Below are 124,229 nucleotides of genomic sequence, written 5' to 3'. Positions count from 1 at the left end.
TATATCAGGCATCTGCTCAATCTCAGCCTATGATATCCCAAGGAACAAAAAAATAAACAGTTTTTCAGTGAGACTGCAATAGGCTTTTTCAAAAATTTCTGAGTGAAACCTAATTGGATCTTGGTTAACAAATTTTGGAATCAAAAACTATCCAGCATTTTTTCAGTATCGTCGTTATTATCCCAACACTTGTTGAAATGATGAAATATAATAATTCACTGGTGTCATTGTTATTTGCCACCAAACTTGATATTTCGGATGTACATGGAAAAAAATAAAGAGTTCATCAAACATATTTCCAATCCACAATGATGAAATCTAATAATACTATAATCTGTTTCCAAATTAAATTTTCTTTTGTTATCCAAAATCAAATCTATATTATTATTTAAAAAGTGATTTGGCTTATGTGTCAGCTTCTCCATATTTTTAGGTTTTTTATTTATTTGTCGTGTTTTCTATAATTTTAGGTTTATTCATATTTTATTCTTAATTATTAATTTTAGTAAATATTTTAATGATTTACTTATAGTTTCCACAGCTCACAACTCATTCATGTACCACAGACGGCAAACTCAAGGGCGGATCGTTTAGCACGTAGTGCCAGACAACAATCGTCTTTTGTCGTTCACATGGATGCAGAGCTACCAGTTTGGTGTACAGAGTCTATAAGAGTCTGCATGTTTGATGAAAAAAAAAAAAGAGAATAACTTAAAAATTCTAATCATAATGTCATATTTAAATTTATATTATATATATTTAACTAAAATTAAAAAATTATATAATTTTTATATTATATTTGTCATGTTTCCTGTAATTTTAGGTTTAGTCATATTTATTTTTAATTATTAATCTTAATATATATATTTTAGTGATTTTGCTTATAATTTGTCATTATCTTGAGAATAACAAAAAATTCTAACCACAATGTCATATTTATATTATATTTACTTAAGTATAATTAATATATATATATATACATATATATATATATATATATATATATGTCTATATTATCTTTGGTTTAGTAATATCAAACCGATTACTTTTCATACTCTCCATAATTTTAGTTTTTTGCTTATTTGTCATGGTTCCCGTAATTTTATGTTTAGTTATATTTTATTTTCAATAATTAATCTTAATAAATATTTTAATTATTTTTCTTATAATTTATCTTTATATTTATCTTGAGAATAACTAAAAACTATAACCTCAATGTCATAATTAAATTTATATTATATTTATTTAAGTATAACTAAAATATCTATTTATATGTTTATATTATATTTGGTTTAGTAATATAAAACCGACTTTATTTCAATATATATATAGCAAAGAATTAAAAGTATTTATATTTATTATGTGAAGTGACTTTTTTGTTCTTACTTTAATCCATAAAGTTTTAAAGTCTTTATTATTTTTAATAGATAATTCGATAAGTTTTGTAAATATATAATTATTCAGAAATTTTAAAAATTTCATTAACTTGATAATCATCATTATCTAAAAGATTCTATATTATGTTATCCATAAATATTGTACATCATAAGATTTTAAAAATAAATATAAATCCACATATATAATTTTATGTATATATGAATGTTTTAAGTTTATTCTGCATAACGAAAGATGTTTTCTTAAAATAGAAAAAAATCGTATGATAAATTTTAATTCTTAACTAATTATTAAATATTTCAAAAGCATAAGAATACTTTATTTTAGTGAATTTTGAATTGATAATATATTCATGTATAATTTTTTGTAAAATTGTTAAGCCCGCAAGTGCGGTTAAAACTCCTAGTTATATAAATATAATAGGTTCCTTCCGGTTATAAAAACATGTTCTCGTCTTCTGTTTTTTTCTTTAAAAATCAACATTCATTCAGATTCAACATCATCTAATCGCTTTGGTTTACTAAAACCGGTTTGGTTTATCTAATTAATTTCTTTTATCAAACCAAAGCTCAATTTTTCTTATTCACGTTAACCTAACACGTGTATAAATTATATAAGTATATCTATCTCCTTCTACCTAAAGCCAAACCGTCATCTTCCTTGTGTGGTAATCACCAATGCTTCTAACCACTTCTTCGTATTATCTTCTCTTCTTCCCCTCTTCAGCCTTCGTATTGTTCTTGGTTCTTCCTTCAAATCTTCTTCTCTTTCTTGTGTGAGGAAAAGATGTGGTGTTTGTATCAGATCGTCACCACCACCTTCCTCTTGCGAACTAATCACCTCTGGATCCACCGCATCTGCTGTCCATAGACTCATCTTTGCTCTTATTGGTGTTATGCGGCAGAACCAAGACGTGGAGGAGAAAGGAGCGACGCCAGAGCTGCCGGTCTTCACCATCACTCGACGCCCCGAATCTTCACAATCCACCGATGATACCATCCGAGCGGTACCAACCACCAAAGTCGAGATCCGAGCAAGTCAGATTACCATCCACTCTTGCTTGCGCCCCAAGCGTTTTCCTTCTCACACTTTCAATCAATCTGATCGATGGCGGCGTATACGGTGGTTAAGGCATGAGGAGGGGACTTACGGCGTGAAAAGGAGGCCGCACAGTAGCAGTAAAAGCCCATCTGATTTTCAATATTTCTGATCGTAAATCTTGGACAAGTGAAAGTGGTGATACAAACAAAGAAGAAAAGGCAAAGCACGAGACAAAACTGATGTGTAGAAACGAAATGATTTGATTGGTTTTCATAGTTTTTTCATTTATTGACATGGCAATCTCACAAACTTCTAAAAATCTGATGTGTCATGTTCTGGAGAGTTACTTGTGTTATTATTGAATATTTATTAAGTTTTATTCTGTTTGGTAATAGTTATTTGTTTAAATTTAATTTTATTAATACTTTTTGTGTAAATTTTGATTGGTAGAAATATGATGCTCTGTTAGAAAATTTAGTCGAGTAATAAAATTGAATAAAATTTACATTCAAAACAATCCTAATATTGGCGGTGTCACAAGTGTCCTTCTAAAGTTGGCAAATCACAAAATCGATATCAGCACCAACTTCCACCTAAAAGCCTATTGCTAATTTGCTTTATTCTTCACGAGGCCTTCAAGCATTTGTATTGGAAAAAAATCTGTAACCAACAAGCATATATACATATTGTTCTTGAACGGAAGAACTTAGTGATTTGAGAACTAACCAACAAGCCAATTGCTACCAAACTCCGGAACTTTAAATCAATATCTGCAACTTCTCTTCTGCAATCTGTTTAGAGATTCATGTTTTCTAGGCCAAAGATTGATAACACAATACACTGGTTATCATTCTGATATATTACTATGCCAGAAGAGATTCATTTCAATAGTAATATATGAATGTGATATATGCATGATGGTGAAAATGACCAAATTTAATCTTACCTGCAACGCTTTGGAAAAGACTTGAGCCTGGCCTTAAGCTTTCGATGGTATAATTGGAAGATATGATTCTCTGTTGCAAGATCCTGAAAGAGTAACACAATGGAAGTATAAAAGGCTACACTTTGGAAGTAAAATACTATCAATGGAACTAACAAGTCTGGGATTCAATAAACATAGATTTCAATTCCACTAAGGTCATACGACTTACATAAAACTGATTAGCCATCATAGGTGATGGATCACACGTTCCAAGAGTAATTTTCCACTGCTTAAACTCTCATCTGAGAATCCCTTAGATATGCTTTCCATTCCACTTCTGCAAAATGTAAGCCACAAAAATTATGGCCAGCAGAACCAAGAGAGTAATCTGCTTTGATACCCCCATTCCTCTGAGTGGGACCCCTTGGAAATTGGGATGCATATGATTAAAAAATTTCTTTGGTGAAAGGATCGATGGTTACTTTCTATAAGCGAACACAAATTAAATCTCCAAGATAAAAACCAAAACTTATCAGCAGAATACTACTAAACTCTATATGAACGATAGTACTATAAAACACTTTAATTATTGATACAAATAGTTAAATTACCCTTCCATGAGAAGATCTCTTCTCTAACGTAAGACCATAACCATATCCCCAACCGTACCTGTACATTTGGGATATTTTGGCATCAAAGAAAACACAAACCATACACTGATACACATATGAAAATAAGGAAACAATAAAAGAGTTTCTGGGATACATGCACCAGATCAGGTCCATGTAACGGTAAACCCATAGTTAAACCTGTAGCAGTGCCGCCGGCTCAAATGTTTCCCGTCTCGGTATTGTCGCGGAAGCCTCTACAGACACCTGAGGAAGAGACAGATGAAGTAGAAGCTGGGCCAGAGCTAGAGCTACGAATCAGGGTGGGATCGATCATCGGAATCAGCCGCCGACGACAATACTCCCTTTGATGCTTCGTCTTTGAGCATCGTCCGTGAACGGTAAAATTAAGAAAGTGGAAACGTTTAGAACAAAAACAATGTGAATGACGTGTATGAATGACATGGAGAAACAAAATATTTTCATTGGATCTTCAACTTTTTTCATTTATTGACATGTCTATCTCTCATGTCTCTAAAAATCTGATGTGTCAACACCAGGAGAGAACCTTGCTTCATTACTGTGTGGATTTCCCCTTCTCATCATTTCTTACGTCATAAAAACTTGTTTTAACTTTTGAAACAAAAATAAAAAATACAAGAATAAAGCACTTGATTCTTGTATTTCTTTTTGTTTACTAATTAGTTTCTGTAATGTTTATCTACTATCAGTTGGTCCCTTTATTTTATTTTGTTACATTTGCAGCCTTAGAGCATCTCCAAACAGAAGTGGACCTAATATAGGATTATGAGGTTCAGTTGACACATGTTTAATTATGAAATAATTGGTTTTACATAAAAAGTCAAAAAAAGTCAGCAGCTAAAATGGTATTAGTGTATGTATTGACACACCTAAATCTGGGTTCACATCTCTGAATTATATTTTTGTTATCATATTTTTAAAATTTTGTATATCATGATACATGTAAAAAAATTGATGGGTCCGCCATTGTCTCCAAGAACAACCTTAAAACTTCAAATATAAGGTTTTATGTATTTCAAAAGCAACCTCAAAACTTCAAATTATAAGGTTTTGTACAGTGAAACCTTATATTTGAAGTTTTACTGTACCAAATCTATATTTGAGGTTTCATATTTTTTGTCCTTTGTATTCTTATGTCTTTTAAATAGTCTTGATAACTTTCTTGTTTATTATTTTAGTCCATATAATTTTATTTCTTTTATATATTTTATATATGTTTTTTATAAATTCAACTTTTGCATATAACTTTAAATAAATAAATAAGTTTTAAATGAAAAAACAAAGCAAAAATTGCTATTAAAGTGGAATAGTTTATTATAAAAATAATAATGATGAATAATTATATTTTCTTAGAAAAATGATTTCGTTTGTAATAATCTCATATATATCTGTAGTTTGCTATTACAGTGTAATAGTTTATTAATAAATATTGTTTATAACCTTTTATCGTACATTTTAGTTGTTATAAAAGTTTTTTTTATTTGATTTTTGTCTAATGTTAAGGACTATAATGTAAATATCTAAAAAATTTAAGGGTTATTTTAAGGTTTATCATTGGAGAAGAGCACCCTCAAATCTCAAATATAAGGTTCATCAAACTTCAAATATAAAGTTACTCTTGGAGATGCTCTTATAGTTTCGTTATTTACATATATCCCAATAAGATTATAAATTACATGTAATCCCCGATACTGTATTTTATATCACTGAAGCTTCCTAAATTTACATATATCACACAAGAAGAATATTACTGTTACAGAGAAGATAACAACGTAGAGAAAACGATCATTCATCTGATTATAGAGAATGAGCCATTGTTTTAAATTCACTCAAGCAAAATTGAAGAATCTTCTGGCGTTTCTGAAGCCGTTTACCGTTCGTTTTGCATCATGTCAATAGCTCCAGGTGCAATGCAATGAAAATGTTCATGAAGATATCATCATATTACTGCAAACAGATACAACCCAAGTGCAACCACTAGCCTCTCTCAGCTACAACAAAAAAAAGACACAGTCAAATCGAATATCAAAACTAAAACCTATTTGTTTGTTATTCTTCAATAAAACAAAGACTATAAAATAGAACTTCTTACCGGGGTGTAAGAAACACTAGAGTTTAGAGTTTAGCTAAATGTTGTGCAGTTGATGAACATATATATCAGTGCAACAAGAGCTTGATTTCAATCTATTATCCGCCTTACCAAACCGAAGGCCACCTCCTTTCTAAATCCTAAGTGGCTCTATGTTCTTGTTTCCTGCCATTCTTTTTCTAGATTCACCCCTATCATGACCAATTCCTCCCTTAAGTTAACTCTGTTTTCCAAATGCCTTAAAACATCTCATGTTCGCCTGAGATAAGGACGAGTGTTCTCCTTCCCCCCAAGGTGTTCACTAGCCCTCAGCAATAACGATCAATGTCACCACGATCACTAAACTCCTTCAAAAATAAAAAAATAAATCAGGGAACTACTTTTCAACCTAATTTTATTTACCTTGACTCAACTGTAGTCATTGAGACATTGAGAGAGAAGCAACGGTAACCAAATCATATATATAATGCCTCACTTTTTTCTCTTTTCAGAGTGTACACGTCGGATTCTTTTAAATGCATGTGGGACCCATTTATTGTTGGTTTTCGTTTGGTCTATTGAATCGGAGTTTGGTCTGATTCTCTGTCTCTGGTTCGATAGATCAGTAAAGAAATTAAAGTCTTGGTTTTTAAATAAGTGAAACTCTGCGTATTTAATTAGGGCTTCATTGCTATCCTTCGATCAAACTCGCCGTCACCTTTTTTCTTAATCTGCAAATCTAATGTTTCTCCTCTCATCTCTTTACCTCCCCTGTCATGCAATGTATTCTTTGAATTCTGCCTTAATTGTTATTCACTCAGTAACGCTTTCGCCTTCTCCGTTTACTTCGCATGAGATCTATAAATAGGACATGGTGGAGAGTTGGATGAACCTTCGCTTGAGATCTAGAGAACAACGTTCAATCTGCCGCTAAGAAGCTAGACTGTGGCAATGATGAAGCAGCGAAAGAGTTTAAGGTGCAATACTACAATCTTTCTTTTCTTGAAAACTCTGCCGTAGTAGTAGTTGATTTTGCTATGCTTAAGTTTGTTTTTGTGCTTGGAGAAATTGCAGTGTGAGTTTGAGATATTGAGCAAGATTCAGCACCCGAATATAATCTCCTTATTGGGTTATAACAGGAATGATACGGCAAGGTTCACCTTCTATGAGCTGATGCCAAATGTCTCTCTGGAATCTCACTTGCACGGTAGGAAAAACATATTAACATATTCTTATGAGCTGAAGAGTTTAGATTTTATGTTCATGTATACTTCGTCTCAGGATCTTCTTGGGGTTCAGCGTTGACAATGACATGGCCTATGAAGATGAAGATTGCTCTTGATATAGCGAGGTGAGAGCAGGCTATGCTTTCTTGTGTGTTTACACAACAGTTCTTGATTACTAAACAAGTATTCTGTGTTGTTTCTGTGTGTATCCAACTAGGGACTAGAATACTTACATAAACATTGTCATCTAGCAATCATTCACAGACTTGAAATCGTCCAACATATTATTGGATTGTAATTTCAACGCTAAGGTAAACAAATCCATCTTTTAACGTATCATTTTCCTTTTGTTATTGATCTTAAAGCTCTGCATCTTTATGAAAAAATGTAGATTTCAGACTTTGGGCTTGCTGTTGTGAATGGACCAAAGAAGAAGAACCTTAAACTCTCAGGAACAGTTGGCTATGTTGCACCAAAGTATCTTCTCGACGGTAAAATATTAACTTTGTGATGTTCTTATGATAAAGCATATGCATGTCTTCCTCATTACCGTAACTTTATGCTTATATTTTATATAAATGAATATAGGCCAATTGACAGAAAATACCGATGTTGCTTTTGGAGTAGTGTTATTAGAGATTTTACTTGGGAAAAACCTGTTGAGAAGCTAGGTCGTGGTGAATGTGAATCCATCATCACTTGGGTACTTGTATATAAACTCATACTATTCTTTCCTTTGACCTCTCTTAAGACTTGGAATCTTGAATTTGTGGTTTTTGTTTTATTCTTGTCAGGCAATGCTTTATCTCACTGATAGAACCAAATTACCAAACGTCACTGATTGTTCCGTGAATCACTGTTAAACACTCCATATATATTCATGTCTTAAACCCTTCTAAAGTGTAATCTGTTTTGTTTCGAAACAGGTTTTCTTTGTCTTCACCATGGCACCTATAACTATTTCTCAGTTGATTTCATTGTCTCCTGATTCCGGCAAAGTTACCAATGCAGCTGTTGCATCCATCTTCGAGGTTACAAACAGAGAATTGAAGATTGACCCAAGTGACGCAAGCGCTCTGTAAATGTATTAGGAGTATTGAACTTTTTCATACCAGTTTCGAGTATCCTTCAAGACCAGGTGTTCAGATCTTCCAGGCTTTATGATTGTGCTGCAACAACTACCAGAAAATGGAACCAGCAAGGTTAATCTAGCATTGTCGATATGATTAGCAATCTTTTCAAGAATCACAAAAAAAAACAGTTGTGTTGTTTTCAAATAAGTTTTTGTGATTTAATTTAGAAATATTGATTTTATGTGCATATGTTTCTAATCATATCAAACATCTCTGTTTTAGGAAACAACACAATTGTTCTTTTATATTTCTTTCCTTTGTTCATTTAACTAAAAAATGAAAATGAACGCTTATAGCAACATTCTTACATATCCTAAATTGCCAAGTTCTTACATATCATTTCATCAATGTTTTACAATGATCATGCTATATGCAGGCCATACAAGATAAGTTTAACAAACATGCAAATAATTATTGAGTTTGATATCGAACCTTTCCGGTGCCATTATGTCTGCAGAAATATCAGTGAGAGTTTGAAAGCAACCAAAACACCTAACTCTGCTTCTGTCTTTTTCATTTACTACTTCAGACTTTGTAATATTCCCACTTTTTCCAGGGTTTTTCAAGAAACCATTTCGGCAATGTACCTCATATGAGGTTAACAGTTTCCAAATTTTAATAGCTTCAAAGAGTTGACGTAATATTGACAGTCGTTTGACAAATGAAAAACATACTATTTATATGATACACAATAGCACAACTAAACATGTAGTATTTGGTGTTCACATTTTTCAATTCCATTTCCAGTTAAAAGAATTTAGGATATTACACATATGCACTGATAATAATTTAAAAATCTCTTCACTCTTCTTCTTCTTATACATCGTTTCACTCTTCTTCTCCTGCACTCCACCTCCATCAACATTTTTAACTACATCAATTCAAGTATTTTTAACATCTCCGCGCTTGCGCGGGGCTCTGCCCCTAGTAAAAACAAATCGCAAAGATAGTAGAGTATAGTGTAAAAAGAAAATTATCAAATTGTTATGAATTAATAAAATATAGAATATATAAATATTTATTATATATGTGTGTTTGGTGAGCAACAAGAGAGCAAAGAGTTTGACTTTGATAATTATATTTGAACTTGTGTCACTTATATTATTGATCACATACACGATGTCTTTATATAGGGAGTAAGAGTCGGTGTTATAAACCGACTTACACAATATTACAAAATATTAGATAAGTCTCATCATGTGTAAAGAGATAATTATTGAGAGTTGTTAGAGACTTATGAAGACATCTGTCCCATTAGGTGTATGATATAGATGATCACACGTAACACTCCCCCTTGATCATCTATTTTGTATTACGTAGTGCCTCGTTAAAAACCTAATCATGGAAAAACCCAATAGGATAAAAACTATGACAAGGGAAAAAGAGTACACTGACGTAATCTCCCCCTGAGAGTAATGGACATAGCTTTTTCTTCATAAGTCACGCAAACGCCGCATCCCGATACCGTCGACGTGTTTCCGGAATGTTGTAGTCGGAAGAGACTTGGTGAACAAGTCAGCCGGATTGTCGCATGACCGTACATATTCGATGTCCACTTCTTTATTTTTCTCGAGCTCCCGAATGTACGAGAAAAATCTTGGAGGGATGTGCTTCGTTCTGTCGCTCTTAATATAGCCTTCTTTGAGTTGAGCGACGCAAGCCGAGTTATCTTCAAAAACTTTCGTCGGCTCTTTCTTGTTAATTATTCCGCTTGAATCTTGTATGTGGTGACTCATTGATCTCAGCCACACACATTCTCGACATGCTTCGTGAAGCACAATAGTCTCTGCATGATTCGAAGATGTTGCAACCAGAGTTTGTTTTTGGGACCGCCATGAGATCGCGGTTCCATCAATTGTAAAAACGTAGCCGGTTTGCGATCGAGCTTTATGAGGATCTGATAAGTATCCTGCATCTGCAAAACCAACCATACCAAACTCGGGTTTTCTAATATACATTAACCCTAAATCAACTGTACCTTGTAAATAACGGAATACATGCTTTATTCCGTTCCAATGCCTGTGAGTAGGAGCAGAGCTATATCTTGCTAAGAGATTAGTTGCAAAAGCAATATCAGGCCTGGTACAGTTTACCAGGTATAATAGCCTACCGATAGCACTCATATAAGGTACTTCAGGACCTAATATCTTCTCGCCATCTTCGCATGGTCTAAAAGGATCACTCTCAACATTGAGAGATCTACCAACTATTGGAGTACTCAAAGGAGTCGCTTGATCCATACGAAAGCGTTTCAATAACCTTTTCGTATAGTTTGATTGATGCACAAATATTCCTTCTCGGAGGTGCTCTATCTGGAGCCCAAGACAAAACTTTGTCTTGCCGAGATCTTTCATTTCGAACTCCTCTTTCATATGAGTTCGAGCATCATCAACCTCCTTTTGAGTTCCAATCATGTTCAGGTCATCTACATATACAGCGATGATCACAAAGCCAGATGACGATTTCTTAACAAAAACGCAGGGACATATCGCATTATTCACATATCCTTTACTCAAGAGATAGTTACTTAAGCGATTGTACCACATGCGTCCGGATTGCTTTAATCCGTATAGTGATCGATGTAACTTGACCGAACATACCTCCCTGGATTTTTCTTTCAATGCCCCTGGCATTTTCAATCCTTCAGGGAGTCTCATATATATATCATTATCCAACGATCCATACAAATAAGCTGTCACAACGTCCATGAGATGCATTTCAAGATTTTTCGACGCCGTAAGGCTCATCAAAAATCTAAACGTAATTGCATCCATTACCGGGGAATACGTTTCCTCAAAATCAACTCCCGGTCTCTGAGAAAAACCTTGGACTACTAATCGGGCTTTATATCGTGTTACTTCATTCTTTTCATTTCTTTTTCTCACGAATACCCACTTATACCCAATATGATTTATATTCTCAGGCGTTATGAGGATAGGTCCAAAGACATTTCTTTTATTCAGGGAGAGTAATTCAATTTGAATGGCCTTCTTCCACTTCTCCCAATCATGTCTTTTCTGACATTCTAAAATGGACCTTGGATCGGGGTCATCACTTTCGTGATCTATTTCTTTGGACACAGAAAAGGAGAACATTCCATCAACATCTTTTATTTTATTTCTGATCAATAACTTTTGATCAAGGGCGTAGTTGATGGAAATCTCATACTTTTCTGTTTCCTCCTCGTCATCTGGATCCTTATCTTTATTTGGTTCTTCTTGAACCTTTTCATCTATGCTTTATTTCAGATATTTTTCAATATCAGGTTCTTCTGGAACCTTTTCACTTTGTTCAACCAATTTCTTTTTCTTTCGGGGATTTTTATCTTTTGAACCCGCTGGTCTCCCCCTCTTTAACTGAACCCCAGGTTCATTTATTTTGTTTCCATCAGTTTGTTCCCCAGAAACAACAACTCTTGATGGAACATTTTCAGCGGGTATATATGATTTTGTCACCCTTCTCGTATCTGTGAACGCATCTGGTAACTGGTTTGCCAATTTATGCAAATGCACAATTTTCTGAACTTCCAGCTCTCTTTGATTCGTAGGGGGATCAAGGTGTAACAACGACTGTGTACACCAAGTAATCTCTTTAGGAATTTCTCTAATTCCTCCTCCTAATGCTGGAAATTCATCCTCATTAAAATGGCAATCGGCGAATCTTGCCGTAAACATATCACCAGTTACTAGTTCCAGATATCTTATTATACTTGGTGACGTATAACCCACATATATTCCCAATCTTCTTTGTGGTGGAGCTATCTGAACATAGACCGCACACCCAAAGACACGGAGATGAGATACATTTGGCTCTTGCCCAGATGCCAATTGTGATGGGGAGTACTTATGATATGCACTCGGTCTCAACCGAATTAGTGCAGCCGCATGCAAAATAGCATGACCCCATACAGAAATTGGGAGCTTTGTTCTCAAGACTAACGGTCTTGCAATCAATTGCAACCGTTTTATCAACGACTCGGCCATGCCATTTTGTGTATGCACATGGGGAACTGGATGCTCTACATCAATCCCCATTGACATACAATAATCATCAAAGGCTTGTGATGTAAACTCACCAGCATTATCAAGCCTTACTTTCTTAATGGCATACTCTGAGAACTGCGTTCTCAGCTTTATTATTTGGGCAATGAACTTTGCGAAAGCCGTATTTCGTGTTGTCAAAAGACACACACTTGACCATCTAGTTGATGCGTCAATCAATACCATGAAATACTTAAATGGCCCGCACGGTGGGTGAATGGGCCCACATATATCACCATGTATTCTTTCTAAAAACATTGGTGATTCATTGCCTACTTTTGCTGGTGATGGCCGAGTTATAAACTTTCCTTGAGAACATGCATTACATGTAAACTCGCCCGTTTGCAAAACTTTTCCGTGTTTCAACGGATGGCAATTCGAGTTTGCACTATCTTTCTCATCATGACTGAATTAGGATGTCCTAGCCTCTCATGCCAGATTTTAAATGTATCAGTAAACTTCATGTTTACCACGGCATAGGACTCAGTCATGTTTATTTTTGTACAATATAGTCTAGAGGATAACATTCTTAACTCTTCCAATATATGTTTCCTCTCGGACTTAATGCAAAGAAACTCAATGCCACCTTTTCTCATAGTCTCAATATGATATCCATTCTTTCGGATATCCTTAAAATTTAATAAGTTTCTATGAGACTCGGGGGAATACAATGCATCACTTATCTCAAATATTGTTCCCCCTGGCATTGAAAATTTTGCTCTACCAGAGCCCATAATAATCTTTGCATTACCAGATATTGTACTTACACTTCCAGCATAATCTTTCATTTTGAGACTGGAGAAATATTTTCTATCTTTAATTATTGTGTGCGTTGACGCACTATCCGCCAAGCACATATCTCCATCCAAAGTCTCAAAGTCTGGCATTCTTTCTGAATTTAAAATATTTATAAAACATATATTATTGAACATGAAACATAACATATATCTTACAACAAAAGATAACGATACTATAATACAGTAGACTTATATCACATCGATCTTATATCACACATCGATGTTTTCTGGCTCAACCAGAAAATCTGATACGTCGAGATGAGTATCATCATTTAAATCATGAAAGGATGGCCCGGGTTCATCCGAGATGAAATTCGTTTCACCCCCACTTTTCTCTTTTCCCTTTTGGGATTCTCTATACAGATCGGCTAAGTGTCTTGGCGTACGACAAGTACGTACCCAATGACCTTTCATGCCACATCTGTAGCAAACCTTTTCTGTTTGCCTTTTATCATCCCGGCCCCTTTCATTCTCTTGGAGTCCTTTTTAGTTCTTTCATCATACGGATGGAATCTTCTTCCTCGTCCTCTCCCACGACCATGATTTCGACCTCGACCACGTCCACGTCCTCGTCCTCTCCAATTATCATAACTGGATGATGCAACATTCACTTCGGGGAATGGAGCAGATCCAGTGAGACGAGCCTGATGGTTTAATAACACGAGTTGATTATTTTGTTCCGCTACAAGGAGGATTTTCATCAACTCCGAATAACGCTTAAATCCATTCACCAGGTACTGTTGCTGCAGGACTACATTTTCAGGATGGAACGTGGAGAGAGTTTTCTTGATCATATCATAATCGCTTATTTTCTCTCCACATAATATCATCCTTGAAGTAATTCCGAACATAGCAGAATTAAACTCACTTACACTTTTGTAGTCCTGGAACCGGAGATGGATCCACTCGTGTTTGGCTTTTGGTAAGATCACATACTTTTGGTGATCAAACCTCTCTTTAAGAGATTGCCAGAGGTTCCCAGGATTCTCTTTCGTAATATATTCATCTTTTAAACCATCATGTATGTGGTGTCGTAAAAATATCATGGCTTTAGCCTTTTTCTCATCCGACACCATTTTAGTATTATCGATGGTTTCCAAAAGTCCGCTACCTCTTAGGTGCATTCTTGCACCTACTGCCCAGGTCATATAGTTATTTCCCGTAATATCCAGGGCATTAATTTCGAGCTTTGTCAAATTCGACATGATTACTGTATTCATAAAATAATATAAGTATAGACGAGAATAAATGCAGAATTTAAATGCAGAAATTAAAAGCACAAAATAAATGCAAAAATTAAATTGCGTAAACTTAAATTGCAGAAATTTAAATAACATAAATAAAATTGGGGGTCCAGCCCACCATATGATCGAGGAGTCTTAGACTTCCATATTTGATCATTTTCAAAGGTTCGAGGCGACATAGTCGCCATATTAACCATTTCTTTTAATCAAGGTCCGAGGAGGCTTAGCCTTCCATTTTTGACCTTTTATTCACGGAGGTAAAACCTACCACGTGTTTCTCTGATCGTGAAGGCCTAGCCTATCTTAACGATCAGCCGGGGAAGGCAACACCTATCATCCCGGAAAATAAACGGAGAAGGTCTAGCCTCTCACTCCGGAATAATAAATAAAAATTTAAATAAATTAAATATATTTAAAGATATAAATTTAAACATCACCTCGCTTGTTTGGTCTAAGAACGGTCGGTATAAGAGAGCTCATCGTGCTGATAACGTGTTAGGAATTAATAAAATATAGAATATATAAATATTTATTATATATGTGTGTTTGGTGAGCAACGAGAGAGCAAAGAGTTTGACTTTGATAATTATATTTGAACTTGTGTCACTTATATTATTGATCACATACACGATGTCTTTATATAGGGAGTAAGAGTCGGTGTTATAAACCGACTTACACAATATGACAAAATATTAGATAAGTCTCATCATGTGTAAAGAGATAATTATTAAGAGCTGTTAGAGACTTATGAAGACATCTGTCCCATTAGGTGTATGATATAGATGATCACACGTAACACAAATGAGTTAATTGGCCTTATTGGGCCTTCTATAAAACTGTTGGGCCTACATTGTATCTGCATTAGAACCGTCCGATTAGAAATTACTTCAGCACAAAGTTAAATCTTGCGCACTATAACCGTAAATCGTGGAAAAAATTAGGACCGTCCGATTGAACAATATATCCGTTAGTGTTAAAAGATCCAACCATACATAGATAAATAAAAGCATTCCAGAGAAACTAGAAACTATCTCCACAGTTCTTCACGTTAAATAAAAAAAGCTTTGCTCCCAAAACTTCTTCGACGATTCTAAAAATAGTGAGTTTTTTTTCCTTGCCGATTTCTGGATAAGTTAATTTGTTTCTTTATCGTGAAATTGACGCAATCGATTGAGTTTTCTTCGTCTTCTTTGCGATTTTACTTTACGGTTTGAAACCCTCGTCGCATCTCTAGATCTCGAATTCGTTTTTGTTCCGTTTAGGCTTCTTTGTGATTTTGTTATAGGGTTGCAAATCCTCGTCACATCTCTAGATCGTGAATCCGTTTTTTTTTTTTAGGTTTTGACATACGAACGATTAGGTTTCTCCGCCGTCTTTGTGATTTTGTTTTTTAGGGTTACAAATCCTCGTCACACCTCTAGATTGTGAATCTCTTTAAGTTTATTTTTATAGGGTTTGCGTGATCGTTTTGGGTCTCTTCCCTCATCTTTGCGATTTCGTTATTAAGGGTTTCAAGTTTCCTTATAATTTGATTTTTGTTTGTTTGTGTAGTGATCTTGAATCTTACATGGAAGCGCTCGTTTCCACATGAAACCGTCTTTGAGGTACGTCTCTATTTATAACAGACTGTATTTGTTCTTTCAACTTTGACTTTGGAATCGAACGAAGACAATAACATATCTGAGATCATGAGTGATGTTTGTGGAACGAAGACAAGAAAACATATCTTGATCTTTGTTTTATATATCCTCATCACTTGAAATTGGTTATTTAAACCGAACAGAGTAGATTCTTATATATACTTGTTGATTGCTTATATATATATATATAAACGGGAACTGTAGATCAAGACAGAGATTTTTGTTATGAGTTCTAAGATTATTCTTTTAGCTATTTCTCACCGTTCAAGTAAGAAAGTCTCTCACTTTATCTGTCTCTGTTTTCCTGTTTTCTTTTGCAGTGTATTTGCGTGGAGAAAGCCATTGTTGTTGACAGATTCCATTTCATTTACAACTCTGAGCAGAGTCGCTGAAATATTTGAAGTAATTTTCATCTCCCTAGCCCCAAGATATCAGGTAGAGACTCTTGTGCTCTACCGATTCTTACGTTTTGTTTTGAGTTTTAATCAAAAACTCCTAAAAGATCGAAGTAGACACTAATCTAATAGTGTTCTGCTAGATTCTTATTTGGGGGACATTGTCCCGTCGGTTGGTAGTTGCGTGTCTTTGGGGATGATGGAACTTTAGTACCCACGGCTTGGTTTAATATCTTGACAAGAAAAAAAGACTAACGGCTTAATAATAGTCTTTAAGGCAAAGACTGTAAACTTGTTGGATGGATTAAACGACCAACGGTTTACAATAAAGTCTTTAAGGGGGAATGATGGAACTTTAGTACCCACGGCTTTACAAAAATGACCAACGGCTTAATATCTTGACACAAAAAGACCAAACGGCTTGACAATAGTCTTAAGGCAAAGACTGTAAACTTGTTGGATGGATTAAACGACCAACAGTTTACAAAAAGTCTTTAAGGGGGGATGGTTGAACTTTAGTACCCACGGCTTTACAAAAATGACCCACGGCTTAATATCTTGACACAAAAAGACCAAACAGCTTGACAATAGTCTTAAGGCAAAGACTGTAAACTTGTTGGATGGACTAAACGACCAACAGTTTACAAAAAGTCTTTAAGGGGGGGGATGGTTGAACTTTAGTACCCACGGCTTTACAAAAATGACCAACGGCTTAATATCTTGACACAAAAAGACCAAACAGCTTGACAATAGTCTTAAGGCAAAGACTGTAAACTTGTTGGATGGATTAAACGACCAACGGTTTACAATAAAGTCTTTAAGGGGGAATGATGGAACTTTAGTACCCACGGCTTTACAAAAATGACCAAAGGCTTAATATCTTGACACAAAAAGACCAAACGGCTTGATAATAGTTTAAAGGCAAAGACTGTAAACGTTTTGGATGGATTAAACGACCAACCGTTTACAATAAAGTCTTAAGTCTTTAAGCGGGGATGATGTAACTTTAGTACCCACGGTTAACAAAAATGACCAATGGCTTAATATCTTGACAAAAAAAAAGACCAATGGCTTGAAATATAATAGTCTTAAGGCAAAGACTTCAAACTTGTTGGATGAATTAAACGACCAACGGTTTAATAATCTTGAGGCAACGACGACTTAAACTTTTTGGATGGATTAAACGACCAACGGTTTACAATAAGTCTTTAAGCGGGGATGGTGGAACTTTAGTACCCACGGCTTTACAAAAATGACCAAAGGCTTAATAATAGTCTCAAGGCAAAAACTGTAAATTTGTTGGATGGATTAACGACCAACGGTTTACAGTAAATTCTTTAAGAAAACACCATGACTGTTGAATGGATAAAACGATCAACAATGAACAAAATGTCTGTAGACAAAAGTCTATGAGATTGTTGGAAGGAAAAAGAGATCAAGGTCTTAAAAAAGCGATCAATGATTGTACCCACGGCTTAAAAAGTCATAAGACAATGACTGAATTGATTTTGAACCTGTTGGCTGGAAATAATGACTGCTATCTTTGGATAACAATGGTACCCACGGCTTTATGAAGGGTCTTTAGAAAGGCAATTACCCACAGCTTCATGAACAGTCTTTTGACAAAGAGTGTTAATCTGAAATGGTTCCATTGTACCCACGGCTTATATCACTGGATAACATTGCCAACAAAGCTTATGAAAAGTCTTTAGACAGAGACTGTACAGCTTATGAAAAGTCTTTAGACAAATTGTTACCCACGGCTTTATGAAGAGTTTCAACACAATATTGGTACCTATGGTTTGAGAAATGTCTTTAGACAAAGACTCTGAATCTAAACAGGAATCATTGCTTTACCATGGCTCAATGAAGCAAATGATTGTTTGGCGAGGAATGACATACTGTAGTACCCACGGCTTGCATAAATGACCAACAACTTATAGTTTCAAACAAAGACAATGATTTGGACAAACGAAAGCTATGAATCTGTTGGATTGATAATGGATTCATTACCTCACTACCCACGGCTTAGAACTTGGTGGATGAATATAACGACCACAACTTGAAAAGTCTTGTTGAAAAGACTATGATCTTAAAAAGGCCCCTTGCTCTTTACTCTACTAATTACCCACGGCTTTAAGAGTCTTAAGACAATGACTGGATCTGGACAATACACCCAGTCACCCACGGTTATTCAAACGATGTTTGGTGACAGAAAGTAAGACATACTTTAGTACCCACGGCTTCACAAAAATGACCAACGGCTTACAAAAAAATTGATTTAAGACAAATACTGAATTTGTTGGATGGATAAAAACGACCAACAACTTGCAAAAGTCTTTATACAAAGACAAAGAATAAGGATTTGTTGGATATATAAAAAGACCAACGGCTTGCCATATGTTGGATGGATAAAACGGCCAACATATCAAAAAATGTCTTTAGACAAAGACTATGATGATCCTTATAATGAGAAAGCAGTGAAGCGCTTAGGGAAGATTCACCGGAAAATATTGCCACCCCCGGCTTATGAGAAGTCTTTAGACAAGTCTTTAACCAAGTCGACTTTAAGTTTGTTGGATGGTTAAAACGACCAACATCACCAAGTTCTCAAGATAGACACTATGAACCAAAGATTGAGTAGGTGTTTGGTGTGTTGGATGGTAAAAACGACCAACAGCACCAAGTTCTCAAGATAGACACTATGAACCAAAGATTGAGTAGGTGTTTGGTGTGTTGGATGGTAAAAACGACCAATGGCAAACCAAATCCTAAGATATAAACTACAAATAAAAATTGAGTCGGTACTTGACTTGTTGGATGATAAAAACGACCAACAAGTCTTAAGTTCAGAGACTATGAACCGAAAGTTGATTCCTCACTTCACTATTTTACCACTTACATCGTAAAAATTCACAAGGTAAGTATGAGTCATTTTGCGTGAACTAAAGTCTAATTAATTGTGATTTTCTCAGGTTTTATGTGCTTCATAAGGACTCGGAGAAGATTTCAAGTGTAGCAGATTCTTTGACAGGTATGTGCTTTTCAAACTTGTTTGTTATTTAGTTTTACAATTATGAAAATCACAAGAATGTGACACATACATGAAGTGAAGGCCATAGTTTCGTTTGTGTAGGTATGTGCTTCATAAGAAATTTCAGGTATATTCTTTTCTTTACTTTCTCTCTTTTAAATTGGTATTAATACATCTTATTATAATTTACAAGCTACATTAAGTGATATATGTAAAGCAGTAAAGGTAATGAAATTAGAAAGGAAGATCTTAGCTCCGTTTATAACTAAAAATGTTCTTTTAAGCTGTCTTTACAAGATTTCTCTCATTGATCTAGCATCCTTGAGGTTCTAGAAACTGATTGCTAGCATATCCATTGATGAACAAGTAGATTCTTTTTACTACTGGAACAGTATATTGTGCTTTTTGGTAATCTATATTATCTTTAGTTTGGTGCTTGGATGTAACTTAGAGTCTCTTGTTGATCAATGTAGGTGAGAGACTTCTGCAGATTGTGGTAATAGTTTCTTTGAACTTTTGATTTTTCTGTTCTGTTTCATACTCCTTACCCTCCTTGATCATTATTAAAACACTGTTAGAATCTCTGTCGTTTGGTGCTTGTATGTATTATAAGTCTCATTTTTACGAAATGGGTGTATCTTGGAGTCTCTTGTAGATCAATATAGGTGAAGACTCATACCGATTGTGGTAGCAGTTTCTCTGAACTTTTAATGTTTCTGTTTTACTTCATGCTCCTAAATCTCCTTGATCATTCATTATAAACACTGTTAGAATATTTGTAGTTTGGTGCTTTTATGTATTATAATGTCTCTTTTTTTGTGATGGAGTCTTTGGTAGATCAACGTAGGTGAGAGACTTCTGCAGATTGTGCTGTTAGTATCTTTATGTTGATTACAAAAATATTTATTAATTTTAGTTAGATCGGTGCTTGTATGTATTTTTTTTTTTTTTTTTTCCGTCAAGGTTGATTATATAAATATAGAATGGGCCAAGCCCAGTTACATGACCAAGAGCAATACCCACAAACCCCACCACATATAACCCAAATAAACAAATGGGTCACAACAAAACCCAATAATGGGCCTCCCTACAATCTCATTTGACCCCGACGACTTCCGCGAGACACATCCCCGATGAGAGAGGACACGTGTAATGATCCGGGCCGTTAGCTGGACACGCGTCACTTCCATCTCTCCCCGACCGACACCGCTTGGAACCGTCACCGGAGCATCCCTAAAGCCGACCCCGTTCCGTCGGATCTCAGAGATCCATCGAGACTCCGACGAAACCCACATCACTCCTCTGCGCTTAAACTTTCCACTAGATAGCTTCATCGATCTAGTCGAGAGCACATCTGAAAGATCCACACCGATAACCTCACGAGCGCACGAACCGAGGGCTGAGAACCGCGAACCTAGAAACACCAACGAACCACCACGGGCTCCAAAAGGGTCCAAAGAAGCGGACCGACTAAAACCGACAGAGCAAGACTGACGGAGTCTTCACTCTCCGGCGACTAAACCGACGATATCAGAGCTAACGAAGCCTCTGCATCTCGGGAGCAAAACCGACGACAACGGAGCATTAGATGCCTCCGCTTCTCGGACAGAAAACTATAACTAAAAGGAAACAGGAAGCTTCTCCCCGCCAACCTCGCCGCAACCGTACCTTTACTCCAAATACAAAATCGTCATAAACGCTTGGTTCAGAGCTCAGGCAAGACGGAGGACGGAGGAGACGAGAAAAAAGCAAAGACCAAATGGTTCAGGCGGTCACCGACGGGCTCCGACGACGGAACGTGCGCTCACGCGCCGTCCGCTCGCGGAACCCAAGACAGATCTACTTTATCTCTCTACTACGGAGTTATTGCGATGCTAATAATTTCGGTGCTTGTATGTATTATAGTGTCTTATCTTTTTTAATGAAATAGATGTATATTGGAGTGTCTTGTAAAGCAACATATGTGAGACTCGTCAAAACTGTGATAGTAATTTCCTTGAATGGTGAATGTGTATGTTTTGTGTTGTGCTCCTCCTAACCTTCCGTGATCACTATTAGTAATCTTTATATTGAATACAAAAATATTTATTATTTTTTAGCAGATCTGTGCTTGTATGTATTATAGTGTCTCTTATTTTTGTACGAAATAGACGTAAATTAGAGTGTCTTGTAAATCAACACATAGGTGAGATTGTGGTCGTAGTTATCTTGAATCTTTAGTGTTTATGTTTTGTGCGATGCTCCTTACCCTCTTTGATCAATATTGTAAACATGTGAAATGACACCTTCTGGTATATGCTTTCTCGATTTTTTTTCTCTTATAAATTGATACTATTACAAATGAAAATTGACAAACTAAGTTAAGTGGTATACACGTAAAAAACTAAATAAACTGAGAACGAAGATCACAGCTCCATTTATAGTTGAAAATGTTCTATTAAGGTGTATTGGCAACATTTTTCTAAGTCGTTTAGCATAATTGTGAGATTCTAGAAACTGATTGCTAACATATTCATTGATGAACAAGTAGATTCTTAAAAAAAATATATATTGGAAAATTAAAAAAAAAACATTATCTGGAACATTACGATTGTGTTTATAGTGTTTGTCATCTCTACTATCATTATCTTCAATTTTGGTGCTTGTACGTATTATAAGATCTCTTTTAATGAAATATGTGTATCTTGAAGTCTCGTGTAGATCAACGTAGGTGATAGTCTCCTGCAGATAGTGACAGTAGTTTCTTTGAATCTTGAATGTTCTGTTTTTTGTCATGCTCTTAACCTTCAGTGATCAATTATAAGCGGTGTTAGAATCTCTTTAATTTGGTGGTTGTGTGTATTAATAAGGTCTCTTATTTTTTTGAAATAGGTGTATTTTGGAGTCTCTGGTAGACCAACGTAGGTGAGAGACTCTAGGAGCTTTTTTTTTTTAAACAGCTGGTTGATATTGATAAACTTCAGAGAGTACTACAAAGGAAGCCAAGATATGACTACGAAAAATAGAAAAAAACGAGAGGAAAACTCTGAAAAACCAGAAGGAAACAGAGAAAGACCGAGAGGAAAGAAGGAGAAGGTATATGAGGCCTTATAGGTGTCCTATAGCATCAGCTCGCAAGACTGAAGAGAGCCAGGACGGACCATGATGGGTTACAGAGAGAGCAATTGCAGAAGAAGCTCTGTTTTCTGTAGGGGAGACAAGACGTAAGCACCAGGATTCAATACACATGAGCTTGTTCTGAAGATCTGTGAAGAGGCTACCATATTGCGGATAAGCTTCTGGAGAGGATAGAGCGTCTCGCAGTGCTGGAGAGGAGAACTCAATGGTAACTCGTGTCTTACGGAGACTCTAGGAGATTGTTGTAGTAGTTTTTCTAATCTTGATGAATTTTTCTGTTTTGTGTTATCCTCTTATAATGTTTCTTATATTGTGATGTGGAGTCTTTGGTAGATCAACGTAGGTGAGAGACTCTACCATGTTGTTCTATTAGGCTTTCTGATCTTGATGAATGTTTCTGTTTTTTTTTTATGTTATGCTCTTCGCCGTGTTATTTGGTGCTTGTATGTATTATAAGGTCTCTTATTTTTTTGAAATGAATATTTTTTAGTTTGTTGTTGATCGAGATATGTGAGACTCGTGAAAATTTGTGATAGTAGTTTCCTTGGATGTCGAATGTGTATGTTCTATGTTGTGCTCCTCCTAACCTTCAATGATCACTGTTAGTAATCTTTATGCTGATTACAAAAATATTTAGTTAATTTAAAGTTGGATCGGTGCTTGTATGTATTATAGTGTCTCTTATTTTTATGAAATATATGTATATTGGAGTGTCTTGTAAATCAATGTAGGTGTGACACACCTGCAGATTGTGGTCGTAGTTATGTTGAATCTTTAGTGTGTTTATGTTTTGTGCTATATATGCTCCTAACCCTCTTTGATCAATGCAAACATGTGAAATGACAACTTCACAATTAGGCAGTGTATTAAAGTTACTATTGTCCAAGTGGAATCAGGCAAAATTATTAGTTAGTAATAAAGCAAAAAAGAAAAAAAAAATTGGATGCACATTTTGATATGTACTTCTCCCGATTCCTCGATGTTTTAGGTGTTCTGTTTAATAACCTAAAAACGTAAAGCAAACTCTATACTAAACAAAGAAGGATGCACAATAAAACCTCTCTAATACCAAACACCAAAACTAAAGAGAGCGATTGATATAGATCAATCTGAAGACGCTTGACTTCCAGAGTTATCACAGGGCGGTTCGATCTTCAGCTTCCTTCTCTTTCCCCAGCTGAAAGGAAGCCAAAAAAAAACACAAGTTAATTCAACAGATAGGAAAAAACTTGGAAAACAAGATAGGGCTTTTGTTTTTGTCTTAGCCCAGCTGCAAGGAAGTATCGGAATGGTTGTTGATTTAAGCTTGTAGATAACTTAGGCTCTAAGTTATCCTAATGAGATTAGGATTAGAAAGATTGAGAGTTATCTAAACAATTGTATTTACTAATGAGTTCAGGAAAATATTAGAGCTATATAAGGAGGTGCCATGATGTGGTACAACTTATCAGATTTGAGAGCTTAAGTTTTTAAGGTTGTTTCTTAAGCATTAATAAAGTGAGTTCTTGAGTTTGAGGTTTGATACTTTGGTCTTGAGGTTTACGTTTCAATACGTGGTATCAGAACTTAATAAATTGAAATAGTAAACAGAGATTGAAGCTACGAGAAATATGGGAGATAAGGATGATATAGGTCTTGTCGTATCGACAAAATCCAAAGAAGGCAGCCGCTCTAGTATCCAATGTCCGATGTTAACTGCTACAAACTACACGGTCTGGAACATGCGCATGAAGGCAGCCCTCAAAGTACACAAGGTGTGGAAAGCTTGTGAGCCGGGGATTAAGGATGATGAGAAAAACGACATGGCGCAAGCTTTGTTGTTTCAAAGTATACATGAGGCGTTGATGTTAACGGTTGGTAACTTAGAGACAGCAAAAGAAGTATGGGAAGCAATAAGATCGAGATATGTGGGAGCTGAGAGAGTCTGGGAAGCTCGATTGCAGACATTAATGAATGATTTTGCCAGAATAAAGATGAAAGACACGGAAACAGTCGATGACTTCTCCGCCAAGCTAGCTGAGATGTCATCAAAATCATCAGCTTTGGGAGCATATATTGATGAACCTAAGCTAGTGAAGAAATTCTTGAGTAGTCTTCCACGCAAGAAGTTCATTCACATCACAGCTGCTCTCGAACAAGTGCTTGATAACACTACGACTTTTGAAGATATAGTGGGGAGGTTAAAAGCTTTTGAAGAGAGAACTAATGATGAGGAGCAAGAGGAGACTCAAGGAAAGCTTATGTATGCTAATGAAGCTTCACAAGCCTATCAGGGAACCTACACTCGGGGCAGAGGTCAAGGTGGAAGGTTTGGTAACAGAGGAAGAGGTCGAGGACGACATAATAATCAAAGAGAGTATAAGGAAGGCAGAGATTCATCAAATCGTGGTGACTGGAAGGATGGTAGAGACACATCAAAGGTGGTGTGTTTCAGGTGTGATAAAACAGGACATTATGCGTATAATTGTCCTGACCGTTTGCTCAAAATACAAGAGACTCATGAGAATGATGACGAGAGTACGCGTGAGGCTGAAGAATTGATGATTCACGATGTTGAAAATATTGAAGAAGACACACAAGCAGCTGATAAGCTGATGATTCATGAGGTTGTGTATCTCAATGAAGAGAACATAATGCCTAGTAGGTTGGAGAGTTGCAAAGACAGAGATGAGATGTGGTATTTAGATAACGGAGCTTCCAACCATATGACAGGGACTCGAGAATACTTCTCGAGTCTTGACGAGACCATAACAGGCAGAGTGAGATTCAGTGATGATACTCACATAGAGATAAAAGGAAAAGGCACAATCTTCTTCATATGCAAAGATGGGAAGAAGAAGTTCCTAAGCGATGTGTATTATATTCCAAATCTCAAGAGCAACATTATTAGTCTTGGTCAAGCCACGGAATCTGGCTGCGAGGTTCGGATGAGAGAGGACTACTTGACGTTATACGATCGCAATGGTAACTTGCTGGTAAAAGCATCTAGAGCCAAAAATCGGCTATACAAGGTAACCATGAAAGTTGATGATGTTAACTATCTCCAATATGTAAGTCTCAGTGATGACTCGAAGACTTGGCACGCAAGATTGGGACATACCAGTGTACAAAATATGAGGAACATGACGAGGAAGAGTCTAGTTACTGGGATACCAGACATGACGATTGAGAAAGAAGTATGTGGGTCTTGTATGATGTGAAAACAACAGCGTCTCTCGTTCCCAAAGTCTACCCTTTATCGAGCCTCACAAATCTTAGAGCTTGTCCATGGAGATCATTGCATACCAATCTCTCCTGAGACAGCATCTAAGAACAGATATATCTTTGTCTTGATAGACGATCATAGTCACTATATGTGGTCGATTTTGATGAAAGAAAAGGGAGAAGCGTTTGCGAAATTTAAAGTGTTCAAGAGTACTGTTGAGAGAGAGACAGGGAAGAGAGTCAAGACGTTTCGGACTGATAGGGGCGGTGAGTTCACCTCCTGCGAATTCAACGAGTTCTGTGATCTTCATGGGATCTTGCGTCATTTAACGGCACCATACTCGCCTCAGCAGAATGGAGTTGTGGAGCGATGAAACAGAACACTACTAGAGATGACGAGGAGCACAATGAAGCACATGTATGTGCCCAATTATCTCTGGGGAGAAGCTGTCAGGCATTCGACATATATTATAAATCGAGTGGCAACCAGAACACTAAAGGATCTAACGCCATATGCGAGCTATAAAGGAAGGAAACCTAATGTTGAGCATCTTCGCGTGTTTGGATGCGTCTGTTACGCGAAGAAAGAAGCACCCTTCTTGAAGAAACTTGAAGATAGATCTCGTGCTTTGGTGCATCTGGGAACTGAGCCAGGCTCGAAAGCCTATCGTCTGTATGATCCGACCACTTGAAAGATAATCGTAAGCAGAGATGTTCTGTTTTGTGAAGATACACAGTGGGAGTGGAATAAAACAGAGGAGAAGCGCGAAGCAGGGAATGGTTTGGTCTCATTTGAGTCTAAACTATACGATGAAGAGGATAGTGAGAACAGTAGCAGCAAAGAATCTGATGAGAACAGCGACAGTAGTGGAGAAGATGACGATGAAACAGAGGATCCAACGGGTTTGAGAAAGTCATCTAGACAGAGTCAACGTCCAAGCTATCTGAGTGACTATGTGCTTATATTAGAGAACGTGGAGAGTGAAAGAATGCTCTTGATGCTCGACGACGAGCCGTGAGACTGGAATGAGGCTAAAAGTCAGAAAGTTTGGAGAGAGGCATGTGAAGATGAGATCTTGTCTATTAAAAAAACAAGACTTGGACACTTATGGAGCTACCTGATGGATGCAAAGCCATAGGGCTTAAGTGGGTTTTCAAAGTAAAGAGGAATGCAGACGGGAGTATCAATAAGCACAAAGCTAGACTTGTTGCCAAAGGCTATGTACAATGCTGTATGATTGATTATGAGGAGGTCTTTGCGCCTGTTGCAAGACTTGAGACAGTACGGGTACTTATTGCCTTAGCAGCATCGAATGGGTGGGAAATTCACCACCTTGATGTGAAGACGGCGTTTCTTCATGGAGACTTGCAGGAAGAAGTATATGTATCTCAACCTGAGGGTTTCAAAGTGAAGGGTAGCGAGAACAAGGTGTATAAGCTTCATAAGGCTCTCTACGGTTTGAAGTAAGCTCCCAGAGCGTGGAACATTAAGCTAAAAGGAATTCTCAAGGAGCTAGGCTTTGCTAAGTGTTCTAAGGAACCTTCGTTGTTCCATCGGCAAACAAAGGGATCAGTGTTATTGGTTGCGGTCTACGTTGATGATCTACTGATCACTGGAAGTAATTGTGAGGTAATTCGAGTTTTTAAGGAAGAGATGGCGAGTAAGTTTGAGATGACAGACCTAGGTAAACTAACATACTATCTTGGGATAGAGGTGTTGCAGCTTGACGGTGGAATCATACTAAAGCAGGAGCGGTACGCAGCTAAGATTCTTGAGGAAGCAGGGATGATTGATTGTAATGCAGCTCAAGTTCTGTTGGATCCTGGTCTGAAATTGTCTAAGGCAGAGAAGGAAGAAGGGATAAACAACAATGAGTTCAGGCGTAACATTGGATGTCTGAGATACTTGATACACACACGTCCTGACTTAGCGCAGTGTGTAGGAGTCGTGTCTCGCTATATGCATGACCCGAAGGTATCACACGGTGCTGCATTAAAGTAGATATTAAGGTACCTAAAAGGTACTATGTCGTATGGTTTATGTTACAAGAAGGACAGAGGAGTTAAAGGACCTGCAGGTTTTAGCGATAGTAGCTATAACGTTGATCCGGATGATGGCAAGAGCACTACTGGCCATGTTTTTTATTTGAATCAGTGTCCTGTTACTTGGTGTTCCCAAAAGCAGGAAATAGTGGCTTTGTCTTCATGCGAGGCTGAATTCATGGCCGCCACAGAGACTGCAAAACAGGAGATTTGGTTGCAGGATCTTCTCAGTGAGATCATGGAAGGAGAAGTCACGAAGGCAGTCATATATATTGATAATAAGTCAGCCATTGCCCTCACCAAAAACCCGGTCTTTCATGGACGCAGCAAGCATATTCATAGACGGTTCCATTTCATCTGTGAGTGCATCGAAAATGGACTCCTAACCGTGGAGCATGTGGCTGGAACCAAACAAAAGGCTGATATATTAACTAAGGCACTTGGGAGGCTGAAGTTCAAGGAGATGAGAGATCTCATTGGTGTTGAAGATGTGAAGGGTTGTGTTTACAAGCTTAAAGGGGAGATTGTTGATTTAAGCTTGTAGATAACTTAGGCTCTAAGTTATCCTACTGAGATTAGGATTAGAAAGATTGAGAGTTATCTAAACAATTGTATTTACTAATGAGTTTAGGAAAATATTAGACCTATATAAGAAGGTGCCATGATGTGATATAACTTATCAGATTTGAGAGCTTAAGTTTTTGAGGTTGTTTCTTAAGCATTAATAAAGTGAGTTCTTGAATTTGAGGTTTGATACTTTGGTCTTGAGGTTTACGTTTCAATAATGGTTGTCATTCTCGTCATCTTCGTCTGATGAAGAGCTCTCGGGCTCTACTTGTGGTCCTGATGAACCTCTCCCCACCATCGACTCTATCTGAGGGGTAAATTAGATTTGAATCAGTAGGGGACCAGAGTGAGCTACTTGTAAGACGATTTTAACAATATCTTTTTACCTGTTTGCGCAAAAGTCGGTTCTCTCCCAATGCTCTTTTCTCCTGGTAAAGCGTAATAAGCAAATGAAACACAGCTCGAGATGATGATGATGATGATTCAGTCTTTTGAATTTAAAAAATTGTCTGTCTGCACCTTTTGATCTTTGACACTAAGCAAGCTATCATTCAACTGGCTGAGAAATAAGATCCAAGAAAAAAATAATAAAAGGCCGAAACTTTTAACACAAGAAACAGACACACATGTTTAGGTCTAGAGAGAGAGAGAGACATACTCGATTGCAAGCTGTAATCTCTTAAATTCACTCGTCATATATTCATCTTTACGCAACTGCAACAACGACGGAGGAGTCCATGTAAAGGAAAGGGATAACAAGTGTTTATCACTACTTCTTATAGATGATAAGTTACTCATACCACAACACCATTTTCTTGAGAAGAAGAACAGAGTAGAAGCTGCTGTTGTTCTCTTAGTCTATGATCAGCAGCACTGTACCCATATCTAGAGAGAATTTGCTCCATACTTAAACACAAAACCTCCGTTAATCAGTCTCTAAAGATTAAAATCGACCCTTGTATGGTGGTATAATTACTAATCCGAGTCCTTAAACATATAAAACCCTAAGATTTATAATCTGCTCTGTTTTCTTTGGACACAAGGAACAAAGAAAGTTGATATTTTTTCCAAATCTCAAAACGAAAAGAATCGTTTTTTGTTTAGATTTACCTGCGGCTAGAGAAATGGTAAACCTGGCCGGTGTTGGAGAAGACGATAAGGGCGACGTCCGCGTCACAGAGATCGAAAGATGGTTCGCCTTCTTCATCAACACTTTGCGTCTGTTTGTAAATCTGACTTGAAGACTGTTCGCCTTCTCGATCTTCTTTAACTCAATCTTTCCTCTCCCCATCTTCTTCTTCTTATTCTTCTTCTCTCAACACAATCAGTCTGCTCTGCTCTGTAAAATCGAAAACAGAGAGCAAAATGAAAGTTGCAAGCCTTTCTTTGTATGTAACCGTCTGACTGAAAATATATAACCAACAAATAATAAACACATGGAATATGGTTTCCTTTTTTCTTTATGTCGATTAAATGCTAAGTCCAATATTATGTATTGGGCCTACAATAAAATTGTTGGGCCTACTTTTTATTGAGCTTAATATACAACAAAGTATTGGGACGGAGTTAAATCGTCTGCAGAATCGTGGAATAAGCAAAAGACCGTTCGATTTGTCAGTTACTGTTTAGAGAAGTTCTCTGTGCCTAATAAAAAAAATTGATTATTTGGCACCGAAAATTGGGATAGAACTTAGAAGTACAATATATGGGTTAGTTATTTCTTTAGTTTGCTTTTTCGTATTATAGGGCCTCACTTTTATGAAATGGATGTATTTTAGTCTTGTAGATTAACATTGGTGAGACTCGTGAAAATTGTGGTAGTAGTTTCCTTAAATTTTTAATGTATATTTTTTTTTGTGCTCCTCTTAGCCTTCATCATTGTAACCAATATTAGTAATCTTTATGTTGCTTCGAAGAATATTTATTAATTTTACTTAATTCTGTCTTTTAAAAAAAAAATTTTTAGTTAGTTCGGTGCTTGAATGTATTACACTGCCTCGTCCTTGTCATCAGATATCATTATCTTGGAGTCTCTTGTAGATCAATGTTGGTAATAAACTACTAGACTGTAGTCGTAGTTTCCTTGAATCTTTAATGTTTTTGTTTTGTGTTATGCTCCTAAACCCTCTTTGATCAATGTAAACATGTGAAATGACAACCTTCACAACTTTGCATTTTACGCTATTGATTTCTGTTAGATTTTATAAATTGTATATGCTGACTTTTTTACCATAACAGTGATTAGGTAGTCTTGCCAACATTCTCTCTCACTGGTTTAGTATCTGTGGGATTGTAAAAACTTATTGCTTAACTATATTTGACAACATTAACTGATATATACTTGAAAGAAAATATATTAGACAATTTAAGCATCAGAAATGTTTCTTAAAGAACAAGTTTACAATTCTGGAATTCTATTGATTGAGCTTTTACAATAACAAATCATTGAAAATCTGTTACTAGTGTATTGTGTTACAAAAAACAAAAAATATATGTTACTAGTATGTATCACTTGGTCCCCTCATCGTACACAGTCGGTGAAGCTTGAATTACTTGTATGTAATTTGTTAGTGTTGGGATTGCGTGAGCCCATGTCTAACTCTATTTATCTGATTAGTACGATATTGTCCATTTTGGGCTTTAATGGCAAGTCCGCATGGATTTACTTTTGGTTTTCATCTCAAAAGGCCTCGTACTAATTAGAGTTGGACATCTCTTTATATATTAGACTTTATTTTGTCTAATATCCAATGTGGGACTTAGATTGACATCTCACATTTTTTTCCCTCAAACTAAGAACCACAACTCATCTCTCGTGTGTTTCCTAATCACATGGCTTTCCTTTGAGAATGCTTCTCGCACAACATCACAGGTTCCATGATCTTCTAACGTTTCTGCAAACAGATCTTCTTATTCATCTTCTACCTGTTCTTACTTAAAGGGTATTTTGGTCTTTTGCATCTCTTCGTCAAACCGCTCTGATACCAATTGTTGGGATTGCGTGAGCCCATGTCCAACTCTATTTATCTGATTAGTACGATATTGTCTACTTTGAGCTTTAATGGCAAGCCCGCATGGATTTACTTTTGGTTTCCATCCCAAAAGACCTCGTACTAATTAGAGTTGGACATCTCTTTATATATTAGACTTTACTTTGTCTAATATCCAATGTGGGACTTTGTTTGACATCTCACATTCTCCACCTCAAACTAAGAACCACAACTTATCTCTTGTGTGTTTCCTAATCACAGGGCTTTCCTTTGAGAATGCTTCTCCCACAACATCACAGGTTCCATGATCTTCTAACGTTTCTGCAAACAGATCTTCTTATTCATCTTCTACCCGTTCTTACTTAAAAGGTATTTTGGTCTTTTGCATCTCTTCGTCAAACCGCTCTGATACCAATTGTTGGGATTGCGTGAGCCCATGTCCAACTCTATTTATCTGATTAGTACGATATTGTCCACTTTGGGCCTTAATGGCAAGCCCGCATGAATTTACTTTTGGTTTCCATCCCAAAAAGTCTCGTACTAATTAGAGTTGGACATCGCTTTATATATTAGACTTTACTTTATCTAATATCCAATGTGAGACTTTGTTTGACATCTCACTTTGATTGACATCTCACAGTTAGAATGTGCAGTAGAGCTAGCCATCTTGAATTTCTATGATTGATGTCGAATTCATGAAACTAGAAGTCCAAATGTGGGCATGTGGAACAGGGGCTATGATATTCTCTTTTCTTTAGGTCTGACTAAAATTTATGTCCAATATTATTTTTCCGTTAATAGGAACCGTAGTTTGCTTTAATAGATGGTAGATTTAGAAGTTCTGGACTTTGGTTTATGTACAAAATCATCCAGTTCTTTGTTTCTTTGTTTTTTGCTAAACAGTTCTTTTTGTTTGCTGCTAAGGAAACTCACTATTACACAAAATTATAAGAGTATGTGTTCTACAAACGGAATATATGATCGCTAAACTCAAGAGTCATGTTGTGACTTTGAGTTCAAGTTGTACATCACGGCTATTGTAGATTGATTGATCTGTAATCTCTTGAAGACAAAAAGAAGAGAAGAAGACAAAATATTACTTGTTTAAATAGACAATTAAAATTTCTTATGTACATAAAAAAAGATGTTTGATTTTTCTGTCTTTTTCAACTTTGTGTTAGATTATAAGATTTTGCATCTTGTATTTTTCTATCATCTATTGCTTGTTCATCTCTAGCTTCGATTCACATAAGCTGTGTTAATGTTCTTCTTATAATAAGTATTCTATATTTTTGTCCACACGTATAGGCTTTATAAACTTATAGCTTTTAGCATGTCATGTTCACGGCACATAGTTGAGGAATCAAATCAATCAATGCCCATATATATAATTCGTGAACAATCATGATCATTATTTCTTTACATATATATTTGAGAAAAGCGTAGTGGTCAATGGCTCATGGAGCTTATGGACCGAGTAAAGTAATCAACTTAGACGGTGGCGATACGACTATCACGGATGTTGAGGGTGACACGTAGAGAAAATATCACATTGCAATCGCCAGGTTTGGTTGCGCAGTAAGCGTAACTCGTATGTGACTCTTACCGTCATTAGTGCCAAATAAGAAGGATCTTAGTTGTTCCCCCGTCATAACACACACGTGCTACGTTTGAATTAAAACATAGGTTTAAGAGACAACTCACGCACATGCAGTTGAATTGCACTTGTGCTGTTTATTTATCAGTCATGCATGTGTGTTGTTCTCCCATTTGTCCATTCATGAATTTTTAAATCTTAATTCGATTGACTTCCTTTATTTAATCGTTTCCTTATAGGGAGTCACGTATCTAGTTAATAGCGAGATCGAATTTACATTTTTTTCTAACAAGATCGAATTTACATATATTAACGTATATTGTAAGGTATTATAATGCACAATAAAACAAAATTTGCCTTTTGTTTAAGAATATACATGGCGAGGACATGAGAGTTATACATAAATCGTTTGTATTGGAAGTAACAACGCAAATAAGGAATAGGATTTGAATTTGTCTTTTGACAGATAAATTTCTGAAAAATTAATCAACATAGTGATGAAAAGAAATGAATAGTGGCAGAAGGTAAAAAGTAGGTAGTAAAACCATTAACATAATTGTTAAAACAAAATCAAAGTTGAAGAATATGATGTCAAAAAGAAAAAGAGAAACAAAGTTAAACTAAAGATTAGTTTAACTGAGTATATATACAATAATGAAAAATATATATAGAAACAAAACTAATATTACACAATTTAGTTTTAGATTTGAATAATCAAGAATTTTGTTTCAAAACCTCTTAATAATCCCAAAAATTGAAGATTTGACATGTAAATTAAAAATAATTTTTACACGTTTTAATTGATATTTTAACTTTTTGATATTATGTCTCTTCCAAAAGTCTTCAGAAACTAATTTTACCGTCTTCAAAAAACCATTTCCACCAATGAGATCCAAACGTGTATGACTTCATCTAGACAACGATCACTTGTGGCAGCCTAGATTTGAGGAATAATCAATTCATTTTAAGCAATAACCTATAAATTTTTTAAATTCTGTTTTTTATTAAAAACAGAATTTACAATAATGTTTGTTGCTGCCTTAAAATACCCCTTCATTTGCAAGAGCACAGATCTTCTCTTAAGTCCCACTCTTCCTTTCATTGCTTCTTCTCTGCTCCAAAGCCAATCTCTCTTTGGCTAAACTTTTACTCGAACACACAAAAATGGTCATTAAGATTCCTAATACTTTCATTAAAACCACCTCACTTCTCTCCTTAATCCTATACATCCTAATAACAACAACATCGAATCCCCATTCAGTTTTAGCTGATGAAGTTACCGACGAAGAAGACCCCGAGTTTTACATTCTTGATGAAACTCCCACGATACTCTCAAACGCGACAGTTTCATCCAAAACTAGATTGCTAGTTTCTCAATACAAGAAGATCAAGAAGGGAATGAAATGTCACGTGGAGAGTTACAACATTTGCAATGGAGTAAAAGCTAACAATGGCACTAGCCTATTGCATTGCTGCAAGAGGCATTGTCGAAATATTCTTGGAGACATGAATAACTGCGGTCGATGCGGCCACAAATGCGGTTTTGGGCAGCGTTGTTGCGGTGGTGTTTGCACGTACGTTAACTTTAACCCTAACCATTGTGGGAAGTGCACTAGAAAGTGTAAGTCCGGGGTTAAGTGTGAGTATGGATATTGTGGGTATGCTTAATTTTTTTTAAAATAATTGAAATTGAGTGTTATAATTTATATTGTATTTTTGAGCTTTTATATTGTTTTGTTTTGTTTTGTGGAAGAGACCGTTATAGCATATTGTAAGGATTTCAAGTATACAAAATCTTCATGCATATGCACGTAATGATTTTGTGGGTGAGTATACATATGTAACACAAATATAATTATTAAATAAAAAAGAAAGAAAATGTTATACTTAATCCTTTGTAAACTATTATCAGAAAAATCAGTCAAGCCAATGCAGAAATTAAGTTCATGGCAAAGAGGAAGCTAAATGTTCCCAGCGAATTAGTATTCATCTTACCGAACCAACTTCAACAATTTATGCTGTAAATTTTCCTACCTAAACTTTTTTTACCGTCCATCTGCTAAGATCAAGTGGTAGACGGTCCTGAGACGTTCCGAATAAACACTCTATCCGGCTTTTTTTACCGTATCTATTTTATTCTAGACTAACATTTATTTCAAAAAAAAAAACATGAAGTATTAAATTGTGTTGATAAACCATGTTGAGTCAAATGCCACATATATACTTTCTAGGGAAAATTTCATAACTACCGAGTAAAATGTCATATGTCTGATTTCTGGTAAGTTAAATGTCACATGTAATTTTTTTCTAAATTTTACTCGAAAAAAATGTACTCAATTTTTTTAAAAAAATATTCTAAAATCCGAAAAACCTAAAATTCTTAAAATCCAAAAAAAAACTGAAAATATAACCAAAACCCAGAAAAACTATAAAATACACAAAAACTCAAAATATATACTTGAAACTCCAAGAAATCTACAAATACCTAAAACAAAATATATTCATTTAACTAGAAAATTTAATTATATTGAATGCCAAAATATACCTGAAACCTCAAATATACGAGAAAACCTAAGAAAAAAACTACTTAGAATCTTAAAATATATTGTGATACTCAAAATAAGTAATACTTAGATTATTCATTTATTTGATGGAGTAAAATAGCCCTATGTGAACCTAGGTCATATACTCTCAGACTTTTGGGCATCGTTTATGTTCTAGTTCATGTAGTTTATAATTTATTTTTCTGAAATGAAATATGCATGGTAACAAAGTTCAGGTAGGAAAAACACTACGAAAATTGTTGAGGTTGAAAGTGATCCTCATCATAGCTAGGAGGTCCGTATTCAAGAACTAGCAAAGGCTTCTTACAGAAACACTCCCAATCTATGAAAGATCAGATTACTTCAGAGCAAGATAATGGAACAATTTATATATAAGTGAATTCAGACTCGGACAAAGATCATTAGTTTAGACGTCAGAATGTCCAACCGAGATCCTGTACCACTCAGCCTTAAGACAAAAGACGACTCTACAGCAAAACTTATCAGCTTTCTATGAAAAGATTTTCTACAAAGATGAAAAATGACCTCAGGGTAACCTCCCTGAGCAACTACTGTAACATCAGCAAATTTTTCCATTAGTGAAACTGATTCCTCAACACAGATTATAAAATGTATAACACAACAAATCAGTTATTACTGTTTCACATTTTTGGATAACATTGTTAGCATAAGAGATCTTTGCTAATGTAATAATTGGTGTCAATCCACAAGTTCTGTTTATGTAAAAGATTCCATGTATATACAAATATGAAGCTACTCACCACTAAGAGAGTGCATTCTTGGTCTCCTAAAAGTCAACAAACAGATCTAAACATATAAACTACGAACTGTCTGTGTTTAGAATCATGAATTTCAAGATGGTCAAGACATTTGAATCCATGGAGAGGCCTCATAACTCTCTATGAATGCAAATTTCTTGGCTACTCTGAAATTTTATGACACTAAACAAGACAGACGTTGTTGCCAATCCCATCAGCTTCTAATCTAACTTATCGAAGGTAATAGAAGACAATGAAGAGAGCTAGAGCGAGCGCAAGTGCAGCAGAGAAAACACTCCAAACCCATAACCTGTGAGCTCTTCTACGCTTTAAGATGGCTTTAGGAACAGTGTCGTTTCCTTTCTTGTGATGTCTGTACCTAAGACTTCTCTGTTTACAACTCGCTGATCTCCCATTTAGTGGTTTCTCCTTACTATTCTTCTCCTGCTCTGATCCCTCAGTGACTGTCTCTGGCGTTCTCTCTAGATCCTTCTTCTTCTTCTTAGCTCTCTTCTCAAGCTCCTTGAGTTTCTTCTCAGCTTCCTTCTTATCTCTTGCGGCAGCTCTAGCAGCAGCTTTCTCATGTAGCTTCCTTTTCCTTTCCATCGCTAGTTTAGCTTTCTCTAGCTGCTCTTCTCGTTTCTTCTCCTTCAAAGTCTCTTCTTCCTCCTTCTCATCACTCTCCTCCTCCTCCTCCTCCTCCTCCTCCTCATTACTAAACCTCTTGAATTCTATTTCCATGTTCCCCACTGTTTCATCTCTATCCTCAGTATCTACATCACTTTCTGAGCTCCTAATCCGCTCATCAAGTGAAGGCAAGATTCTTTTCTTGTAATCCTCCCTAAAAGCTTTGTCATTGTTCCAACGAGACATAAATTTATCAACCTATTCAAAAGACAAGACCAAGTAAGAACACAAAAACTCAAACCTCAGAGACATAAACACCCCAAAGTTCAAAAAAAAAAATGGCTAGAAGCTAACTAGGCGCTTTATATGGGATTATTGATTAGACGGACGCCTAATCAATGTTCAGAAAAGATGGCCAGGCTCCGCCTAAACCGATTTTTTTTAGAACACTGACCCAATAGACTGACAGAAACAAACCTCGGAGTTAGCAAGCTCTTCAAGATCTCTAAAGTTTCCAGAAGCAGCTAACTCTATAGCCTTCTTCATGACAACACGGCTCTGGAAAAACGCAGCATTCTACAAAAAAAAAAAAAAACTTTAAACACCAGTTAATAAAAAAAAATGACATTGAAAAAAAAAACACAAACCCCTTTGTCTCGTTGGATCCTCAAGAACTTAATCCTTTGAAAGGCTCTGTCTCTTTGATCAATCACACGACCCAATTGAGCATCCAACAACTCCATCTCCATGTTAACCTCACTTAACCTCTCCCTCAAGCTGTTAACTTCTTGATCCATTGTCAAACTCTCCAACGAAGCAACCAAAGACAATCTCTCAGCCTTAAACCAAAGATCACACAATTTTAACACAACTTGTGACCATAAAAAATCAACAAAAAAGGAGGAAGCTTTTACCCTTTTGGCTTTCAAACTGTTAGCAATGTGAATCCTCTCACTGTTACAATTATAAATCTCATTATCAGCTTCATCGATCTTAGCCTTAATCTCAGGGTCATCGTAAGCAAACTGCTTAACAAAGTAGAAACAAAAACGATTCTCTCCACACCACTCTCCTTCCTCCTCACCGGAGAACAACACAGCGTAGTCTTCTTCCTCCGTTGTCTCTCTCGACGACAGATCTCCGTTTGACTTCCCGATTACAAGCCGTCGCGCATCGCAGATTGAAACCGGAGAAGAACCCATTTGCTCCTGTCCCACGAAACCACCAAAAAAAAACAAATAAAGATCAGACCTTTATGACAAAACAGAACAGAGTCTTCAAAGGGTTTTAACTGAAGATGTAATAAAGGTTTAAGCTTTAAGGAAGAAGAAGAACAGAACATACGAGAAGATGTTTCGGAAGTAGTACGACAGAGAGAGAGGGCAGACTTTTTGTTGATCCCATAAGAAGGAGAAAGCTGAGTTCTAAAGATTAAAAGCCTCGATTTTGCGTTCACATTTCGATTTTTTTATGTTTCTTTGTTTCTTCTTGAATATCCAAACAAGAAAGATTACGTTTTTTCCTCCTAAAGGCTGCTCTATTTTTAATAATAAATCTTTTGATTTTTAGAACATATTTCAATTCAAGATTTTTTTTTTGCTTTTTACCTTCGCATTTCAATTTTTTATTTCTTGTTTCTATTAGAAATATCTAATTTATTTATTTTTTCTCCTAAAGGCTGCTATTATGGTATTATTTTCATTAAAAATATTTTAATAGTTTTTTTCAAAAGATATTTATAGATAAATTTCAACGATTTAAAGAGCTCTTCTCTAAATCTTTCAACGATTTCAATGATTTAAAGAGTTCTTCTCTCGTGACAAAAAAATATATTCTTCTCTAACTTTACCAGCTAATAGATATTCAAAGTAAAAAATACAAGGTTCTACGTTATTAATTAATGATTTAATTCTCATTAACCAGCTCATAGGTTCTTGAGGGTCAACAGTCAATTCTATGCTAGTCTCAATTAACTAATCTGTATTAAAAAAAATTAATATCAAGAAGAAGAATATTAAATGTTTATTATTAATTTCAGGTATAAACGTGGTCCATACGTACCTTCATTACCACCGACTTGTTTTTCTAATCCAGTTAATGCAACTCAACCAGAAGGAAAAAAAATCATTTTCCTACTCGCAATTTAAAGTTGTTTGTTTTACACATTTATCAAATACGTTAACCGTTCAATCAAATCGGTTATGAGAATTGAATGATAAATTTATAACTCAAAACACATAATTAATAAAATTCCCTAAAATGTAATAAAAGGTGAGTAATAGAAAAGTTTATTTATTATAGCAAATCTATTTTAAAAAGGGATTGTATTGTTGCTAGTGTGGTTGAAGTGTTGTTATCACATTTCCTTGTGCGTTTGTTACAATTGCATAACCCAATGACTACATGTTGAATTTAGACATTTAAATTTAATTAATAAAAAAAGCTTATTCTTCTATACTCCCACATAGACACTACTATACCATCCATTGATTATATCATACCTCTATATAACTTTTAGTGCAAGAGAGTGTTTGAACTATGTTTTTATCCAAACATATAAAACCTTTCTTCTTTTTCTCTTTTGTCGATAGAAGTTGCACCAACACAGATAAAAGAAACAAGAAAGCAGGTTTCAATCTCTCTTCCTTCAATCTTTGTTCAGTTCCTCGGTTTTAGAGGACAAAATCATATTCTTTCAATTTATAGTAATGAAACCTTGATTTGTTTGATAGGAGTTAGTGATTATGATGCTATTGGCCTAAACCAAGATTGAAGAAGATTTGCTAAAGAGGTTCTTGATTCAAGCAAAAGTTGATGTGTCAGTCTATGTCTCATGGTCACAAGGCCTCATCAATGGGGCATGCAAACATGGAGAAGAAATGGATATTCTCATTTGTGATCACATCTCTTGTTTCCGTTGTCCTCATCGCAACTTCTTTCAACATGGGTCTAATGACTTCACTTCGACCACCAATGAATGAGACTATCCCACATTTCGCAACAAATGATCCCAAAGTTGAAGAAGACAAGCTCCCACGTTTCGCTTACCTTGTCTCCGGGTGTAAAGGAGATCTTGAAAGCCTTTGGAGAACTCTTAGAGCATTATACCATCCAAGAAACCAATACATTGTTCACTTGGATCTTGAGTCACCCTTTGACGAGAGACTAGAGCTAGCTTCTCGCATTAATAATGATTGTATGTATGCTAAGATTGGGAATGTCTATATGATAACCAAAGCTAATCTTGTGACTTATACCGGACCAACAATGGTGGCGAATACTCTTCATGCTTGTGCCATTCTTCTTAAGAGAAGTCCTGATTGGGATTGGTTTATTAATCTCAGTGCTTCAGATTATCCCCTTGTGACTCAAGATGGTAAGATAGCTTCCATCTATCTTTCCTTTTGTTCTTGATCTTCTTCTTGTTAGTTCCACTAAACAATGTTATATGTTTTGAAGATTTTTTGTATACATTTTCAACTTTGGGCCGTAACCTCAACTTTATCGACCACACAAGTGACTTAGGTTGGAAAAAGTGAGCTCTCTCTCTCTCAGTTTCTCTAATTTTTTTATTTTTTTTTTGCATTAGCTGAAACTGATGTTTCTTGGTGTCTTATGGTGAAGTGAAAAACAGGCTATGCCATTAATGGTTGATCCTGGACTCTACATGCTAAACAAATCAGACATTCTTTGGGTTAGACCTGGTCGAAGTTTACCAACTGCGTTTAAGTTACATACTGGTTAGTTCTGTTCTTTTGACCCTAAAATTAAAAACATATTACTTGTTGCATAAGAAATAACTCTGTTTTTGTTGCAATGAAGTGAAACATATTACTTGTTGCATAAGCAACACCTCTGTTCTTGTTTTAGTGAAGTTGGAACTTTTTGTCGTTTTTTTTTACTTCTCAGGATCAGCTTGGATGGCTCTCTCGCGTTCATTCGTGGAGTATATCATTTGGGGTTGGGACAACTTACCTAGAACGTTACTCATGTACTACACAAACTTTGTTTCTTCTCCTGAAGGTTACTTCCACACAGTCATATGTAACGCCCCTGAGTTCTCCAAAACCGCGGTGAACCATGATCTTCACTACATCGCATGGGACAGACCACCGAGGCAGCATCCTCGCTTGTTGTCCTTACCAGACATTGGACCAATGATTGCGAGCGGTGCTCCCTTTGCTAGAAAGTTCAGTAGAGACGACAGTGCTTTGGATAAGATCGATAAGGAACTGCTCATGCGGACTAACCAGAATGGTTTCACTCCTGGTGGGTGGTGTGTTGGGAAGCCTGAGTGCTCGGTTGTGGAAGACGTGGCTAAGATCAGACCTGGTTTTGGGGCAGAGAGGCTCAAGGGACTTGTAGATAGGTTAGTTGCAGACGCTAAATCGGGAGAAAATCAGTGTGAATAGAGTCAAGAAATCAAAACTTGGAGAGAATCTTGCAGTTAAAGGCTATATATACACAACACAGATTAATTGTATTTTTTGGTATATATTAAAGATTACTTGTATGTCAATTGTCAAGTGACCTAGTGGTTTCATTAGGGATTACAATAAGTACACTATACAAATACAAAGATCATATATAGTTCTATACAGAATTCTATAATAGCAACAATGTTCCGTTTTTTTAGTACTTTCTCTATCCTAAAATTGTGTTTAGAAATTTTTAATATCTTGTAATTAAAAAAAAACTAAATCTAAACTTGTATATAAAACATATTTTCTAAAGTTAAAAAAAAAAGACAAAAAGACAAATCCCTAGATTCTACACACAAAAAAAGTTAAGATAAAAAATAATACAAAATTTGAAAAATCCTCAAAATACTAAATTACTTCAAACTCTAAGGCTTCAATTGATAAACGCAATTTTGGAAAACAATATGATGGTAAATTTTTCATTCCTCTAGTTTTGGAAGATTCATGTTAAATTTTTGTCAAATTATAGATTTATGGGATCCACTTTATTCTCTCATTTTCTTATGAATGAAAAAAAATGTAAAGAAGAAATTCATTCTCTATGAACACAAATTCATATATTTTTGGCTTTTTCATTTCCTCGACTATTCATTATTTTATTTATTTTTCATCCAATTCAACAGTTATCAATTGAAGCCTAAATATGTACCCTAACTCAATCGTATAGTACTAAGCCATAAACTCTTATCAATAAATTCAAATACAAAACAAAAATATTTTTTTTTTGTTTTGCGTATTATTTTGGAGTATAGAGAAATCTTATTTTTTACTTCTATATTTAGAGATGAAAATAGTAATTATATATATATATATTCCTACAAATAGAAAAATTCTATTATATAGACATACATTAGAGCAAATCCATCTTTATAATAGAATTTCTCTATTTTAAAGAAAAATATATGGATGAAAATAAAGATGGGTTGGAAATAGTCTAGGGACATTTTTAACTCCACTCTAAATTAAAGTGCTTTAATAGTGCTTTATTTTTTATTCTATAATAGAGTAAAAAATAGGTTTACTCTATATTTATTTATTTTTTGTCACTATTTTTACTTTAAAGTATACTACATCCTTTTCAAAATAATGTATATTTTAGAGTTTTCACACTTATTAAGAAAACACGTAAAACTTTGATAATAAATGTATTAGTTATCGTGTTTTACGATTTTCTATAAATTTTAACCAATCAAAATTTATTAAACACAATTAATGTTCTTGAGATTTGCAATTTGTCATTATTATTTACATTGAAAATATAAAATACAGATCATTAGAAATATTTTTTTTTAAACATAGATCATTTTGAAATGGATGGAATAATATTATTGGACGAAACTCTAATTTTATTGTAGTGTTACTCTATTTTACTATAAGTAATAGAGTAAACCATTTAAGGATTTTTAACACCGAAACCCCTCAACTAAGTTTGTTTTGGGTAAAAACCTCCAAACTAAGTATTTAACGAAATAACCCCCAAACTAATTTTATTTATTGATTTAAACCCTCTCAGGTCACAATTACCAGTACTACTAGTAAATCTTTAGTTTAGGGGTTTTTTACAATAAGTAAACATAGTTGAGGGGTTTTACCATTAAAAATAAAATAAAAATAAAAATCCAAAATATAATAACATTACTAAAAATTAGTAACTTTCATTTTCAAAATTAGCATTTTAAAAATGTTTATACAGATATATAAGTTTGATTTTTTAAGTCATCATTATATATGTATAAATTAAAAATGTAAAAACCAAAAAAATATATAAAATATCTAAAGCTTTACCTGTATAACAAATTATCTAAAAATTAAAAAAATGTAAAAGACAAGTAAATATAATAAAAAAAAATCATATCTTATCTAGTTACTTTAATTTTCAAAATTAGCATTTTTAAAAATTTCTATAAATATATGAGTCTGATTTTTTTAAAATAACATTATATATGTATAAATAAAAAATCTATAATTAAAGTTATACATATATAATGTTGATTTTTTTTAAAAAAGAAATCAGAGTCATATATTTATAGAAATTTTTAAAAATGCTAATTTTGAAAATCAAAGTTACTAGATAATATATAATTTTTGGTATATTTTCTTGTCTTTTGCATTTTTAATTTTTAGATAATTTTTATTACAGGTAAAGCTTTAGATAATTTTTTTTCCTATTTTTGGATTTTTACATTTTTTATTTATAAATGTACAGTGTTGATTTAAAAAAATCAGACTCACATATCTATATAAATTAAAAATGCTAATTTTGAAAATTATAGTTACTAATTTTAGATAATGTTATTATATTTTAGATTTTTTTTTAATGATAAAACCCCCCAACTATGTTTACTTAATGTAAAAATTCCTAAACTAAAGATTTACCAGTAGTACTGGTAATTATGACCTGAAAAGGTTTAAATCATTAAATAAAATTAGTTTGGGGGCTATTTCGTTAAATATTTAGTTTGGGGGTTTTTACCAAAAACAAATTTAGTTAAGGGGTTTTAGTGTTAAAAATCCTTGAAAATGATAGTAAACTATCGAAGATGTTTCATCTTTTGGGTTATACTTATATCTATGTGCTTCGTTTTTTGTCTTTGTTTTTGTTTTGGAACACATGTGGGTTGTATAATACATGATCGAACCTTGACATCAGTGCAACAAGAAATTAAATTTTGATTATTCTCTTGGTACTTTAAATCTTTGGTGGAGGGTTGTATTCCTCCTTGAAATCTGAAAACCGATAACTTGAGCATTTATTTCACTTCAATTATTAGCGGGAGCTACACTGACAGAAGCTATCAAATCAAACGCAAACCAAATAAAAACCGATTTAAACCGATCTCAAATCAAACAAACCCGATTTTCTAATTCTGGAAAGTCCAGTCCCAGATCTCGTGGGTCTCGACACCACGGCCCATTGAACCGGAAAAACCGGCATACATTTTCTCCAGAAGGACATTTGAGAGGTCGTATTTCGCTTCAATCAAAGGCCGGTTCGGTTTCTTCAAATGCGCCAGACCGATCGTAACCGAGATGACTTTGTAATTGTTGTTGTACTCGATCCAAGCCGTGTATTTATCTCCACTGGCCAGCTTCAAATCCTTGAACAACCAACCGTTTCTTGTCATAACCCAATAACCGGATTTAACCGAATTCACGGAATGGACCGAATTAATGTCGATTCCGACATGGTTATCGTTGATGTCGTGAAGAGACTTGTCCTGAAAAACATCGAACTCAACCGCAAAGAGATGGTTGCTTGGATTACCGTTACTGGTTCGGTTGACAAGACTGAGGTAGCCTAAACCGGAAGCGGCGTCGTTTTGGTTGCTTGGGACGACAAGGAAGGCGAGACCGTGACCAGGAATAGGGTTTGTATTGTGAGGAGTGATGGAGAAAGTGAAAGAGGTCTTGAAAGGGTAAACAGAAGAAGCGTTTTTGGGAGGCTTGAAGTTGATTGGGTTGATGAAAATGGCTCGACCATGCGAGAAAGGAATTCTGAATTGGGTCAAACCGAGAGCACCCGACCGGCTCATGTGGTCGGGGTTGGGACCATACTCTGCGTCTCCATGGAACGAGAAGAGATCAGAGCCATTAATACCGAAGTTGTTGAATTTGAATCTGTAAGCAGAAGTGGGTGAAGAGATGGAGATAGCTATGAAGAGAGTGGTGAAGCAGAGTGTTTGCATGGTCATCTTTGTTTCTTTTTGGGAAGTGAAGTCAAGAATCAAGATGATGGACTTTATAAGATAGAAGTTGTTGTAATAATGTAAGGGTGACAAGATCGAGAAATGTTCAACAAGAAAAGTAATGGAAATGGTGAGGGCATCTCCAACATAACAACATATTTGGTGTAATTTTAACAACAGATTTAATGTTTTGATGTCAAATAGTTTTTGTCATCTCCAACTATAACACAAATTCTATACCAAAAATAATATTATATACTATTTGATATTTTCAAATTTAATAAATATTTTTATTTTTATTCTTTGTAATTAATAAATAATTATTGTATTACAGTTAGATATTATTTTTGTTAAATTTTAATAGTTTTATGTTTTATAAATTTATTTACATTTATATTTTATGTATTTGTATTACAAAAATACAAAATATTAAATATCAAAAGCACATAACAAAATAATATATTTATTTTAGTAAAATTTGTATTAGTTTGTAATAAAAGTTTAATTATATTGTAAAATAAAATATGAAATTTTTATTTTAGTGTTTGATAGATTTAGTAGTATTACATAAAATTTAAGTATTCACAATTAAATCTAACTTTAAAATAATTTAAAAATAATAATTGTTCACTACTAATTAAATATAATTTAAAGAAAAATTATAATGATAATAATAATTTAGTAATTAAAATTAGTTATGTAAAAATAACTAAAAATAATAATGAGTATATTTATGTTAAAAATATGAAATAAACAATAATAACAATAATTAAACTATATTTTTAAATAAAACAAAATAAAATATATATTTTAAAGATTTAGTGTGGTGAATAGTGTTACACCAAATTTATGTAACGATATTCACATTACACCTAATTTGGTGAAATGGTGTCGATTTTGGTGTTTTTGTGTCATTGTTGGAGATAGCCCGAAAAATGAGAGGACAATGAAACTAAATAATAATGGCATTAGGTGACAAAAGTTGTTTCGAAGTACACAAGACATGTGTTCTTTTTATGCCGCAGATAGAATTTTATAAGTGATGGAGTGAGAAAAAACACATTAGTTTACAGTGAGTTGGTATGATCCACCCCACCTAATGAATCAAAGTTAAAATTATGGAGATCTTCTAATTGTCATGACTCATGTGGACATATTCTCTGCTCCTTTTGATGAACAAAAATAGAATTAAATTTTAGTTTAACTACTTTACTCTTCTTTACTTTAACTATTTTACCTTTTACTCTAAAATAAAATAATGAGTAAATATAGAGAATTGCATAAAAAGATTATTTTAAAAATAATTCCAATTTTTAATTTTATTTAAAATTAAAATATATATAATTAGATAAACTTTATTACAAAATAGAATTTATAGTATAAATTGAGTCCAGTTAAAGTTTTTTCAAAAAATAGTTTTAATGTATTACTCTATCTTTTATTTAAAGTAAAATTAAAATAAATTTTACTCTAATTTCACTCTATTTAAATTAAAGCAGAACAATAAATAAATATGAATATAACAGTATACAATTATTTTCTTTTGAATAATTGATTTTTTGCTACATTTGAGAAATTAGAAACTGGAATAGTGTCTTTGCATTGGCAGACACATAGATGTAATACAGAAGTTGTTTTTAAATTATCCACATATGACACCAATTGTTTTATTTGAATTAGGCACATACCATAAGTAAACATGAATTCGATAGTGGATTATTTGAAAAATATTTATTGAAAGATCAAATGTTTGATTACAAGAGAAAAAATTAGAAACTTATAAAACGTTTAAGAATTCAGCAAAAATAAGATAAACATGAAAGTTTTAATTAAAAAAAAATTAAAACTTTCATGTTTATCTTTAAAAAAAAACTAAAACTAAAACGTTTTTAGAAATGTTTTTATTTATTTCTTTCTTCTTTCTTTCTCTTTCTCTCTTTCTATCCCCTCCTCTGTAAACTAGGGTTTCACTTCCAACTTCGTTTTCCGGCGGCCGCCGCCTCCACCGTGCGGCCGCCGGACCTTTGGCTCTCCATCGTTTGCTCTGCTCTTCTCTCCTCTGTTATCTTCGTAAGTCTGCGGTTGAGGGAGTTGCTTCGTCTCTGTCACAGATCTGGTTACTCTGGCCTTAGATCTGAGGGTTTCGACGGTGTGGGTCGCTAGAGGACGGCTTCTTCCACCGTCGTGATGCTCTTATGTCTGAATCGGAGTCTCCTGCGTTTTTCCCGTGACCTAGCTTAGCTCTCCGAGATTTAGGCGTGTGCTGCGCCGTTTACCTTCTCGTCGGTCTTGTCTCTCCGGCATGGCGTCCGGTTGTGGGTGAGCTGCGTATGGAGGTGGAAATCTGGGATTCATCTGTATAAGATATCTCGACTTTCTCTCTTCTCTGTTTGAGGAGCCACTGTTGTGTTCTCCGGTGGTGGTTTGCGCGTGGGGTTCTCTGGTGGCTGTGGCGACGGTCCGTCATCCCGAGCTCTCCTGTGGTGTCGCGTTGGTGATTGGGTTCTACTGGTGTGCTCAAGCTTGGTCTTGGCTGTCGTGTGGCTCTTCACCCCTCAAATCAAAGTGGTGACGGCGATGTGGTCTGCTCCGTCAATGTCTCTTCTCAAATAATCTCAGCAACTTGGTCTCCGTGTATTGGCAGTGGACGTCAGCTCGTTTGTATCTTGGTGTAATAGTTAGGCACCGAACTTCGAGTTTGGCATTGGTTTTGTCTCTTCCGGAGGAGTTGTCCGTTTACCGATCCATCTTCCCTATATGGGTTGTGGTTAAATGGGTGTATACGGTCCCGGTAGAATGTAAAGGAGGCGGTAATCTCCGGCGCAAACTACTGAACGACGGCATCGTCGGTCCTCGGCTCTTCCTCGTACCGCCGGTGGTCTCTTCTATCGTGCCTGCTCTAGGTTCGTGTTCGGTTTCTTTGCTCGGTTCGCTCTGGGTTGTCGATTGGAAGCTGTAGGAACCGTTGCAATCAGGGTTTGAGGGCGCCCTTCTCTCGGTAGCTCGCGGCAACTGAACGGTCTTCTCATCTGGTCCCGGTGTATTTGGTCCGACATCGTCTCATTATTACTCTGTTTTACTGCTTGTGTTGTGTTGTTGCTCGGTCCGGTCCTGGTTGTTGCTAGTAGTGTGTTCCGGTGTTGTTGTTTTAATTCCCGCTACTCGTCATCTCTTGTAATATCTGTCGAAAACGAAAATTGGTATAATACTTTAACATTTTACCAAAAAAAAAAAAACATGAAAGTTTTAATTTTTTATCAACTTCTGTTTACTGTAAATCTCCTCTTTTTGAGATAGTTAATTTTTTATAACAGACTATTCCTTTTTTAAGTTATGTATTCTTTTGACCAATTCTACATTAATTGGGTCGAGTTCAGTTTATTTAATAGATTTTGTTTAAGGGATGTAATTCATATCGAACAAAACTTAGTTATTTGAATTATTTTTTTTTTTTTTTGTAACTGAGTTATTTGAATTATTGATAGATTCTTATTGCGTTCTTTCTTTTAAGTTCTACCGATGTGGGATTGTATTATGATACCATGATCTAACCTTAAAGTCCTTAATATCAGTACAACAAGGAGTTAAAATTTGATTTGTTTTTTTTTAAGTATTTAAAGTCTTTGGTATGTTCCAAAAACAAATGTCTTTGGTTTAAGAGCATTTCCAAATATACTTTGATTTCATTTCAAACTAGAGTTAAAAGTAAATTTCCTATATTAATATTCAATTTTTTGTTCCATGATAGAGTGAAAAAATAAGTTTACTCAATAAGTTGAGTAGTTATTTTTTATTTTTTTATCTCTCTATCTATATTATTAAAATTCAAATATTTTTCGGTACATTTTGAAAATATGAATAACAGCATATTTGAGAATTGTTTGGGAACATGTATATCAAATTAAGTATTTCATTTTATTGACATATTTATTCATTGCATTTACAATAAATTAAGCACTTCAGTTTTTTTTTATTATATATAGATTCTGTCACTTCATTTAAAATCGATTTAAATTAATTAATAATAATAGTTATGTGTTTTTTTGTGGTGAAAATAAAAACAAAAACTTAAATATATAGTATATATTATATATTTTTTTTAAATATAGTGTTACCTTATTTAGTTTAGTAAAATATAAAAATTTCGAGATTTAAATTTTCAAGAAAAAAAATCATAAAATTAATAATAATTCATAGAAAAATTAATGCAAACAAATTAAAAAATTTAGTATGTTGTTTCATTTTAAAATAAATTAACCAAAAAACAACAGATTAGTATATGAATAGTACAATTACATCAAATTGCATCAAGTTATAAATTTTAATATAATATTATGTACAACAAAAAATTATCATTAAACATCTATATTATAAATAATATATTATACTATATATGTAAATTGCAAAAATAAAATATATATTGATTTTTTTATAAAATCAGTGGTTTATAAGTTTACATTGAACACAAATTAAATCAAGCTGTAGTTTTTTCTTTAAAATATAGTATCATTAGAAAATATAGAGTTATTCTATTCTGAGGGATAAAAATAGAATGAACTAATGAATTGAAGAAGACTGTTGCATCTTGAAATCTGAAAACTTGATAACTTGAGCATTTATTCACTTCAACTATTAGCGAGAGCCATACTAACATAAGCTATCATAACATAAGCAAACCAAACGATAAGCTATTTAAAGAGTAAACCCGGTTTATTATTAATAGATTCTTATTGGGTTCGTTCTTTTAGGTTCTACCGATGTTGGTTGTATTACTTCTTGTATATATTCAAAAAGAAGTACAAATTTTGATTTTGGTATTTCAAGTCTTTGGTATTTTAAGTCTTTGGTATTAGGTAGAATGTTGTACTCCCTCCGTTCCTGAAAATAAGATTTTCTAGAGTTTTCACGTTTATTAAGACTATAATAAATATTTGTCAACTTTAGTTTACTATTTATGTTTTATACAATTTCCAATAACTATCAACCAATAAAATTTAATCAATTCAAATATTCATAATTAATGATCCTCAAAAATATACAAAAGTATCTCAAAAGTATATAAAAGTACCTTAAAAATATAGAAAATCTTTTTTTGTGGAACAAAAATAAAATCCAGAAAATCTTATTTTTAGGAAAGGAGGGAGTATTATTCTTTGAAATTTGGAAACCGACAACTTGGGCATTTATTCACTTCAATTATTAGCGGGAGACACTAACAGAAGCTATCAAAACAAGACAAAGAAACAAACCAAAGGAAAACCGATTTAAACCGATCTCACATCGAACAAACACTGTTATCTAATTCTGAAAACTCCAGTCCCAGATCTCGTGACGCTCAACACCACGGCCCATTGAACCGGTAAAACCGGCGTACATATTCTCGAGCAGCACATTAGAGAGGTCGAATTTCTCCTCGATCAATGGTCGGTTCGGTTTCTTCAAATGCGCGAGACCGATGGTAACCGAGATTACTTTTAAATTGTTGTTGTACTCGACCCAAGCCGTGTACTTATCTCCACTGCTCAGCTTCAAGTCCTTGAACAACCAACCGTTTCTTGTCATAACCCAATAACCGGATTTAACCGACTTCACCGAATCGACCGAATTAATGTCGATTCCGACATGGTTATCGTTGATGTCTTTAAAAGACTTGTCCTGAAACACGTCGAACTCAACAGCAAACAGATGGTTACTGGGATGACCGTTGCTGGTTCGGTTCACGAGACTTAGGTAGCCTAAACCGGAACCGGCATGTTGGTTACTTGGGACGACGAGGAAGGCGAGACCGTGACCAGGAGTAGGGTTTGTTCGGTGAGGCGTGATGGAGAAAGTGAAAGAGGTCTTGAAAGGGTAAACAGAAGAAGCGTTGTTGGGAGGCTTGAAGGTGATTGGGTTGATGAAAATGGCTCGACCATGAGAGAAAGGAATTTTGTCTTTGGTCAAAGAGAGAGAACCGGACCGGGTCGTGCCGTCGGTGCCGTGACCATACTCTGCGTCTCCATGGAACGAGAAGAGATCGGAGCCGTTACCGAAGTGGTTGAATTTCAATCTGTAAGCATAAGTGGTTTGAGGGGTGAAGATAGCTATGAAGAGAGTGATGACGCAGAGTGTTTGCATTGTCATCTTTGTTCTCCCTTTTCTTTTGGGGAAGTGAAGATGGTGAACTTTATAAAGATGGTGTAATAATGCGACTATGTGAGAGTGAAAATATCGAGAAGACTTTTTATTTTTCAAAATGAAAAGTAATGGTAATGGTGAAAAAGAAAGGACAGTGAAATTGAATTATAATGGCATTAGGTGACAAAAGACGATTTCGAAGTTCACAAGACAATGACTTCTTTTTATGCTGCGCATGGAACTTTATGAGTGGTAGAAAAAAGAAGGAAACAGATTAGTTTACAGTGAGTTGGTACACTCCTCCACCCCACCTCCATGTAATTATTCAAAATATTAAATTATGCTGATACATGAAAATCTTTTAATTTGTTGTCATATGATTCTTTTCTCGTTTTGGTTAACTTTAAAAGGCAACACGTTTTATTAATGCCATTTATTTTACCTTCAGTTATGGTTAGAATATCTACAATATATTACTTTATATTTATTGTAGAATAACATAATATGTCGGACGCTCAAATAATCATTTTAGTTTTTGTCAGAAAATAGCACTAAAAATAAAGTAACTAAGATATAATCTTTTTAAATTAATAATCTATAAATTAATATTTTTATAAATTAATATAATTTCATAGTTCCAAAATTTAATTTTTGGTTCAATTAATATCTCGATAAATTAATAATCTCTATAAATTAATAAAAAAATTAATTTATAAAGGTTTCACTGTAAAATAATCCTTTTTATTTTAATTTTTTTAAAATTTATTTTTTATTTTTAAAAATTTAAAACTGAATCCCCAAAATTCACCTCTTAACTCTAAACTCTAATTTTGTACTCTCCCTTTTTTATATTTAAAGTTCTAACTTTTTCACATAAAACAAGAAACTTGCACAATTCCTTTAGTATCCTCATTCATTAATAACGTAAAGAGTAGATGACTTAATTTTGTTAACTAAAAAGAATACTCCTTCCGTCCTATTTTAAGTTCCTACTAGACTTTCACCCGCCCGACCGGGCGGGTATTTATTTTATGTTTTTACCTTTTTATTTATGTTAGATTATGTATTTGTAATACTTAAATACAAATTTAAATTGATAATTAATCTTTACATTTATAATAAAAACTAAAATTAAAATTATATGTTTAATAAATATTATGATACAAAATTTTAAGTTTCCAAAAAAAAAATATAGGAGTGGGTCATTTTTTTCCAATTCAAAATCTTAGCATCCCTTAAAATAAATAAAATAAATTTATAAACACATAAAATATATAAACATATTTGGAAATATGATTTATATTAAAATAAATTTATTAAAGAAAATTAATCTTGCGTTGTTGTTGTTTATTTCTATAGCTTGATCCGTGACTGTATAAAAAAATTCAGCATAAATATTTCTTTTCACTTTAATTGTTTTTGTACTAATAGTATAATATATATATATATATATATATATATATATATATATTTGATATATATTTGTAAATTAAAATGTATTACATAATTTTTGATATAACATTTTAAAACATAGCAATTTTATTTATTACTTTGAATAATTATACTTTGTGATTTTAGTTGTCTATTATATCACAATGCATCATATAAACGAATCTAATATTTCTAACTAATTGTACTTATATTGTGAAAGAATTATACTAATAATTTATGAATAAAATCTATATTACTAAAGTGAAATTTATTTTCCTACAGAATTTTCGAAAAAGGGTTTTAAACGATTTGGAAAAATAGATTCTTAAATCATTATCTTGAGAAAATAATAAAAACAATAAAAACAAATATGAAAATGATAATGATAACTTGGGCCGGATGATTTTCAAAATTATGACTTTGGCCATAGATGATTTATAAATGGTTTATTAGACTAACATTATGATATGTGCACCTATTATCATTTTGGCCATAATAAAATACGTACATGAATATTAGGAGCAATGCAAAATAAGGAATACCTATGTTTTAGGAAAGTCGTTTTTAAAAAAATTATTGTTCTCAAATCTTTTTTAATTTAAAATCTGATTTAGGAAATCATTTAATAAATTAGGAAAAAACATAAATTGCTTAAATATAGGATTATTAAATACTTCAGTGGCATAGACTTGTAAATAAGTAGTAAATCTTATGGTTAATCCATATGTGTACTTCTGTTTTAATAAAGTAGATTTTAAGTGGTGTTTTAAGATTTTTATTTTGTCCCATTTTAAGTGATGTTCTCAATAATCTAGGTAGAATTTAATATGATTTGAATTTTATGATCAATTATAAAATACTGTACTTTTTTATTATTGGTTAAACTAGTTTTATTTAATGTATTTTTATGTTACCAAGATAAACTACATAAAATATGTGTTTTCTTAATTTATGTGGAATAATCTAAAACATCACTAAAAATGGAACATACGGAGTAATATAAAGGATAAATAAAATCATTATTGATATATCTTACCTAGTTTTTTGGAAAACGTCATATGTATCAAAACAAAAGTTCTAAAATGTCATCTAAATCCGAACAAAGTATTAGTTAATCCGGGGGTATAAGTAGAGGTGGGCTTTCGGGTATCCGTCCGGGTTTGGGTCGGATATTTTAGATTTTCAGGTATTTTGGTATAGGAGTATAGAATCCGTTCGGGTATTTCTGTATTTCGGATCCGGTTCGGATATTTTTAGTTCGCATACAATTATTTCGGGCTGGGTTCCGATATTTAGGTTTTGAAAGAAAAAAAATTAAAAATTCACTTTTAAATTTCTTGTATTTAAAATTTTAGTTTTTAATTAACTGATTTTTTATTTTTTAATAGATTGAATGATTAATATATATGGATATAATATTTCTAAAATAAATAGACATTAATTTAGCTATTTGTATAAAAAAATCTGGATGTAAATTTTGTAACTTGTCCAAGATGCTGAACAACAAATTTTGATTTTGGAAAAACACCATCATTATGGGAATGTACATGCGGTAGAAAAATGACGCCAATCTATTGAGATATGGTATGCTACAAGTGAATATTTGCGACAGAAAATGAATCCTAATTTTAAGATGACGGACCCTTTCAATCCAGTCCATATGATATTTTTTCGGGAGATAGAGAAAATGCATTTCGAGTACATCAATTAGTAGATATGAAAGGATTAATGTAGGATCTCCAAAGTCAAATGATTGATTTACCTATTCAAAATAATTTACGCGAAAAAATATCTTTAACAGAATATATTATTTTTTGTTATGGAGTCCGTAAAAAAGTTGTAGATACTGCGGTTCGCACATCAGATGCTAGATATCTTACGCGTTGACTTGTTGAAGTAGTTACATGAAATTTTAACTATTCAAAAATTTTAAATTATTCAGATACATGAAATTTTCTTTAGAAAAAAAGATACATGAATATCTTCTAATTTGTTGTCATAGGGACATTCTTTTCTCATTTTAGTTAACTTTAAAAGGCAACACGTTTTATTAATGTGCATATATTCGACCTTTAGTTTTGGTTAGAATATCTACAACATACTCTTTCCATTTAAAAATAGGTGTCACTTTGACACTTTTTAAGAAGATTAAAAATTTGTATAATTAACTATATATCTCTATTTAATATATGATTAATTAAAATATAATAATTTTAATATAAACTATTAGTTATTCAAAAGGTAAAATTTTGATTTAATGTACAAAATTACATTGGATTGTAGAGTGATACTTATTTTAAAACAAAATAAAATGCATGAAGTGACATTTATTATGAATCAGAAGGAATATCACTTTATTTTTATTTTAAAATAACAAAATTAAATTAAATTAAATTAAATTTTACACTAATTTGTCTTCATCTTCTCTATTAAAAGAGAAGTACAGATTTTATCTAACATTTAAAAGTCACATTGGATCATATCCTAGAAATCACAACTGATATTTATCTATTTGCATAATAATATCATAACAATAATTGTTATTGTAATTTATTATTTTCTTTCCCTAACAACTAATTAAAAGTATCAAAATTTTAATTTTGTTTCTCCTTTAAATGGGCCAATTGTTAACAAATTTTAATATATTTCTTATAAAATATACTATATTATGCTATATACATATATATAATTCTCCATTAGTGGTAATTTCATTAATAATGTTTTCTATATTTCTATGTTTTGTAAAAAAAATCGATAAAATAACATTTATAAAAGAATGTCAATAAATAATCTATGTTTGTAAACAGCGACTGTGTCGGGAAAATATTCAGATTTGAAGGGATTTTTGACAAAGCCCAAATCTGAACTGCCGGTGGGCACTCAAAAAACACATGGTTTATTGATTCCTCCGGTTCCCCACATCTGTCACAAACGGTATCCCCTTTCAAACCTCTTCCCATTAGATTCTTCTTAACCGATATACATCCCGAGACTAATTGCCATAAGAAATGTTTCATTTTTGGTGGGCACCTTATCTTCCAGCAGTGAGCCTTCAAAGAATTCACCGAAGGGCCATACTCCTGAATGATTTGACCTCTGTCCGGATAAACCCGCTCCACTTGATATCCTGATTTAACTGTGTACTTCCCATTCAATGTAAAATGCCAACCATCCCGATCATTTTGCCCAGATCGGCTCAGTGGCAAACTTTCGATAAGTTTTGCATCCAGTGGGTCCACCAGTGTCCTTATAGCCTGCAGATTCCAGGTTCTAGATGTTGCATCAATAAGAGCATCCACCGTGAGATCTGGATAAAGAGTATGATTGTTTTTATTTGCTGGTCTCGGGCGGGTGGATGGGAGCCAAGGGTCGTTCCATACAGAGATAGATGATCATGTTCCCACCCTTTTGATTAGTCCTTTGCTAACCAGAGATCTAGCAGAGATAATACTACGCCATCCATAGGACGCCGAGTATGATCTAATTGGTTCCAAAGGCGATGCATTCCTAAAATACCTCCCCTTGAAAACTCGAGAAAACAAAGAAGTTGGTTTCTCGATTAAACGCCATAGTTGTTTCCCCAACATAGCCGTATTAAAGTCCGAGAAATCCTTGAATCCCAATCCTCCATCCTCTTTGGGTTTACACACTTTGTCCCATGATTGCCAGTGCATTCCCCTCGTATTGCCCGATGGACTCCACCAAAATTGAGCAACTGCACTTGTTAGTTTCTTGATAATCGTTTTCGGAATACGAAAGCAGGACATTATGTGATCCCACCAGGATGGAATGACCATCATTTTGCGTGGATCTTATGGTACATATGGAAAGCACGAAATAATAAAGTGTTTAGTAATTTGGATATTGATCCTTTAGAGACCCTTAAACTGGCAGAGAAGGAGGCATTATTATGGGACGAGGCACAAGCGAGTGTGACTCAGGAGTTAGACAGTACTAGCCTGTCAGATCCAGTGATACCCAATATACCCGGACGATGGTGCTTTACGGATGGCTCATGGAAAGAACATGACCAATTTTCAGGCCAAGGATGGTATAGCACACTGGAAGGTTTTGATGGACTTATGGGAGCAAGGAATACAAGAGCGGCTAGTTCGGCCCTACACTCAGAAATAGAGTCCCTTATTTGGGCAATGGAATGTATGCGGAATCTAAGGCAGTTTTCAGTTACGTTTGCAACGGATTGTTCTCAGTTGGTGAAGATGGTTTCGGAACCAGAAGAGTGGCCAGCCTTTGCAAGTTACCTAGAGGATATCTTCGTCCTGAAGAGAAGTTTCAACAGTTCAGAGCTCGTTCATATACCACGAACAGAAAATAACAAGGCGGACAGTCTAGCACGCAGTGTAAGGAAGCAACCGTCTTTTGTCGTTCATATGGATGCAGAGCTACCAGTTTGGATAACAGAGTCTATATGAGTCTGTTTGTTGCTGTCAAAAAAAAAAAAAGAATGTCAATAAGATAACCCAATATAATGTGATTAAAATGAAAATCCAAAAACTAATATAAATTTGTATTTTAGATATATTTTATTGTGGTCATTTAGATAATCATACAAGTTAATAAATTGTATTAATAAATTTAATAGAATAGATGATCCGTTTAAAAAAAGGATGTGGCTATCTATTATATATCAAAACAAAGATACAAAATGAACACACTCTAACATATAGAAACACGTACAAAATAGTTTTACGACATATCCAAAACAGAAGAAATTATAAATGGTATATTGTTGAAAAAAAATAACACCCGCCCAGTCGGGCGGGTTAGAATCTAGTTTTTACTTTAACATAGAGTAATAACTCTAGCCACTCTACTTTTTAAAAGTATTTTTTACTATTTTATATCAGATTTTGAATAGAATATGATTTGAAAAAGATATTATTCAAAAAAATTTGAAATATTATAAACAAAATCGGATCTACACTAAATTTAACCAGGTTTAATTATTAGAGTATCATTATTGATGTTGCTCACCAAATCTCTTAATAATTAAAAACAAATTAGGAAAAGGGAGAAACCTAAGAAATAGAGCGGATGAAAGAGTTATTTCGGGAATTCTTTTTTGTTACTTAAAAAGTGGTTAAATTATATATATATATGTTTGAAATTTGGTAACTTATATTATTATTTTATGATGAAATATGTTAAGAAAGTATTTAAATTTATAATAGTTAATTAAAGTTTCTCGGAAAACAGACTCATGTCAAAGTTTTAAAACATGATTTTCTCAAGTTCTTTTTTTAAGTAACTAACTAGAAGTTGATCCGCGCCTCTGCGCATGTGTTTTATTTTAACTTGTGTTGAATGTAAACTCGAAAATTGCTGGTTTTATAAAACATTTCATGTACATTTTTCATTTTTGTAATTTACATATAGATTAAAATATATTATTTTATAATATAGATGTTTGGTAATAATTTTTTATTTTTATATAATATTATATTTTTTTTATAATTTGAAGCAGTTTGATGTACTTGTACTATTCATATATTAACTTGTTTCTTCTTTGTTTCTCGATTTGAAGCATAGAAATTCATTCAACGATTCAAATATTCATTCATCAACTTTCGTATGGCTATTAATTCACGAAAGATTCATATTTCTTGACGGCAGTCTACCAGCACCCGATTCAGCCTACTATGAAGATTGGACAGCAAATCCTTTTTATTGACAAATGGTTTTGATTGATCTCATGATAGATTAGCTTTTACTTAGCTTCGATGAATATTTTTATTTAGTTTTGATTTCATGTTTACAGTAACCACTTTTATTACCACCACTTTTAATGAAGGTTTAGATTTGATATGAATTTTTAAGAGAAAATCCTTTTTATTGACAAATGGTTTTGATTGATCTCATGATAGATTAGCTTTTACTTAGCTTCGATGGATATTTTTTATTTAGTTTTGATTTCATGTTTACACTAACCACTTTTACCACCATTTTTAATGAAGGGTTTAGATTTGATATGAATTTTTAAGAGAAAATCCTTTTTATTGACAAATGGTTTTGATTGATCTCATGATAGATTAGCTTTTACTTAGCTTCGATGGATATTTTTATTTAGTTTCAGTTAAGGGTTTTTGATGCTAGGTGATTTGTGCTTTAGTATATAAGAGATAAGACAACCAATTACTTGAATAATTTAGGATATATAAAGCTATAATTTTTTTTTAATTCGGAAAAAGTTATTTTGGGAAAGTAATCTTGATGAATTTTTTTCTTCTTATTATATAAAGTTTGGTTCTTCAAAGTTAATAATTAAAATGATTGTGAATTGTGTCAATAAATATTTTAGAATCTGACATTTGTCAAAAAATGATATAACTATCTTTTCTTTAGAATTTAAAAGAGATTTTAAAAAGGAAAGTATTCATTACAAAAATAGTATTTTAAAGTTCTCTTTAGGATTTTAGAAAATTAAAATTACAATTATCTTTAGGATTTTATAAAAGAAAAATTTCTATAACATAATCTTTCACAATTATATACTGTTAAAAATATTTGATTTGTAGTTTTCAATTTCTTAAAAAAAAATTCCTAAACAAACAATAATTGTAAAGTGCTATTTGAAAGTACTTTTTTTACAAAAAATTATAAAGATAAATGTTAACTTTTAAGAGAAAATATTAAAGAAAAACGAATTATAAAATACTACAAGTACAATAAATTATTTAATAAAAATCATGAAGATAAAATAACTATAAAACTAAATAATATTCTTTTTAAAATACTAAACCAAAATAAAAATTTAAAACTGAAAAAAATTAAAAATACTCTTATTATTTTCTGATAAATAACTAACTTTCATTTTTCAGTAGATAATTGTATTTATAAAATTATAACAAGAACTGTAAATATTTCACATCTATATTAAATAATTTTATTTATTCATTATTTTTAAATATATATTTCCATAATAAATTTTTAAATAAAAATATTAATTGTTTTGGCATTGGTTTAGCATTGTTAATATATTAAAACACATTAAAGTTTATAATAAATATATTAATTTATGATTAATTGTTTTAATAATGATCCGACATATTCCAAGGGCGCAAAACACAATGGCGGACAAGCTTGTTCATGGGGCAAGGAGTTCACCTTCAGCTATGTTATATGTCGATTCGATACCTCTGGTTTGGCTTACTGAACCGGTGGAATCACGTTAGAATAATTTATTGTTGACAAAAAAATGTTTTAATAATGATCACTAATTTATAATTTAATAAACTGAATTATATTTTGAGAAGAGCAAGTGGGGTGACCAAACCACCTTTGCTGCCATCTCACAAAGCCAGGCTTCGAACCCTGCAACTGTCTTATTAAGAGGAACTACAAGGCTATTGTGTCCAAGATGAAAATAAAAAAGTATTATTTTTAATTTTTTTTTACAGTTTACCACATTTTAAAAAACTTTTGTTTTAAATAAATTCTTTTTAAAAATATTTATGAGAATATTAAATCAGGGAAATACACTGAACTGCAAATCCAAAGTATGCACTGAATGTTATCCGCAGATCGAAGGGGATCAGTGAGATTTGGCGACACATTCACCAAACTATTTATTGATTTCGTAAAATCCAGAAACGAATTGAGAACAAACAAAGCAGCATTCCTTCAGAAAGGTAATCTCTTTTTTCTTTTTCTTTTCTCGATTCCCTAAGGTATCTCTTGGATTAGGGCTAGATTCCGATTTTGTGGGCTCAATGATTTGATGGGTACTTTCAATTGAATCGAAATGTCATTAAAGTTTGTCCCTTTACCGTTGCAAATGCAAGTCTTTGTCGATCCCTGCTTTTGGTAATAACAAAGTTTGTTCCTTTATAAATGTTTCTTTTTGCAGTTTTGTGAGACAAAAAAGGAAGTTTGGTTCTTTTCGATATGAGAGTTCTTCTTCTATCTAAAGGGTTTAAGAGATAATGAGTCTCTATCTTCTTCTTCTTCAACAATGCTCACTTCAAATTCTAAAGAGAAGGAGAGATCTCTGTCCTTGTTATGTTGCTGGTACTTAGGACGTAGACGGTTCGCAATGCTGCTCCTTCTCAGCCTTGCTTTTGTTGTCTTTATCTTGGGTTCCTACACTATCAACAAAGGTTAGTAATATTTAATTCTTCAATCAATTGGGGTGGTTTTGAATCATTTTAGATATTGGAGTCTGTCTGAATCATGGTTAATGTTTTTGCATTGTGATAACAACAGAGAGTAATAATAGTCCAATCATTCACCAGAGTATTGAGACCATGGATTTTGTTAGCAACCAAACACCGTTGAGTAGAGAGTTGAGTTCTTTCTATATTGAAAGTGGAAGCAGTGATGTAGACATCATCCATCCTCCTCCATCACTCCCTTCTCACCACCATCCTTGCGATAGTTTTTCATTTCCTCCTCCTCCTCCACCTGGACTCAGAAGGCCTGGACCACGCCGTAAATCTCTCTCTTTGTTTTAGTTTCTGCTATGCTTCTACTGCATAAACTTGCATTTACCATTTTGGGCTTGTTATTATGTACAGCGTGTCCTGTATGCTACCTATCTCCAGAAGAGGCCTTAGCTCATATGCCAAAGCATCCATTTGAATCTCCTGAGCTCAAGAATTTGACATATGTCCATGAAGAGAGTCCTGTAAAACGTGAAGAAGAAGGTCAAGGAGGCTCTGAGTTTGGAGGTTATCCTTCTCTACAAGATAGGACTAACTCCTTTGACATTAAAGAGTCCATGACATTGCATTGCGGGTAAGCTTCCTTTGCTTAACTCTGTGTTCTTCTCCAGCCATCAGAGTTTTTCTTTTCTGATTACTATTTTTTTTCTTTCCTGCAGGTTTGTCAAAGGAACAAAACCGGGTCGTCAAACCGGTTTTGACATCGATGAAGATATCCTTCCTGAGCTGAACCAGTTCCATGATGTGATTGTTGCTTCAGCTATATTTGGTAAAACAAATTTTTGTTTGGTGCATTAGTATTTGGGTTAAGTCTGTGCTTTCTGTTTGGGTTCGGGTATTTCGGTTTTTAGTTCCAGAAATATAAGAACCGTTCAAGTATTTACAAAATATGGTTCGGCTAGCAAAGTTGGAACCAGCTAATATCCACACAAAAATTCTGGTTCAATTCGATTTTAGTTCGGTTAGGGTAATTTTGGATAATATAAGTAAAAAAAAAAAATTGGGTATTTTACTTTAAATATCGGGTTATTCGGATTGTTTGGATAGAAGGGTTATTCGGATTGTTTGGATAGAAGCATCGGATAATTAAGATAGTTTTTTAGTTTTTTCGAATAAAATATATTTGGGTAATTGAATTTTTAGTATCAATCTTTTTGCTTTTTTTTTTAAATCAGGAAAGTATGACATAATTCAAGAACCGGTGAACATCAGTGAGGTGGCAAGGAAGAACATCCCTTTCTACATGTTTGTTGACGAAGAAACACATTCATATCTCAAGAACACTTCAAGTTACTCAGATGATAACAAGAGAGTGGGATTATGGAGGATCATAGTCGTGCATAACGTCCCTTACACCGATGCAAGGCGTAACGGAAAGGTTAAAAGAAAGATTTGAAAATAGATAAAGCCAAAGATTTGAATGTTTTCCTTGTGTAACACGTTAATGCATTTTTTTTTTACAGATTCCGAAGCTTCTATTGCATAGATTATTCCCAAATGTTAGGTACTCTATATGGCTTGATGCGAAGCTCCAGCTTGTTGTAGATCCATACCAAATACTCGAAAGGTAAAAAAAAGATTAACTTCTCTGTTAAGGCCAGAAGCAGCTATAAGCTTTTATCTGTCTACTCTCAGGTTCTTGTGGAGAACGAACTCTAGTATCGCAATCTCGAGACACTACAGACGTTTTGATGTGTTTGTGGAGGCTGAGGCGAACAAAGCCGCGAGAAAATACGACAATGCATCGATTGATTACCAAGTAGAGTTCTACAAGAGGGAAGGCTTGACGCCTTATAATGATGCTAAGCTTCCTATAACAAGTGGTAATGGTTTTAATAAAGCCTAGATTCTTGTGTCTTTTGAGCTCAGTTGAGTGTTTTTTTGTAGATGTTCCTGAAGGTTGTACAATCATAAGAGAACACATACCGATCACAAACCTCTTCACGTGTGTTTGGTTTAACGAAGTAGACCGGTTTACCTCAAGAGATCAGTTAAGTTTTGCGATTGCTAGAGACAAGATAAGAGAGAAGGTGGATTGGAGTATTAATATGTTCTTGGACTGTGAAAGACGAAACTTTGTAAAACAGGTAAAAAGACACAACTCAAAAGAGTTTGGTTTGTTTGGTCTGAAAAAGTGAGACTTAGCGTGTTTCTTGATTGATAACAGGTTTATCATAGAGACGTTTTGATGAGCATGAAACCTCCTCGAGCTTCTTCTTCTTCTAGGGTTCTTCCTGAGCCACTGACTTTGCCACGTGGTAAAGCAGTCGGTGGTAGAGCCACTACAGGGAAGAAGATTCCGGGACAACGTGGAAAGAGGCGTCACCGGAAAGTTTCAGCTGGTGGAAGAAACATGAGATAACAGAGATATTTCCACTTTATTTTGTAAGATTTATTTATTTTAATGCAATTTTTTGTTATTATTTTGGGAATTAATGTGGAAGTATAGTTTGAAATTTTGCAGTCTTAACTAAATTAACTGACAAGTTCTTTAAGTTAGTTGAAGTAGTTTTATGTTCCCCACTTCCTCTTATAGATAGAATAACCATTGAACCAAAATTAAGACCGATACAAATTTAAACCGAAACTAAACCGGTCGATAATCATTTCTTTGTTGTTGTTGATGTCGGCTATGGATATAGGATATTAACGTCGGAGTGGGGCCATTGTAGTACAGATGGGGTCTTTTCCACTTGGCATTAATCAACTTTAATTTTTGTAACCGATAAGTCTTCAATGCGGCATTTATGCAATATTTTACCTGCTTTACTTTATATAATTAATTAATTATCCTCAACTATGTCTAAAAAATACGTTTTGTATACCTTTTTGTTTTATTATAACCAATATTTTAACAAAGAGAGAAAAATAATTCAGATTCATATAAAGAAGCAAAAGGCAGATTCCGCTAGATATTTTGTGGTTTTCCCATTGGTGCAATAATGTTATTGCACAAAAATATCTTTCAGTAAAAGAAAATATATTACAAAAAGTCGAAGTCCAGAATCTACATCAATAATCTCTTTGGATAATTAACAGAAGAAATGGTTTAAAAATATTTTAAGGAAATATGTTTTGAAATATTTAATTATTTTATCAATTAATAATACCGTGTAAAAAATAATGAAGCATTAAATTACTATTTGTTAAAGTTACTGAAACTTATTAATTATAAGGAGCAAATAGTTGGTACTCCCTACGTTTCATATTATATGTCGTTCTAACCTTATGCACACAGATTAAGAAAACATTTAATTTTACATATTTCCAAAATAAAAATACTATTACCAATACATATAATCATATATCAACCAATAGAAAAATAGAAAAGAGAATATTGTCAATAAATTTTGCATTGAAAACCGAAAACGACACTTATTTTGAAACAAAAAATTTCCTCTAGAACGACATATAATTTGAAACGGAGGGAGTATTTAATAAATTCTAGTTTGATAAAAAAAATTCTAGTTTATTATATTTGAAAATTTGGGAAAAAAACTATTAATTAGAACAAAAAGTTATGGAGTATATATAACTCCAAGAGCCGAGTCCATGCCGATGCGTTCTTCGACCCCACATATATTTATCTTTCAATTATTCTTATTTTGTATTTTTGCCAAGAATCTTTCAATATTTCTCCACCTCAAATTTCAGAAAGAGAATAATATTATTATATTAAATTGCAAATCCTATCTTTCTTTCTAGTATAAACAACAATTATTAACCGTAATCACGAATTAGCTCGGACGTGGATTTGAAATTGTCTAGTTTTTCTAGAAGAAAAATAAATGAATTTGTCCAAAGAGGCAAAGAGTGACCCACGTCAAACCCAGAAACTTATAAACTATTTAAAATAATAATAAAGTGTTTATATATCATACTAAAGAAATCAAAATCATGGAATCTATCAAAGTCCAAATCTCCAAATCAGATCATCTCTCTCCCCAAAAGCTTTCTCCTTTCATTCATTCATCTTCTCCTCCATGACTACATCAGTTTCAATGAACCCATCTCTCTTTCGCGTAATCTGTATACTCCATTCAGTCATCGCTCTAACAAGTGGAACCCTAATGATGTTCTACACAGAGAAAGCTTCCATCTTCGGACCAGGAAGTGAAATCGCTAGCAAACTCAAAGGATCAACGCCGCACGATGAGCTACTCATTCAGATTTCTCAGTCTTTCTCCGGTTTGCTTCTCTTTGCTATTGGTTTGACACTGTTCATGGTGTCTTTCGTCAAAGACAGAGAGTTTCACAGCTTCTTCGCTGGAGGGTCTGTGATTCTCTACGTGTTGATGGCCTCGTGGAGGGTTTTGTTTGAGTGGAAGATTGAGGATCTTGCTTATGAATGGCCTAAGCAAGCTCTTGGAGATATAGCTTTAGGGATCTCCTGGGTGTTCTTTCTTGTTTATTCATGGAGAGAAAAGTATGATTGATTGATGTTTTTGATTCTTGTTGTAACTTGTGGGCTAAGCAAAAAAGCGTTCCAGTCTTCAGATTTGGTAAGAGGAAACTGAAAGCATCTGTCGGAATTCAGACAAAGATCAGATCAAATCAGATCAAACAATAAATAGTTTGGATTCATATCTTCAGAAGATCAAGGATTTTATTTTTGATTGGTCTCTAATTATTGCTATGTAGATCCTCTATATTTTGCTGAATCAATCCAAACCCTTTGTGAAAAGAGAATCTGAGATTCTGATTTTTGATTATTTAATTATGAAAAAACTGAAAATTACACTCTCTGATTATCCTCTTGTCAATTTGTAGAAAACGTAAATATATAATTATGGGCCTGTTTTAGCCCATTTCCAGTCCACTAATAATGTAATTGAGGAGTGTTAGTGGGTGATCATTAAAATTTTCAAATTTTATGGTTATTGTTAATAGATTTCAACATTTTTACCAGACTCAAATGTTATTGGCCTAATAATTTCTTATGGACATGTGAAATTCACTGTTATTCGAAAAATTTAGTTTACATAATATTATCAAAATCTAAAATCTATTGTTATGTAATTTGAACATTTTACAATTTAATTCATTAGAAACATATATATGATAGTTTCATAAAATTCTAAATATGAAAAGTTATTTAAAATTCTTTAGAAATTTAACAAATATTTTGATTCTTAAAATCATACATAACTCTAACTAAATTCCTCTCCCACTAACCTCCTCTGAACATAGTAGGATGATTATTCTGTGTTGATTATTTCTTTGAATGTGAATAAAGTTAGTAGACTCATGTTACCACCACTTGTAAGCTTGTTATCTTTTGTGGGAAAAAACATTATGGGCTTGTAAAGCCCAATTATCACCCATTATCAGTTCAATTTTCAGACTATTCTTCTGGTAAAGCTTCTTGTTACAGTTCTCATTTCTCCCGAAGATTCTCTCGGGGTTCTCCACTTCTCGACTCTTCCTCCTTTTAAGCCGACCAAAAAGGTAAGTTCTTTCTTTAATCTCCGAAGCTTCTTGTCTCGATCTGTTTTGTTTCTCTAATTTGGAGATCATGTTCATTTGACGGTGCGATTGAAATTTAGAAACAGTCTTCTTTTTTCTCCCGAGGATTGTTTGTTTGCCTGCTTGCTCGTTCAATCGGATTAGAGTTTCGTTAAACTTGTTTCTGAATTTTTATGTATCTGGGTAATGAGATTTTCGTGTTTTGAAGCTCATGGGTTTAAGTTGCGACCAATGTCTTTTCTAAGGTTTTGCCTGATTTGATTTATCAATCACCCAAAAAAAGATTAGATTAAATTACGAAGATTCATGTTGCTAACTCAGACGTTGAGCCCATCCCCATTTTCTTTGGACCCTTGTCATGCTAAGTTGCTTGAACCCAGTTAGTTATTTTTTGATATTGCAATTGTTGATATTAACACTTTCAGAGTATATTGATTTTAACTTAGAAGACCATTTTATTTATTTGTTGTTAAATGTTAAATGTTTCATGTGTATTTACCCTTTTAAGCTTAACCTATGTTACCTTGTTGCAATGTTTTATGTGCACTTTGGTTATTGTTTTTTGGATTTTTTTCATGTCGTCATATTCTGAGAGTATTGATTATAGGATGAGTGGTTTACAAGCACAAGGCAGTGCGTGTTCCTTGAGCCAGCTAAGCAAAGATGTGGGAGTGGTGGCTGCCACCGAGACAAAGCCAAAGAAGAGGATATGTTGTGCTTGCCCGGATACTAAGAAGCTAAGAGATGAGTGCATTGTTGAAAACGGTGAATCTGCTTGCACCAAATGGATCGAAGCTCATCTTATGTGTCTTCGCTCAGAGGGTTTCAAAGTTTGAGAATTGTTTAAAGACAAAATGTCTATGGAGTGTGGAAAAATGATTAGTGACAATAGATTGTTGATTATTTTTTTTTCCTGAAACTTACACAACACAACAAGTCATGTAATAACTTGGTCAAGATCAAATCAAAACATTAACTTATTGGTGTGGTCAAGATCAAATCAAAACTCTATCTCTATGTGTAAATCAGAGCATGATTAATTTGGTCTCTCAACCGAGTTGTTAATTCATGATTTGATTTTTTTTTTTCGGTTAAAAGATGATTTTTATATTTTTTTATTTAAGAAATGGTTTTTATTTTTTTTTAGTTAAAATTTAAGAAAAGCTAAAAAAACTTCTTATATCCGAAGTTAAAAACTCTAATTAAGAAATTAGGGTTAATAGTGGCCTCATATTTTATCAGTGATTTTTTCAGTGTATAGAACTTCCTTTTTGGTATTTTGCACATTTTCTTGGTCAGAGTCCAACTTGTATATTTATTTATTACTTTAGAAAAGTAATAATTGTTTACTTATTTTACTGGAGTTATCTTGTTCAAGATTATCTTATCTTCCCTTTGATTAGCTAGGAAGGATTGCTCTGTGATTAAAAAACCGTAAGCTCATAACCGGTTCTCATATCCAACGGCTGTAAACTCCTGACCTCTCGCCTTCTTGACTTCATCTCAACCGTAGATATAGCCACGTCAGCAGAATATGGAAATTAATGTTCGGTTTTAGTTGGGGCCCAGACGCAGAGACCATAAGTTCAAGTCATTATTGTCTTAAAAACATTTAAACCCAAAAATGGACAATCATAATTAAAGAAAGTAACAATAATAAATGACATTAACAAGGAATTGGACTCTCGTTTCGTTTTGTTATAAAAAAACGAGTATTCAAAGGGATTTGAGAAAATCTTGAAAAAGATAATTATGGAGCCCGACGTGGTGGAGATCGCTCCTCCTCTGTTCCCTTCGGCTTCAAGAACTCGTAAACCCAGAAAGGTTCGATCTTTTTCTTTTTCGACAATTATGAGATCAATCTGTTTTTTTTGACTGTGCTCAATTTTTACTGATTTACCTCGGAAAAAAGTGAACTTTTGTCCTTTTTAGGGCTTCGTTCTAGCGTGATGATCATCTCTGTTATCTCAGTGTTTTAGGCCTTATATATAGGTTTAGATTGTCTTCTTACAGTTTCACATGTTTCTCTGTTTTGATTAATATTTAGTTTTGTGTTCTTTGTCACGTTTAGTATGTTTCTCTGTTTTGAATAGTAAAGTTTGGTCCTTTTGATCTTTGTTGTAGGCTGTGATTCCTGAAGTGATCGATGTGGAACAATACGAGTTCCGCAATGGTGGTGGTGGTGTTAATAACAACAATGGTGTTATTATAGATGTGAAGAACAAAGGGAAAGCTATACAAGATGGGTCCTTTTATGATCATAATAACCTCTTTAATCATTTGGATAACGGAATAACGCCTGAGGACATTGATGACTACTCCATGTTCCAAGCCGTTCTGAACTCTCAGGACTTCCCAACCGATGTAGAAGTGTTCATGTCCACCACTCAACCTTGGGGGTTTCCAAAATCGAGTAGAGCAAGCTCCACGGAAGCTGTTTGGAACAACACATCTATTGAAACCACTCCTCAGTCATGGGATTTCTTCTCTGGTTTGGCTTTCCCTCATCAGACCAATCAAACTAGCAGCAGCTACTCTTCGGTTTCGTCGTCCACTAGGGTTCTTCTACCTCAGCCTCCTGATATAGTGATGGTGCCAGCTCCTCCTTCAAGACCTTTTAAACTTGATGGTTCTTCTGGTAGTAGTAGCTCTTCTAGGCCTCCTGTAGCGGCTGAGGTTATTATTCCTTCAGCTCAGGCTAACTTTCTGAAAGACTTTAAAAGGTTTGAGACTGTTGAGGACTTCTCTGATCATCACTATGCTTCTAAGGGCAAAGCTTCAAAGCAGGTGACTGATTTTTATAACACTTTTATCCTCTCAAAGGTTGTTTCTTTGATATTCATGATGTCTTTGTTTAATCTTAAACAGCACTCAAAGAATTGGGTGAAGAAGGTTCAAGCAGATTGGCAGATTCTTGAGAATGATTTGCCAGGTTTGGTGTATATACTAATATGCCTGCTACATTTTTTTTCTTTAAGTCTCACTTTTTTTTTTGTTGCAAACAGAGACTATATTTGTGAGAGCCTGTGAATCAAGAATGGATCTTTTGAGAGCTGTGATCATTGGAGCTGAGGGAACTCCATACCATGACGGTCTTTTCTTTTTCGATATTCAGTTCCCTGATAGCTATCCTTCAGCTCCACCAGTATGTCCTGTCCTCTCAACATTTGTTACTGTTTTTTTCTTTTTTTTGGGAAATGACTTGAAAGTTTCTTACTTGTTGTTGACAGAAAGTTCATTACCATTCTGGTGGGCTTAGAATCAACCCTAATCTGTACAACTGTGGTAAAGTATGTTTGAGTCTTCTCGGTACATGGACTGGTAACTCAAGGGAGAAATGGCTCCCAAAGGAGTCCACAATGTTACAGCTTCTCGTCTCAATCCAAGCACTCATCTTGAATCAAAAACCATACTTCAACGAACCTGGATACGAGATGACCATGGGGACTCCATCAGGGGAGGCTCACTCCAAAGTTTATAGTGAGAACGTGTTCATATTGTCGTTAAGGACAATGGTTTACAGCATGAGAAACCCACCCAAGGTAACATAACTTAGTCCAAAGCTGAAACCCTTTTACTCTAAAAAAAAAAAAAACAGTTGATATCTTCTTCATATGTGCAGCACTTTGAAGAGTTTGTTCGTAGCCATTACTTTGTGAGGGCACTGGACATAGTGAAAGCGTGCAATGCGTATAAAGACGGAGCTCCTGTTGCTTCCATGGTGAAAGGTGGTGTCCAAGACATTGAAGAAACTAGTGAGAGTGGCTCCAAGAAGTTTAGGACCGATGTGGCTGCATTTATGAAGACAGTTGTGGATGAACTCGTTAAGTTAGGAGTGAAGGAGCTTGAAGAAAAGCCGAAACCACTGATGCCTGAGATCAATGCTAACGCAGAGAGTAGTAAAGGAAACCGTAAAAGAAGCAGATCAAAGAGGTGAATCAAATCCACCATTTTGTTTCTCATGTTTTTAATAATCAATCTGAAAGTGTAGAGGGAAATAGGAAAAGTTCTTTTTGTTGTTTTCCCCAAATTTATGATAATTTATGTTATGATGAATATTATTGAGAATAGGCCTTGACTTCAAACCGAACTGAACCAAAAAATCTAAGAGATGAATTTTATAGATATTTGAACGGCTAATTCTAACCGGAATTAAACCATATCCAAAGATTCAATACATTTTAGTTATTTAAAATATTAGTTATTTTCAGTTTTGGAATGTTCGAATGTTTTAAATATTATAAACTGAGTACTTAAATTTGTAAATGTCTAAAATTATATAATACTAGTATTTATTTTTAGTTTTGGAATGTTCAAATGTTTTAAATATTATAAACTGAACACTTAAATTCGTAAATGTCTAAAATTATATAATACTAGGATTTGGTCTGTTCTACCGGCTGATGATTAAATAATAAATAATTATTTTGTATGTAATTATAGAAAAGTTTCATTAAGTATTACTAAAAAAATATTTTATTTAGAGTTGAAGAAATTAGTAAAAAAAAATTGTTATTGTAGAATTATATTATTAATGTTAAGAAGTATAGAAAATGTTCAGTTTGATCTTTAATTAAAAATAACAATAATGTTTACTCATCTCTACTGATTTTGTTAGAGATTACAAAATACTCAAATAGTAAAATTTCAAACACCATAATCGTTAACATATTTTATTATTTACATTTTATGTCTGAAGAATGAAAAACTAATATAAATAGAAAAGTATGTTCACTATGAATCATTATAATGTATATTTCATATCAAATTACGATGCAAATTGCTGAAAATGCACTCAAATTCTTAATATATCTACTTGTGAACCAACAACAACTCGAATAATCAACCAGATACAATAGAATGACAAAGAATAAGGTGATCATTAGCCCTTCGGTATTTAAACTAAGAGGAGTGTTAGACTTATAATTTCATGGTTCGCCAAAATAGAAAACATTTACCTTTTAATCCAAGAGCAGCCTGTCCATCATCACCTTCTTTCTAGAGATTAATTGCTTGCTTTCTCTTCAGCTCCTCTAAAGGCCTTATTTATAGATATAGATGCAGATTCTGCTTGGTATGGAAGCTGGAACTGATGAGACATGGATTGCCAAACATAACAGAGGTTACAAATTTTACCTTTGTATCGTTTTTGGCTGATGGGCCCACCAACCTGAACTACATAACAAATTAAATAGAGGCAGGACATGAACTGGTCATGTCTAATTGAGAAACTTAGAATTAGTTTTCATATCTAATCTATTAAAACTGAAGTACAAATAGTAATTAATTTTTAGTTTTGCACAAAAATTACAGATCTATACCATTATCTTAAAACTACATCGTTTTATACATTACTAAATCAGTCTATTTTTTCCCACTAAATCTTAACTAAAAATTCTTATCTCGTGAGATGGCCTTTAATATCTATAAAGCATGTTACCTATATAATGATTAATAGTAATTAATTTGGTGATATTATATCATATCTTATATTTACTTATATAATGATCTTACTTTAGGAAAGTAGCTGGTCCTATATATTTCTTACCTAAACGAAAGTTCAAAAGTAAATAAAAATATTAACTATGCGGCTATGCCGCCAAAAATCTTGCGTATATGTTTTTTTGATTAAAAATAGTAAACATCATAAATTAGCACAACCAAATATGTAAACATCGTAAATCACGTATGTTATTTTCAAAATATTGATATTAATAACGATTATTTAAACGAATATCCTGGTTATTATATTATTTAAATGCAAACTTTTTTTCAAACCAATGATTATTATTTTAGTTATCAATATTATTAAAACGATCCAGCTCAAGTTATAATTATCATTTCATATTCTTTTTGTTTGATGGAGGGGTAGACGCTCATAAGGTTTCGGATTTGGGGTTAAAGATTTCAATTTAATTTGTGCATATATAAATTTGGTTTGGATTCAGTTCAGATATTTGCGGGATTGAATCAGGTTCAGACAATCTATTTTTAAATTATTTTTAAATTCATATATATATATATATATATTATTTTTTTAAAAGAAATTCAATATATAAAAGTAAAATAACACAGATTAAGAAAATGACGGAAATATATGTAAGTTGTTATTAAGTACATCTTGTTGATCAATAATATTTGAGATAAATAAAATTATTTATAAGATTAATGCAGTTTGCAATTAATATTCAATTGAAAGTAAATATAATTTACATTGAAATTGTAAAGTGACACTTTTGTGTAAGTAAAAGATATTAGAATGACACTTATTGAAAAGAAATATTAGAATGACACTCAATATTAAGTCATATTGAAAAGAATTAAATAATATAAAAGTTAAATAGAACACTCTGTGCGGACTTACGAATCAGAAGCCTGGTGTACATTATAATTGATGATTAAATTTGATGACTGTTAGCATTTACTTTCATTGGTTACTTTTAGATTGTAATCTTAACTTAGACACATATAGTAATGATAGTAGAACTAATAAAAAAGTCAAAAAGCCATTCCTCTGTTTTTACAGGATATGTGTCCGCTGTTTCGGACTAAACTCGCCATTTGCAAAGCACATGAAGGTGAAGAATAAAATTAGCAAGTGGATTTTTTGGATTTAAACATCTCTTGAAAAAAAGAAGAAAATATCTATGTACAGCTTACGACAAATCCAAAAATAAAACAGGCTTGTCATTGTCATGAATCTGGCAAATCATTACGGCAGGTAGGACAAGTGAGATGATTCTTGAGCCAAGCATCAATACAAGCCGCATGATACATATGTCTGCAAACCGGGAACACTCTGCATTCTTCATTAACAACATAACCACTGAGACAAATGGCGCAATCTCTCGACCTCTCTTCGTCCTCCTCGTGATTGTTACCTTGTCCAACACGCCATTTCGGGAGTAGGGTTTCAATCTCGCTTTGTTTCAACCCTCGTTTTCTTTTTTCTTGTCTCTCGGAATATGGTAAGTGTAGATCGGTCGGGATGATCGCATGGTACGTAACGATTCTAGCACGTTGTTGGCCTCTTTGGACTCCGATCTCGAGATCTAGGTCGAGACATGTTCCTAAGAATGGTCTGAGGATACAGTCGATGATGACGTAGATTACAAGGATGATCGCTGAGGTTGCTATAAGAACAATCAGCAAGAAGCAGAGACCAATGAAAACGGCAAGGCCAAGCACGGTGATGAAACTAACCACATCTTCTTCTGAGTTCATCATTTTTTTTTTTTGCAAGAAAGAGGTTTCAGATTTTTTTTGTTCAAGATGATGACTTACAGGTGACAATACAAAGATTTAAACTGATTTATATTTAGTAATGAAACCTGTAATTTAGTTGTTTATGATAAGCCATGGCAATTGACTTGTATGGATTTCTAAATTTAGGGGTTGGTTTCAAATTCAAATCTTATGTTTTTATGATTTATATGTATTTATATAATTGTTATCTCAACATTATCCCAAATATTTAGAAGGATAATAGCACAAACTGCCTTAAAATGATCCATTTTGAAAAAACAAACCAATGGTGGAAATCCTCTTAGTCTAGTATAGTAGTTAAGTGATGGTTTATTAATAATTTTATGCCAAAATAGTCCAAGAAGCAATAATGTGAAATAGTTAGAAATATAAGTAAGCACAACATTGAATAGATTGGAAAAGAGATACTGCAGATTTATTCATCCCCAACGACAAATAGGCTATTGTTCATCCGGAATAAACAAACGGTTCAATTTGAAGTGGTACAAACTAGGCTATTGTTGAACTCAATTTCGAACAAATTCGACATAATGGAAACAGACGAACAAAACCCAGCAGAACGAAGGCCCACGAGTCAGAATTAATCGGATTTGGCAAGGTCGATCATAATAGATGGAAGTTCCGGAGACCGAACAGGCGGTTGAGAAGATTATGGAGTCAAACTGTTATAAAAGAGAATCCGAGTTAAGAGAACACCAGATATGAAAAACTCTAAAGAGAGAATTAGCTACCTACATCAATCTTAAACTTAGTTCTTAGTAAAACCATTTTTCTTTCATTTGGTCTCAGTTGTAATTATCGATCTCATTTTCTTTATTATATTCAATCTTAATAATTAATAAAAATCAATTTTCGTCAACTAGAATCTAATCATTGTGTTATAAAGATATTGTTGTATGCATTTTTCTTTTCAAATTAAATATCTCACACACTATTAAATATTTAGGATAGATTTTAGAATTTACACATTATTAAATACTTAGGATAGATTTTAGAATCTACGGTTATGGTTTTGGCCGTGTTGCATGTGGTACTGTACTCAACTCCCTGGTGAAGGCAGTGGCAGTGATAGCTTTGACCGTGTTGCATGTGGTACTGTACTCAACTCCCTGGTGAAGGCAGTGGCAGTGGCTTTTCACTGTTGAAGTTAGTGCATGAGGGCCAGAACACACACAGGTACTATGACTGGTGATAAGCCACACGGTTGCATCTCGGTTGCATTAGACGCAAGTCTATTTAACTCTCATCACGTTTATTTCAAAACTACAAACTTCGGTGTTTCATAAGACATCATCCTTAATAAATAAAATATCGTTTTGTAATTGATAAAGATTCTTGTTTTGAGTTAGGAGAAGGCTACAGATAACATTTAAAAAAAACTTTGAAGTGTAGCATAAATTACTCAGCAGAATCCGACTCGTTCTCTTCTTCATTTTCTGACACAACATCCTCATCAGAATCATTCTCACTTTCCTCTCCATCTTCGGAGTCCGCATCCTCATCGGTTCCATCTTCGGAGTCCGCATCCTCATCGGTTCCATCTTCCTCGTCTATATCAGTCGTCTCCTTTCCCTTATCACCATCCTTGAGATCTTTCTCGTCGAAGAAATCCCTTTGGACAGGAACATCCTTCTGTTGTTGGGAAGACATGATGCCAGCAATGACTTTCAACGCAGCAGCTGCTTGGTTGTTATCAGCAATGGCTTCCTGATCTATACCTGGCACTGTGACTTCTGCTTCACCTTCTCCTTCTGAAGCCTTTTCCTCACCCTTAGGAGGTGGGACAAAGAAAGGTATGCGACCTCTTTGCCAGTCATGGAGTATCATCTTTGCTCCTGTCATCAAATCAGGCTCTCCACCCTGATCAATGTATCAAAAAAAATACTGTTATTCTCTCTGACTTACAGAACATCATTCCCATTACAAAATTCTGGATAACACAAACCTTTAATAGTTTACCAGAAGCTTTGCATAGCTGAAGAAGAAAGTCATGATCATCCTCCCTGTATATAAATAATAAGGACATCAGAACTTTAAAACCTTGTTTCCAAAAGGATGAGAAAGTTCTACTTACCAGTCTTTGATTTTATAGGCTCTCTGCAAGTGCTCCTTCTTGACACGCCTCAGGACTTCGCCAATGTGCTCAGATGCATCCTCCAAGTTTGTAACTCTCACCTATAATATCAAAAGAATTGAATCAGTAACAGTAAGATAACGCAGTACCAAACAGCCATGAGACCAAAAGTGGCAATCCATCATGGGTTTACATAAGACAACTTTCATATGAGGGCAACATGAAACTAGATGTTTTGATCAATAGTAAAAGAAACATACCACTCCTTTAAGGACGATGTCTGTCTCAGAGTCATGGCTCTGGTATACAACTCCAGGACAATCAATCAAGAAAATCCTCTTGGTGAGTGTGATGTACTGCCAAACCTTGGTCTCCCCTGGAATTGGCGCAACCTTGCAGACCTGGAGGAGAGAAAAATGAAAGTGTGAGAACAAGTAAATTCACAACTGTGCAGATTCTTTAAACAGGAAATTAATAAAGAAAGTTTTACATTTTTGGTACGCAGTGTGTTGATAACTGATGATTTCCCAACATTTGGGTACCCGACAAAACCTACAGACACGGCTTGCTTGTCACTCTTTAGACGAGCAAACTGCCTCAAAACCGAGAGAAGTGACCCCTGAAACCATAAGAGCAAAGATATATCAAGAGATTTAACTATTTTAATCAATAGATCAGAGGCTTTCAAAAGCATGGGTCGTCGATAACAATACCTTTCCAAATGACTTGTTAACGCTTGCATGGAATGCAAGAGTTGGATATTCCTTTGATAATATCCTTAACCATCCTTTTGTAGCCCAAGCCGGTACAAGATCACACTTCAAAGCACAAACACAGTAACTTTCTCAACAGGAGCAGTTAACAAAACCTAGCTGAGAGTATCCAAAAGACCAAAAGAACAAACCTTATTCAACAACAGAATCATGTGTTTATGCTTGTGATGCTCCTTCAGGGTTTTCTCTAAATGATGACACCTAGTACCTTGCGGATCCCTAGCATCTAGAACCTGTCAAACACACAAAAACCAGTAAGACAAAATAAGAACAAATATAACTCCTTCATTAGCTCAGTCCTTAAATCAAGACATACCTGGACAACTACATCAGAGGAGTCAATGACTTTGTAAAGCTCGCCCCAAATACGCTTACTCTGTCCCTTCTCAAACATAGTATGCCTCACAAGGTCTCTAAACCCATCTTCTTCCTCTCCTCCTTCCCCAGACGGACCTGCCCCATTCAACTCCTCGAACGCATCTTCAAATTTACACAAACAAAAAAAAAAACGGTTCAATCAATACAACAAGCTCGAAAACAGCCAAGCATGAAATGTTTCAACCGATCTCCAACACTGTTTCATCATTACACTAGAAACAAACATCAACACATGTATGAACAACGAATGATCTTATCAACAAATGTATGCATTAATCAACGTTTCAATCATGTACTCTCTCCTTTCCAAAAAAAAACTATTTTATGGAATATTCACGCATATTAAAAATAAAATTAATGTTTACAATTAAACTTATTGTTTAATTTACTATAGATTTTCCAATAACTATTAACCAATTCTAATATTTTCAATTAATACTTCTTAGAATAGTACAACTTATCCATATTAACTACTTTAAAATTCTAGAAAATCTATAATTTTGGAACAAAAATAAAATATAAATCTAGAAATTAACTGTACCTTGAGACTCGGCAGCCTTCTTCACCAAGGCTTCATAATCAGAAGCTACAAGCTTTGGCCTCTTCCTCGTTGTCTTCTTACCAAAAGTGTTTTGAAACGGCTCCATATCAAGCAAATGAACTCTCGTTTGCTTTCCAAAAAAAAACACACACAACACAGAATCAAAAAACCGAAACTTGATAACCTAATAATCCAAATCAAGTTAAAACCTTTTTTTACCTTCTTGTTATCAGTCAAAAGAGACATAGGTAACTTCCTCTCCTTGAGAATCACATTATAGTTACTCGACATCTTAGTCTTCATCTCTTCCCTAAAGTACTCGAGCTCCTTCTGATTCACAACGCGCGTGTTCCCTACGCGATACATTAAAAAAAAAAGCAGATAAGCTTTTAAAATTGATTCGGTTAACGGTTACGAAGTATTTAAAACGTACCGAACCATCTCCGATCGGGTTGGATCCGCGTGTTGGGCAGCTCCTTGGACTGATACTCGTTGCTGAGGATTTTACCGCCTGGGGTTCTCTTGGGACGGGTCTTGTACATCTTGAGACGGCGGACTGTGGCGGAGGTACGCCCCTCCGTGGTTTTCTTTTTTCCATCGGCACGGTTCGCGTCGAGGGAGTGTTTTGGTTTCCCGGAGACGTTTGCTTTCCTCTCAGGCTTCACCATCTCTCAAGAGTTTTTTTTGTTTAGAGTTCTTCTTCCCTTTGACGGTGAAGGAAGGTAGTAGAAGAGAGTGTTTTGCTAGGGTTTTTGTTTTACCACTTGGTATGGGCTTACAAGATTCTAATGGATCTCACTAGTTAGGGCCCATGGGCTGATTATATCGGAAAAGCCCTTACGGATTTCTGATTAGACCGGTGCATTCCGGGTAAAATGATCAGTGGATAAACATTGGATCATTCGACTATCATGTAAAGATTTAGAGGGTCATATTTTCATTAAAATATTCGGTGGGATGGTTAACATGATAAACTGACATGCTTTAACAATTCATCAGGAGAAGATTTAGTGATTTAATGAATTTTTAATCTTTCTTCTTTTTTTTTGCTATCTTGAGAATTTCGAAACAACAACACAAAATTGTTAAATTATTATGAACTGCTGGAGTGTGACGGATATATTTTGTGTTTCTAGATTCTATGTTATCAATTTTGTCATCTGAATCGGGTTGAAAGTTTGTTAATTGGTAATCTCTTATTCATATATACTTTTTCAGTTTTTTTAAATGTTACATTAAATTTGTTTATACAAATTAAGAAAACATTTAATTTTATATATTTTTTATAAAAGTTGTTAGTTATATACATTATCATATTTCAACGAATATAAAAATTAATTGGAGAATACAAAAAAAATTGTATCTTATTATATAAAGCTTGGTTCTTCAAAGTTACTAATTAACATGATTATGACATGTGTCAATAAAATTTTAAGATGGTAAATGTGTCAAAAATATGATATAATTCTCTTTTGTATATTATTTAGTAGAAAAAAAGGAAAAAAAAAATTAGAAAAGGAAAGTTTGGTTCTTCAAAGTTACTTATTAATATGATTGTGACATTTGTCAATAAAATTTTAAGATAGTGACATGTGTCAAAATATGATATAATTCTCTTTTGTTTATTATTTAATAGAGATTTAAAAAAGGAAAAGTCTTTTAAAAAGGAAAGTTTCTAAAAAATTACTATTAAATGATTTTTATAATTACTTTTCACTATTAAATAAAATTTAGAATTACTTCTTCAATATAAAGCTTGGTTCTTCAAAGTTACTAATTAACATGATTATGACATGTGTCAATAAAATTTTAAGATGGTGACATGTGTCAAAACTATGATATAATTCTCTTTTGTTTATTATTTAATAGAAATTAAAAAAGGAAAAAAAAATTTTAAAAGGAAAGTTTGGTTCTTCAAAGTTACTTATTAATATGATTGTGACATGTGTCAATAAAAATTTAAGATGGTGACACGTGTCAATAAAAATTTAAGATGGTGACATGTGTCAATAAAAATTTAAGATGGTGACATGTGTCAAAAATATGATATAATTCTCTTTTGTTTATTATTTAATAGAGATTTAGAATTACTATAATTACTTTTCACTATTAAATAAAATTACTATAATTACTTTTCACTATTAAATAAAATTTAGAATTATTTCTTCAATATTATTTTTAGTATATATATTTTGAATCATTATATATTTTAGAAAAGGGAAATTACTATTACATAGTCTTTTAAAAATCTATATTATAAAATATTTGATAGTAATTTTTTTTTAAAAGACTAAACAAAAATAATAATTGCGAAAAGGTATTAGAAATTTAATTCTTTTTTGTTTTAAAATAATAATGTTTATTCTTAAACTCACTAAAGATAGAGAATTATAAAAGATAAATTCAACTTTTAAAAAAAAATGTTAAACAAACGAATTGTAAAATCCCACAATTTCAATTATTTAATAAAAAACATGGAGAAAAACTAACTTTATAATAAATACTATTCCTTTTTAAAAGCCTAATTAAAAGAAAATTGTTAAAGTACTCTTATTATTTTCTTATAAGTAACTAACTTTCCATTTTAATAGATTATTGTATGTAAAAATTATGACCAAAAATAGCTACAAACATTTCACATCTATATTTAGGTTTAAGCTTCCACATATTATTTTTTACAAAACACAATAGTATTTACATGAAAAGTATTACCTGAGTATTTTCTTTTAATTTCTTGATACAACTCAATATTTTATTATTATTATTACATTTTATTATAACATAACTTTTAATTTTGATGTTGTTGTTTACATCATCTATTAAACAGATATTTTTCTATTAAAAATAAATAGTTGCATAAAAATCATAAGGAAAAACTAATAAAATAATTAGTTTTCCTTTTAAAAAAAATTATAAATAAAAATGTAAAGGTAAAGTAATCTTATTTTTCTTATAATTAACTAAATTTGTTTTTATTTAAGACTTTTTGAAAAAAAGGAAAATAATATGTGACCTAATTTCTTTTCTAATCTTAATCAATTAAGATTTTTTTTTCCTTTTTCTTTTAAATCCTAACCGGAGAGAATTATAAAATGATAATAGTAATTTTTAATTAAAAAAAATAATGATAAACATGATACTAACAATTATTTAATTAACAATACAAATTGAAAAAAAACATTAGTGATATTGAAAAAACGAATTTTGAAAATTCCATACATCTATATTAGGTTTAAGCTTTCACATATTATTTTTACAAAACACAATAGTATTTACATGAAAAGTATTACCTGAGTATTTTCTTTTAATTTCTTGATACAACTCAACATTTTATTATTATTATTACATTTTATTATAACATAACTTTCAATTTTGATGTTGTTGTTTACATCATCTATTAAACAGATATTTTTCTATTAAAAATAAATAGTTGCATAAAAATCATAAGGAAAAACTAATAAATAATTAGTTTTCCTTTTAAAAAAAATTATAAATAGAAATGTAAAGGTAAAGTAATCTTATTTTTCTTATAATTAACTAGATTTTTTTTATTTAAGACTTTTTGAAAAAAGGAAAATAATATGTGACATAATTTCTTTTCTAATCTTAACCAATTAAGATTTCTTTTTTTTTTCTTTTAAATCCTAACCGGAGAGAATTGTAAAATAATAATAGTAACTTTTAATTAAAAAAATTAATGATAAACATGATACTAACAATTATTTAATTAACAATACAAATTGAAAAAAAAACATCAGTGATATTGAAAAAAACAAATTTTGAAAATTCCATCTTTTAAAAATAATTAATATTAACTGGAAATAATTATTTGATAGAAATTTTGTTTTATAAATCCTAGATGAAATATAATTGTAGAAGATTAAGTAATACTAATTTCCTTTTCTAAAATCCTAAAAGTTGTAAAAGAATATTTGATAGTTTTTTTCCTGTTTTCTAAAATAAATCCTAAACAAAAGAAATTTGTACCATATTTCTAAGTCCTAACCAAAAGAGAATTATAAAAAAAATATTTTATAATATTAAAGAGAGTATGTGATGATGAACATAATATTAAAAATTCTTTAATTAACGAAATAAGTGTAAAAATGGTATTGATACAAATTGTTAGTAAAAGCAATTTTAAGATTATTTATTAATAACTATAAATAATTATTTGATAGCAATTTGTTTCTGAAATTCTAAAGAGAATATAATTGTAACAGGTTATATGACAAATTTTCTTTTTCTAAAATCTAAAAAAATGTAAAAGAGTATTTATTTTTTTATTTAATTTATTAATTGTAATTAAATAAGAGATAAAATAATTTTTTTTCCTTTTTTAAAATCCTAGCAAAGTAAACTTTTTAAAACTTATTTAATAAAGCATTAAGTTAGTACATAAGAGCATGTATAATATTGTCCTTGATTCGGTTGGTGTATTTGACTTTGGTTTCTTTTTACCTTTCATTCAATTTCTTATTTTGGGTTGTGTTGAGTTTAAACATTTAGGTATAGTATATTCTTTAATCCTAATTGCAAAATTTACAACATTGATCTATGAACAATGATTATAAAATACAAATATTAACTTGAACTTATGTGTGAAAAAAGGTTTTTAATTATAAAATAAATCTCACACAACATATGCAGAAAAATCATAAAACTATAATAAAATGATTTTTATTATATCTTTATTAAACTAAAACTTCAAACAAAACCCGTTGCAACGCAACGGGCTCATATCTAGTAACATATAAAGTTAATAAATTTACTATTGAAATTTTAAAAGACATTTATTTTTTAACGGATAAAAGAAATTGTTTCCGTGTCAATGTTTTTCATGTCTGTCGGCTCTGTTAGTCGTAGTGTAACTTTAGTAAATTACTAAATTACCATACAAAACAAATAGGAATGATAAAACAGAAAATGAATAGAGTAAAATAAAATAATATTGAATTTTATTTAGGTTTAGCAACATTGTAGAAGAATGTGTTTCTTTGTATTCTACTTGATAAAAAATTGTCGAGACAATGTTGATTCAATAACTAACAAAAGTAAAGGGAAAAGTTTATTCTTGATGAGCGTACCGTACCATTGGATTCTTGTTTGGTCATTAACAAAAACTCGAGGGGCAAGAAACAAGAAAAGGGAGTAATTAGTACTCCAGTAAAAAGATAAAGAAATGGATAAGAAGACATCAAGATCTAATCTATAAGACAAGTCTTATCTAAACAAATCATGAGTCAGCTCCACGTCAACTTTCTTAATTTTCGTGAAATGTCAAGATTACACAAAACAAACCAACCTATATAAGTCCACTTCAATCACATTTATCTCATATACCAAAAAAAAACAGAAGATTCAACAAGAAGAAAAAATGTTGGCTATTTTTCAAAAGACGTTTGCTCATCCACCGGAAGAGCTAAACAGCCCGGCTTCAACCCTTTCCGGCAAAACCCCAAAACTTCCGGGGGAAACTCTCTCTGACTTCCTTTCAAACCATCCAGACTCTGCTTTCTCCATGAGCTTCGGCGACTCCGCTGTCCTCGCTTTCGCCCGCCCAGAAAACTCTCACCGTCCAAGGTATAATAATACACACATTCCTCTAATGTCTAAACCATGTTTCTTGCCGTTCAAGGTATATTAACAGCACACGTTACTCTAGAACCGGTTCTAGCTATAGACAAGTGAAACAACATTAGTTATGATCCCAAAATTTTTAGAGATAACTTACATAAGTTTTCAAAATTATTTTAAATACTTTTTTAAAAGATCAATAAAATATTGCCTATGATCTTGAAATCTCTAAACTTTTGAATCTTTGTGTTCTTCAGGATGTTTAGTGGCATCGATGGAATCTACTGTGCGTTTCTTGGAGCGTTGAACAACCTATGCGACTTGAACAAGCAGTACGGTTTATCTGGAAAATCGTCAAACGAAGCCATGTTTGTGATCGAAGCTTACCGAACACTTCGTGACCGTGGTCCTTACCCAGCTGATCAAGTTCTCAGAGGTCTCGACGGAAGTTTTGCTTTTGTCGTCTACGATACTCAGACCTCCTCTGTTTTCGCAGCTCTTGGATCTGATGGAGCTGAGAGTTTGTACTGGGGAATAGCTGCAGATGGATCTGTTGTTATGTCTGATGATATCAAGATCATTAAGCAAGGTTGTGCTAAGTCATTCGCTCCTTTTCCGACAGGTAAGCAAAACAGATTCTGTTCGGACAAAACTGATGAGATAAGAAGTTGGTGTAATAATATGTTTTTTTTGTAGGGTGTATGTTTCACAGTGAGAGTGGTTTGATGAGTTTTGAGCATCCGAAGAATAAGATGAAGGCGATGCAGAGGATTGATAGTGAAGGGGTTATATGTGGAGCTAACTTTAAAGTTGATACTTACTCCAAGATCAATAGCATTCCGAGGAGGGGAAGTGAAGCTAATTGGTCTTTAGCAAACTCTAGTTAATGAAAGGACGAAGAAGAAGAGTTACTTTTGTTCTTTGATGTGATTTCTGTAAAATAATAAACGTACTAATAAAATGGTTTTTTCCTGATTCAATTTGGTGGAGTGATAATAAAATGGTTTTTTCCTGACTCAATTTGGTGGACTCTGATCATTCATCATTTGGTTTAGTTTGATTAAAATTTGGATAATTTTGATTAAATTATGTTATTTCGGATCATTCAATTTAAAATTTGGATAGCTTGGTATAAAGCGATTTAGTTAAAAATTTATTGAAAAAGTTTGTGTATTTTTTTTTCAAAAAGCCTTAAAATAGGTTTTTAAAATAGTTCACAAAGAAAAAATGATCAAAAATGTTTCATTAGAAAGATAAAAAAACCTTACCATTACTTTATAGATATTTAAATATAAATAATTATTTAAATAAATAAAAATATAATGATTTTTTATTATTTTTAAATAAGACGTTTTTAGTTCAATTTTTTGAATTTTTCTTTTTCAAATTTTATTTTTGAAATTTTACTTTAGAATTAGAAAATTACTTTTGAAATTAGTTTAATAATATTATTTAAATTTGTAGTATTTATTTTAGTTATTTTTAAAAATCCTAATTCCACCTCTCCAAAACTTCACCCCTTAAATCCAAAATTTAAATATATATTAGTTAACATTAGGAGTATAAATGTTTACTAGATTTTTGATCCGCGTTTAAAAACGCGGATAGATATTTTTGTTATTTTTTCTACAAATAGATTGGTATATCTTTATTTTGATTATATAAACTGTCATGTGATCAAATTCAATTACACAAATATGTTTTTTGTTACTTAATTATATAAAAATGTGAATATATGAATTGTTGATTATTTCTATAAACTGTAAATAAGTAATATGGTTTGCTTATATAGAATAAGAAACGAAACATAAATGTTATAGTGCGTTGCAGTATGACCAATTTTAATTTTACGATGTCTCACACAACCGTTTTATGATTTTAAATAAACTAAAATTTGTTTGTTACCTGAAATTTGTACTTATGCAAGATTTAGATTTACCAATTATATTGTCCATAAAAATTTTCTAAACATATAAAGTGGATATATTTTTATTTGTTATGTGATAAATTAGTAAAATCTTTTTGATACAAAACTTCTATATCTAATATTCCTTTTTTAAATTATTGCAGAAAATATCTATAGAAAAATATAATTGTTACCAAAACATAAAAATATGGTTTTCATTTTTCGGTTCAATAAATATAGGAACCGTTCGATTATTTAGGAATTGGATTTGATATTTCGTTTGGTTCAGATAATAATGTTAGGAACCCGTTAAAATTCGAGTTCAATTCAACTATGGTCCAATTCTTTTCTTTTGGAAAATTTACAGTAATTGGGGTAAAATGATATTTTCAAAATTTTGGATAAAATAACAGATAATTCAGATAAAATATAGATATTTTGGATAAAAAATATTCAGCTGATTTTATTATAGCATAAAACTAAAATAATTTTAAATATTTTGGATAAAAATAGTAGGGTAATCCATTTTTGGGTAGTTCGGTTTATAGGTAGTAGTTTTAGAATACTTGATTATTTTAAAATTAAAATAATTAATATTTAAAGTATATAAACTGTATTTTGAATATTTGGAATTCGGTTTCTAATTTAGCTCTGATTTTATTTTAGTTTTTTTTTGTCCCCAATATATAGGAACTCTTCAGATATTTATAAATATTAATTTGGTGTTGATTTTGTTTTTGTTTTTTTTGGAAAATATTATTACTAAGAACATAATAATAAATTAAAATTATTTTAAATGTTTGGTAAATATTATATCAAATAAGTCTACAATTATAGAAATATTATTATATTCATAGAAATATGTATCCAATTATTCATGTAATTAAGATTACATATCGAGAATATTTGATATAATATATTGTGAGATGGACATTAAGCACAAAATTTAACATATTACAAAACATTGAATTTGATATGTTTTGCTTACCATATATTTTCGATAGTAAATAAAGTGGGTCCCATAATTTTCCTATTTTTTATCAGTTAGTTATTAGGTTGTTATAATTAATTTTCATAATTTTTAATTAAAATTAAATATCAGTGGCACTCCTGTAAATATTTTTAAAAACTAAGGGGATGTAAAAAAAAAAAGCTGATGTTTTAATTGTATTGATTTACCTTTCTCATCACTTTAACCCTTGTGAAGCTATATTCATTAATTTATGATAGAAACTTCTTCAAAATAGTTAAAACAAATTCGAACGAGGAACAAAACCAAATTAATAGCCAAATTTTTATAGCTTTCAAACTTAACCGAATTCATAATCAAATTTGAACCGAAAATTTTAGAATCAGATCCCTTAGATTTAGGCCTAGGTAAACCGGATAACAATATAGGTAGGCCTTATTGGGCCAACTATTAAGGCCCATTAACATGGTTTATCTGCTTTTTTGAAATTATAAACTGTAACGATGTGTCACTTCGTTGTTTCTTCAAGATTCTCAACAGCAACCGCTTAGACAGACAGAGAGAGAGAGATGGGAGAGCGATTCTTCCGAAATGAGATGCCTGAGTTTCTACCGGAAGAAACCGGAGAAAACGAAACCGTCTCCGCAGATAAAGATTCGCTTACAAAACTGCTCTCGCTTCCCTACAAATCATTCTCCAAGAAGCTTCAGAGATATGCTCTAAGCCTCAAAGATACAGTAAACTCTATCTTATAGCGTTTTTAGGGTCTTACGGAGCTGATTAATGTAGCTATAAACTGAGTAACTTAGGACAGCAAGATTTGGGTTTATCTGGTTTGATCATGTCCGAATCTAGAATAGACTTAGTGTGTTTGTTTTGGTTTGTTTTTTTCAGGTAGTATTTGAGACATGGGAACGATCTGGAAAACGTGTTCGAGACTATAACCTCTACACTGGTGTTCTAGGAACAGCTTATCTCCTTTTCAAATCGTATCAGGTCACAAGAAATGAAAACGATCTGAAGCTATGCTTAGAGATTGTTGAGGCGTGTTACTGTACTTCAAGAGATTCTGAGTAAAGGCCTTTCTATTAAATAGCGCATTTCATGTAATTAAAAAGACTTTATGTATGCATGATGAGTGCGGTTTCTTTATCAGGCGTGTGACATTCATATGTGGCCATGCTGGTGTATGTGCTCTTGGTGCTGTTGCAGCAAAGCTTACTGGTGATAACCAGCTACTGGATCGTTACTTAACACGTTTCCATGAGGTAATTTGTCCACTTTCTTTTTGTGCTATGTGCAAATAGGCTTACCAATATTTTAATAACAGATTAGGCTTCCTAGTGGCTTACCATACGAGCTGCTGTATGGTAGAGCAGGATACTTGTGGGCATGCTTGTTCTTGAATAAGCATATCGGGAAGGATAGTGTACCATCATCAAGAATGGTAATAAAGTTTAAAAACTTTTTATTTTTGTTCTAAGTTAGTGTATGAAGCATCTCATTGTTTCTTGTAGAGACCTGTGGTTGAGGAGATCTTCAGGTCAGGAAGACAAATGGGTGAAAGAGGAAAGTGTCCATTGATGTTCGAGTGGCACGGGAAGAAGTATTGGGGAGCTGCTCACGGTTTAGCTGGGATCATGCATGTCCTAATGCATGTGGAACTTGAACCAGATGAGATAGAAGATGTTAAAGGTACCCTAAGCTACATGATCCGACATCGTTTCCCAAGCGGAAACTACCTATCTAGCGAAGGAAGCGAATCAGATCGTCTTGTTCACTGGTGTCACGGTGCTCCTGGTGTTGCTCTCACACTTGTAAAGGCAGCTCAGGTAGATAAACTTAACGATATACTCTAGAAACTCTAGAAATTAGATAAACTAATAAATAATAAACTAATAAATTTCTCATGTTCTAAATTTGGGCTGATGTAAATAATGATACAATTTGATAAAATAATAAAATAATAATAATCTGAATTTTTTTAAATAAATATATACTTCCAGTAAAAATATAAATTAATAATTCCTATATATATGAATTTTATATAAATATACACAAAGCATTTTGTTATTTTTTTCAAATGAATTGTATCTCTTATTTTATTTTCATTATGTCAAACTACATATAAAAGTGAATTTTTATTCCATGATTTAAATTCAACATATATAAAATAATCTAATAAAATATATGAAATTATAATCTATAAAGTTTAACTAATATATAATATCGTGAAAGATTTTTTTTTTCATTTTTCTAAATAGGAAATTATAATCTATAAAGTGTAACCAATAGCTAAAAGGAAATTTTCTATCAATTAATAAACTATCGAATAGTTTACTGTATTCTCTACCTAACATTACAAAACTCTCTGGATGTATTTTCAGGTTTTTAGGACAGATGAGTTTGTAGAGGCGGCTATGGAAGCAGGAGAAGTGGTGTGGAACCGTGGATTGCTTAAACGAGTAGGGATCTGTCATGGCATCAGCGGAAACACTTATGTGTTTCTTTCTCTCTACCGGTTAACAGGAAAGCTAGAGTACTTGTACAGAGCTAAAGCTTTCGCATCTTTCTTACTAGACAAGTCGGAGAAGCTCATCTCAGAAGGTAAGATGCATGGAGGAGACAGACCATTCTCTCTCTTTGAAGGTATAGGAGGAATGGCCTACATGTTTCTCGACATGAATGAGCCAACTCAAGCTCTGTTTCCAGGTTATGAACTCTAAAAAAAGTCACTGTAACAACAAACAATCTTAGATACTCAACGTAGATGTTAAATAAGTATTTATACAATGAAACGCAAAAGGTAATGTCTTGATAATCAAAAAGCTTAAAGGAAACACAATCAAATCTTGAAACATCCTATCGAATCAGTGAAGGGATAAAACAGTTCCACTCATTTTAGTAAGGTGGGTTCTTGTAATCATCACGAGCACGAGAGTAGCAGACGTAGTAGAACTGAGAGACGATAGCAGTGAAGAGCGCGAACGAAGCACCAGCAGCAAACACACCTTTACGGATCACTTCACAGCTAGGAGGGGCATCGATGTTCCACATCTTCCTGTACTTAGTGTGGTACGCGTTTCTGATCGATGCCGCGAGCAGACATATCTCAGCAATCAAGAAAAACGCCCTGTCCAAGAAGATGTGTCAGACAAAAACTCATGAAAGCTAATGATGTAGTAATGATTGGTAAACAGTACCAGCAAATGAGGAAGAGCATGATGGCACATGCTCTTGAACCACCCGGGTTAAGAGACTTCCCACAGCAGAAGCAGCGACTAGCCACCATGATAATGACTTGACTGGTCAAGAGAAGGACAAAAGCACCAGCTCCATAACTAGTAGCTATGTCTGAGCCGTACTCACAATACTCATACACCTTCTCCTTATCCGGTACAACCTTACCCTACAAAACCAAACAAAGAGAGCCGCCCAATAAAACCTAAATCTTGAGCCATTTCTCTACATCAAACCACACTATAACAGACACCATTTCATGGAGATCTAGCCCTAGATCTGAAAAAAAGAGTCCACTACAAGATATGGCACCGACAGAGTTTTTTAAGACAAAACTACTGATTTAAGTTTTAAACACTGTTACGATAAGATAACTAAAAAAAAACATAGTTCAACGGTTTCATTACCAAAATTGACTACAAAGAGAAGAAGAAGAATCTGGAAGAGAGCAAGGAACAGTAATGATATACTTACGACGCTTCGTCTTTGCTCGGCGGCAATGGCTAAACCGACGGCGATTAGATCTAGTATGAACACAATGATTATCACCAGCTTTGAAGCCATTTTGATTCTCTCTCACAAGCAGCAGATATTTTTTTTCTCTCTCTCTCTTTCTCTGGAAGCTGTTTCGTTCTCTTTAAATAAGTAAAAAATATATTAGACGAAAATGACGCGACCGAATAAAGAAAATGAAAATAACTGTACTGTTTTTCCTTTTTTCACTAGTATTTTTTAATATAAAAAGACAACGCTAGTTTAATTAGGATCCCTGCACGTGGTGCTGGCGGGGTTTCTTTTGCTTAATCTACGGGTTAATTAAAGGAGCTTCCCTTGTTTGATAATTAAAGTTGTTATTAACGCATTTTTTTAACTGTTGGAATGGTTTTGTGGGAAGATCAACGTAAATAAAGAATGTATTAGTGAAGGGTTAATAAGTGAAATTGAATGCCTTTGATAACAGTCACGGTCTTAACGAAGATCGAATTGAATGCTTAAGATCTAACGGTTGATCTGGTGGCCATGTACATAAATGTCCATGGTTTAAATTGGAATCCGGTTTAGCCGGTTAGGCTGCGGTTATCTTTCACCCTGTCTCTCGCCGGATTGTATTGGCCAATAATATAGTAGTTCCGGGTCATCGGTGATCTCCCTATACTATTGCAAGTCAAAGTTGTGTCAGATAAATCGCTAGATACCACATGGTCGGAGCTTATGAATAGTATAAGCGATTTGACTAGTGGATGATGCTAATAATATTTAAATTTAACTATAGAGGAAGCACAATGATTGTTATCATTTGAGCTTTGGTCGGCCCATACAAAAATGGTTACATATACGAACAGTATCCAGCATACTACATGGGCTTAAGTGAGTTCGGCCCCAAACTTTCTTGTTTTCATTTGTTTTGCAGGCCAGTTTTCTGTCTTCAATTCAAAGGACATACTAGATTTTAATCCGCGCGTTCGTGCGGATATGTTTTTATTTTATAAATATATTTTATATTATTAAAAATGTTTTAACTATATAATTTCTATTTAGTGTTATATATTGTATTACTATATCATATTATTGGTTATATTTCTTATTCAGTATTATTAATATATAATGATTTTTAAAAAATATTTTACTTTGTTATTGATTTTTATTACTTACTAATATATTTTCGAGTTAGGTAAAATAAAATAAAAATATGAATTACTCAAATAGAGAACCCCATTCAAAATATGTTGTTTTATTTAATTTATACATTTTGCATATATTACATTTTTAATTTTTATTTATTTATATTATAGAAAAGAAATATGACTAAAATAATTATATTTACATGTTGTGTTAAGAAAATATACTTTAACATATCTCATTTAGTATTTTACGGGATTTCTTTTTAAATAATATAGTCCTATTGTTTTAGTAAACTTTATACATAGTAGTTTCTATCATATTATTTTATTAAATTTTATTATATAGGATATTTGTTTTGGATGTTGCGATATTAAGTTCTATTTTTTTAAATTAAGACGTCAAAACATTAGGTTACTTTAAATTTTTACAACATATATAGTTAGTTTTTTTCAGGTACATTTCAAAAAGTTAATCTTTATTATCCATGATTTTGCCTTTTGTAAAATTTGAAATATTATCATTTTGAGCTTGAATATTTATTTTCAAAATTATATATTTTTCCAAGAAAACTTTGGAAAATTACACAACTATTTGAGTTTGGAATAATACATGAATTTTGAATTTGTTTTTGGTACTACATTAATGTATTATTTTATCAAATATTTGAATTTTGGTAATATTTTTAATTCTTTCATCAACAAATTTTGTTACAGTTTAAAATAAAAATAAGTTTATAATTAAAATTTGATTTTTGTCATTAATATTTTAAATGAATTACTAAAATTTCATAGTTTACTAATAACATATTTTTAAATAGTATATGAACTAAAGGTTATTATATACTATTATATTTTTGTATATAAACATTTTAAGCAATATATTGCTAATAGTTTCAAAATAAATAAAAAGATAATATATGGTTGTAAATATAATATTTTAACTTAGGTTAATACATTTATTTTAATATAAAAGTATTATATAGTTTTCTAAGTTTAATCCATTATAATGATGATCAATAATTTATTTAAATTAAAAAATAAAAAATAAAATTTATTAATTTACTTATTTAATATATTTTTAATATTTAATTCATATAGCACTGCTATTTTTATATAATACGGAATGTATCATAGAATTTATAAAAAAGTTATTATAGAGAATTTTTTATTTTCTTTTTATGATAAATTTTAGTTAACATTTATTTATAATAATATTCGATTACTAATTTCGAAATATATTAATGTGTTATTTATAAAATAATATTTAAATTTTAAACTAAGATTTTGTTAGATTCTTTCTCAACAGATTTTATTATAATTAAAAAAATCAAAGTTGGTTTATTATTAATGTAAATAATCAAATATATCATATTGAATAATTCTTTAAGTGGTCATACTCATACTATGACTTGTTAATAGTAGATAAAAATAGGGTTGATCCAGTCTATGACCGTCTTGTAGATGAGAAGTTTTGTGAAAGTTACGCATTTTTGTTTTTATTAAACGATTGCACCTATTCACCATGCGTTTTGTGATTAGAAGAAAAAAACAATCAAAATAAGAAAATGTTTCTTGTCTCCATCGTGACTGATTTTCTGCGTATTTGTGGAAAACATGTAATTAATTTGAAACAGAAGAAGTATCACCTGATTTATAAGCAAAGCCATTAAACATTTAAGTCCGATACATTTTTTGGCTATTAAAATATATACTCCCTCAGTTTCTAATTAACCCAAGTTTTTTTTTAAAAAAAATTGTTTTAAAAAGATGTATTTTTTATCTTTCTAATGCAATTTTTAATAGATAATAATGATAAAATGTTGATTTTAAGAAAATTAATTGTATTTACTAAATTTTAATTGGCTGAAAGTTATAGGAAAATGTTAATCACAAAAACTATACATTTAATACTATGATTTAATGTGTTTTATTAAGTGTGAAAAATCCAAAACATGAATTAATTTGAAACAGAAGAAGTATTACGGTAGTAATAGCATCATTTATTAATTGCTCACTCATGTGTATTCTCGATTAATTAAAGGTAGTGTTAAATAAATTGGATTTTGTTTCTGATCAAACAAGTACACTTTCTGAATTTGTATGAAGGTGAAAACCCAGATTCAGAACCTTCTAATACTAAACAAGAATCTGAGTCGACATATTTGTTAACACCATTTGGGAAGAGAATTCTCAGAGAGCGATCTGTAAAGACATCGGCACAAGCAAGCGAAATATTTCAACAAAATTGTAAGTTAGGCACGTGGTGGACGAGGCCGTGGAAACCGAGGAGGCCATGAAGATCGTTGAAAATACTGTTTATTGAGATTGTCTCTATCAGTTCGCAAAATACTATAGAAGGTACTACATGCACGTGGTGGACGAGGCCGTGGAAACCGAGGAGGCCATGAAGATCGTTGAAAATGCAGTTTACTGAGATTTTCTGTATCAGTTCGCAAAATACTACAGAAGGTAATATATGCACGTGTCATGAAGATAGGGCTGAATTGAAGTTCGGGTTTTGTGATGAGCATGACCTTCTTGAGCTAAAAAAGGAAAGAGAATATATGTTTGAAGACATATGGACGTTTTCCATAAAGCAAAACGAGTTTGCTTGAAGGTGAAATTTTCCAATGAAAATAATGAAAAGTTGCCATAAATTATTTGGAAGACTTGGAGAGAAAGCTGAAGATTTGGACAGCAAGTTAAAGTTCTGCAGAGTTCTTGTTATCTATACAATGAGGACGTGCCTCTATGAAGAAAAATGTCTATGCTAAAAAGAAGAAAAGTCGAGAAATCGTTGTCTATTTCTTGTGTAATCAAGCATTTGGTGTCACTGCTCTGCGTTAAGTGTTGCCATACTTCCAGAGTGTTGGAAAACTGAAATCTAGATTCAGGGGGAGTTTAAGTCGGGGTTGGGGTAATCTTGATAAACAAAACTCTAGGGTCTATGGTGAGTTTTAGCTTGAGATTGAGTTAATCCTAAAGGATTCTTGTAACAAAAAAGATTGGTGTAAGATTTTCTTGTTCTAATGAATTCGAAAAGAGAACCTTGTGTCTTTTACTTTCTGAACTTTGTTTACTCTGATCTCACTGCACTAACAATTGGTATCAGAGCGGATCACCTAAGTTAACGGTGAGATCGTGGATGATGAAGACAAAACTTTTCAGGAAGAAGGACAAAGTTTGATTGAAGATCGATGAAGATGGTGTGATGGGTTTTTTTCCTAGATTTGGAAGGTGTTGTTCTTCGAGTTGGTTTTTGACTATGATGTGACTCATAGAGAAAGATTGAAGACGTGATTTTCAAGCCAGATATGATGAGTGCACATGCATAGTCAGAAAGAGAGTAACTGAAGATGCAGTTTGCTGAGATTAACTGTATCAGTTCGCGAAGTACTACCGAAGGTACTACTTGCATGTGTCATGAAGATGGAACTTAATGGAAGTTCGGGTTTTGTGATGAGCATGGCCTTCCTGAACTAGAAAAGGAAACATGATACAGTAGAACCTCTATAAATTAATAATGTTGGGACTTTAAAATTTTATTAATTTATAGAGATATTAATTTACGAAAGTTTTCTTTTTTAGATTTTTTCTACTGTTGGTTATAAAATAAGAAAATATTTGATTTTACCATATATACATTATTAATTTCTTTTAAAATAATGACTTTCATATTTTTTTATTATCTTATTTGGTGTATATTTTTATGTTTCATAGAATTTTTATGTGATTTTCGATATAATTTTACTAAATATTATCAAAATATATTGAAATATTAAGAAAAGTTGATGTATTTTCATTGTAAATATAAAACCAACAATATAATATTTTTTGTACTTATATAATATATATATATATATATATTAATAGATTATTAATTTATGATTTTAATGGGACTATATATTTACATGGGAGTTTTAAAAATATTATTATCTTATTATTTTATCGATTTGTATCATATTTTACACTGGCCCAAGTTGGGACCGACGAAATTTATTAATTTATAGAGATTATTAATTTATCGAGTATTAATTTATAGAAGTTTTACTGTATATGTATGAAGACATATGGACGCCTTCTGTAAATCAAAACAAGTTTGCTTAAAGACGAAGTTTTCCAATAAAGATAATGGAAAGTTGTCATAAGTTTGAAGACTTGGAGAGAAAACTGATAACTTGAAAAACAAGTTAAAGACGTGGAGAGAAAGTTCTGGTCTGTTATATAAGAAGGGACGTGTTTTATAAGAAATTAAGACCTCATAGAATAAAGAAAGAGGTTTCCTTGGTGTGTTACTGCTTGGTGTTGAAGCAGTATCTGAAGTAGTTTCAGATGGAGTCTGATGTGGATATAGTTTGGTGGCATTCGTGTTGATGTTTTGTGTAATGGAGTTAGCCATTATTTGGTGCTCGTGGTGAGCTTTGTGTGTGTTTGGATGATAAAGCGTTTTGGTGTCATTGGGTGTGTTAGGTGCTGACATATTTGGTAAAGTACTTTCGAAGAGATAAAAGATTGAAACCTGATTCAGGGAGAACTTAGCATATGCGATTTCATTGAAGTGGTATGTGAAGATTGCAGCCATAGAATACAGTGAGCTCCAGTGAGCCGAATGAGATCTATGCATGCGTGCTTTATTCTTAATTTGTAGATTATTTACGAGAAAATGACCATTTAATTCCTCAAGTAATTGAAATTGACAGTTTTATTCCCCAAATATTGTGTAAGCAAATTAATTCCTCAAATCTTAGTTGACTTAATAAAATTGAACTCATAAAAATTCCATGTTAAACAGTAAACGGAGACATTAATTTTTTAGTCACCTTCTGCTTCTATTTCTTTTGACGAAGATTGCAGCGGTCAATTACATCGAATCATTCTACGAAACAATCTGAACTATCTGTTCATGAAGTACCTCATTACAAACAAAAAAGTACCAAAAAAAAGAAGTGATACTAGTTTGGTTAATAGATAAGAAGTATTATGGCAGAAAGCGGCTGTATGTGGTGGTTGTGAATTATGTGTTCATGAAATTCGTGAATTTTCTTATTTCCCTTGGATCCGTCTATTGCGAACATATGGATTTTTCGTTGTTAATCATTTTGATTTGAGGTTTGGTTTGTTTTTAGATCTTAAGAGATGGTGAGATTTATATATTTGGTCAATACCTTTGGCGTTTATTGTGACTCACTATGTTCTTATAAACCATTTATTAGTTTTGATTTTAGCTTAGTTCAGAGAAAATCCATTTCAACTTATGTGACAAGAAGCTGAACCTATTGAAATCAGTTCTAACAATAACAACTTGCAGCGACCCTATAATGAATTTATGGAGTACGGCAGAAGAAGATTTGCTGGACTTTCTTTTGTTGCAGGGAGTACAACATATGCATGTTGTAACTTTAATTAGGAGATTTGCTGGCTATTCTCCTAATTAAAGTTTTTCTTAATAATGTAACATGTTGTCACAGACCACTGTATATATTTTTAAGCTATGGAATCTCAAGGTATTATCCAAAGTAAATCAAAGCTGAGCGGTCTATGTTGGAATTTGTCTCCTCGTTGAAATTCGCTGGAAATATCCTCTCTAATCCTCTTCAAAATCAATTTTAGGGTATGTCTTGTTTGGTCTGGGAAAATATAAAACATTTCCGAGCTTGAGATGAGTACAAGAGATAGATTAACATTTTTTTTTATTGTTTAAGGTGGACTTTTTATGAGTTTAACTTTATCAAGTCAACTATAAGATTTGAAGAATTAATTTGCGTATACAATACTTGGGGAATAAAACTGTCAATTTCAATTACTTGAGGAATTAAATGGTGATTTTCCCCGATTATTTACTTAGAAAAATTGGTAGACACTCGTGTATATTGTACAATATAGCAATTGTAGATTATTCCTTATTTAAATCAATGAAATCTGAATAAAATCTCGGGAATGTAGGAAATGAATCCCGTTAAGAAACTCGGTGTGTTTTTACTTTCTACACTTGTCGTCGCCTCATCTACGAGCCGTGGAACGGAGGTCGACATGGTTGAGACATCTAGAATCCAAAAGCTTTAAATGGATGTACCCGGCTCTAGTCTCTACATCATATTTGATTTTACCTTATTATATGATCGATTTAACTATATTAATTAGCTTAGTAAGTGCAACAACTAATTTTCATAAATGAGTTTAATCATAGGCCACTAAAATTTTTTTTGTCATCACCATTAATCATTTTAAACTACCATTTAGGGGGGGACCTATGTATAGTGATGTGGGGTTACTTGACACCACAAAAACAATATAAACTAGAATTTTAAGCTATATACGTTAGTTGTTTCTGGCATTTTTGGTTAAAACAAATAGTAAATGAACCCCCAAACCCAGGTTCAATTCCCCTAATGATCTTTATTTTTATTATTTTTAGATTTATGAACCCACATAAAAAAACTTTCTGGTTCGCCGCTGACTACCAATATCTGTTTTTCAAAGGATTTATTGGCTCTTTTCTCAACCGTTTGCGTGAAATTTAAGTCGAACTTTCTCTCGTACTCAAATGAATATCTTGAAGTGGCAATTAAGCTCCACTTGCCCTTAAAGATCCAGACTCAGTTTTACGCTATATAAACGTAGCCATATGTGTGATACTATTGATATATACAGACAACAATAACAGGAGAAATAAATTTTGTCTTTTACTCTCTTAACTCATAGAAGAGGAGAAGAAATGTCAAGCACATCGTTAGCTTCTTTGACGGGAAATGGTCAAACTCGTTTCAACGACTACAATAGTTTCACATTATATTTCTTGTTCTTCATTCTTTTTATAACTTACATACAAACAAGTCCAATGTTTTACTTAATTTTGTATATTAAATTATTAGTTAAGTTAGTATACACAAATTAAAACATTAAACTAAACTGTTGCACACAAGTTAATTAGTACCAATTTGTCCATTGATGTAGACTTTAGATTGTACAGTACTCCATAAAATATAAAACATATACGTGACGCTTATTATCTTTGAAATATATACTCTTTTCGTGGTTTTTTTTTTTATCTAGCTAATAGGTCATTCTCTCTGATAAAAATTGAATGTCTCAATACAATGGCCACACGAGACAATGGTCACACACAAATATTATGATTGTGTCTTATATTTTTTGACTGATTACGAATTCAAACAATCTAATTAATATATACATAATCTAATAATTTAAATGATTAATTGAAAATCAAATTTTACAAAGAAATAAGAAGCTTTTTGTCAAGAAATAAGAAGTTTATCGACCTACAATTCTAACTATTTCAAATTTATATGAGAAAATCTTATTGATAGTATTGGTTATTATAAAATATCTTTTTATGCTTTGTGAATTATGATGATGATATATTCGCACATTAGTAAATTATACAGTAGTGGTTGTTACATATTTAATGATATATTTCGTGTCAAAAATAATTTATAGTAGCTAGAAAGAAACTATATGCCATATGCTATAATACATTATATAAATAATAATATGGGTTAGTCAGAGGAACTATTTATCTTGACGCGGACAACGTCTAGTAAACATTCCTCTTATGCTGTTCAAAATCCACCACTTCTCTTCTTGTCTTCTTCTCCGATTCAAGCCCATTATATCACGACAATTTACTTCAAACACTATATATACACTTATACACATACATACATAGTAACACATACAAACACACGCCACAAAGCCTCTATTCATCATCTATCAATCCTATCTAATCTCATCACCAAAAATAAATCAAAAATCATGATCTCTAGGGTTTTCGACTTCATGAAGCAATCCAAATCCATTCAGCTAAATAACAGACTATTCCTCGATCTTCTTTCTTCTTCTTCTTCTTCTTCTTCTTCATCAACCAAACCCAAAGCTTTGCATGATGTGTTCATCAACCACAGAGGAACCGACACAAAGAGAAACATCGCGACTTTGCTTTACGACAATCTCAATGCCCGTAACATACGTCCATTCCTGGATAGCAAGAACATGAAACCTGGAGACAAGCTTTTTGATCATATCAACCGTGCGATTCTCACTTCTAAAGTCGCCGTGACCGTTTTCTCTCCCAACTATTGCGATTCTTATTTCTGTTTGCACGAGCTTGCTCTTATAATGGAGTCCAAGAAAAGGGTCATACCGATATTTTTTGACATCAAACCTTCACAACTCGATGTTATGATCGAGAGGGTGACATGTTCTGATGATGAAATCCAACGGTTTAGATGGGCTCTTCAAGAAGCTAAAGATATCGTTGGTCTTACGTTCGATTCCTGTAAAGGGTAAGTTTGAGTTTCCATTATATATATAAACAAAATGTTTTACATAAAAATTTCTGATTTAACTTACAATTTCTTATTGTTTCTTTTTGCTCATTTTAGGAATTTATCAGAGGTTGTTACAGTTGCGGCGGATGTTATCGTTGACAGGTTGGTGGAGTTAGATGCTGAAGTTGGAGATGCTTAGGCGTTGGAAGAACTTTAATTAACTCCAAATCAGAAGCTTCTCTCACATATATATTTCATATGATTAATTAATTAATTTAATTCATTTCATTCATGCATATATAGTTAACAGAAGAGATAACAACTTTTTGTAATGAGGATTTCTAATCTGCATTATTCTTGTGTATTATTTTGTGTGTGGCAAATTATTGCTTTGTAAGCTCAAGAAATAAATAAATAACATTCTCTCTTTCTAATACCGAAGCTCTTTGATTGTTTTTATCATCATTATTTTTTTATAGAACATTGTAAAAACCCTTTTTGTGATCGTAAGGGATCCTAAAACGGTAAACCTAGACTAATCCCCACGAAATCTTCCATCTGGACACGCACAGTTATAGATGAGAAGGTGGCCAAAGCGACTCAAACCTTTTTTAATCCGAAATTTTTTTTAATGCTAATATACCATGAAAGAAGTCTGGATTTCTCTTCACAAAAAAAAAATGAATTATGCAAATTATCCATAGGGCGACTAGAATCACGTTCTTGGCTCACTCTTTTTTTTTTCATTCATAAGTTTAACTTTAATGTTGGCACCCAACGTGCGTAGTACTCAAAATAAAACAGAAAGCAGAAAGCACAACCAATAGGAGCGCTCAAACAAACTCAAATAAAGAGGAACAGAGAGATGAAAGTCAGAAGCCTTCTGAGAATGTCTTCACGGAGACAGCCAAGGCATCTTCTCAAACCTTCGGCATCAGATGGCCTCCGAAGCTTCTCGGGCAATGTGTGCCTCCAGCCAGACAGGACCTCGAAAAGCCACATAAGATTGGCATCTGCGATCCCTTATTACGCTTTTAGAAATCTCTGCCACTCATGCAGACAGTCTCTGTCGAAGTTTAAACCCTCTCTATGTGGAGAAAACCCAGTGATGAGACTGTGAAAGAAGCTTGTTGCTGTGGAGGTTGGCAAACCTAGTATTGCGTGGATGTTAGGTAATTGGAAGATTTTAGTGGGCCGAGATGGTTTTGGGCCGAACAACACATCAAATTCCTACTGTTTTTAATCTTATAAACCGGATCAACCCCTTCTGTTTCTAAACCGGACTCAAGAAAGTTGAAGCAATGTTTTTAAACCCGATCCAAACATTGAACCGGATGATGTTTCCGGAAACCCGATCGCAACACTGAACCGAATGATGTTCTGGGTCACCGGATGAATCACGGATTAGTAAATAAATAAATTTTATTTTATAATAATATATTAGCCATGAATAAATCTAAACTTAAATATTTTATAAATGTTTTTAAAACATAAAATAATATTTTGGATATGTATAAATTTTATGACATCTAAAAATTAAAAAACTTAAAATTCATAGATATTTAAATGTCTAAATGTGAATAATAAAATAAACTTCAAATCCAAAATAAACCAAAATTCAAACATCATTGTAATAAATTGTCAATAACAATAATAATCTAACACCAAATCGCATCAACTAATTTTTGAAGAGATCAACAGAAGAAGAGAGATGATAATAAAACTGAAAAAATGATAACATAACTTTTTAATTGGAAATTTCAAATATAAAACATAATCTAAGAGCATAATTAAAATCAGTGTTTTGAAACCCGACGCGGATCTGCGGTGAACCGGTAAACCCGGTGACCCAACATAAATATGGTTTGGATTTTGTCAAAAACCCGATATTTAAAAACCCGCAAAAACCCGTAAAAACCTATTAAAACCTGAAATCTGATACCGGTTGAACCACTGGTTGAACCAATAGATAACTTTTACTCTTTTTTTAATTATGTTTTTAGATTCTGTTTTATTTTTGAAATTTCCAACTAAGAAGTTTGGTTTTCAGTTTTTCAGTTTTATTGTCGTCTTTTTTTTTTCCTCTGCCGATATCTTCCAAAATTAGTTGATGTGATTTGGTGTTAGATTATTTTGTTATTGACAATTTATTAAAATATTTTTTTTAATTTTGGTTTATTTTGGATTTGAAGTTTAATTTATTATTCACACTAGACATTTAAATATTTATGATTTTTAAATTTTTAAGATGTCATAAAATCTGTAAATATCCAAACTATTATTTTATTTTTAAAAAAACATTTATAAAATATTTAAATTTATATTTTTCAAGGCTAATATATTATTATAAAATAAAATTAATTTATTTACTAATATGCGGTTCATCCGCGTTTGACCCGATGTCCCACTGACCCGGAACATCATCCGGTTTAGTGTTAGGATCGGGTTTAAAAACATTGTAAAACATAATAAAAGTAAAAATAAGCTATTGGTTTAACCAGTGGTTCAACTGGTATTAGATTTTAGATTTTAATAGATTTTCACAGGTTTTTACGGATTTTTAAATATTAGATTTTTACAAAACTCAAACTGAATTTATGTTGGATTTCTCCGTTTACGGATTTAACCGCTGATTCCAAAACACCGGTTGAAACAAAGCGGATCAACCCTTTCTGCGTCTAAAGTAGACTCGAATCTTATCAATCCAAATCAAACTGAATAGTTCCAAAATAGATATTTTATTAAGTGTACACCTTTAAATATAGCTAAAGAAGCTGATTAAACTTAGCCTAAGAAAGTGATTACCAGAATATCCCACTCACCTTTTTCTTTATTTTAGTTTCCAGGAATAGTCTTCAATTATTATATGAAGTAGTAATCTCTTTCTTTTGCTTTGTTTATTTAAAAATTAAAAAGCAAAGCATATGAATATATGATGTGTTACGTGTGTATGACAAAAGTCGTCATCGAATCAAGTGGGCCCTTTATATTACTGTTTTTAAAACATAGATTTTTTTAGTGTTTTCACATATATTAAAAAAGTACATTAAATTACTATAATAAATTTTATTTTCAATTTTAAACAACTTTTGATCAATAGTAATCCAATAAAACCAATTAATTTTCTTAAAGTTTACAATTTTTTATAGAAAATATAAAACAACCATCTTTTTAAAACAATTTTTTTCCCGAACAACCATTTTTTTTAGGAACGGAGGGAGCATATCATAACTTAAGATCACAAGTTCGCAGCTCAATGCAATTAGTTTTTTTTTGTCAATGTGCAATGATTTTTCAAAACGAGTCTTTTCGAATAAAACAACTTACGATTAGGAAATTATATATCGACTCTTATAACAATAAATTAAGATTACAAACATATTTCATTCCAAGATATTCTTCAAAGTAAGTATATTTAACAAATTTTATATTATTCTATTTTATGTGAAAGTGTTTCTTTTTACAATGAAATATCGTTCCATTATTAAAACATTTATTTATTCAAATATGAAGTGGTTTGAGAAACCAAATTAAAATAGAAAAACTAATAAAATGAATTTATCAATTGAAATATCTAACAATATTTTAACTAAAATCAACAGTTTTATTTTGACGACAAAATGTATAAAAATCTTAAAAGATCGTAATCTTTTTGAAGTTATACAAAAGTATTTTCAGTTCAGTGGAAAAATTTGGCCAGCTCATGAATCATAAAATATGGCGATCAAATATATCGTTTAAGTGACAGTATTAGTTTTTATCACGAAAATATGCATTAAAATAGGTCAAAAGTCCAATAAACATAGAATTAGCCTACTGGACATCTCATTAATAAAGAGACGCTCTAGTCAAAGAGTTCGAAAAAGAGTGCCGATCTAACGATATGAGAGAAAGAGGAGAAGGAGAAACCAAATGAGATTAATGGTATATCATAGATGATTCTGATCATTTTTTTTCTTAGGTGCTTGTCATTAATTGCTCTATTATATTGTTTGAGAAGACTGATGTTGGTGATTCCAAGATCCACTGCTGTTCCGAAGGCCGCTAGAACTGCTAGAACTTCAACGATCAGTAAAGAAGTCATGTTAAAATATTAAACTCTCGTGCTGAATAAAAAACTGTGGGCGGAGATATTTCAGAGGCAGGTCCGTCTCTACTATAAGGCAACTAAAGCATCTGCTTTAGGCCACAAGATATAACGAAACAAATTAAGGCCACATGTCATCGAGTATTAGTTAAGTCAAATGGTTAAGCAGTTTGAGTTGAGTTAGCATACCATAGTTAAATCCTTTTTTTGTTCAACATAGTTTTTATTTTAACCATTAAGTCAAATGGTTAAGCAGTTTGAGTTGAGTTAGCATACCATAGTTATATCCTCTTTTTGTCCAACATAGTTTTTATTTTAACCATTCGATGATTTTATACATTTTGTATTGGTTAACTGTTACTATTTATTGTTACGCCAGAAAAGAAATTTGTGCTTTAGCTCACCCCAAATTATAGGACAGCACTGTTCAGAGGATACTATAGTAAATTCGAATAATGCTTAGAAAATTAAGAAACATAATTTTTTTGGTCTACAATTTTTTCTGTTAAAATTGACAATGTATCAAGTGGAATAAGGTTCAAGCTGTAGCACAAAAGAAAAACGATTCAAAAGTCTACAAATTTTTGAATAAGGGGACCGATGGCTTGAATTTGTAGATTTATGATCAAATATAAATTTGGAAGCATTTTGGTTTAGATTCAAAAGCATATAGACTTACATTAAAAACATAATTTCTTAGCTTAAGAGAAATGAAAATTAACTGATAGTTAAAAATATTATACCCAGCTATGATATCATTTAAAGATTAATTATGAACTTGAAATTGCATAAATTGTATACTAACTCTCAAAAGAATTATTACGATTTCATATGTTTTATATTAAATACTAGTGGTATTCCGGCGCTACGCGCCGGGTTCTTATATTTTTTTAAAAATAAATTTATAATTAATTAATGGTCTTTGTAAATAAAATATGTTTTAAAATATTAAAATGCAAATATGTTGAAAGAGAATAATATTTAATTTATTACTTTGTTTTAAAATTACTTAGTTCAAACTGGAATAGGATAAATACTTATAGCTAATAGTTTCAATAAAAATTCGATAATCATAACAAAATTAATTTAGTTAGAATTTAAACATAAAGTAAAGTTATGTTTTATTTCTGAACATACTTGTGTGGGCAATATATAAAAGCAATGGCATTTAAACGTGTGTAATGAAATTTTGTTGATAAATTTTTCTTATTTGTTTTTTGGTATGAAATTAACTCTGGCAATGGAAATATTAGCAAATTTGTAAAACATTTATATATCTTTTGTGTGAAAATAATATAGAAAATCGATAAAGATTCCAATGTACATTTTGTGGCTGGACGTTAGATAGCTACTACTATATCTATATATGTTAGGGAATATATCACTGCTAGCCATGAGGGAAGGGTGAATTTTCGGGTTTTTTGTCTCTTCTCGGACCAGACTTGGGTGACTTGGAGAAAACATCATTCTTTCATTAAGTTTGTAGGACATTGTTATTTTTCTGTTAATAAGTTAACAAAAAGTAGCGAATAAGCAAATCAAATTTTTTTGCATAAGTGCAAAGTACGAATTTTCTTGTAGGAATCATTTGAAAACATTGCAGGTGATATCAAGAGTTGAGAGTAAATAGGTTCGTCGTACTCTCTGAAACTTGAGAAGTTTAAGTCATTCTTGTAGGAATCATTTGAAAACATTGCAGGTGATATCAAGAGTTGAGAGTAAATAGGTTCGTCGTACTCTCTGAAACTTGAGAAGTTTGTCATTTTGACTTAAGAGCTGATGTGTTTCATGAGCCAGGCCAGTAGCTACCCGTGAGCTTCATTCCCACAGAACTCTTGCGGAAAACACATGTTGCCCCCGGTATATCATCGTCAGGGTTGTTATTGCCTCCCTATCCTCCCTATCAACGCACCATTTAATATGTCACTTTACATATGATTATAGATGAGAACGTATTCTGATAACAGTGGACTTACGTGTATCCCAATGTTAGATAGCTAATACTGTGTCTATATCAGTTGCGATCGAAGAGCGGGAGATAGTGAATGTCTGATGGTTGGAAGAGAATTTAAATTTGGACAGCTGCAACTGAAAAGTGTAGGCTCTGCTGACAGCACGGTTGGGAGAGCGGAGATGCCGGAGACATTGTGGGAGATCGCAAAGGGTCCTCCACACTTGGGTCCTGCTTAGAAATAAGAACCTGGTAAGGTATTGACCTGTGGTGACGAATCAAGCTCTGGCACCGTTACTATATATATTTTCTGAAGACGTCCATACATTGAAGAACTTGAGGAGCAATGACCATCAGTGTTACACAACCTGTGGTGAATAAGAAGTAATGTTTGAGTAGGCGACTATGATGAAAGTGTAAGTCTATGATGAAAGTGTAAGGGAAGCACTAACCATAACTGGTCTCATTGCCAAAGTTTAATTGACTCTCATATGTTGCATTAAAGAATACACGTTTGCCACATGTATGGTTCCTTGAAGCATCGTTTCAGCTGTCAAGTAACCAACTTGCAGTAATATAACTGCATCATAGCCTTCGATAAGACTTGTCCCATGGCTCTGAGTTGCCCTATATGAAAAGAAATTAACAGAGAATGTTACTCTATAATGTATACCCGAACTGAGAACATGGGGCTAGTAGTAACAGAAACAAATAGAAGGCTCTTACATCGGAGGAAGAGCTGCATCAGATTTGATTCACCCAAAACATGTTGGCTGTCCTTAATTCAGGCCTAGAGTTTTTGTGTCGAGTCATTCTTGTTTTTCAGTTTTGCGATACCAACATCTATAACAAATTCTGGGAGTAATCTACGCTGACACTCAGTAATGATACGGGATATGGTGAAGGTTTGGTGCTTGGCAGTGAAACTGAACTCTCCTAACTTGAGCTGGAAAGTGTAGCTCTTACCAACAATATCAACAATAAACTTGGGGATCTCATTATCTACTTGAGCACTGAGACCTGCATTCTGCGAATAGAGACACCATTTATTTAGTAAACTAAACAGACAAGATAATCATGAATTCAATAAAAAATCGGATCACTCCTAAGCAGAACCATGAATATATTTCAACCCCATTAAAAATAAGAGCAAATAACTTTTAAAAATGTGAACTTTCAGTGATTTTATGATCAAGATAACAAACCATGAGAAGACCTATATGTTTTTTTCGTCTTTCTTCCCGACTCTTTTTTCATGTCAATAAAAAGTATATGGAAGATAGAAAATAGAAATGAGGAAGATGAAGAACTAATTACGAAAGAGAACTATATGTAATTACAAAGGGATTGAGACAGGGAAAATGGAAAAATCAAAGGAGAATTATATTCGGGAAAAAGTGACTCACTTGTTCGTCAATCAATAACATCTCGAGATTAATCAGTTTTCCACCTTTGGTGATGTTTTTCGCATCCCAGCGCATCCCAGAACCTCAGCAGACGAACCTCGGCGGTGTTAGAGCATCTCCCGGCTTTCAGATTAGCAAGAATAGTGTATGAATTCACCATCGGAATCGTTTGATCGAAATTTGCTTGTTTTCAAAAATGGTGTCAGATCGACTGCGCATGGTAGAAGGGCTCATATTTATAGTTGGAGATTGTGGCAGTTTCAATGGAAACCAAGAGGCTGATAGTAATCTTAAAGAGAAGGGTTGATTACACAAGGAAAAAACTCAGAATTAATGGCGGATTGAAGGAATTGTGAGACGTTTCTTTTATGTGAAGAGGCCACAACACGGCGTCGACGGCGAAGAAGAAAGAAAACCCTTAATAAAACAATGGGCCACAAATGATAAAAAAAACATGTGGGCCTCAGCAGGCTTGTAAACCACAGATCTCGCGTGTAGTTGACGCAACGACGCATACGCCGAGAGTGGGCTGAACGCGTGAGAGGCACAATCCAGTGTGGTTTCGACAGGTGTCATCGTTTGCTCCTATCACCAAGATGTCGTGGATAGCCTAAGGAGGCAGATTTCCCAACTTTATTGTATTAGATATTTCCAAAACTAAAGGTATACATAAAGATAGTTTGCAGAAAAAATAATACTAGAAAAATATTTTTTAAAAAATTATATTATTTTATGTAAGGACATATCGAACATGGATAATGAAATGAATACTGAATGTTTTCAAAATATTACTCAAAACTCAAAGTAAAACACAAAAATAATCAAAGATTTTTCTGAATTTTCATATGCTTTATTCTTTCAAAAAGTTGGGATTATTCACAAAAATGTAATTTTTGCAATTTTTTAGACTGAGTTGTTTTACTCTTCATCTTTATTTTCTTCAAGTATTTACAATATTTTCGTTGTCATCAATACAATAACCACCATGAACAACCAATTTGAAGCTTTTAATACACATAAATCGATTTACACTCCTTATATCTTATTTTATGACCTAAAACAACATCTCTTTCAGTTTTTCTCTATATTCATCCAAAAATCCCAATATTTTGACTCTAAATTAATTGTGTTCATAGAGCTGTTCAAGCTTATGATTTCTGGTGGGTCACTTTAATTTGAGCTTTTGTGTCCTTGGAAAAGACTTATGTGTGATAAATAAGTTATATCACTGGTTGAAGCTATGAAATCAATTTTTTTTTTCAGATCTGTCCGTCAAAAGACTTCCGTGTAAGTCTTATGGTAGTAGAAGACTTACACAAAAGTATTCTAGTCAATGCAGATGCTAGTGTTGCAATTGATTTTTATTTATGTTATCAAAGACAACTTCTATGGAAGTGTTCTGGTTTTCTTTGTTAACAAAAAATCTCGAAAATACCAGAGAAATCTTTCCGGTAAATCATCTAGGATAAACAAGATAGTTTTGTATTTGACCGGATTGTATCATAAATTTGACTTTTCCTCGACGACTTAGTTGTAAGTCGTCCAATAGAAAAATAAAACTTCAATATTTAATTATAATTATACGACTTTCATGTAAGTCGTTTAGGGTTACTTTTGTAATTGAAAAAGAAAACTTAAATAATTAATTTTATTTGTACGACTTACACGGAAGTCTTCCCATAGACTTACACAGAAGTCTTCCCATAGACGACTTACACGGAAGTCTTCTAGAATTTTATTCCGAGATTTTGGTCAAACCTTGGTTATTACAGAACACTTCCGTGTAAATCGTCTATCAGAAGACTTTCATGTAAGTCGTCCAGATAAAACCAAAATATTTATGTTTTATTTCTCAATTGCAAAAGTAACCTGAAACTTACATGGAAGTCTTCTAACTATAATTAAATATTGAAAATTTATTTTTCTGCTGGACGACTTCCTAGTAAGTCTTCTAAGAAAATTCAAATTTCTGACGCAATCCGGTCAAATGGAAAACTAACATGTTTATCCTACACGACTTACTGGAAATTCTTTTCTGATATTTTTGAGATTATTTTTGTTAACAAAAGTAAGCCAATATTTAAAGAGGACTTCCAAAGAATTAGACTTCTCTGAAAGTCTTCCCTTGTAAATTTTCAATTACCAAAATGATCTAAATGGACGACTTCCTAGAAGTCTTCTGCATCAATGTTTAATAAACTTTTATTTTCTCTAAAACATATAAAGATTTTTTAGCATTTTCTTGTTAATTCATGTATATTACTCAATATTGAGAAAATTGAATGAAATTTAAAAATTAATTAGTGATATTTATGAGTTTACCAACATTCATGTTTATTAAATTTTCTAGCTTATCCGAGAAGAATTCCGTGGAAGTCTTCAACGTTAGTTTTTGTTAACTTGTTAAGTAGCTTTTAGATATGTTTTTTTAACTTTCAAAAGTCTTAAGAAACTTCAATAATATCAAGTTATATGGTTTAATGTGTCATCTTAGATCATAGTATATACTTTTAAACTTTCATAAAATTTTAAATTTCAATTTTCACTTAAAATTTGAGTTTTTCGCTTAAATTTTTCGTTTTTATTTCAATTTTATGCTTTAAATTTAAGTCTTCTAGCGAACTTGTTGTACTTTTGAACTTGTGTAATGTTTGATATTTTGTGAATTTGGCTAAATTTTCTTGAGAAGTCTTCTCCTTTAATTGTTCAAAAAGTCTTCTCCCTTAGTTGTAGTAAATTTGACTAATTTTTTGTATTATTATGTTTTTCTAGTAAAGTTGTATTTATAAATTCAATAATGTCAAGTACTTTTGGCAAGATAATATTGTGGACAATGAACATAATTACAATATTCTCATTAATATCTCTTCAAATTTACAAAAAATCACAATTAAAATAATACACATACAAATCGCAAAACAGACCACAAAGAAAACTATTATAGATCATTCATCCACCAACACAAGCTTGGATTACATTTAATATGGGAGAAGACTCGTTATAATACTTTCAGGAATTCTTCTAGCGCATTATATGTTAGAAGACTTCCGAGAAGACTTCCCATTAGTTTTCCAAAGAGTAACTCAGATCTGAAAAACCTGCAAATCCAATAATGTTCAAATGCCTTCAAAAAGTGAAAATAAGTGGAAGATGAAATAGATTTACCTTAAAGAACACAAAAAATACATATCCAAAAAATTAGATCTACCTTTAAAAGAATAAAAGATGAGATCCATGTGATAAAAACTTGCAAAAACAAGATACATATTAGTAAGAAAGACATGAGACAAAAATGAGAAATTGATATAAAGTTTGGTGTTTTCAAGTTTAACGAGATTAGAGAGAGGTTTGAGTATTTTAGTTTGGGAAAAATGTAAGAGTTTTATGCAACAAGAGGTTACTAAATAAAGAAAAATCAGACATGGTAACTTAACAAAACACTCATATTTGTTATGAAAGAGGAGACATGAGAAAAGACTATGTCAGAAGACTTCCAGGAAGTCCATAAGACTTTCTGGAAATCTTCTAAAATATTATATTTTAGAATTTTTTCAAAATCTAGTTCAGATTTGAAAAAAACTGCATATCGAAATTCAGATTTGAAAACCCTACATATCCAAAAATGTTCAAATGGCTTAAAACAAAGAAAATTGGTGGAATATGAGATAGATCTACCTTTATTGAACACACAAAAATATATATCTAAGTAGAATATGAGAACCATTTCACTAAAAACCTACAAAAAATAGATTAATGAGAAAGACATGAGACAAAAAATGAAAAATTCATATAAAATTTGGTGTTTTCAAGTTCAAATAGATTAGAAAGGGGTTGGAGAGTTTTAGTTAGGAAAAAGGTAAGAGCTTTATGCAATTAAGCTTACCCAATGAAAAAAAATCAGACTTAAAACCAAAACGCTCATATATGTTAAGAAAGAGGAGAAATGGGAGAAGATTCTGTCAGAAGACTTCATCATAAGACTTCCTAGTTATCTTCTACTGCATTATATTTTAGAAGACTTTCGAGACGACTTTCCAGAAAACTGATCCAGATCAGATCTGAAAATCATGCATATCCAAATCCTGATCTGAAAAATCCGCATATCCAAACTCATTCAAATAATTTAAAAACAGAGAAAATGAATGGAAGATTAGATAAGTCTATCTTTATAGAACATATCAAAATAGATATCTAAAATTTATAGATCTACTTTTAAATGAGTGGAAAATGAGAACCATGTGATTAAAAATCTGCAAAAACAAGATAAATTATTGAGAAGACATGAGATAAAAATGAGAAATTGATATAAACTAGTCTCTTTTCAAGTTCACAGAGATTAGAGAGAGGTTAGAGTGTTTTAGAGTGAAAAACCTTATATTTCCGTTGCATCCATTTGAGAGGAAGAGAGAGAATGTGTAAGTTTTTATTTTTTGATAGAGATAAAAATTTCAATTTAGGTTAAATGGTTTCAATTCAGAAGACTTTAGGGAATTCTTCTAACATGTAAATACTATTCGTCAGAAGACTTCCTGGAAACCGTCTAGACCCTAAATATAAACCATAAACTTAATTAACTTACTAAACACTTCATTAAATTTAAATTCAACTTAAAAATGTTTAATACACATAGAACTAAAGACATATATGTCAAAATTTAATTTTTCAAAAAAATGTTAAGCTTCCAAAATCTAACCTTAAGAAAATATACAATATTACATCATATGTTACTAAACCCTAAACCAAAAAATATCATGACTCACTACATTCACTTATCTATATTGAAAACAATTTAATTTTAATATATCTTAGTTCATATCGTTTACAAATGTTTATAATTAGATGATTTCAATTTTTCCTCAAGCAAAATATTTTTCAAAAAATTTATAAATTATTTTTATGATTTACTATACGAGAAGACTTACAGAACTACATAAAATTTACAAAATCTCAGAAGATTTTACGGGGTTATATTCATAAAATGATTTTTTGTTTTTTGTTTGATCATAAGGATTAATTGTAATTTCACAAGTATTTTGATTTAATTTTGCATTTGATTCAATTTTGGATATACTTTTAGATAAAAATTAAGTTTTGAATAATATTTGAAAAATTCTCCATAAATATTGTTGAATTTTTATTCTTCTACCGAAAATTTAATACATTCTCCACATTCAAAGAAGAAAAAAAAAGAGCGATTAATAAATCATAATTATTCTTTGAGCAATTCGTTATCATTAATCGAAAATGAGAGATATAGATAATAAAACAAAATAAAGAAAAGTACGTAAAGCATCAAATGGTTGTTAGCACACGAAATGTATTATGTATTGAGTGAAACAAAATTCTTTAAGTTCCACTGGAGGGATTCCATGACGACAGTATTCATTTCAAATTTTAACCTAGTTTGGTGATGTATGCTTAAACTGTGCTCGAAGATTTATGATCTCCAAGATGTATATATAGGCTTAGATTATAAGTCCTGAAACTAAAGCCGTAAGGCATAAATTTATTTATGGATAATAAATTACTTAAATGAAAATGACGATCGAAAACAATAAATAGATGGAAATGGATTATGAAAACTACACAATTGACCCGTACGAAACATAATTCCTAACTAGGATAAGACATGCGCCTTGCGCAGGGTGAATATATATAATTAAAATATAAAATTTTAGTATTGATAAATTTAAAATTTACATATAATTGTTTTTATATGTATTTGAAATTTTAGAATTTTGAAAATTTTATATAATTATCTATACGTAGGATCATAAACAATTGTAATTAGAACTATAGATCAAAGCTTAGAATTTAATGGACCCGATTTCATATATCTTTTCACTTTTCAGTGGATGATGGAAAATAGACGGAGTGTCATTGGGCTTGATTGGTAGAGTATTAGCAAGTTCTCTACCTATTTATCTTCAATTTTTTCTCTTGTTGTGTTTTTTTTTTATTATTACTCGATGTAAATATTGATTTTGAATTTTATTCTCATTTCGTTTGTTTGTTTTGACCTAGAATTTAGAAAATACTTAAGATTTAAAATAATTAAAGAGATACATACTTAGGTTAAGATCTGCACTTTATGCACAGTAAGTATTTTATATTTATTATTTATTTTATAATTTTCTACGTATTATAAAATAATAAAATAATAAATAGATATATTAAATAACTAAGAAATCAGTTACTATTATGTAATAAATTGGCGTATGCATATAAATTTAACCATCACTCTTGTTTATTCGCAATTAGGAAAAATAAATCAAAACAATCAATCTTATATATCATATATGATAAATAATTAAATTTCAATGATATAAACATAGTAATATAGCACACTTAATATGGATATTTATTAAAATGAGGTTTCTACTCATATGATTTTATGATTATTTGCATATTTGTGTAACAAAACTTTACACCAATGAATTTTTTTAATGTGAAATGTTTAGTAGTTTCAATAATTTATAATCATTTTAAAAAATTAAAATATTAATGTTTCAATATATGTTCAATGCAAATATCAAAATATAAGTATGTATTTTCATACGATGTATAGTTTAATTTAAACGATATGAAAAATATATATATATATGTATATTAACATAAAAACTATTAAAATAAAATTATTTCTTCATATGGTCTTATAATCATTATATTTTAATATAGAAAAAATTAAAACCTTGATCCTAAGAGTTTATATGAGACTTTTAACAGTTTTAGTAATTTATACTCGTTTTGAAAAATTTGAAATACAACATACACAAAAAAAATCCAAATTTTTATTATATGATTAATATAATTATGTAATTTATTTTAATATTAAAGAATAAACAAAGTGAGAAAAAGTATACAGATTGTTATCAAATCTTTATAATTGAAAATTATTAATTGCTATATATATTTTAATCACATTAGGTAATTCTGTAGGTTTTATTTAAGGAAAGCCTGTGAAACAATAAATACAACTATATAGCCTATGATATATTAAACTATACTATAAATATAATGCGACCGAAATATTAGACTAAGGTTAATAAAATCGCCTATAAAACCGCCACGTCAGACAATTAAGAGCATAATAAACTGCCACATAGGATGTGGTGCATTTTTAATTAATACAAAATTGAGGTTCATATTTTTTAAAGTCTTCTCTTTTAATATATAGAGGATTATAGTTTCCCAGCTATTTTAGATAAACATCAACGCTATAAATCTACAAAAGGAGATGTTAGATTATATTTGACAAAAAGGGTTATGTTCTTATGGTCAAGCTCTTTTTTTTTTTTGCTAAAATTATGGTCAAGCTCTTGAAAAAGTATTTTCGATTCCAACATAAGTTTTAAAAATGAACTTAACCAAATGCGGAATTTTGTTGTTATATAGAAAAACGCTTAGTCAATTATATACTGCATGTTTCAAAATAGCATATTCTGAGAATATTATCAATTTATATACCCTGCTATCAAATTTTCTAAAGAAAATTAAGAACATTAAATTAAACTACGACCCCTGTAGTTCCTTTTTCTGTGCACCTACACTGTAGTTCCTATCTGTGATTATATGGATAAACATTGAAACTAAGTGAAGTAATTAAATTCAAAAAAACAGTTAAGCAACTACAGTAAATAAATTGTTCTTGTAGTGTTAGTGAAACAAAACAATCATATCTTTTGTTTTTTTGTCACGAATCATATCTTTTGTTACAATAGCAAAAATCTTTAGTCAACATCAAACTCGTGTTTTGTTTATCGTCAATCGTTATAACGTCTTTTTGACAAATGACAAATATGGCGCCTAACTTATGCCATAGACACGTGGCCACGTGTCGTCATGTTGTAGCTTTGTCTGTATGGAAAACGCTTTCCATGTTGATGATACCTAAGATACATTGAACAGTTTCGTTGTCCTCTCAACTTCGCCTTTTTCAAAAACAAAAATCAAGTCCTCTCATCCACCCATTCAGTTACATGTGTCCTACCTTTATTCTGAACACAACAACATTTGGCATATATACATTTCAATAGAGTGCGTCAACAAAAAAACGTGTTATGAAAACTATCTTTTACCAGTTCACAGGTTACATGGTTTATGTTCAATAATACTCGCTAAATATATAGTTTTGTGTTCTAAAACTTGGTCGTTTAGAAAGTTTAATACTGGTCAAATCAATGAAAAAATCAACAACTTTTATGACCTAAACGTTCAGTTAGTCTAAACAGTAGATTAATAGATTACAACTATTCTCTTTAAGAAATGGAAGTTACACTTTACACCATATTTTAAAATTACACTAAATAGTTATGTAAAGAAGTAATACAAAAAGAAACCTCAATTAGTTCACATTAGTTTTTGAACATTGTTGTCGTTAATTCATACCCCTAGTCCCAAACCAAAAACTTCATTTTTTTTTGAACCAGTTCCCAAACGAAAAACTAGCATCGTCATAATAATTATTTTTTGCATAGTAAAATACTTCTCAAACCAGTGAACCATATACTAAAATAAATAATATCACGGACAAAATAACCTAACATACAAATAGTACGAGGAAGAGCCAAATATGCTCCATGTAGGTTCAATGAACCCAAGGGATTTGCGTAAATTACGACGATATAACTGACACACGTGTCATGATTTAAAAGTGTTAAGAGATAAGCACAAAAGTGGGTCCCAGTTTCAGTACACACGTTAATTCGCAACGGTGGATTCCATTATATATAAGTAGCTTATGACCCAAACCTTATCGTTCATATTTGAATAAATACTATTAAAACACATACTAGCTGCAATAGTTTCCTCATAGAGAAGTTGAAGAAGAAAAAAGAGAGGAGATTGTAAAAATGGGTATCGAAGAAACCGACCCGTTAGCCCAGTTGAGTCTACCACCGGGTTTTCGGTTTTACCCGACCGACGAAGAGCTTATGGTTCAATATCTCTGCAGAAAAGCAGCCGGTTATGATTTTTCTCTCCAGCTTATCGCTGAAATCGATCTTTACAAGTTTGATCCTTGGGTCTTACCAAGTAAGTAAACCAAACCGGTTCATTTTGTTAATTACTGAAAACCCACTTCTTTTGTTTTTACCTGTTCTTAATTTTCTTGGTTTGGTTTTGTGAATATAGATAAGGCACTATTCGGAGAAAAGGAATGGTATTTTTTTAGTCCTAGGGACAGAAAGTACCCAAACGGATCAAGACCGAACCGGGTAGCCGGGTCGGGTTATTGGAAAGCTACGGGTACGGATAAGATTATCTCGACAGAAGGAAAGAGAGTTGGTATCAAGAAGGCTTTGGTGTTTTACATCGGTAAAGCACCTAAAGGCACTAAAACAAATTGGATCATGCATGAGTATCGTCTCCTTGAACCCTCTCATAGAGACGGAAGCTCTAAGGTAACAAAAACAACATGCAAATTATCTTTTCTAAGTTCTATTTTTTGTATATTTCAATTATTTATCCCTAATCAATATTATAACTTTTTGCAGTTAGATGATTGGGTTCTATGTAGAATATACAAGAAGCAATCAAGCGCACAAAAACAAGCATACGAAAATGTAATCACGAGTACTAGAGAACTTAGCAACAATGGTACTTCATCAACGACGTCATCTTCTTCTCACTTTGAAGACGTTCTTGATTCATTACATCATGAGACCGACAACAGGAATTTCCAGTATGCTAATCCAAACCAGTTCTCTTCACTTAGACCAGACCTAACCGGAGATAAAACCGGGATCAACGGTTTATCGGATACGTCGAGCTTCGATTGGGGAAGTTTTGTAGGCAATGTTGAACATAACTCAGGTCCAGAACCTGGACTGAGTCATGTTGTTCCTAGTATTGAGTTTAATTCTGGCTACCTGAAGATGGAGGAAGAGTTTAACAACCCGGACGACTTTGGTTTTGCTCAAAATGGGTATGGTATTGACTCGGTCGGGTTTGGTTATCCGGGGCAAGTTGGTGGGTTTGGTTTTATATGATGATGCAGTTCTGACGCAATAAAAAGAGGACATTTGAGTTTTTATTTTTGTTGTCATGTAGGAAACGTTATCTATTTGGATTCCAATTCTTTCGGGTTTAGAGGCAAGCTTGTAGATCTGTAGGTGTACATTTGTATTCTATAACCTTTATATTTGTAAATATTTTGTATGCGTATATATATTTAGACAATGAATTTGCATATTGATATATTGTTTTTTTTGAAAAAAAAAAAAAAAAAAAAAGCAATGTGTTAGAATGGATATATTGTTCTGTGCTTCTTAGAATGGATGGTTAACGTTTTAAACGTGATATTACTTGGTATACTAGTAAACACCCAACAAATCAATAGACTTACTGACCATATGACTTGAATGAAGCAATGTGTTAGCTGAAATCACACGAGTTGGTCAACGTGGTTGCTTGTTTGACCAGAGCACAGTGAAATTTTACACCGTACAAGTTTCAAACACGTTCTGGTTGTGGTCCTGTCGATCAACTCTACTGGCTTTGCATGCGTTTACTTGCATTTAGCTTTTTGGAACATTACTTGCATTTAGTTGTTCACCCATTTTTACAAGTTTTATTTTTCTCTATCTAGTTCAAGTAACTACTTGCAAGTTTTATTACACGTGTACGGTGTCGGTGTACCACGTTATTCATTAGACCACAGTAAATATTTCTTTTTGTATATACTAGCATTATTAGAAATTTAATACTATGTATTGTAGGATAAGATGTGTTGAAGTCCAAATTGAATGCATTAAAAAGAAGTTCAGATATGAGAGTGGACAAGGCAAACGAATTTAATATACTTTCTTAATATATTTTAAATCGCCAATTAAATAAATGTATAGATTATATTTCAGTTGGGAAAAATGTCATTTAAATCATCAATTTTTAAATTTGGCTAAAATAAAAAACAAATTTTTCGGTAAGCAAAAAAATACTCAACTTTTATTGACGAATCATTTTAATCATAAACTCTTGTTGACTATATCATTTTAGGGATATCGTTAATCAACAATTATAGTTGACTAACAGTATGTCTAAAATAACTTTTAAAGTTGATGTCTTTTGGCACAAATATAAATCATTTTTTTTTTCAAAAAAATGAAAATTAAAATTTAGAATAAATTATATAGTAACAATATAATGTTATACATAAAAATATCAAATAAATAAAAAACAATTCATCATTTTCTTCAAAATAAAATGTAATTTTTATTTATATTCTAGAATAGTTAGTTAGCATATCATTAGTTTAATACTTATTTTATTAAATAATTATAAAGAAATTTTTAATTATTTATTATATTTATATCACTTTGTAACTATTTAGATAGTCCTAATTGGATTATGATTCATAATTTTTATTGTCTGTAAAATATTAATATATTTTTTATTTCACAAAAATAAAAAATTAATGGTATTCTAATTAGTAGCTGTATTTTGGATCTTAACAGTTGTTGGTGGAATTTATTTATAATTAAAATGCAGAAGTAATCTTGTAACACATTTATAGGAATTATACAAAAAAGAATTTGGATAACTATTTTCGTTTAAGAATAAAAAGTTGAACTAGCACTTCACTAAAAAGAATTGACGTCAATATTATAAAACATAATCCAATAAGATTATGCAAAAAGTTATGAAAACTGATCGTAGATAATTATAAAATTTCTTGATAATTATTTTTAAACTAAATTATTAATTACTCATAAGTTAACTAATTATTTTAAAATATAAATGAAAATATATAAACTTTTACTTTGACAAAATGAAAAAATATATTTTTGGTTTAATTCTTATTTTATTATTAGTGTTATAGTTATTAAATATATTTTTAAAAAATTTAAAATTTACGATTTTGAAAAATAATTGTTGATTTTTTTTTTGTGTCAAAAATGCATCAATTTTAAAAGCCATTTTAGGCATACCGTTAGTCTACTATAACTGTTGAGTAACGACATGCCTAAAATGATATGATCAAAGAAAATTTATGATTAAAATGAGTCGTTAATAAAAATTGAGTGTTTTTTTTGCTTACCGAAAGTTGATGCTTTATTTCAATCAAATTTAAAAGTTGATGATTTAAATAATATTTTCCCCCATTTCAATTAGATATAGTGATCCACTACTTTTAACATATGCGCTAGTAATTTATAATTTTACAGATAAGTTTTTAAATGTAACTCAATCCGAATAGATAAACAATGTTGCATGTAAGTTATTTTAGATAGATCTTTTTGATAAACAACCATAATTAACAGTTTTATATTTACCACTCTGGAAATAATTTTAGATAAACTTTACATTTTATAATATTCAAGAAATTAAATCTTGTAAAATTGAATCTTAAATTTGGTGTATAAACTTTTAATCTTTGATCCCTTGGCCAAGATGTATCCACTCTTTATATTAACAATATAAATGATTATTGACAAAAAAAAACAATTTAAATGATTCCATCATAATTTGCACTGTGGGATTCGTAATGAGATAAAACTCTTCTGGCCCATAAACTGATCATCTGTATTTAAGATCGGCAACATATTATATACGAACGACACCATATCCTATCTGGGCCATCCCAACATTTTTGTTCTGATGTTATGCTTTGAGCTAGTGTTTTTCAAATCCGGATCCGCATTGAACTGATAAATTTGATCCGGATCTGCAGTTGAACCGATTAATCCAATGATTCAAGACAAAAATCGGTTTAAATTTGTGAGAACTTATATTTAAAAAAGTAATAAAATAGTAAAAAGCTCACTAAAACTCAATATCTTGTTATCTGTTGAACCAATAAATAAATTTTATTTGGAGAAAATGAAATGAACGATAGTAAATATATAGAACTAAAATAGTTGACTGGATTTGGTATTTATCGATAATTTATTATTGATGATTTACTTTTGTTTTATTTTATATTTGAATTTTCATTTTATTTTTCACACTCGATATCTAAATATTTATGAATTTTTAAATCGTGATATTTTTGTTAGATATCATAATTATTAACCTGTTACAAACAAAATTAGATAGTCTTAACTATTTTTTTAATATTTTGCATGTCAAATAAAAATAAATTATAAAAACTAAAATTAAGTATTTTCTAAATATCCAAACTGTTATTTTATGTTTTATAAACATTTAGAAAACACTTAAACTTAGTTTCTATTTATTTAATTTTCTAGCTAATATATGGTTATATAATAAAATTATTTTTTTATTAACTCACGGTTCACCCGTGGTCGATAAAATTATTTTTTTATTAACTCACGGTTCACCCGTGGTCGATGATCCGATAACCCAGAACATCATCCGGTTCAATGTCCGAGTTGGATTTAAAAAACATTGCTTCGGACACAACCTAAATAACAAATAAATTAATTCATGTTTTTGTTTATTTACTCAGCCTCAATCACATTATAATACGTGGGAATCCGAATATAATGTTTCAGGAATACTGAAGGATATGTCATAGCCAAATTCTAAGTAACTAATTTTTTTATACAAAATAAACAAATTCTAACTAATTTATTCGTACAAACGATATAAGAAATCATAAATTGACGAGTTATTTCTTTTTGTCGACTTGACGAGTTATTTATTGCATATAATGTCACACATGTATTTTATAAATATCAAATCATGTGACTTGATAATAAGCTATTCACATGATAGTTTATAATATCATACGAGGTACACCAGGTTTATTTAAGGTTTTATCACCGTATTTTATTTTAGTTTTGCCAAGTTTTTCTTAATAAAATTTAGATATTTAGAACATAAACCTAACTAACATTTGTTTACGTATTAATCAATTGGTGGGTAGGCTTCAAAGTATACCCAATGTCCTTAAATCATAACAAAGACATTTGTAGCAATATACACGAAAAATACATTTAACCAAGACAATGTTTTTAATTTATTTGTTTGGGTGATATTTGCACACGCGTGATCCAACCGGTGGTTCGAGAAGCTCACTGATTATTATATCGGATAAAGCAGAAGATTAAGGAGTGGTCCTTAATCACTTTCCTAAACAAGCTTAAAAATAAGAGATGATTTAGCAAAAGCAAAATTCCCACCGAATAGAAGAATCCATAGATTCTTTAAATACGGAATTTATTTAAATTATTTTGACATATATACCCTTTACCTATCTGTATTGAATACATACGCGTGACGCATGCTGTACGTGTTAATTTTAAGCTCTGAAAATTGGACCTCTAAAATATTATAAGGATACGATGCGTAAATATTGGTTGGATGAATGGATTTACAGATTCAAAAAAAAAAATATATGTATATATATTTATTTATATATTAGACGAAGTGTCGTTGTACAAAATATAACATTAATTTTTCATGCCCAAAAAAAATTTAAGATTTTTATAACTAATTACAGATATATTTTTGAGGAGTATGTTGCCGAACCATATCAAATTCATTTATGTTCTCATCTTATACATTCCCCATAGTCATACTACCTAGACTAGCTAGGACAATATGATAATTTATGTGATATATAGCTAGTGACTTTCTATTTATAGAATAATAAAGGAAAGCATCACGTGTTCAATGCAACAAAGAGATACAAAAAGTTAAAACTACCATATTTTCCGATTAGAACTGATTACTTCGTTGCTTTCTATGCCATTATGAGGAAGCCTGACCAGGATGACCATGTTCATATATATTATAAAATTTGAAGTTAGGTTACCATTATATATGAATTATGATAGGGTAAACTGAACAACTTCCCCATCAAAGGATAATAACTTAAAGTTAGATCTGATTTTCTTTAAGAAACGATGGCTGTTTTAGTATGGTTTGATTGTTAGTATGTATGTATAATGCATATGTATGTTTGCATGGCTATAAGTACTGACATGCAAATTTCAAAAAAAAGTACTGACATGCATGCATCGTATATATGTACGTTCAATATGTGTAAAGTTATATGTATAGGTAGACTAACTATATATAGGTAACTATGTTGACAAAAAATTGAAGTGCTTGAGAAACACTTTTATGAATAATATATATATATATATATATATATATATATATACTGTAATGTAATAATAGGTTTATTAGATGTAAAAAAAAATAAAGATTTATTTTTTTCAGATTTTAATTAGTTGTAGACAAGAAATCTTTTGAATAACAAGAGTACAAGAAAATATTTAACCTTTAAAAGCTTATGTTTGTGATTTTATGACATAAAAACGAGAGAAATAAAACAATGAGTTCTATGATAATCAGTCCACAATCCTTTAAACATTATTTTCCTCTAAAATATGGTAAGGAAATAATTTTATTAGAGAATCGTTAAAATGTAGGAAAAAATTTTCTAACTTGGTGATTTTTTTATTCTCAAAAAAAATTAGTGATTTTTTTAGACTTAAAATTCTTCATATTTTTTTTGTTTTTGAAAATTACATAGCAAGCTGTCAAGAAAACAAAGCAAAAACAAAACAAAAAACGAAAAAACGAAAAAAACAGGTCAAAAGTTCTAGAAAACCTATTTCATCTGGAACAAACCAGATTACAAGGAATAAAACAAGAAAACCAGGAACGAGAAACCCACCGGAAATTTTCCGTCCGAACGGATACCAGTGGCGGATCTAGAAACTCTTTTAATTGGGGGCATAATTTTAGATTAGATTATATAATTTAAATATTAATTTTCATATAATACTATATATTAGTAATAATTATATATTTATTTTAAAATATAGGCATAATTTTAGATTAGATTATATAATTTAAATATTAATTTTCATATAATACTATATATTAGTAATAATTATATATTTATTTTAAAATATATATATTATATTTATTGTCAAGCATTTTTGTTCACAAAAAGTTACTTAGTTTGTTTTTAGAATTGTTTTCTCAACTGACTCTAATACATCTAATTTTTTTTCAAAAAAAGGTACAAACTAGTTTCAAAGAAAAGGAAACTCAATTTTGCAAGATGTCTTTTTCAAAAAGAAAAAAAAAGAAGGTTGTCAAAAAAAAATAAGAAAGGAAACTGAAGAAATAAAATTTAGCAAAACAAATTGAACACGCAGAGAGAACATATTACATGAAATGATGCTTCTTTTTATTGAATCTGCCGAAATAAAAAAGGTTGGTAAAAAAAATGTTATCTAAGACTAAAAGTCTAAAACATCAACTAAGGGCATCGAACTATTAACACAAGCTATGGACGGGGATACACTGAAACCACTAGGATACTCGACCAAATCTCATTAATAATGAACATAAAAGTTATAAAATTAGATGGGGGCACGTGACTCCATACTCGTCTATGTGTGTCCGCCCCTGGCGGATACCATATCAACCACAATTACTCGCTCATCAGACATCCACGATCTTGAACTGGAAAACAGCGGATGCTTCAACAAATAAATAGAAGAGAGAAAAGCGCAAGGACTGCATCACCACCACCTAAACATAACATAACCCAAATGGAAACCAAAAAGGTAAAATAAAAAAAAACATTAGTTAGAGAAGCTCTGGGAGAACAAAGCGATATCTTTGTTTTGGAATCGAGAAGCATTGTCTCAGAATCCCACCGATGTTTCTGTAAAGAAGCTTGCCTCACCCATGTTGGTTATGTTGGTTGTAATTGATTTGATTGAACTGGTGCATATTTTAAGAGTTATGACTTTTAGTTGACTAGTTTAATTAAAGTGTTTTACAAAGAAATGGACACAACTCTTCATTTGTAATAACACAATTTTCATTGAAAAAATACATTCAAGAGATCAATTAAGAGATGCAAGTGTTCATTTTTCAATCTTCTATTTTCTATATAAACCCTTATTGTTGTGATGTAAAACAATATGTTGGATCTATTTTTAATAATAATAAGTAAAGTTTTTGTTCATTAGGTTTGTAGTGATCACAATCGCATAGATTGTGATATATAAATTTTTTTCTTCTCTATTTCAGAGGTTCATCTCTTATTTATTTGTTATATTTTAGAAACTTTAGTTTCTTTCACATGGTATTAGAGTCTTATTGATTCAAGGGCCAACTAAAACTCCAACAGAAGCAAGTATTTTGAAGAAAAAAAGATTCAAGGAAAAATTACAAAACGATAGAAGCAGCAATGCAACAAGTGATTCCCATATTTGATGGAGACAAATATGATTTCTGGCGTATTAAAATCACAGTAATGCAACAAGTCATTTCATTAAGTTTATAGTGATAGTTACATAGATTGTGATATAGAATTATTTCATATCAAGAGAGATGCATATGGAAATCCAATAAAGTACAAAGCAAGAAGGATTAAGAGTTTGAAAAAAAGCACGGACAGTTTGGAATCAAACAGAAAATCAATTAAAGGAAAGTGTTGGCTGTAATTGATTTTATTGAAAGGATGCATGTGTTAAGAATTGTGACTTTTAGTCAAATAGTTTTATTTAAGAGTTTTAAAGAGAAATGGACACTCTTCATTTGTAATTACACAACTCTTCATTGAAGAGATTCATTCAAGAGATGCAACGGAGAGATGCAAGTGTTCATTGTGCAATCTTTTATTTTTTATATACATCTTTGTTGTTGTGATGTAAAACAATATGTTCAGATTTTTATTTCTAATAATAAAAAATAAAGTTTTTGTTTATCAGGTTTGTAGTGATCACATTCACATAGATTGTGATATAGAATTATTTCTTCTCTCCTTAAGAGATTATCTCTTATTTCTTTGTTATAT

The 124,229-nt window shown here is 32.2% G+C and overlaps 18 protein-coding genes, 3 long non-coding RNA genes and 2 pseudogenes across 24 annotated transcripts; 13 read left to right on the top strand and 10 right to left on the bottom strand.

Moving 5' to 3' along the window:
- Positions 1–2,891: 2,891 nt before the first annotated feature.
- Positions 2,892–4,462, bottom strand: LOC108838090 (uncharacterized). Of its 2 annotated transcripts, none has more exons than XR_008946301.1 (5): positions 4,171–4,462; positions 3,973–4,030; positions 3,591–3,698; positions 3,163–3,465; positions 2,892–3,069 (listed from the first exon to the last, which is right to left on the bottom strand). It is a non-coding gene; the product is annotated as an uncharacterized LOC108838090 (long non-coding RNA). The 2 variants fall into 2 exon arrangements; XR_001947448.2 differs by having other exon boundaries at positions 2,892–3,248; positions 3,383–3,465; positions 4,171–4,458.
- Positions 4,463–5,900: 1,438 nt separating this feature from the next.
- On the top strand, positions 5,901–8,387 carry LOC108839249 (probable receptor-like protein kinase At1g80640; annotated as a pseudogene).
- Positions 8,388–13,685: 5,298 nt separating this feature from the next.
- On the bottom strand, positions 13,686–14,480 carry LOC130497768 (uncharacterized). The gene has a single exon (XM_056990911.1). The coding sequence runs from the start codon at positions 14,478–14,480 to the stop codon at positions 13,686–13,688; it is 795 nt and encodes a 264-aa protein (XP_056846891.1).
- Positions 14,481–15,518: 1,038 nt separating this feature from the next.
- LOC108838381 (uncharacterized) lies at positions 15,519–23,208 on the top strand. Of its 2 annotated transcripts, XR_001947623.2 has the most exons (6): positions 15,519–15,618; positions 16,071–16,123; positions 16,480–19,588; positions 19,691–19,715; positions 20,062–20,084; positions 22,460–23,208. It is a non-coding gene; the product is annotated as an uncharacterized LOC108838381 (long non-coding RNA). The 2 variants fall into 2 exon arrangements; XR_001947564.2 differs by lacking the exon at positions 20,062–20,084.
- Positions 23,209–23,551: 343 nt separating this feature from the next.
- LOC108858098 (agamous-like MADS-box protein AGL18) lies at positions 23,552–29,947 on the bottom strand (annotated as a pseudogene).
- On the top strand, positions 27,564–27,911 carry LOC130497763 (uncharacterized mitochondrial protein AtMg00810-like). The gene has a single exon (XM_056990898.1). It carries the CDS (start codon positions 27,564–27,566, stop codon positions 27,909–27,911), a length of 348 nt encoding a protein of 115 aa, XP_056846878.1.
- Positions 29,948–34,234: 4,287 nt separating the features above from the next.
- Positions 34,235–34,776, top strand: LOC108859995 (protein GRIM REAPER). Its single transcript, XM_018633905.2, has one exon. The coding sequence runs from the start codon at positions 34,271–34,273 to the stop codon at positions 34,772–34,774; it is 504 nt and encodes a 167-aa protein (XP_018489407.1). The 5' UTR covers positions 34,235–34,270; the 3' UTR covers positions 34,775–34,776.
- Positions 34,777–36,363: 1,587 nt separating this feature from the next.
- LOC108838752 (proton pump-interactor 4) lies at positions 36,364–38,557 on the bottom strand. Its single transcript, XM_018611659.2, has 5 exons — positions 38,400–38,557; positions 37,970–38,263; positions 37,703–37,894; positions 37,533–37,631; positions 36,364–37,313 (listed from the first exon to the last, which is right to left on the bottom strand). The coding sequence occupies exons 1-5, from the start codon at positions 38,457–38,459 to the stop codon at positions 36,660–36,662; spliced, it is 1,299 nt and encodes a 432-aa protein (XP_018467161.2). The 5' UTR covers positions 38,460–38,557; the 3' UTR covers positions 36,364–36,659.
- Positions 38,558–39,593: 1,036 nt separating this feature from the next.
- Positions 39,594–41,467, top strand: LOC108858807 (beta-glucuronosyltransferase GlcAT14B). The gene is given in 6 exon segments (XM_018632677.2): positions 39,594–39,641; positions 39,643–39,684; positions 39,879–40,431; positions 40,515–40,590; positions 40,680–40,795; positions 40,965–41,467. Coding segments are annotated over 6 exon segments (1,338 nt in total).
- A 2,801-nt stretch (positions 41,468–44,268) lies between these two features.
- Positions 44,269–45,316, bottom strand: LOC108853930 (lectin-like protein At1g53070). The gene has a single exon (XM_018627413.2). It carries the CDS (start codon positions 45,226–45,228, stop codon positions 44,398–44,400), a length of 831 nt encoding a protein of 276 aa, XP_018482915.2. The 5' UTR covers positions 45,229–45,316; the 3' UTR covers positions 44,269–44,397.
- Positions 45,317–50,344: 5,028 nt separating this feature from the next.
- Positions 50,345–51,452, bottom strand: LOC108857549 (lectin-like protein At1g53070). Its single transcript, XM_018631576.2, has one exon. It carries the CDS (start codon positions 51,343–51,345, stop codon positions 50,521–50,523), a length of 825 nt encoding a protein of 274 aa, XP_018487078.2. The 5' UTR covers positions 51,346–51,452; the 3' UTR covers positions 50,345–50,520.
- An 8,809-nt stretch (positions 51,453–60,261) lies between these two features.
- Positions 60,262–63,468, top strand: LOC108841535 (probable hexosyltransferase MUCI70). Its single transcript, XM_018614295.2, has 10 exons — positions 60,262–60,419; positions 60,638–60,887; positions 60,994–61,218; positions 61,305–61,524; positions 61,610–61,719; positions 62,126–62,328; positions 62,414–62,517; positions 62,586–62,773; positions 62,838–63,037; positions 63,118–63,468. Exons 2-10 carry the CDS (start codon positions 60,743–60,745, stop codon positions 63,310–63,312), a joined length of 1,590 nt encoding a protein of 529 aa, XP_018469797.1. The 5' UTR covers positions 60,262–60,419; positions 60,638–60,742; the 3' UTR covers positions 63,313–63,468.
- Positions 63,469–64,697: 1,229 nt separating this feature from the next.
- On the top strand, positions 64,698–65,639 carry LOC108841973 (uncharacterized). Its single transcript, XM_018614766.2, has one exon. The coding sequence runs from the start codon at positions 64,934–64,936 to the stop codon at positions 65,384–65,386; it is 453 nt and encodes a 150-aa protein (XP_018470268.1). The 5' UTR covers positions 64,698–64,933; the 3' UTR covers positions 65,387–65,639.
- Positions 65,640–66,242: 603 nt separating this feature from the next.
- On the top strand, positions 66,243–67,396 carry LOC108841564 (cytochrome c oxidase copper chaperone 2). 2 transcript variants are annotated; one of them, XM_018614318.2, is made up of 2 exons: positions 66,243–66,398; positions 67,024–67,396. In XM_018614318.2, the coding sequence occupies exon 2, from the start codon at positions 67,025–67,027 to the stop codon at positions 67,250–67,252; it is 228 nt and encodes a 75-aa protein (XP_018469820.1). In that variant the 5' UTR covers positions 66,243–66,398; position 67,024; the 3' UTR covers positions 67,253–67,396. The 2 variants fall into 2 exon arrangements, with proteins under 2 accessions (XP_018469820.1, XP_018469826.1); XM_018614324.2 differs by lacking the exon at positions 66,243–66,398 and adding an exon at positions 66,431–66,479.
- A 654-nt stretch (positions 67,397–68,050) lies between these two features.
- Positions 68,051–70,484, top strand: LOC108814400 (putative ubiquitin-conjugating enzyme E2 38). Its single transcript, XM_018586965.2, has 6 exons — positions 68,051–68,240; positions 68,541–69,203; positions 69,285–69,348; positions 69,422–69,561; positions 69,647–69,958; positions 70,039–70,484. The coding sequence occupies exons 1-6, from the start codon at positions 68,169–68,171 to the stop codon at positions 70,351–70,353; spliced, it is 1,566 nt and encodes a 521-aa protein (XP_018442467.2). The 5' UTR covers positions 68,051–68,168; the 3' UTR covers positions 70,354–70,484.
- Positions 70,485–73,108: 2,624 nt separating this feature from the next.
- LOC108860376 (putative RING-H2 finger protein ATL19) lies at positions 73,109–73,802 on the bottom strand. The gene has a single exon (XM_018634267.2). It carries the CDS (start codon positions 73,641–73,643, stop codon positions 73,110–73,112), a length of 534 nt encoding a protein of 177 aa, XP_018489769.2. The 5' UTR covers positions 73,644–73,802; the 3' UTR covers position 73,109.
- A 1,176-nt stretch (positions 73,803–74,978) lies between these two features.
- LOC108840535 (nuclear/nucleolar GTPase 2) lies at positions 74,979–78,168 on the bottom strand. Its single transcript, XM_018613668.2, has 11 exons — positions 77,882–78,168; positions 77,668–77,801; positions 77,449–77,578; positions 76,846–77,009; positions 76,661–76,762; positions 76,470–76,574; positions 76,247–76,375; positions 76,017–76,157; positions 75,757–75,857; positions 75,628–75,685; positions 74,979–75,542 (listed from the first exon to the last, which is right to left on the bottom strand). Exons 1-11 carry the CDS (start codon positions 78,114–78,116, stop codon positions 75,081–75,083), a joined length of 1,761 nt encoding a protein of 586 aa, XP_018469170.2. The 5' UTR covers positions 78,117–78,168; the 3' UTR covers positions 74,979–75,080.
- Positions 78,169–82,782: 4,614 nt separating this feature from the next.
- LOC108817948 (stem-specific protein TSJT1) lies at positions 82,783–84,045 on the top strand. Its single transcript, XM_018590816.2, has 3 exons — positions 82,783–83,031; positions 83,283–83,647; positions 83,722–84,045. The coding sequence occupies exons 1-3, from the start codon at positions 82,826–82,828 to the stop codon at positions 83,910–83,912; spliced, it is 762 nt and encodes a 253-aa protein (XP_018446318.2). The 5' UTR covers positions 82,783–82,825; the 3' UTR covers positions 83,913–84,045.
- Positions 84,046–86,431: 2,386 nt separating this feature from the next.
- Positions 86,432–88,729, top strand: LOC108813400 (lanC-like protein GCR2). The gene is made up of 6 exons (XM_018585943.2): positions 86,432–86,638; positions 86,796–86,974; positions 87,058–87,169; positions 87,232–87,348; positions 87,419–87,733; positions 88,289–88,729. Exons 1-6 carry the CDS (start codon positions 86,471–86,473, stop codon positions 88,625–88,627), a joined length of 1,230 nt encoding a protein of 409 aa, XP_018441445.2. The 5' UTR covers positions 86,432–86,470; the 3' UTR covers positions 88,628–88,729.
- LOC108813410 (uncharacterized) lies at positions 88,640–89,778 on the bottom strand. The gene is made up of 3 exons (XM_018585954.2): positions 89,616–89,778; positions 89,105–89,310; positions 88,640–89,034 (listed from the first exon to the last, which is right to left on the bottom strand). The coding sequence occupies exons 1-3, from the start codon at positions 89,703–89,705 to the stop codon at positions 88,803–88,805; spliced, it is 528 nt and encodes a 175-aa protein (XP_018441456.1). The 5' UTR covers positions 89,706–89,778; the 3' UTR covers positions 88,640–88,802.
- An 8,679-nt stretch (positions 89,779–98,457) lies between these two features.
- On the top strand, positions 98,458–99,487 carry LOC108859377 (probable 2' cyclic ADP-D-ribose synthase BdTIR). Its single transcript, XM_018633278.2, has 2 exons — positions 98,458–99,066; positions 99,166–99,487. The coding sequence occupies exons 1-2, from the start codon at positions 98,537–98,539 to the stop codon at positions 99,248–99,250; spliced, it is 615 nt and encodes a 204-aa protein (XP_018488780.1). The 5' UTR covers positions 98,458–98,536; the 3' UTR covers positions 99,251–99,487.
- Positions 99,488–104,659: 5,172 nt separating this feature from the next.
- LOC108814365 (uncharacterized) lies at positions 104,660–106,918 on the bottom strand. Its single transcript, XR_001943643.2, has 5 exons — positions 106,496–106,918; positions 105,816–106,116; positions 105,542–105,716; positions 105,115–105,457; positions 104,660–105,038 (listed from the first exon to the last, which is right to left on the bottom strand). It is a non-coding gene; the product is annotated as an uncharacterized LOC108814365 (long non-coding RNA).
- Positions 106,919–115,250: 8,332 nt separating this feature from the next.
- On the top strand, positions 115,251–116,692 carry LOC108828929 (NAC domain-containing protein 19). The gene is made up of 3 exons (XM_018602598.2): positions 115,251–115,528; positions 115,628–115,896; positions 115,990–116,692. Exons 1-3 carry the CDS (start codon positions 115,348–115,350, stop codon positions 116,482–116,484), a joined length of 945 nt encoding a protein of 314 aa, XP_018458100.1. The 5' UTR covers positions 115,251–115,347; the 3' UTR covers positions 116,485–116,692.
- The last annotated feature ends 7,537 nt before the right edge of the window (positions 116,693–124,229 follow it).

The sequence above is a fragment of the Raphanus sativus genome, chromosome 1, assembly GCF_000801105.2.
Source record: "Raphanus sativus cultivar WK10039 chromosome 1, ASM80110v3, whole genome shotgun sequence".
Taxonomy (NCBI): Eukaryota; Viridiplantae; Streptophyta; class Magnoliopsida; order Brassicales; family Brassicaceae; genus Raphanus; species Raphanus sativus.
Note: the sequence above shows the minus strand (reverse complement) of the source record. Positions and strands in the feature narration are given on the sequence as shown.

Coding starts and splice junctions, on each gene's coding strand:
- LOC108857549 (XM_018631576.2), bottom strand. CDS start 51,345: ATGACAATGCAAACACTCTGCGTCATCACTCTCTTCATAGCTATCTTC.
- LOC108859995 (XM_018633905.2), top strand. CDS start 34,271: ATGGTCATTAAGATTCCTAATACTTTCATTAAAACCACCTCACTTCTC.
- LOC108817948 (XM_018590816.2), top strand. CDS start 82,826: ATGTTGGCTATTTTTCAAAAGACGTTTGCTCATCCACCGGAAGAGCTA. Junction 83,032..83,282: donor GAAAACTCTCACCGTCCAAG/GTATAATAATAC, acceptor TGTGTTCTTCAG/GATGTTTAGTGGCATCGATG. Junction 83,648..83,721: donor ATTCGCTCCTTTTCCGACAG/GTAAGCAAAACA, acceptor TTTTTTTTGTAG/GGTGTATGTTTCACAGTGAG.
- LOC108840535 (XM_018613668.2), bottom strand. CDS start 78,116: ATGGTGAAGCCTGAGAGGAAAGCAAACGTCTCCGGGAAACCAAAACAC. Junction 76,575..76,660: donor TGATTCTGTTGTTGAATAAG/GTTTGTTCTTTT, acceptor TGTGCTTTGAAG/TGTGATCTTGTACCGGCTTG. Junction 76,158..76,246: donor ACACACTGCGTACCAAAAAT/GTAAAACTTTCT, acceptor TCTCTCCTCCAG/GTCTGCAAGGTTGCGCCAAT.
- LOC108828929 (XM_018602598.2), top strand. CDS start 115,348: ATGGGTATCGAAGAAACCGACCCGTTAGCCCAGTTGAGTCTACCACCG. Junction 115,529..115,627: donor TGATCCTTGGGTCTTACCAA/GTAAGTAAACCA, acceptor TTGTGAATATAG/ATAAGGCACTATTCGGAGAA. Junction 115,897..115,989: donor ATAGAGACGGAAGCTCTAAG/GTAACAAAAACA, acceptor AACTTTTTGCAG/TTAGATGATTGGGTTCTATG.
- LOC108841973 (XM_018614766.2), top strand. CDS start 64,934: ATGACTACATCAGTTTCAATGAACCCATCTCTCTTTCGCGTAATCTGT.
- LOC108853930 (XM_018627413.2), bottom strand. CDS start 45,228: ATGACCATGCAAACACTCTGCTTCACCACTCTCTTCATAGCTATCTCC.
- LOC108860376 (XM_018634267.2), bottom strand. CDS start 73,643: ATGATGAACTCAGAAGAAGATGTGGTTAGTTTCATCACCGTGCTTGGC.
- LOC108814400 (XM_018586965.2), top strand. CDS start 68,169: ATGGAGCCCGACGTGGTGGAGATCGCTCCTCCTCTGTTCCCTTCGGCT. Junction 68,241..68,540: donor GAACTCGTAAACCCAGAAAG/GTTCGATCTTTT, acceptor TCTTTGTTGTAG/GCTGTGATTCCTGAAGTGAT. Junction 69,204..69,284: donor AGGGCAAAGCTTCAAAGCAG/GTGACTGATTTT, acceptor AATCTTAAACAG/CACTCAAAGAATTGGGTGAA.
- LOC108841535 (XM_018614295.2), top strand. CDS start 60,743: ATGCTCACTTCAAATTCTAAAGAGAAGGAGAGATCTCTGTCCTTGTTA. Junction 62,518..62,585: donor CCATACCAAATACTCGAAAG/GTAAAAAAAAGA, acceptor GTCTACTCTCAG/GTTCTTGTGGAGAACGAACT. Junction 63,038..63,117: donor GACGAAACTTTGTAAAACAG/GTAAAAAGACAC, acceptor GATTGATAACAG/GTTTATCATAGAGACGTTTT.
- LOC108841564 (XM_018614318.2), top strand. CDS start 67,025: ATGAGTGGTTTACAAGCACAAGGCAGTGCGTGTTCCTTGAGCCAGCTA.
- LOC130497763 (XM_056990898.1), top strand. CDS start 27,564: ATGGCGAGTAAGTTTGAGATGACAGACCTAGGTAAACTAACATACTAT.
- LOC108813400 (XM_018585943.2), top strand. CDS start 86,471: ATGGGAGAGCGATTCTTCCGAAATGAGATGCCTGAGTTTCTACCGGAA. Junction 86,975..87,057: donor TGTACTTCAAGAGATTCTGA/GTAAAGGCCTTT, acceptor TTTCTTTATCAG/GCGTGTGACATTCATATGTG. Junction 87,170..87,231: donor ACTTAACACGTTTCCATGAG/GTAATTTGTCCA, acceptor TTTTAATAACAG/ATTAGGCTTCCTAGTGGCTT.
- LOC108813410 (XM_018585954.2), bottom strand. CDS start 89,705: ATGGCTTCAAAGCTGGTGATAATCATTGTGTTCATACTAGATCTAATC. Junction 89,311..89,615: donor CCGAGCAAAGACGAAGCGTC/GTAAGTATATCA, acceptor TTGGTTTTGTAG/GGTAAGGTTGTACCGGATAA. Junction 89,035..89,104: donor ATGCTCTTCCTCATTTGCTG/GTACTGTTTACC, acceptor CTTCTTGGACAG/GGCGTTTTTCTTGATTGCTG.
- LOC108838752 (XM_018611659.2), bottom strand. CDS start 38,459: ATGGGATCAACAAAAAGTCTGCCCTCTCTCTCTGTCGTACTACTTCCG. Junction 37,895..37,969: donor ACAGTTTGAAAGCCAAAAGG/GTAAAAGCTTCC, acceptor CTTTGGTTTAAG/GCTGAGAGATTGTCTTTGGT. Junction 37,314..37,532: donor AAGAGCTTGCTAACTCCGAG/GTTTGTTTCTGT, acceptor TCTTTTGAATAG/GTTGATAAATTTATGTCTCG.
- LOC130497768 (XM_056990911.1), bottom strand. CDS start 14,480: ATGTCGAATTTGACAAAGCTCGAAATTAATGCCCTGGATATTACGGGA.
- LOC108859377 (XM_018633278.2), top strand. CDS start 98,537: ATGATCTCTAGGGTTTTCGACTTCATGAAGCAATCCAAATCCATTCAG. Junction 99,067..99,165: donor ACGTTCGATTCCTGTAAAGG/GTAAGTTTGAGT, acceptor TGCTCATTTTAG/GAATTTATCAGAGGTTGTTA.